This window comes from Hypanus sabinus, chromosome 2 (assembly GCF_030144855.1).
Source record: "Hypanus sabinus isolate sHypSab1 chromosome 2, sHypSab1.hap1, whole genome shotgun sequence".
Taxonomy (NCBI): Eukaryota; Metazoa; Chordata; class Chondrichthyes; order Myliobatiformes; family Dasyatidae; genus Hypanus; species Hypanus sabinus.
Window position 1 is genome coordinate 156,217,269 of NC_082707.1, and position 144,179 is coordinate 156,361,447.

General features: G+C 39.1%; 2 protein-coding genes across 3 annotated transcripts; one reads left to right on the plus strand and one right to left on the minus strand.

Moving 5' to 3' along the window:
* Positions 1–24,708: 24,708 nt before the first annotated feature.
* On the minus strand, positions 24,709–49,168 carry ap5m1 (adaptor related protein complex 5 subunit mu 1). Of its 2 annotated transcripts, XM_059957408.1 has the most exons (9): positions 49,012–49,168; positions 46,660–47,314; positions 45,632–45,859; positions 43,989–44,128; positions 39,320–39,405; positions 37,982–38,109; positions 35,811–35,907; positions 32,024–32,144; positions 24,709–28,914 (listed from the first exon to the last, which is right to left on the minus strand). In XM_059957408.1, the coding sequence occupies exons 1-8, from the start codon at positions 49,077–49,079 to the stop codon at positions 32,062–32,064; spliced, it is 1,485 nt and encodes a 494-aa protein (XP_059813391.1). In that variant the 5' UTR covers positions 49,080–49,168; the 3' UTR covers positions 24,709–28,914; positions 32,024–32,061. The 2 variants fall into 2 exon arrangements, with proteins under 2 accessions (XP_059813391.1, XP_059813397.1); XM_059957414.1 differs by lacking the exon at positions 45,632–45,859.
* An 87-nt stretch (positions 49,169–49,255) lies between these two features.
* On the plus strand, positions 49,256–107,261 carry exoc5 (exocyst complex component 5). The gene is made up of 18 exons (XM_059957402.1): positions 49,256–49,421; positions 56,911–57,005; positions 65,149–65,296; positions 71,888–72,082; positions 73,652–73,716; positions 74,172–74,200; positions 75,005–75,114; positions 78,438–78,482; positions 78,668–78,808; positions 85,080–85,162; positions 89,980–90,189; positions 93,914–94,061; positions 94,239–94,347; positions 95,762–95,882; positions 98,795–98,881; positions 100,600–100,708; positions 102,385–102,600; positions 104,556–107,261. The coding sequence occupies exons 1-18, from the start codon at positions 49,395–49,397 to the stop codon at positions 104,742–104,744; spliced, it is 2,127 nt and encodes a 708-aa protein (XP_059813385.1). The 5' UTR covers positions 49,256–49,394; the 3' UTR covers positions 104,745–107,261.
* The last annotated feature ends 36,918 nt before the right edge of the window (positions 107,262–144,179 follow it).

The window sequence follows — 144,179 nt, forward strand, 5'->3', positions numbered from 1 at the left end:
GGGGGCCTGAGCTATGGGCTAACTCTTCGCTAGCAGCTACGACAGGAGTTGTTGGGCCCTTCCTGCCATTTTCTGTTAGATGTGTGCCTCTGCCAGTCGACTGAGCTTCCAGTTTCCCCAGACTTTGTGCATCACAGAGGTACTCAGTATCAAGGAGGAATCTCCGAGCCCTTGTGAGTGATTCGGGTTACACTGTCATGTTATTTCTGTCTGTGTGGAATGATGGAATACCTTTGGCTGAGTGATACCATGGAAAGGACTTAGCTAAATTGGGTCATACTTTTCTAATCAACATTACATAAACTCTAACTAGATGGAGATAGTAACTCAGAATGTTTATGTGAACATTCTTTAGTTTTTTTTAAGCTCATCTCTTCCATTGAACCATCAGACCTATCAACTTGCTGTTGCAGGACTACTTTTCCAGTCAACATGTTTGGTCGATGCAGCCATCCCTCTTCATATAGCTCTAAATAAGTGCAAGAAAAGATGCATTAGATACAAAAAATAGGGAACTTAATACATGACATCCATCGAATCATTGCAAAATATTTGCTTTAGAGCGATCGCAACAGATGTTCATCCCAGATGTTTCCTGGGATGAAAAAGATTTCAACTTCTACATACTGGTGTGTCAACTTAACATAGTTTCCCTGTTCGTGAGACTAGAATTATGGACATTGGATGATGGGTTGGTCATATAGGTTTGAAATAGGATAGAAATTCCCCATTCAGAGGTTTTAGACTTCCTTAGAGAAGTGTGGTTGCTCAGTGGAGGGCACGGAAAGGATTTGCAAATATGGGGATCAGGAGGGAAAGAGCACTCAATATGGAGGTCAGTTGAGTGGAATAAGTGCAAGGGACCACGTGGGCTTTTCCTTGTTTTTACAGCAGTAATCCTATATTTCAACATTTCAAACAATGAAGCACATTTTCATTATTTTGTTTGTTTTTTTTTGTTTTAAATTTGCTTTTGTTCTGATTTCAGTCTTTTGCCTGTTAACTCATGTTTTAAATGCTCCCATTCACTCATTGCATTTGTTTGCAATTTATTCCCCATCATCGTCCTGTTTTCACCCTGGCAGAAGCAGCCCTTTCTTCACCCTCCCTGCAGCTTTACAAGTTTCTTCTGTCTCCCTTTCAATTCTGACTGTACGACTTGAAACATGAACTCTGTTTCTTCTTCCACAGATACAGCTTGACCTGCTGAGGATTTGCAGCATTTTCTGTTTTTATTTTATATGACCTTGCCACAGTGATTTCCACCAAAAATGACTTCTTTGATTGTAAATGTTTTTTCTTGGGCTCTGCTTGCGATAGGATTTGTTTTAATTCTTAATCCAGTAACTGTTTTGTCCCATTAGTATTGTTTATACAATACCTTAACTTCATAATAATTGAGTTACACCAAAGCTGCTCTAATTTCAACAGATCATAAACACAAGAGATTCTACAGATGCTGGAAATCCAGAGTAACACACAAAAAGTGCTGGAGGAATAAGGAGTCGACATTCTGGGCTGAGACTCTTCATCACAACTGTCCTGATGAATGGTCTTAGTCTAAAATGTCGACTCTTATTCCTTTCCATAGATGCTGGCTGACCTGCTGAGTTCCTCAGGCATTTTGTGTGTCTTACTCTTTTTCAACAGATAAAGGTTATGGTTCTTGCAGTTATCGCAGTGATGCTCCATAATTTCAATTATTTGAGCTTCATTAACCACAGTTATTGGTCACTTTCAGAAGAGTTAATTTATGGTTCTGCAGTATTTTCTCCTGAGCTGCAAGCTCATTGCACCATTTGCACAAAGCTGGCTTCCTGTTGCCCCCTGCTGGCACACACTGGAAAAACCACTGCAGCTGCAGCAAATGCTAATTGAATCCCCATCTCTCTGCAGCCATTTCTCAATTACTCAAAATACACTGACGCTTACTTCTAAAATAATTATTATGATCGAATGTAAGGGATATCTTTATTAACAAAATGTATGTTTTATACGTGCGACAGTTATAATGCAACAAAATGATTTTTGCTTCCCTAAGCAAGATTTGCAAATTACGTTGTGTCTGAGTTGGAGAGGCAAGGTCAGCCAGAGTCCTGGCATCAAACTGTCAAACTGTGCAGCTTCGGATGTTCACACAGAATAGAATCGGGTGCTTGTGTTGGCCATAATGCCCACAGGCGCTGCTGTTAGCCCAACAGTATACCAGCGGATAATCGCTCCTACAGCTTTCTACCTGAGTAGTAATCAGTACCTTCTATAATCATGAATTCCTGGAATTGAGGTTAGGTCTCTCTGTACCCATATTCCAATTGATTGCATAATATTTAATGAAATACTGCAAATAAATGAACAGTAAGTGCTTTTCTTTCAAATAGTTTGTGGCTACAGGATGAATATTACATTGATGGTTACTTCGCAGTATGCACATGCATATCATAAATTGTCTACAATTAATGGAGGCCTAAAGAGTCCCAAGGGAGAGACTTCAGGCTTCCATTAATTGAAGACAATTAATGACTTATACGTGCACCCTGGGAAGTAACCATTAATTTATCCATACTTCCCAGGATGCACCTATAAATCATTAATTTTGCTGCTTTTCTTAGAGTTGCTATGGAGTTTGGAACTTATAGCATCACTTAGGCATCTGAGCAGCTACAAACAAGGCAGCGAGTGCACACTTGACTTGATCAGAGGGAAGTGGAGGGTTATTTCAAGTTTGTCAGTTTCCCTTTGGAAATAATTCCATAATAACAAAAAATCAAGGAAATTAAGTAAATGGAGATGTGACAAGGAGGATTATAAAGTTTAATACCAGTGTAGGAAAGGACTGTTTCCCTCTAATATGCACCTGTGACCCTGGACTACCTACAGCAAACATCTTAATGCACTTATATCCAGAAATTTATCAGTCTTTGTTTTGATTGAACTGAACTCAGTGACAGAGCCTCCACAGCCTGTGCTGGAGAGAATTTCAAAGATTCACCATCCCCTGAATGAAGAATAATTTCCTTATCACAGTCCAAAAGGCCAATGCATGAGTTCTGGACTGCTCAGTCAGGGGAAGCATCTACTCTACAAAAAACCTCTCCTATAATTTTCAATGAGATCTCCTCCAGTTCTCCTGAACTCTAGCTACACAGGCCTTGGCTACTGAACATAGCAAGTTACCTACCCAGAAACCAACCTGTCATATATTTACTGCAATCCCTCTTTGGCAATATGTCCTTTATTTCAGTTAAAAGGCAAAAATAATATTCAATTCTGTAAATACAAGGGATTCTGTAGATGCTGGAAACCCAGAGTAACACACACCAGATCTGAAGGAACTCAGCAGGTCAGGCAGCATCTATGAAAAGGAAACGAGACTCAATGTTTTGGGCCAAGACCTTTCATCACGACTGGTAGGAAGGGGAAAAAGCCCGAGTAAGAAAGTTGGGAAGGGGAAAGATACAACCTAGAAAGTGACAGGTGAAGCCAGGTGAGGTTGAAGGTTAGAGGGTGGACAATGAAGCTGGGAGTTGATAAGTGGAAGATGCAATGTCTAATTACAATTGCAAAATCCTCTGCAATTCAATTGAAATGATCTATCAACACCTTCCTAATAAGTAATCAAGTCAATTTTAGATTTATCACCACCCTTTCTTCTTTATTTAGTGATGTATCTATCAAAATCACAGGGTTGTGGAGGCTCAGATGTTGAGTTTATTCAAAACAGATATGGGTACATTTCTGGATATTAACTCATCTCTGTCTGACATCTGTTCCTCTATGGCATGTATGCCAGGATAGTAACCTTCGGAGTTACTGCAGTATTGATCGCCAGACTGGTGTCATATTCAGCAGCACCATTTTCCCAGACTTACTTTGATCTTCCTTGCTGCAATGTTGCTTCTCAAGTAACTGGAATTCTCTGGAAATGGAAGTGATAGAAAATTGTTTAGTCTGTACTTAGTGTCCACTTTATTAGGTACACCTGTACACCTGCTCATTAATGAACATGTCTAATCAGCCAGTCACCTGGCAGCAACTCAATGCGTAAAGCATGCAGGCATGGTCAGGAGGTTCAGTTGTTGTTCAGATCAAACATCAGAATTGGGAAGAAATGAGATCTAAATGACTTTGACTGTGGAATAATTGTCAGTGCCTGATGAGTTGGTTTCAGTCTAAGAAACTGCTGATCTCCTGGAGTTTTCACACATAACGGTCTCTAGAGTTTACAGATAATGGTGCAAAACTTTAAAAAAAAATAATATATATATATATATATATAAACCATCCAGTGAGTGTCATTTCTGTGGGCAAAATTCTTTTTAATACCTCGTTAATGAGAGAGGTCAAAGGAGAATGGCCAGACTGGTTCAAGCTGGCATGAGTACTTCAGCTAACCACACATTCCAGCAGTGGAGTGCAGAAGAGCATCTCTGAATGCACATCACATCAAACCTTGAAGTGGATGGGCTACAACAGCAGAAGACCGTGAACATACAGAAAGGCACTGAGTGTATAATGATTGCATTCCGGAAACAGGGTCGAGCTGCAATATGCAAATGACGTTTGAGGTTTTGCACACTCAGAAATGATTGAAATCTTCACTGAAGGCTGTGAGATGATGGGCTTTGGACTCAAGTTCAGCAAGACCAAAGTCCTTTCCCAACTTGTCCTCATTGCACTCTGACAATAAAATGTCATGACGATACTTTGAAAACTCTGGACCTATTCCCACACCTTGCAGCCACCTCTTGCTGTATGTAGATACTATTGATGAAATTCAATACTGCCATAATTGAAGGAACAGACAAAATGCTGGAGGAACTCAGCAGGCCAGGCAGCATCTATGGAAAAAAAGTACAGCTGACGTTTCAGGCCGAGACCCCTTGGCAGGACTGGAGAAAAAAAGATGAGGAGTAGATTTAAAAGGTGGGGAAGGGAGAGAGAAACACAAGGAGATGGGTGAAACTGGGAGGAGGAGAGATGAAGTAAAGAGTTGGGAAGTTGATTGGTGAAAGAAGTACAGGGCTAGAGAAGGGGGGAGTCTGACAGGAGAGAACAGAAGGCCATGGTAGGAAAAAGGGGGGAGGAGCAAGAGAGGGAGGCAAAGGGCAAACAAGGTGAAAGAGGGAAAAGGGAATGGGGAAAAGTGAAGTGGGGGCAGTACTGGAAGTTCAAGAAATCAATGTTCATGTCATCAGGTTGGAGGTGACCCAAACGGAATACAAGGTGTTGTTCCTCCAGTCTGAGTGTGGCTTCATCATGACAGTAGAGGAGGCCATGGATTGACATATCATAATGGGAATGGGAAGTGGATGGGCACTGGAAGATTTTACCACTCTCGAGCTCTCTAGTCCCTGTGAGATGGATATTATTTGTATGCTGCTTAAAGGTGATGCAAAATGTTTGGTGGTAATTTTCAGAGAAGTCCAAATTCTCACCTGGGTTTGTTCCTCCCAGCCTAGTGAACTGTCAAAATTGGAATATATTTCTGAATCTACCTCTTGCTCAATTCATCCTGTTTTATCAGCTTTCAGTACACTATAGAGCTCAGTTTCTTCCTCTCCGTTGGTTTTCAATGATTATATCCTCAAGATTCAAAATTTAAGGATGTTTAATGACATTTCCAGTACACAAGTGTAAACAAAAACAAAATAATTGTTGCTCTGGATCAGATGCAGCACAAAAAACATCCAACAAGATAAACAACACAAAAATTTAAAAAACACCTTTTTAAGACGTGAGAGAACAGGACCAATCAAGTGTGACAGTGGAACAGTGTATATGGAATTGGAGGAGATAGCAGAGGTAGTTAATGAATACCTTGCTTCAGTATTCACTATGGAAAAGGATCTTGGCGGTTGTAGGGATGACTTACAGCAGACTGAAAACATTGAGCATATAGACATTAAGAAAGAGGATGTGCTGGAGCTTTTGGAAAGCATCAAGTTGGATAAATCACCAGGACCAGATGAGATGTACCCCAGGCTACTGTGGGAGATGAGGGAGGAGATTGCTGATCTTTGGGCAATGCACTATCAGGGGGGACGGGAGAGGTTCCAGAGTATTAGAGGGTTGCAGATGTTGTTCTCTTATTCAAGACAGGGAGTAGAGATAGCCCAGGAAATGATAGACCAGTGAGTCTTACTTCAGTCGTTGGTAAGTTGATGCAGAAGATCCGAAGAGGCAGGTTTTATGAATATTTGGAGAAGCAGGATTTATGAATATTTGGAGAGGCATAATATGATTAGGAATAGTCAGCGTGGCTTTGTCAAAGGCAGGTTGTGCCTTACAAACCCAATTGAATTTTTTGAGGATGTGACTGAAGGAAGATTGATGAAGGAAGAGCAGTAGATGCAGTGGACATGGATTTCAGCAAGGCATTTGATAATGTAACCCATGCAAAGCTTATTGAGAAAGTAAGGAGGCATGGGATCCAAGGAGACATTGCTTTGTGGATCCAGAATTGACTTGCCCACAGAAGGCAAAGAGTGGTTGTAGATGGGTCATATTCTGCATGGAGGTTAGTGACCAGTGTTGTGCCTCAGGGATCTGTTCTGGGACCCATTCTCTTCATAGTTTTTATAAATGACCTGGATGAGGAAGTGGAGGGATGGGTTAGTAAACTTACTGATGACACAAAGGTAGGGGATGTTGTAGATAGTGTGGAGGACTGTCAGAGGTTACAGTGGAACATCAATAGGATGCAAAACTGGGCTGAGAAGTGGCAGATGGAGTTCAACCCAGATAAATGTTAGGTGGTTCATTTTGGTAGGTCAAATATAATGGCAGAATATAGTATTAATGGTAAGACTCTTGGCAGTGTGGAGGATCAGAGGGAACTTGGGGTCTAAGTCCTTAGGACACTGAAAGCTGCTGCACAGGTTGACTGTGTGGTTAAGGAGGGATATGGTGCATTTGCCTTTGTTGACTGTGAGACTGAGTTTAGGAGCAGAGGGGTAATGTTAATAGGACCCTGGTCAGACCCCACTTGGAGTACTTGCTCAGTTCTGGTCACCTCACTCCAGGAAGGATGTGGAAACTATAGAAAGGGTGTAGAGGAGATTTACAAGGATGTTGCCTGGATTGGGGAGCATTCCTTATGAGAATAGGTTGAGTGAACTTGGCCTTTTCTCCTTGGAGCGACGGAGGATGAGAGGTGACCTGATAGAGGTGTATAAGATGATGAGAGGCATTGACCATGTGGATAGTCAGAGGCTTTTTCCCAGGGCTGAAGTGGCTCATATGAGAGGGCACAGTTTTAAGGTGTTTGAAAGTAGGTACAGAGGAGATGTCAGGGGTAAGTTTTTTACTCAGAGAGTGGTGAGTGTGTGGAATGGGCTGCCGGCAACTGTGGTGGAGGTGGATATGATAGGGTCTTTTAAGAAACTGCTGGATAGGCACATGTAGTTTAGAAAAATAGAGGGCTATGACTAATCTTAGGTAATTTCAAAAGTAAGTACATGTTCGGCACAGCATTGTGGGCTGAAGGGCCTGTATTGTGCTGTAGGTTTTCTATGTTTCTATGTTTCTACACTCAATGATTCTGGAACAGCTTCTTCTTTCCCCTCTGCCACCTGATTTATGAATGGACATTAAACCCATGTTTTCTATGTTTCTATATAAATATATAAGATAGCATATACACATAGATGATAGTATAAGGTGACACTAGGTACAGGAATGTCTATAAACTTATTGCTTCTGACAGGAAGTATAAAGCGGAGGTGGTGGGGGGGAATGTGGAGAGGTGGGCTAGTGGGTGGAGGTGTTGATCAGCCTTATTGCTTGAGGAAACTAACTGTTTTTGAGTCTGGTGGTCCTGGTGTAGATTCTAAATGGCCTCCTCCTGATGGGAGTGGGATAAACAGTCCATGAACAGGGTACGTGGGAATCTTCATGATGTTTCTGGCATTTTTTTCAGCCTTTCTGTATATATGTCCTTGATGGCAGGTAGCCTGTGCTGCTGATGCCTCAGGCAGTTTTGACTACCCCACTGTAGAGCCTTCCTGACCACCACGCTCAGTCTCCGTACCGTGCAGTGATGCAGCGTGGTGGGACGCTCCCTACTGCACACCTGTGCAAGGACGTGAGGATAGACATGCAACATTCAGCTATCTCCGGGATCCTCAGAAAGTAGGGGTGTCGGTGAACTGTCCTGATTGAGGAGGATGTGTTCTGGGACCGCAAGAGGTTTTGTGTGATGTGCACTCCCAGGAGTTTGAAACTGCTCACAGTCTCCACTGCCATGCTGCTGAAGTAAAGGGGGTGAGAGTTGTGCGATGTCTTGTAAAGCCGATAACCATCTCCTTTATCTCATTGACATTGAAGAGGAGGTTATTTATTAGGCCTTGAGCTCATCCAGCTCCTCTTTGTAGGCCGTCTCATTGTGGTTGGTGATGAGCCCCACCGCTACCGTGTCATCAGTGAACGACAATGTGAGTTCTCATCTTATGAGACCATACTCCATTTGGTACAACGTTTTAGTATCACCGTGGGATTTGTGTCAACTTCATTAGTCATTAACAAGTGCCTGAGCAGCTTCAATTGGCCCTTCCCTTTCAAGTATTGCATCCTATTTTACATGAAGTTTTCTTGAGAAGACCAGCAAGGTTTAGAACACAATAAAAGGCTATTCATTATTTTCCTACTTCACTGAAGAACTTTAAATCTTTACTGACTTCCAGTACTCCCTCCATTGCTCTGCCATGTAAAATAATTTATGTTAACATATAAAAGCTTTTCAATAACCCTATGCAGAAGTCGGTTTCGCCTAACCCCTTTTCTATTGTTCAGCAATTATTTTAAATTGATGAACCCTGTCACTCACTTCATTATCAGAACATAGAAAACCTACAGCACAATACAGGTCCTTCGGCCCACAAAGTTGTGCCAAACTTGTCCCTACCTTTGAAATTACTAGGCTTACCCATAGCCCTCTATTTTTGTAAGCTCCATGTACCTATCCAAAAGTCTCTTAAAAGACCCTATCGTATCCGCCTTCACCACCATTACCGGCAGCCCATTCCATGCACTCACCACTCTCTGAGTAAAAAACTTACCCCTGACATCTCCTCTGCACCTACTCTCCAGCACCTTAAACCTGTGTCATTTTATGGCAACCATTTCAGCCCTGGGAAAAAGCCTCTGACTATCCACATGATCAATGCCTCTCATCATCTTATACACCTCTATCAGGTCACCTCTCATCCTCCGTCGCTCCAAGGAGAAAAGGCCAAGTTCACTCAACCTATTCTCATAAGGAATGCTCCCCAATCCAGGCAACATCCTTGTAAATCTCCTCTGCACCCTTTCTATGGCTTCCACATCCTTCCTGTAGTAAGGCGACCAGAACTGAGCACAGTACTCCAAGTGGGGTCTGACCAGGGTCCTATATAGCTGCAACATTACCTCTCAGCTCTTAAATTCAATTCCATGATTGAAAAAGGCCAATACACCATACACCTTCTTAATCACAGAGTCAACCTGTGCAGCTGCTTTGAGTGTCCTATGGACTCTGACCCCAAGATCTCTCTGATCCTCTACACTGCCAAGAGTCTTACCATTAATACTATATTCTGCCATCATATTTGACCTACCAAAATGAACTACTTCACACTTATCTGGGTTGAACTCCATCTGCCACTTCTCAGCCCAGTTTCATATCCTATCAATGTCCTGTTGTAACCTTTGACTGCCCTCCACACTATCCCCAACCTTTGTGTCATCAGCAAATTTACTAACCATACCTCTACTTCCTCATCCAGGTCATTTATAAAAATCATGAGGAGTAAGGGTCCCAGAACAGATTCCTGAGGCACTCCACTGGTGACCGACTTCCATGCAAAATATGACCCATCTACAACCACTCTTTGCCTTCTGTGGGCAAGCCAGTTCTGGATCCACAAAGCAATGTCCCCTTGGATCCCATGCCAACTTATTTTCTCAATAAGCCTTTCATGGGGTACTTTGTCAAATGCCTTGCTGAAATCTATATACACTACATCTACTGCTCTTCCTTCATCAATGTGTTTAGTCACATCCTCAGAAAATTCAATCAGGCTCACAAGGCACAACCTGCCCTTAACAAAGCTATACTGACTATTCCTAATCATATTATACCTCTCCAAATGTTCATAAATCCGGCCTCTCAGGATCTTTTCCATCAACTTACCACCACTGAGGTAAGACTCACTGGTCAATAATTCTGTGGGCTATCTCTACTCCCTTTCTTGAATAAAGGAACAACATACACAGCCCTCCAATCCTCCAGAATCTCTCTCGTCCCATTGATGATGCAAAGATCATCGCCAGAGACTCAGCAATCTCCTCCCTCACCTCCTACAGTAGCCTGGGGTACATCTCATCCGTTCCCACAGACTTATCCAACTTGATGCTTTCCAAAAACTCCAGCACATCCTCTTTCTTAATAACTACATGCTCAAGCTTTTCAGTCTGCTGCAAGTCATCACTACAATCACCAAGATCCTTTTCCATAGTGAATACTGAAGAAAAGTATTCATTAAGTACCTCTGCTATTTCCTCCAGTTCCATACACACTTCCCCGCTGTTACACTTGATAGGTCCTATTCTTTCACGTCTTATCCTCTTGCTCTTCAAATACTTGTAGAATGCCTCAGGGTTTTCCTTAATCCTACCCACCAAGGCATTCTCATGGCCCCTTCTGGCTCTCCTAATTTCCTTTTAAAGCTCCTTACTGTTAGCTTTATAATCTTCTTGATCTCTAACATTAGCTAGCTCTCTGAACCTTTTGTAAGCTTTCCTTTCTTCTTGGCAAGACTTATTACAGCCTTTGTACACCACAGTTCCTGTACCCTACCATAACTTCCCTGTCTCATTGGAATGTACCTATGCAGAACTCCACACAAATATCCCCTGAACATTTGCCACATTTCTTTTGTACTTTTCTCTGAGAACATCTCTTTCCAATTTCCTGCCTGATAGCCTCATAATTCCTCTTACTCCAATAAAACGCCTTTCCAACTTTTCTGTTCCTATCTCTCTCGAATGCTATTGTAAAGGAGGTAGAATTGTGATCACTATCTCCAAAATGGTCTCTCACTGAGAGACCTGACATCTGACCAGGTTCATTTCCCAAAACCAGATCAAGTACAGTCTCTACTCTTGTAGGCTTTTCTACATATTGTGTCAAGAAATCTTCCTGAACACACCTAACAAATTCCACCCCATCTAAACCCAGGGAAATGCCTAGCTCCAAGGAGATGCCAATTGATATTTGGGAAATAAAATCTCCCATCACAACAACTCTGTTATTATTACACCTTTCCAGGATCTGTTTCCCTATCTTCTCCTTGATATCCCTGTTACTATTGGACAGCCTATAAAAAACACCCAGTAAAGTTACTGACCCCTTCCTGTTCCTAACCTCCACCCACAGAGACTCTGTAGACAATTCCTCCATGGTGTCCACCTTTTCTGCAGCTGTGACACTATCTCTGATCAACAGTGCCACGTCCCACCTCTTTTACCTCCCTCCCTGTCCATTCTGACACATCTAAAACCTGGCACTTGAAATAATCATTCCTGTCCTTGAGCCATCCAAGTCCCTGTAATGGCCACCACATCATATCTCCAAGTACTGATCCATGCTCTAAGCTCATCTGCTTTGTTCACAATACTCCTTGCTTTAAAATAGACACATCTCAAACCTTCAGTCTGAGCACGTCCCTTCTCCATCACCTGCCTGTCCTCCCTCACACACGGTCTACAAGCTTTCTCTATTTGTGAGCCAACCGCCTCTTCCCCAGTTTCTTCAATTCGGTTCCTGCCCCCCAACAATCCTAGTTTAACCTCTCCCCAGCAGCCTGAGCAAACCTCCCCACCAGGATATTGGCCCCCTGGGATTCAAGTGCAACCCGTCCTTTTTGTACGGGTCACACCTGCCCCAAAAGAGGTCCCAATGATCCAGAAATCTGAATCCCTGTCCCCCGCTCCAATCCCTCAGCCACGCATTTATCCTCCACCTCATTCTATTCCTATTCTCACTGTCACGTGGCACAGGCAGTAATCCCGAGATTACTACCATTGCAGTCCTACTTCCCAACTTCCTTCCTAACTCCCTGTACTCTTTTTTCAGGACCTCTTCCCTTTTCCTACCTATGTCATTGATACCAATATGTACCACGACCTCTGGCTGTTCTCCATCCCACTGCAGGATATCTTGGACGTGATCTGAAACATCCCAACCCTGGCACCTGGGAGGCAAACTACCATCCGAGTTTCTTTCCTGCGTCCACAGAATCGCCTGTCTGACTATAGAGTTCCCTATTGCTACTGCCTTCCTCTTCTTTTCCCTACCCTTCTGAGCCACAGGGCTGGACTCTGTACCAGAGGCATGGTCACTGTCGCTCCCCCCTAGGCTGTTCCCCCCCTCAACAGTACTCAAACAGGAGTATTTATTGTCAAGGGGTACAGCCACAGGGGTAGTCTCTAGTACCTGACTCTTCCCCTTCCCCCTCCTGACTGTGACCCACTTGTCTGTCTCCCGTGGCCCTGGTGTGACCACCTGCCTATAACTCATTTCTGTCACCTCCTCGCTCTCCCTGACCAGGCGAAGGTCATCGAGCTGCATCTCCAGTTCCCTAACTCTGTCCCTTAGGAGCTGCAGCTCGACACCCCGGGTGTAAATATGGCCGTCCAGGAGGCTGGGAGACTCCAGGACCTCCCACATCTGACACCGAGCACAGAAAGCCAGCCTCACACACATACTACTTGCTTTCCGCAATTAACACAGGTAAACCTACCTCACCTCGTCCCATTCCCGCCTAAGCCAGTTGAGCCAAAGTTCTATCTCTCTGCTACCTCTCACTCCGCTGCTCGCTGGATATGGCGGTCTTCTTTTTAAACCTTTCCTGCTCTACTGGCTGACGTCATGCGCCTGCGCAGTCTTGCCTCTCTTTTACCCCGAGTAGTAAAACTGCCTTCGCTGCGGAAATCCTTAGCTGCTTACTCGCCGCCTTCTTGCTCCGAATCTATTTTTTTCTCAGTTCACTCTTTAAACATCTTGCACATGGAAAACAAACACTTTTAGGATTCTGCTTCAGTGAATAATCCTAAATAATCCTATATCTCAAGTCATTCCTCTTAATTTTACTTCCCTTTCTTGAGAGATGTACTTTCCATTTTGTTAAACCTTAGTTGTTTATGCTTAATTATTTTAAATTACATTTTATAATGCTGTGGTAGTGCGGTAGAGGGGCAAGTGGATTGGAGGGAAAGTGGTGGTGGTGGCGGGGGGTGCGATGATTACAAATGGTGGGCAAAAAATCAGAGTATTTCCTAAAAGTAAAGTACAAGATTTCCTGTGGATTTAGAAAAAAACTTTCCATGCACACATGCAAGTTCAAGCTGCTTTGAAGAAGTTGTAAAGAGATGGCGGCAGATGATACTAGATGGAAATGATGTAAGAATCTGGCTAACTTGGAACAGTACCTAATGAAGTTTTGTGTTCAGTTGGTATCTCTTGTAGAACCGATGCTAATTAGATTAAATGATGTAACTTAGGGTAAAATCTGCATGACATATAGAGGCAATAGCTGAATATGATAAAGGACTCTTAATAATTTCACGGTTCCTTACTTTCTTAATGTTCACTTTAATTACACCCAGCAAAGGTTAATGTGTGCACAGTGTTTCTTGATGGGGCCAAATATAAAAGTAACTTTCAAACATCATTTGTGGCTCTCTGTAGTACAGAACGACATGTCAACTAGCTTCGGAAAGAATATTAGCAAAGCAGGGACGACAAAGCTTTTGCCTCCCAATGCTTCAAATGTAATGGTACTAATTAACTCAGCACATCCGGTGTGCTGAAAGTTTTTGTCGTCACCAGTCTGACTTTGTTACAGGTTTCCTGAAGGGCAGCTCAGTAAGACAGTCTGCAGGTTTCTTTTTTTGGAAATTAATTTTGCCTCGTGGATTTCATTTCTCGTCACCTTCAATTCCATTCAGCTTCTGCCAGTGGCCTTGTGAAGAGGTAACTGGAGTGAGTCAGAAGTGGCACCTGCACCCTGCACTTAGATCTTCAGTTACAAAGCAAACAAACCTCCCCTATCCTGCGCAGAAATGGATATGGTGCACCTGCTGCAGAACCTCCATATACTATGAAGCTATATTTGAAATGTATATACGGCAGAGGGATTTAAGGAGACTACACTTGGTAACTCAGAACACTTATTGTTCTCAATCAGAGTTCAGATCTCTGATATAAAGGGTTAGTTTGGTTAAAATTTCACTTTAAGGCTTCTTTCAGTGAAGTTTCTTTATGAGCTTCCAGTTCAGGAAGCAGGTGAGGCTGAGAGTCAGAAGGGTCTCACCTGGTGATGAATGATTGGTTTAGGTCTTAGTTCCACTAGATTTTATTGGATCAGAATGAGTGCCAGCATGAGTGCTTACTCATGGAAAATGTATTTCCAAAAGAACTTCAAGAAAAGAATGCACAAAGGTTGTAAGTAATTTGCCTCACAGGTTATTAACACTGTTTCAGTACTGAAAGTCTTCTTATTATTCCCTGTGTTGGTGCAACTGAAAAGTACCAAAGAACAATGTAAAATGCTGGCAATATTAAACAGAATTTTAACATTGTTATAATAACTGAACAGCAGAGCCTCTATTTTTCAATTCAACAGAAATGTAAGATCATAAATCACAAAATTCATCATCTGATGATGTGGCAATGTAAAATCCAAATCATACCTATACTTTGGAAGCTGATTGTATACAAAACATTATCTCATAATTTGAATTAGGGATGATCAGGTCACCATCTATAATCATTAGTCTTGCCTGCCTTTGCCTGGCAATTTGTTGAAAGTCCAAATTGATAAAGGTTAATCAACCAGAATGAAGAATGACAAAATTAAAATTAAATGTTAAATGAGGTACAAGAAGAGAAATTGAGAGACAAGGAGATAAAACATTAACAAGGTTTTAACCCTTTATTTACATCAGCATTGACTAAAACACAAAGAAGTGGAACTCCACAGCTGCAGCAGCTAATTTTAAGTATTAGAAAGAAATATAAAATGTACTAATAATAAAGTAGCCAAGTGTAGTTCATGCTTCACAGGTTTAGCAACTTCGCAATATTCACAATTTCAGCAATGAATGCTGTATCCCTGAAGTTCACAGTAGAATATTACCTCCTGTAAGAAAATTTATGGATTTCCATGCTTAACAAAGCATCTTCTCTTTGCCTAAGCAGCTGAGGCATGTCTGTATATATAAGAGCAAATGGTATTAGTCTCATTAATACAAGTAATAACTTTAAAGTAATTAATATTTTAGCATGTTTTCCAGATACTGGTGAATATTGGCCTGTTGAATTTTACTTTAAGGTTGGTCAAATATCACTGGCTTCTCAATGTACTATTACTTGTATCTGCAAAGACAATTAGATGGGATAGTCCTTTAGTGCCGCCATACCAGAACTATACACATTCCCAAAAATGAATATTATGGAAACACAAAAAAGCTATAATGTCAAAAAGCATTTGATATCAATTGTCTAAACTACTGGCTATTGGAACTTCACCAATACTATAGTATTACTGGAATAATGCGATTCATTGAAATCAAAAGTAATCATTATAAAGACGATAGCTGAGATTTTTCAGACAGCTTCAAAAAAACGGCACTTTCCATTCATTGTGAAAGATGCCCACAGATTTATGCAACAACTTACTCCAGCAAAAGTGTTCATTTTCAGGGTGGCATCTGGCTCTCCATTCAGACTGAGGTATCACTCAGCCAAGATGTAAAAATTAGAATATTAAATTCAAAGTAAAATCACTCACAGGAAGTGATGGAAAGAAAGACAGGGTTAATAAAAAGAGTAAAGGGGACAAAAAGAAAGGATAAATGCAATATTGTTAAATTCTGAATGAGTGCACCTATGCTGTTCTGTGCACTATTTTAGCACTGTTTATAATGTACTATATTGCTTTACATTGCCTTGACGGGTTTCTGAGGAAGAATTTTTCACCCTGAGGGGGAGCACTCTGCCTGAGTGGCAAAGGTAGATACCCATGCAGCATTTAATATTTACACTAGCACTGGAATTGCTTCAGTATAGATGTTTATAGATCAAATGCTGTATGACTCCTGTAGATGATATGGCAATCTTGATCACACTTAATGATTCGTGTGCAGATATTACAATTGGCTGTCCAGCTCTGTCTAATAATGGTGAGCAATAGCAACGTTACTTAGTTCTTAATGTAGGGTCCAACGTAGTAGCTCCTGATGTATTTTATAAAAGGCAACTGAATCCTTAGGAGTAACAGTGATATATTTGAAGAGTTTTTTTTTGGAACTCCAGAGAGATATTTACAATCTCATATCTCTATTGTTTAAATACTACTATTAAAAAATTTTATTATATGAGGAAATGGAATAAGAGAGCATAGTTCATGGTTTGAATCAAGAGTACTTGGGGATAATCAATTTTGAATGGATATAAGCATTTTTTTACCGTAGACTGTCATATATTTGGTGAATGTAGACATTTTGGTAAAAAAATATATTCCCTTGAAGGCCAAAACAAGGTAAATTGTTCAGCCTTGTTTACAAAATATCAGACAAATTGGATACGAAAAATTGTGCATAATTTTTTAGATGGTAAACATTGAACATAGAATATAAAACAGCATAGTACAGGAATGGGCTCTCTGGCCCTTAGAGTCTATGCTGGGCTTAACGCCAATCTAATTAATCCCATCTACCTGCACGTGGTCAAATCCCTCAATTCCTTGTCCTTGTCAGTCTAAATGCCTCTTAAGATCTTCTTTCAGGTATTTCAATTTTGTGGTGATGCAGACATTGGTATTGAAATGTGCTTCTGTCAGTTTTTTTTATCTTATCTATTTTATATTAATTGTTTAGATTTTCTCAGGTTTTAACTTTTTGATTCCAAGATCTGGAGATTCAAGTAACTGTGAAGTTGTAGTCCATTATCCAAACAATGCTGAACTTGAGACCAGCAGTGGTACGATACAATCTTGTGACTGGTTCACTTGGATGGGATAAAGGCACCAGAAAATAAATATCCAGCCTAAATGAATTAATGACTTTGCAGAGCACAACTAAATCTTCAGTTCCACCTAGTCAAAGAACATGGAACTGGCCTTTGGTTCCTTCAATATGAATGAATCATTTATATACTAGCAAGACTAGAAAAAACACAAACTCAAATCTATTGCTTTTCTAAGGAGGAAGAAGCCTAACCTAGTGGGCCTTTGAAAATCGCCATATGAATAAAAATAGAGACACAAGGCACTATAGATTCTGGAATCTAGAGCAAGAAACAATCTGCTGGAAAAGCTCAGCGGCTCGAACAGCTTCTATGGGAGGAGAGGAACTGTTGATGTTTCAAGTTGAAATCCTGTATCAAGACAGAGGGTGGAGAGGGAAGGTATCCAGTATAAAGAAAAATGTCAGCAATACTTTGCTGTTCAGATTGTTTGTAAAAGAATATTTGATCCTGTAATTCTATAGAAAGTAAAGCATCGATGAAGAGTGCATTTTGATAGCAGTATTCACTAGAGAGTTAGTCTACAGCCCAACAGTCAGTCATGAATTCCAGAGCCATTAGATCATTCTGTGGAGGTGAATGATGGGAGCCTGAGAGGCCAAAAAGCCACATCTATAAAATCTTACAACAACTGACATATATGTGTACCACAATGGATAATGGATCCACTAAGTCCCTGCTATTTCTCCTAATTATGCTACACTCTGTTAGCTGTGAATTATCAGATCCTTTGTAAATATATGATTTTTAAAGTTTAAAGTCTATGCAATTTCTAGATAGTAATTGGTGTTGGTAGCAGCTTATTTTAGTTCACATATTTTTGTTAAAGGACACTGTACAACACAATATTTTTGCTCTTGAAGCTAGAAATTCTCAAATGGGGTAGAGCGGTGTCAAACTGGCACCATTGCAAAAAAAAATTCGATTTTAACCCGTGAATGCAAGCTTTTAAAATAAACTGCAATGAACTAAGCGGTCCACTGGAGGGCAGAGTAGACTAATGCAGAGCTCTGTCGGAAGCAGGCAGGTTGCCAAACTGAGTGCTCAAGAGTACTTGTCACACCCGGCCTGCCATTTGTAGGTTTGTATTTTAAGTAGAAAGCAATTCTCAGTTTGGCTCTATAAGGAATTAACTAGGTTTTGCCGCTGTATTTAGAGAGATATCATTGTAAACAAGAAGTTGGACAGGTATATGGATGAGAGGGGTTTGGAGGGATATCGGCCAGGTGCAGGTCAGTGGGACTAGGCAGAAAAATGGTTCGGCACAGCCAAGAAGGGCCAAAAGGCCTGTTTCTGTGCCGTAATGTTCTATGGTTCTAAGTTACACACATCTGTGAATGAGCTTGTTCTTGAACAGTTTTATGATGTTTTGCAGAATAAGGCTTTGAAAGTTCTCCAATTTAATTCATGAGAAAGTCATTGTCACCTTTGCTATAGATTGTTTTTGGCCTTATGTTAAAATCACCCATTGACATGTTATTATATTCCCCAGCATGCATGAAATCAAATGTAAAATTAGCACCATAGAACTGCAAAGGTGCCTCCTAACTTTTGATTTATTGTGATTTTAATGTAAGACTGTAACCATAACTTAATTTAGGAATCATGTGAAAAACTATTACAAATATCAGTTAAAAAGTAATTAAATCTGGTGAGGTATATAGAGTCCTTGTTTCCTTGTTTTAGTGATAGATGGTGTTCTTTATGGCATTTTTAAGACTGATCCAAATAATTATATCAATGAGGAGATCTGTAAATCCTAGCTACAGGAGTAAAATATTATTAAAATAAAGCATTCCTTTCCAATCAAATGGAACGTTAAAGTAACTCACAAAATAAATGCATATTGGTTATTGTAATGATGAACAAAAATGATTTCTAATGCCTTATATTGCAAAAAGTGGATTTTGCATTATGGTTGTGAATTGAGTTAGGAAAATATACAATGAGGATTGAAGAACATGTTTTAATTCCATCATATACATCATATTCTGCATAATTGATTTATTATTTACTAAATACATTTTAATGTGTGTCCTTCCAGAGGAGTAAGTACAAATTTATTAATTCCTCAACAGAACCTTTTCCTATAACTTAATGATTAATTTCCCCAGGTCTCACTTTATTTACTAAGGGAGTTGTCATGCTATGCCCAATGGTTAAAATGAGGTATATATTGTAGGTTTGTGTGTTAACTTCTTTCTAAATTACAAAAGTCAAAATTCCGTATGTTAATTGAGAGTAAATAATGAAAAATGTTACCTAGGAAGTCTTTTCAAAATAAAGCTTCTTGGCAAGTTCTAATCAGTAATAGGATCATACCATCTGACAGAAGGTTATTCTGCCCAACACAATTCTGCCATCCCATGGGCACCATCCTTTATTATTCTTTCTTCAATCTAATGTATTAAATTGATTCAAATAAATGGTTAAATGAACTTCAATGACTTTGAAGATTGGTGTATTTTAAACATAGAACATCAGAGCACAGAAACAGGTCCTTTGGCCCATGATCCCTATGCCAACCATAACACTAATCCAAACAAATCCTATCTGCTTGCAAGTGGTCTATTCCCCTCCATTGTCTGCATGTTCACTTGCTTGTCTAAATGCCTCTTCAACATCGCTACTCCATCTCCTTTAACCATTTCCCCTGGCAATATGTCCTTGGCACCTGCCACTCTGGATAGGGAAACTTATTACATAAATCTCCTTTGGATTTTCTCCCCTCTTATCTTAAGTATTTCACATTTCCATCCTGGGAGGAAGTCTTTGCCCGCCCTGATATTCTTTCATCAGGTCACTTCTCAGCCTCCAGAGAAAACAGTCCAAGTTTGTCCAAGCTATTTTGATAGTTAATACTCTCTGATCCAGGCAGCCCATTCTCCCCAAAGCTTCCACATTGTTCCTGTAATGGGCTAACCAGAAATGCACACATGACTCCAAATGTTTGAACTAACCAAAGTTTTGTATAACTGAAACATGACTTGCTAACTTTTATACTCAACAACCCAACCATTGAAGGCAAGTATGCTGTAATCTTCTTCACCGTCCCAACCCAACCATTGAAGACAAGAATGCTATAATCTTCTTCACCATCCCATCTACTTGTTGCTACTTTCATGGAGCTATGTACTTGCACCCCAAGATCCCTAAAATATTTTAGATGATCTTAGAGGGCTTTAGAGAAGATGCCCTAAACAAGTTGCAGGGATGTTATTATACAAGGGCTTAAAGCCATCAAAAATGTAGGGTCTAAATGAGCTCACCTTTGGTCGGCAGTTCTCTAGAGAAATTTTAGCAACACGCTTCCTTCATTTAAGCTCAGCTATGACCCTGCAAACATGCATTGCAACCTGGGAGTCAAAAGTGAGTTGAAGATCACATGCCTGTAAAATTTGTCCCTCAAGCTCATCATGGAGTCCAGCGATGGAGCACACATGCCCTGGCCCAAGAGCCCAAATGCACTTCACATCTAGCCCCTCAGCTTCAACTGCAGGATATAATATAAATCAATCCTTTGAGATGGGTCACTGACCTTGACTGAGAATATTAAATCTACCATTTATTTTTATTAATTTTACTCCATTCATGTGCATTTAATTTCTATTCATTTCAGGTGTTTTAGGTGACTTTATCATTGTCTTTTTAATTATTTAACTCCATTTGGGCTGTTTCTAAATGTCACAACACAAAATGTTGAAGAAAATCAGCAGGTAAGGCAGCATCTATGGAAGGAAATGGATAATCAATGTTTCATGCTGAGACCATTCATCTGGTCCAGCTTTTTGTAGGTTTTTCCAGATTCCAGCATTAGTGGTCTCTTGTGTCTCTGTTTATCAGGTGCAATTAAGAATATTCATAAATATTTGACAGGAGAGAGCAGCCTGATCCACCCACGTAGAGTAACCGTGGTAACCAGCTCTCTGGGTGTACCACTATTGTTAGGGTAGGGGTCATCCTCTGGCATTGCTAAATTTAAAAAAGAGAATAAATGTTAATGTCATAATACATTGCAAATAACCTATACATCACTTTTATACTATCACAGTCAGTATATATAAAAGCTGTTGTAATACAAATAAATCCCCTATCACCCACCCTAGCTTAGAAACTAATGATTAGTCCATAGGACCATAAGGTACAGGAGCAGAATTAGGCAATTTGGTCCATCGAGTCTGTTCTGCCATCTCATCATGGCTGATCAATTTTTCCTCTCACTCCCCGTCTTCTACATTCACCCCATGTCCCTTCATGCTCTGACCAATCAAGAATCTATCAACCTCTGCCTTAGATATACATAAAGACTTGGTCTCCACAGCTGTCGGTGGCAACAAATTCCACGGATTCAGTATTACTATTAGGCTGTGTCCATGGTTGAGCCATTCAAATTCCTGGCGACTACGATTACCAATACACAGAAGCCGGATAAGCACGTTCTGTTTAACACTAGAAAAACCCGGCAGAGATGGGTTATTCCTACACCCGTTTAGGAAACTTAACACCACAGGATGTATCCTGATGAACTTTTACTCAGCCATTGTTGAGAGTGTTGTGACCAGTTCTATCTCCACTTGGTTTCCTGCCACCATCTCCCTCTCCAAGTCCAGGTTACAGAGAGTGGTTCACTCTCTGATTATTGGTTGTCAGCTGTCGACATTAGAAGATCTGTTCATCAGAAGAGTGAAGGAAAGAGTGGGAAAAATTACTGCTAACTCCATCCACCCTAGCAGCCACCTGTTCACCATGTCCAGGGAGATGCTGTGCCCGCCATCACCAGGACTACACATCATCCCCGAGCTTCTTTCCTGTAGTTATCCAGCTTGTCCAGTCACGTGTCATGCTCAAACTGTCCCTGCATAACGTCCATTAAATATCCTTTCCTGCTCTTTTTCTTCTGTTGATAATTACTTAGCCTGTTCATATGTTCACATTTATTTAAGGTTGATTATTTACATCTGTGTTAATTGTTGATTGCTCATGGCTGTTAGCACTATTGTCTTGTAAATTGGTGGTTGCTATTGTGTTGTCTTCGATATTGTCCTGTGTTTTGTGTTTGGCACTGAAGCACAATCAATTCTGGTATGTTTCACATACTGGCAATGAAGGGACTCTGATAAAACACTGCACTATTAAAAATTCCATGGATTATTTTAAATGATGATTAGTCCAGTGCTGGTTCTATAATGAACCATTCTAATTATGGAAAATGATTCTGAAGACAATCACCCATCTCCAGTATGTTGTGGATCTATTTATTTGTGGTATCCTGTACTAATGTGTCTCTGTAATCCTGTGCCAGCCAGATCTGATATAGGAACAAAACCCCTGTTCATTTCATTGAGTTTTGCTGACTGGGAGACTGGATAGAAAAATTGTTATATTTTAACTCATTTAATTTTTGATGTTTTATTTATTATTGAGCATATATGTTCTAAATGGATATCATTGATTAAAACGATTTTAATAATTTTCAAGTGGCTCTGAAAACCAAAGTGATTCAGGGCAGCAGCAGTTCCTGCCACTCGACAGACCTGACTACACCTTGCTGGCCACTGCCTGGGATCAGGGTGCAGGGTGGAGGGTTGTTCCTTCCTCCACACCTACCCTAAATAAACCTGGTTTTCCGTGTACAAGCTGATACCAGCTTGATTCAGCTTGTCATCTTTATGTTTAAATGTATGACATTTTAATCAGAATTATTTTGTTATACTTATCTAATAGTCAATAAAAGATTATAAAATTATTTACGATTGACATTTTTACTATTTCTATTATTTAGAATTCTACAATCATAACAATTTACTGACATTTTGAGTAACTGATTATAACCAAATGAAAAACTGCACTGCGCTGACTTCCGTCCAGTTTAGGAAAAAAAATAGTTAAGAATGCTGGTTAAAATGCAAAGTTTTTTCCTGGGGGAAAATCTGTAAGTTTGTTCTGAATGATTTTTATGGGACTGTATAAAGTGCAGGCTCCATTCTGCACCTCCTATGATTAGGATCACTCTTTAAGGAAATCATGAGAACTTCCCACTCTGCTCTCAACAAACAAATGGATAAGCATATGGGTTATTTGAGAGGAGCTGGAAAATTATTTTGGTCAATTGAAAACAATTTAGAATTAATGCAGGGTGAGCTTTTCCCAACAGTAATTTAGTTTGTTTTTAGTGGAAGTGTCATTGAGTAACGCTGAACTTCAGATTTGAGAGCACAAAGGAAGCAGATAGTCAGAGTTGTAATTAGAGAGTGCTATGATATTGGTGTTTTTTTAAGTACAAGAGATTGAGCAAGTTAGATAACATTTATCACACTTGCTTGACATTCATGTAAAAAGTAATTCTCAAGCTGTGCATTCAAATTGACTTATGGGAGAAGAGAGGGATTGAAATCTGACTGAATGATACCACCACAACAAACTTTAGCAAGACCGAGGAGCTGATTATTGACTTCAGGAGGAGGAAACCAGAGGTCCATGAGCCAGTCCTCATCAGGGGATCAGAGGTAGAGAGGGTCAGCCACTTTAAATTCCTCGATGGTATCATTTCAGTGGACCTGTCCTGGGCCCGGCATGTAAGTGAAATCACAAAGAAAGCACAGTGGTGCATCGACTTCCTTAGGAGTTTGCAATGATTCTGCATGACATCTATAATTTGACTAACTTTTACAGATGTGTAGTGGAGAGTATATTGACTGGCTGCATCTCAGCCTGGTATGGAAACACCAATGCCCTTGAATGAAAAATGTAGTGGATATGGCCCAGTCCATACTCACCATTGAGCACATTTACATGGAGCATTGTTGCAGGAAAGCTGCACCTACTGTTAGGGGTCTCCACCTCCCAGGACATGCTCTCTCCTTGCTGGTGCCATCAGGAAGAAGATACAAGAACCTCGGGACTCACACCACCAGGTTCAGGAACAGTTAAACCATTTAGCTCCTGAACCAGAGGGGATAATGTCACTCCATCACTGAGATGTTCCCACAATCTATAGACTCATTTAAGAACTCTTTATCTCAGCTTCTCGATATTTATTGCTTATTTATTTATTATTAATATTTTTTTTTCCTTTTGTATTTGCAGTTTGTCTTTTCCACACGTTACCTTGGTTGTGTGTACTCCACCTCAAAAGACTGTGGGTTGTCATTTACTAAGTATACTGAAAGCTAAGTGATAGTTTTTTAAAAATGTTATTGGATTGTATGGCACTTCAAGGATCTGACCAGCCTATTCTGCTCCTAGTTGTGTTCTTAAAAGGAGATGTGGTCAACCTGTCCAATTAATGCAAAGGACCATTTGAGGATAAACAGAGCAGTTTTTTTTAAAGAGTTGAATAATCAAAGTCCTGTTTAAGCAAATGTTATTGTACAACACAGGCAATGTTGAATTGTCTACAAGATGGCCTTCAGTAGTTTTTTTCTTTTTCTGGTCAGTCCTCTTCTTAAGTTTTCCCATTAATGTCTTCCAAGTTCTTCTACAGGAACATGGAAGCGACCTCTCCAAATGACTCTCTACAGCCAAGAAAATTATCATGAATTCATGTACACAATAAGGTCCTTTGTTAGAATGCAGCTTAAAAAAATTCCATTTAAAACATCACTTCGAAAAAGGAGTGAACTTACAACTATTTTATTTAGAATTAAGTATCGTTTATTGAACTGTCAATTTCATCACTCAATAAACTATAAACATTATTTATTTTTCTGTGTTCAGAACTTCCTTTTCAAGTAAGACTAATTCACACAAAATATAAATAAAATTCTTACTTGAAATTAAGTTTGTTCGATGCACCATTTAACAGAAATATTTTGTGAAACTTTCTTCACACAGTATATATAAAGTTCAAATATTTTCCTGATGCTGTAATGTTGATAAGTTAGACAAAATATCAAGTCATACATTTGCATAACCAATTTCAACAAAGATTTTGTGGCTTTCAGGAACACTAAGTTGGTGAGTCAGTTTTTACAGAAGATGTCTGAAGAAAATTACAAGAATGGAATTGTTCTGTCATTATCAGGCAAACAGAAAGTGACACCAACTGGAATGTGTTGTACAACAACATTTGGTCAAACAGGACTTTGATTATTCAACTCTTTAAAATCTTTATCTTCACAATGCTACTTTGCCATTAACATGACAGCTATTTGAAGGGAAAATCTGCTTAAATCTTGACTAGGGTTAAGGGACATTTATACAGTTTCATGTTTTGTAATGAATACAGAACATTATTCCCTTGAACTAGTTGATTTAAGCGTTGATGTAACTGGATGATCAACAGGGATATGTAAGGTTAACAAAAATCTCCTTATTTGCTGAAAAAAAGTTGCAGTGTTAAGATAAATACAATCAGTTTCCTGACACCATTGCCAGTGTTGCATGGCATCAAATCCTGCAAATAGATTGCTTTCCTTGCCCTTGCTCTAAGAGGTTATGGAAAATAAACCTACACCCTGATAGCATTCCAATGATCTCCCTAATCTCAGTTGCACTCTGTCAGAAGAGGTAACTGGTAGTTTAGCAAAATACCCTAGATCAAAGGGGGATTAATCACCAATTGAATCCACACAAAGTAAACCTGTCATTCAAAAAATTATTTCCACTGAACTAAACAGGGGGATTTTAAGGCATTTGCATAACAGGGAGCAACAGGCTTGAGCCAGGTTAAAAGGTTCAGAATTCAGCCAACATTTAGCTTTCTTTGGGTAGCAGTTCCTTTCTGTAGGAACAGATAACAATCCCTACAATGTATTCTAATCTGATAATACAACCAAATGACTGGGCGCTGGTTGGAATTAGATAGTTTTGCAAAGTTTGGTGAAGGAAGTATCAGTTTCACTTTCAGTTACTGCAAATCTGATTTGTGGGCATTTAACATGTAATCCCAAGAAGTCCCTGAAATCTGAACAATGTTAATTGTTTTTCAACATCTTTGTTAACTGTCTTCCTCTTTCAAATACATCTTATTTTGCAATATTGAGCTATTCTGATTTACTCTGATAATCTGCACTCATCAGATGTATTTTAGCTTTGTAAAGTCTATTTAAAATGACATCAAGCGTACGTTATGCTTAACATTATGCGGTATCAGTTGACTTCAGACCTGCATTTCTGCTGTTGTAATTTGGTCATCATTATAGAATTTGTTTATATGCATCGTAAAATTGAACAAAGTAAGAAAAGTTATAGCAATGACAGCAATAAATGAGGCTTGTAAAAATAGCTTCTATAAATAGAACATGAGCATGATTGGAGGCTTAAAATAACCTTTTAATCTTTCACACTGAACTTGGATATATATTTAAAATGTCAATAAGACGTAATTAAATGTTCAGATTGGTCAACTGATACTGCAAAATGTTAAGCATAACATACGCTTGATGTCATTTTAAATAGACTTTACAAAGTTAAAATATATCTGATGAGAATGCAGATTATCAGAGTAAATCACAACAGCTCAATATTGCAAGATGTATTTGAAAAATTAGTGCTTGATGGTTGTTTATCAATTATTTCCACTCAGTGTATTGGAAATGAAAAGAAACATCTAAATAGAAAGGCATAGTTGATTAGGGTTTGAGCATCAGAATAATTTATTTTAAGTTAAACCAATAGAAGGAAGAATCTTCAAACTGGAAAGATGGTTGAAAGACAAGCTATTTACAAACTGTGCTCACAATATTTAATTGAAAAGTTGACTTGGAACAAGTCATCTACTTCTCTACAGCGAGAAGCTATTATTGGGTACCAGACATGTATTCAGTGGCCACTTTATTAGGTACACTTGCTTGTTAATTGAAATAACTGATTAGTCTATCATGAGGCAGCCACTCAGTGCATAAAAGCATGCAGACGTCATTAAGAGGTGCTGTTCTTGTTCATGCCAAACAAGAACAGCACCTCATGTGGGAAGAAATGGGATCTAAGTGAGGTTATCCGTGGAATGATTGTTGGTGCCCAGCAGGATGGTTTGACTATCTCAGAAACTGCTGATCTCTTGGGATTTTCTTGAACAATAGTCTCTAGAGTTTAGCAAAAACAAAAAAACATCCAGTGAGCAGCAGTTCTGTGGGCAAAAATGCCTTGTTAATGAGAGAGGTCAAAGGAAAATGGACAAGCTGGTTCAAGTCATTAGGAAGGTGAGAGTAACTGAAATAACTATGCTTTACAACAGTGGTGGGCAGAAGGCCAGCTCCAAACACACAACACGTCGAACCTTGAAGTGATGGGCTACAACAGAAGAGGTTCCACTCCTGTACCTAATAAAGCGGCCACTGTGTGTATATCACAGACACTTTCTTAGATGTAAATTTGAGGAACTAGTGGCGGGCTAAGAAACCATTCCTTTACAAAATAGACTTTTCAGTTGTAATTTAAATAAGGCTGTTCAATATTAACATCACTTTTGAAAGTACATTCTTCAAGCAGTCCATAGGTTTTTTGATAATACATTCTACCCAACCTTTATTCACGTGTTATCATTTCAAGCTCAGAACTACATTAATGGCGAATAGAAAATTAATATTGAGTTTTAATACAATGGCCAGAGACAAAGTGTGTTCCATTATACAAAAGGAAATTAGTCATCTTGTAATTAAATCATTCACCTCCAAGTATTGGTCATTATAATCATACATATATCAAGTATTGATTTGACAATCTTGTTTGTGCAGATCTTTCATGTGTCTCTTACATCATGAACTGAAATCAATCTCTGCTGAAGTTTACAGGCATCATTAACTATCTTTATCTCTTGTAAAATTATTCCAAAATTAATTTAGCTGGAATTTGCCTGTATGTTAAGTGTCCTTATCTGCTGTTTTCTTAGCTCACAAGATAAATATAGTTCATCATATACCACCAGAGCACAAATTTCATTGGAATGGAGAGAGGTATCCTACAATTGACCCTAGATGCTGCGGCTGGAAAAAGGATGAAAACTGCTGAGATTTCTGCAGCAGAGACTGCCTAGCAATCCCTACTAACATCTATGCCTGATTTGATTTAACTATGATGGCCTCTGCAATTGGTTAGATTTTCACTGTCTGTACCTGTAGGATTATCTTAGTTACAGATGTCTGGCTACTTCAGACAGATTCAGCCTTATTTTTAGTTGTAAGAGGAACTGCAAATAAAGACTAAAGGTATAAACAGGGTAGTTTAAATTTACTTTGATCTTATTTAGTTGTTATAACCTGGCACCAACATAATGTAACAACTGTAGAACTGTGCAGGCAAAAGCTAGTACCGCTAACAATAATTACTGAAAAGGTACAGTTGAGAAAAACAAGGCTATATGCTAGAATTCATTTGCTAATCTACTTACAAGTCCTCCACATAACAAAGTGCTGTCCCCTTTACAAAAAGCTGTGAAAATACTTAAAAACAGTAGCTTTAATGTGTACACTTCCTGGACATTTTACCTTATAGAATAGCATGCTGCAAGCTGCTTTTATGTACACTGATAAAAGTGTTGTGACAGAAGACCGTGAGCAGGATTTGCACAATGTTTTATAACTGTGTTGTGAAGCTAAATGGATTTTGGCTTCTTCCCCGTCAACAATATAGGTCTGGCACCAATCTTGGGATGAATGCATTTCATATACACTGCAAATACTAAGCATCTTTCAACTTTGTAAAATTGTATAGCAGAATAGTTATAAAAGGAGTAGAATGAAATCCAAATGAGATAATTTTTTTAAATGATTGAAGTTTCAGCAGAAGAAAGGACTCCCAGAGTTTTCTTATTGCCCAGAATAAGAAGGGCTTGTCAATCACGATTAAGCTTCTAGAATCGGAATCCCTTTGAAATGCAGCTGTTTCTTCTTTAATTGTAGCAACGGATACTGAAAAAGAGAGAAGACCAGCCTTAAAGATGAGTAAGGAATACAAAACAGCTCAGGATTAGCTTCAGAGTTCAAAGGTCACTAATTACACTAAGGAGTTCCCAGACACACTGAAAACACAAAACAGGTCACCTAACAAACTGGAAACAGACCCTCTCTTTAAAAAATCTTTCTGAAGTAGTAGATTTCCAGACATGACCAAAAACAACTCAGTGGGATCAGCTGACTACAAAAGGTAAAAAAGCACGGGCTTCTCTCCTGCTTTCTTTGTCCTCAGAGGCCTGGTGAAGGGTAAACTGAACCTGCAGATGGCATCAGCCTTCCCATTTGTTCACAATTTTCCCCAAAATGGAGCCGTAACAAATATGGAGGAAATCTTTGAACATCATTTAGTCGAGAACATATTTGCTGTTCTAATCTTTTTGGTGTTATTAATGCAAAGATGTCAATGGTACACAATTATAGACTCCGCCAGAATTCTTAAAGACTGATGTTTTAAAGGAATATTTTAATTTACACTAAATATGCTACTGTACATAATTATGTTGAAATAAAGATGCAGAAAACTGAACATTTCTGTATAGCTACTGAGAGCCTTTGAATTATACTCCACATACACAATAAAAATTGAAATGTTGTTAGAACTCTGATGCCCTCAGCTTAATCGTTTGGTAGGAAAATGAATGTCTCTATTGCTAAATTTGTAAATTAGCAGATAGTAGAAACTATTATTGTTAAAAGTTGTCAACATAAGGCTCTTGGGAATATATTTTTATAACTCTGTACATATTTAATGTACTTCTGTAAAAGAAAATTTTGATAGCACATCCTGACATAATGTGAATGTTTGAAGAAATTGATCAAGTAGTTGGGGAAAAGTATTTACATTTAGGATTAATTTTGGGACAGTGTAGTAAAGTCACTGACAATGTTGTAAGGAATTATGGCACAGGATAACCAAAATGACCTAATTCATGAATGCTGACTCATGTTTCTAATCAGCCTAATCAGTACTGTATCTATTCTTATACCAACATTTGTATCATTTTACAAAGCCAGAGAAAAGTTGATAACTTTATAAATGCTTTAGTAAAAGCAGTGAAGTACAGATTAACTCTAAGACTTATTTTTAAGTAAGCCTTCTTCTATCAATTAGCTTGGGAGAAGGCAGTATAATAAAACCATCATTGTTCATATTTGGCTCTCATTAATGGTCCAAGAAGTTTGTTCAATATTACTACATTTCTGGTATTGGGAAAACTAAACTATTTTGTCAGTTGATTATAATGTGTTTGAAGTACAACGAGCAATGAGAGTACAATTTATCTCTGGAGGCATGTACAGTATTTGTCTGGACCCAAGATCAACAGAAACAGTTTCCTTTTGCTGCATCAATAAAATGACAAATTCATGAATATAACTCTGAGGAAGTTATACAAATGAGAAGTGAATGTTGCTGACCTGTTCTTATATATCTAAATGAACTTTTGAACAAAATGTATAGCTTTTTTTTGACTTCATTTGGATGATAAATGATGAATCTCGTATAAAGATCACTGTCATGGTTGTTTTTTTTCTGCTGACAGTACAACTTATTTTTAAATCTATTATTCTTTTTAGTTAAAATATTTTGTGCATTCTACTTTTTACATGAAACAGCTGAGCATTGTTTAATTATAAATGTAAGCTACTTTTTCTTAAAAATGTTGATCTTGAATCAATTGTATAAATTATTTAACTAAAATTTATAAATTGTAACATTCTACTTTCCTAAATTGTCAGTGTGCAATATTTTAAATTGTTCTTGAAAATGATTATTTGTTACTATTTGTGTAAATCGTTTCTGGATCTTTTATGCAATTATATAGAGTGGCACGGATCTACTTGAAATAAAGATTGTGATTAAAATTAAACATTAGGATGTCTAATTTATGTAATGGCCCAGTGAGCTTATTCAAACGTTTAGCTGCACCACACATCACAAGAAAGCTCGTCTGCTGATTAGTTGTACTATGCAGACCAGAGACAGAAAAAAAAGGCAGTTTAATCAGTGAGTAGCTGTATCATACAGCCTAAGGAACCTAGAAATCCATGGATAGCATCACTATCATCATGGACTGGACTAAAAATACAGAGGCTCAGTACAAGAAGGGACAGACTTCCTGAGGCGGCTCTGCTCATTCAACATCTGCAAGACAATGCTGCAGATGTTCTACGACTCAGTGGTGGCCAGAATTCTATTCTACACTGCAGTCTGCTGGGGCAGCAGGGCAAGAGCAGCTGATGCCAAGAAGATTGATGCTTATCAGGAAGGCTGATTCTGTTCTGGGGGTGGAACTGGATTTCCTGGTGGTTGTGTCTGAGAGGAGACGATGCAGAAGCTATGGAGCATTATGGACAATCCCACTCACCACCCCCCCACCAAATGAAATTCTGGAGAAACAGAGAAACACCTTTAGTAACAGACTACCAAGGATATCCTTTCTTTCTCCCTGAGGCAAAGACTCTATAACTCCTCAAGTAGACAAGAATATGGTTTCATTGCACATCTGTATTTGGCACTATTACTTTTTATTGCACATTTTGCATATTTTTCATACCTTAATGTTTACATTTTGTATTTTTTTTATATATATTTCTGACTGAGCAACTTTTCAACAATAATTTTCTTTGGGATAAATAGTTATGTCTAATCCTATCTTATCATTTACAATTGGAGTGATTGTCAGGAATAAATATAATCCAACATCGTTTCAATTCCTTGCTTTCTCATGACAAGCTTATTGGGGATACAAATTGAACACAGAATAAATTACCTCCTAATATTCATTGTCAAGGTTCATCTGTTAATCATGGCCACTTGTTTAAGGTGCTGGAGAATCAGTAGATCAGTAAGGTTATTAATGTACTTGAGAGATGCATACCCGAGAGATCTCAAAATTAGAGCTGATCATGTTTGCAAAAGGCTGCTTTGCATTTTCAGAATCAGTTTCATCATATTTTAATCATTATATTTACAATAGCATGTATACAATTTAAAACAGATTTGGTCTGGACCACAACTAAAACTCTACCAATGTTTTAAAAATGTATAATAAAGTGAACTTACATTTTAAAACTTTTGTCCATATGTGTGTCCAAACTGCATCAAGATAGTAAGGACCTGCTTGCTATGGGTGCATCACCTTTGGAGTTCCAGATGTAGTACTCAGAAGAAAGGAGCTCCTTGGCTAAAAGTGAAGTGATAAGAAAGTTACTGAGGGTAGAGCTCACTAGAAACAGTAAAGATCCAGCAAAAGTAAATGAATTATAAAAAACAAAAAATATACAATTTTTGAATTTCAATGTCAATTACAATGATTAGGTTACAAATATCAGCTTAAATTGCTCAGTAATCACTAAAACCAGGTTTGATAGATTGCTATAAACATCAGATAAGCATAAGAACCAATGTCCCAGGGGGAGCGTTTGCTACTGCTGTTCAGGAGACTTGAAGCTAATGTGGCAGGGGGATGGGAACAAGTGCAGAGACAGAGGGGTGTGAAATGAGGGTAGAAGCAAAAAGTAGTAAGGTGAAAAGTAAAAGTGGCAGGCAGGCAAATCCAGGGCAAAAAGCAAAAAGAGCCACTTTTCCACATAATTGTATAAGGGCTAAGAGTGTTGTAAAAACAAGCCTGAAGGCTTTGTGTGTCAACGCGAGGAGCATTCGTAACAAGGTGGATGAATTGAATGTGCAGATAGTTATTAATGAATAGGATATCATTGGGATCACAGAGACATGGCTCCAGGGTGACCAAGGATGGGAGCTCAACATCCAGGGATATTCAATATTCAGGAGGGATAGACAGGAAAGAAAAGGAGGCGGGGTAGCATTGCTGGTTAGAGAGGAGATTAACGCAATAGAAATGAAGGACATTAGCCTGGAGGATGTGGAATCGATATGGGTAGAGCTGCATAACACTAAGGGGCAGAAAGCATTGGTGGGAGTTGTGTACAGGCCACCTAACAGTAGTAGTGAGGTTGGGGATGGCATTAAACAGGAAATTAGAAACGCGTGCAATAAAGGAACAGTAGTTATAATGGGTGACTTCAATCTACATATAGATTGGGTGAACCAAATTGGTAAGGGTGCTGAGAAAGAGGATTTCTTGGAATGTATGCGGAATGGTTTTCTGAACCAACATGTCAAGGAACCAACTAGAGAGTACGCCATTCTAGATTGGGTATTGAGCAATGAGGAAGGGTTAGTTAGCAATCTTGTCGTGCGAGGCCCCTTGGGTAAGAGTGACCATAATATGGTGGAATTCTTCATTAAGATGGAGAGTGACATAGTTAATTCAGAAACAAAGGTTCTGAACTTAAAGAAGGGTAACTTTGAAGGTATGAGACGTGAATTAGCTAAGATAGACTGGCAAATGATACTTAAAGGGTTGACGGTGGATATGCAATGGCAAGCATTTAAAGATCGCATGGATGAACTACAACAATTGTTCATCCCAGTTTGGCAAAAGAATAAACCAGGGAAGGTAGTGCACCCGTGGCTGACAAGGGAAATTAGGGATAGTATCAAGTCCAAAGAAGAAACATATAAATTAACAAAAAAAAGTGGCACACCTGAGGACTGGGAGAAATTCAGAGACCAGCAGAGGAGGACAAAGGGCTTAATAAGGAAAGGGAAAAAAGGTTATGAGAGAAAGCTGGCAGGGAACATAAAAGCTGACTGTAAAAGCTTTTATAGATACGTGAAAAGAAAAAGATTGGTCAAGACAAATGTAGGTCCTTTACAGTCAGAAACAGGTGAATTGATCATAGGGAACAAAGACATGGCAGACCAATTGAATAACTACTTTGGTTCTGTCTTCACTAAGGAGGACATAAATAATCTTCCGGAAATAGTAAGGGACCGAGGGTCTACTGAGATGGAGGAACTGAGGGAAATACATGTTAGTAGGGAAGTGGTGTTAGGTAAATTGAAGTGATTAAAGGCAGATAAATCCCCAGGGCCAGATGGTCTGCATCCCAGAGTGCTTAAGGAAGTAGCCCAAGAGATAGTGATTAGTGATAATTTTTCAAAACTCCTTAGATTCTGGATTAGTTCCTGAGGATTGGAGGGTGGCTAATGTAACCCTACTTTTTAAAAAAGGAGGGAGAGAGAAACCGGGGAATGATAGACCAGTTAGTCTGACATCGGTGGTGGGGAAAATGCTAGTTGGTTATCAAAGATGTGATAACAGCATATTTGGAAAGAGGTGAAATCATCGGACAAAGTCAGCATGGATTTGTGAAAGGAAAATCATGTCTGATGAATCTTATAGAATATTTTGAAGATGTATCTAGTAGAGTGGATAGAGGAGAGCCAGTGGATGTGGTATATTTAGATTTTCAAAAGGCTTTTGACAAGGTCCCACACAGGAGATTAGTGTGCAAACTTAAAGCACACGGTATTGGGGGTATGGTTTTGATGTGGATTAGAGAATTGATTGGCAGACAGGAAGCAAAGAGTGGGAGTAAATGGGACCTTTTCAGAATGGCAGGCAGTGACTAGTGGGGTACCGCAAGGCTCAGTGCTGGGACCCCAGTTGTTTACAATATATATTAATGATTTAGACGAGGGAATTAAATGCAGCATCTCCAAGTTTGCAGATGACACGAAGCTGGGCGGCGGTGTTGGCTGTGAGGAGGATGCTAAGAGGATGCAGGGTTAGGTTAGGTGAGTGGGCAAATTCATGGCAGATGCAATTTAATGTGGATAAATGTGAGGTTATCCACTTTGATTGCAAGAACAGGAAAACAGATTATTATCTGAACAGTGGCCAATTAGGAAAAGGGGAGATGCAACGAGACCTGGGTGTCATTGTACACCAGTCATTGAAGGTGGGCATGCAGGTACAGCAGGCAGTGAAAAAGGCAAATGGTATATTGGCATTCATAGCAAAAGGATTTGAGTACAGGAGCAGGGAGGTTCTACTGCAGTTGTACAATGCCTTGGTGAGACCGCACCTAGAATATTTTGTGCAGTTATGGTCCCCTAATCTGAGGAAAGACATTCTTGCCATAGAGGGAGTACAGAGAAGGTTCACCAGATTGATTCCTGGGATGGGAGGACTTTCATATGAAGAAAGACTGGATCGACTAGGCTTATACTCATTGGAATTTAGAAGATTGAGGGGGGATCTTACTGAAACGTATAAAATTCTAAAGGGTTTGGACAGGCTAGGTGCAGGAAGATTGTTTCCGATGTTGGGGAAGTCCAGAACAAGGGGTCACAGTTTAAGGATAAAGGGGAAGCCTTTTAGGACCGAGATGAGGAAAAACTTCTTCACACAGTGGTGAATCTGTGGAATTCTCTGCCACAGGAAACAGTTGAGGCCGGTTCATTGGCTATATTTAAGAGGAAGTTAGATAATGGCCCTTGTTGCTAAAGGGATCAGGGGGTATGGAGAGAAAGCAGGTACAGGGTTCTGAGTTGGATGATCAGCCATGATCATACTGAATGGCAGTGCAGGCTCGAAGGGCCGAATGACCTACTCCTGCACCTATTTTCTAGGTTTCTATCAGCTATGCTTTCCCCTTGGTTAATCATTGGTTTGTGATACAAGGACATTGAAGATCTGGAGAGACTTCTGAAAAACTTGAAATTAGGATGAGAGAGAAGAGTAAAGGTCAATAACTTTAACCATTAAAATCTTAAGGATTCAAATTTTTTGATGACTAACATCACCTATTGAAAGGCAGAAGTATAATATGACCAAGTAAATGAACCTGTCAATGTTTTTGTCTTTTCGGCAATAATTGCAGACAAGATTGACTCATGCAGGGTTACCTATTCTTGTTGAAGGAAAATCCAAAATATTCATCATTCAAATCGATATATCAAGAACATTATTGAAGCTTACACGTGACAATTTTAGGCTTTGCTGAAGAGTAGACTTGCACTGAATGTTGGTCCGCATAGCAACCAGTCAATGTATAATCTGGGATTCGGAAGTAAAGCTGGATTGAATGAAATATGAAATATTAATTAGGTGTTTTGGAACAAGAAATTAACCACATTTTGTCATAACATTGCCAACCATTATTTAGTTTGTTTTCCGTGTATGTTATGTTGGTTACAATAAATATCCTTGTGGAAATGAATTTGTATCTATTTATGTTAATAGTTCCATTGTTAATAGATCAAATGGCCCATTTTTTAGAAAGGGAAAAAAAGGTCTGCTTCTCATGTTGATTAGCAAGTTAGATATGAAACATCTTTTATAGAAGCCATAATGCTTTTGGAATCTTTGCCTAAGAAAGTTTTAGACCATCAGCAGATTCTTCTAGTAAAATTACATTGTTCTCGATTTCAAGCCAACTTAATCATGTTTCCAAGATGTTAAATATATAATTATTCATAGAACATAGAATAGTACAGCGCATTACAGGCCCTTCGGCCCACAATGTTGTGCTGACCCTCAAACCCCGCCTCACATATACTTGTCTAGTAGTCTCTTAAACTTCACAAGTGTGCCTGCCTCCACCACTGACTCAGACAGTGCATTCCACGCACCAACCACTCTGAGTGAAAAATCTTCCTCTAATATCCCTCTTGAACTTCCCTCCCATTAACTTAAAGCCATGTCCTCTTGTACTGAGCAGTGGTGCCCTGGGGAAGAGGCGCTGGCTGTCCACTCTGTCTATTAATATCTTGTACACCTCTATCATGTCTCCTCTCATCCTCCTTCTCTCCAAAGAGAGAAGCCCTAGCTCCCTTAATCTCCGATCATAATCCATACTCTCTAAACCAGGCAGCATCTTGGTAAATCTCTTCTGTACCCTTTCCAATGCTTCCACATCCTTCCTATATTGAGGCAACCAGAACTGGACACAGTACTCCAAGAGTGGCCTAGAGTTTTATAGAGCTGCATCATTACATCGCGCCTCTTAAACTCTATCCCTCAACTTATGAAAGCCAACACCCCATAAGCTTTCTTAACTACCCTATCTACCTGTGAGGCAACTTTCAGGGATCCGTGGACATATACCACTAAATCCCTCTGCTCCTCCACACTACCAGGTATCCTGCCATTTACTTTGTACTCTGCCTTGGAGTTTGTCCTTCCAAAGTGTACCATCTCACAATTCTCTGGGTTGAATTCCATCTGCCACTGCTCAGCCCACTTCTGTATCCTATCAATGTCTCTCTGCAATCTTCGACAATTGTCTACACTATCTACAACACCACCAACCTTTGTGTCATCTGCAAACTTGCCAACCCACCCTTCTACCCCCACATCCAGGTCGTTAATAAAAATCATGAACAGATCCTTTTGGGACACCACTAATCACAACCCTCCAATCTGAGTGTACTCCTTCAAGATTTCATTTTTTATAAAGCTAAATCACCTTCTCTACTGAAGAATTTATAATTTCTCTTCAAAAGCCATTTGAATTTTGTAATATGGAATGCCCATTTCAACTCATCAGCCCAAAGTCCTAGCAATTTTTCACCAAAGTTTATACAGCTATAAATAAATTTAAAAAGCAGATGTTCCAAATTCAGGGCTTCTTTCCTCATTAAACATAAGATTCTGCCTGGCCTATTGGGAATTTCCAGCTGGTTTTTTAAAAAAAAAATCAAAGATCTAGTGTGAACTTAGGACTTCAAAACTACTTGTAACATTGTTGATTTAATCCAAATAGTTTGCATGTTTGATTTTGAAAAGTAGAACAAAATACACCAAATGTAACATTTTAAGGAATTTATTTAAAGTTGTATGTCATTACATATCTTTCATTACCATTCCTTAGATTGAGGAAAGGCAGAGAAAAAAATTGTAATATAAAGTTTGATCACCAAAGATAATTGAATAATTATGTTAAGTATTCAATATGAGTAAAATGTGAATAAGTAAACATCACTTGTTTCAATGAAAAGCTATTCTTGGTCAAAACTTATGGCAGGTAAAAGTGATGCAGCAATTAAAGTAATTTCTGTTCATTTGGCTTCGTTATTAATTTACATATTTCCTTTTCCTCCTTTGGCAGGTATAAATAACCAAGTAGAAAATGGAAAGCACCAGTCTACCTTAACATATGCTGTAAGTCCAATACAGAATGGATCAGTTGGCTGCATTGGTTGGTTTGTAGCACCAACCCCATGGAATATTACTGTACCAGTTAAAGATACTTCCAATGACTTTGGGAATTTCTGACCTAAGAAGCGAATAGAATAAAGTGCTTTTACAATAAATAGCACATCCCCCATTCAGTATATTCTTATTTGTGAAGATAAAATGAAATATTCAGAGCTGATTTCTCTTAAACATATCCATTATCTAATTGGTTTGAAAAACATAATATAAAATGTCAAGTCTATGCAACAACTCTAGCAAATAACTTAGCTTCAATTTTCCACAAGATTTTGTTTTCTGCAAGATAGAAATGTATAAAAATAGCTGATTAAAAACAAAAAAAATGGTAAAGCAGGATAGTCAACACCTGGGGAAATTCTGACAAAACAAACCTTTGACCTGATAAATTAATTCTGCTTCTTTGCAGTTGTAATTTGTGGTAGGAATTGTTACAAGTAATCTTAGATTATTCTAAACTAGCCCACTGGGAATCTTGCAGTGCTCTCTAAAGTGAAGACACATGTCATATAGTGATTTAACTTACCTGCCACTTCCTTTTTTCCCTATTAGTAATAATCCTCAGTATCACCCTCTGAGGGTTCCACTCCTTGATACCCTCCTTTTTATATATCTATAAAAACTCTTATTATAAATCTGACAGAATTGGGCCCATGAACCACAGTTGAAAAAAATAAGGTAAATAAAGCCCAATAATCAAAACTTACTTTATGATCTGATATTAATTTTCTAACATTATAGGTACTGTGACACAGTTGCATGGCATTTCAACACATCGTAATTTATATCTGCAATATATTGTAAAGAGATCAAAAATGACAAAGCATGCAGTAATTAGTTGAAACATAAAACATAAAATTTGGAAGAATTCAGTGAAATTATCATATCTGGTCAGGGTTTTAAACAACCCAATACAAAACAAAGTAATTTGGCTTTATTAAATTGATAAGAGTTTGCAATTACTTCTCACTAGAATATTTGCCATCAATTATGTAATATAATTTGCTTGCTGAAATAAGCTAGCAGACATGGAACTGAAGCAAATTTTGGATGTTTTATGAATAAGTATGATCCTTGTGTACAAGGCAGATTAAAGATGTTTAATAGATTCAATTTACTTACAATTGTCATTCTTTAAAAAAACATACGATAAACGTAAAATTTCATTTACTGACCATGTAGATTAATTCATATTTTAAAAATAACTATAGTATAAGTTTGTAAAAATATTGTTTCTTGAATCAAATTTAAGTGAAATAGAATAGTATGCTAACCAATGATCCAAACCAGTAAGCTTTTCTCTCGTGCCACCTCTAGCTGCCCATGGTTCACTTTACAATCAGTGTGGATAATTGGACCCCTATCAAGAAATGAAGAGAGCAGGATAATCAGATATATTAGGAAATCAAATTTTACCTTACTGCAAAACATTTGAATTTTTTTTGATTTTTGTTAACAATGAATAATAACAGAAGTAAGTAGAAGGGAGGTGGCCATTTGGCCCCTCAAATCTGCCTTGCCAATAAATTTAAATCAAGGTCCCAAACCTTAGTTCATCTTCTGTGCTGGATCTCCATAGCCCACAATTCCCTGATCTTTCAAAAAAAAAGTATCTTCTTCTTTAAATACTTCCCCACAACCTGTTGATTCAACACCCTTTATGAAATAAAATTCTCATGTAATTTAGTTTTAAGTAATTGCTCCCTTATCTTGCAATCATACTCCTAATTCAAGGTTCACTTACTAGTGGAAACATCTGTTATTGGTACCTTACATATTTCAATAAGATCACCACTCAATCTTCTAAACACTAAAGAATATATATCTAAATCAAGATTGTTTAACATCATTTGCTGTACAGAGTGTAAAGAAAATGAAATAATTATCACTCCAAGTCCAATGCAGCACAAAAAAGGGCAAATACAATAATAATAATAAAACATAATAAATATGAATATATAAGATAGCTTATATACATAGATTGACTGTATGTTGATAAAGTGACACTAGGAGTTTTGTAAAGTAATGGTGGAGATAATAAAGTAGTGGTGCAGTTAGTGGGTGGAGATGTTGATCAGCCTTACTGTGTGGGGCAAGTAACTGGTCCTGGCATGGATGCAATCCAGCCTCCTCCTTGATGGGAATGGGTCAAACAGTCCATGAGCAGGATGTGTGAGATCCTTCATGATGTTACTGGTTCTTTTCCGGCACCTTTCTGTATACACGTCCTTGCTGACGTTCATGTAGGCTGGTGCCAGTGGTGCATTCAGCAGTTTTGATTAGCCATTGTAGAAACTTCCTCTAATTTCTTTAAGGGTTTGAGATAGGGCAACTCTCTTATTGAAAAATAACCCTAGTGAAACTCTTTTAAACATCTCCATTACAGGTATAGCCTCTTATAAATAAGGCTGCAAAGGCTATCCATAGGCCTCACAGGCATCATGTACAAATTTATCTATACTTCCCTACTTATAAACCCCAACTCTCTTACAAGAAAGGTCAATATGCTATTAGCTTTCCTAACTAACTGCTGCACCTACCAGCCAGCTTCTTGCAGTTCATGCATGAGAATGCCAAGACCCCATTTGGGATCATCAAACGTAGGATTTCTTTCAGGAATTAGGTGTACAACAGGTATTAGTACAGGGGAGAAGCAGACTTCAAATAAACCTGGTCAAATGTAAGCTATAAACAGTAATCAGCTTTGAAATTAAAAGGACAGCTGTGTAAACAAATAACCCTCAGCTACAGGCCATTTAGTTGTGGCAAATTGTTTGCCTTTTGTCTCATTAGTTTCTCCCTCCAATAAATAGTTCCTCATGGCAGGAACTGTTAAACATTCTTTAATATTATTTGAAACCAGACCATCAAATATCTTCGGGATATTTGCAGTTCTAACTGATGTAATAAAATAATTTAACTTACCTGCCATCTCCTTGTTTCTCATTAGTAATTCCTCAGTGTCACCATTTAAAGTTTACACTCTTACCTATGATATCTTTTTCCTTTATACATAAAAGTAAGCCTTTGCTATTATGACACTAAACACAGCTGAGAGAACTGGGCCCATGAACTACAAATGAAGTAAGTTATGTAAAGCCCAACAACCACCACTGCTAACATTTATGATTTGGTATTAGCTTTCTAATGAAATGCAGTAGGTGCAGAGAAACATTATTGTACAACTTATTAAGACTGTAATTTAAATCTCTGATATGTTGTAGAGATCAGAAAATAAAAGCAAGCAGAAATTCTCTGAAATATAAAAACTGTTGATATAACTTCTAAAATAAGTGTATTTTATACATGCCTGAATTTAATTCAATGTAAATGAAACCAATCAACTTAAAATACTTAGCAAGCTTTTGCAGAATTCTTACGTTCTCAAAAGAAACAGAGCCACTTTCATATTAACAAATGGTTCTTGGCTCATCACATTTCTAATGAGGGCAGAGCAAAGTTAAGATGGCGCTAAACAGTAACTCCTTTGTTTGCATCTTTGAAAACAGCTCTATTTCTATTTTTGATATCTTTTTTCCCCTTTTCAAGGTTCTTTTGAAGATCCTGACCTGGAGTTACACTCTGGCTTTGGTTCTTTGTAGGAATGGGACCCATCTCAGGGCCTCATGACCGCCCACTTTTTGATATGGCAAGGATACGGCCTGGAAGAGTAGCATGCCTTCAGGATGCCGGATTTTTCGTGGCTCTGGAGATGGGCTGATTCAAGGCCGGTGCCCCTGACTGAGGTGTGGCAGGAGAACACTAAACATCTGGAGAAGTGGGCTAGCCTTTCCCAGCCCGATTCTCCGGGTGCAGGGGTCAGAAAAAGTAGCGCAAGACTTTTAACATGTTAAGTCAGTTTGTTAAGACTCCACTCTCGGTGTGAAACGGGGACACCTCTTTTTCCTTATTAGGAAGGGACAGCCTGTGGTATGTCGAATTACTGGGTGAACGAGTGGTCTTTGGGTCACTGCAAGTCTGTGTCTTTATTGATGCTTTCCTGCACACTTGAGTGCTCGGTGGAGGGTGCTGATGCTTTTATGCTGGTGGGGGAGGGGTAGTTGCCTTGCTGCTTCTGCCTGGGGAGGGAACTGGGGGGCTTTGGGGTACTTACTTCAAACTTCCATTCATCCTCTGGGGCATTCCTCTGATTTGTGGATGTTTGCGAAGAAAAATGTTGCATAATTTCTCTTGAATGTACCTTTTGAACTGTAATGAATTGTAATGTGCAACTTACATAAACATTATTGAATGTTTTACATATCTGCAGGGACAACTTACTCAAAGCACAGGGTCATTTCAAATAGAGTAACTAACCGAAAACATTAAGATAAACTATTGTCACAAGCATGGGAAAATCTGCGGATGCTGGAAACCCAAGCAACACACGCAAAATGCTGAGGAACTCAGCAGGCCAGGCAGCATCCATGGAAGAGAGCAAACAGTTGATGTTTCGGACCAGGACTGGAAAAAATGTCAGAGCAAGGTGGTGGGGGAAGGGGAGGAAGAAGTATAAAGTGGTAGGTGATAGGTGAAACTGGGAGGGCGGGAGGGGGATGAAATTAAGAGCTACGAAGTTGATTGGTGAAAGAGATAAAGGGCTAGAGAAGGGTGAATATGATAGGAGAGGGGAGAAGACCATGGAACAAAGGGTAGTGGAAGTACCAGAGGGAGGTGATTGGCAAGTAAGGAGATAAGGTGAGAGAGGGAAATGGGAATGGGGAATGGTGAAGGTAAGGGTGGCAAGGAGGGCAATTACCACAAGTTCGAGAAACTGATGCTCATGCCTTCAAGTTGGAGGCTATCAAACTATTGTAATAGGCGTGCACCAAAATTTAACAACTGTTAAAAGTCTTATATCGGTTAAAAGGAAAGAAATATTGTTGTGGTTATATTTGTAGTACTGACTCTATAACGCCTTTGGAATTTAGCTACTTAGATTTATAATTATCATAGTTGTCATTAGAATTAAAGAATTTCTGGCAGTAGTTTTTTTTCTTTAAACTACACTGCACAATATGAAATTATTCCATTCTGCATAAAGGATAGAAGTTGATAGGTTGAGAAGTCAGAAGTGGTCATGGTTGAAAAATCCTACAAATAATTTGATTCTAATAGAATCAATATTGAAATGTAAAGATAATTATTAAACTTGTTTTAATGGTTTGGATGTGAATCAATATTGCAAATGTAACTGGTATCTCTAAATGTCAGGTTTGTTTGCAGAAGCTGTAACTTCCTATTTAAATTACCAAAGAAAATCCCTTCAACAAACAGTCCACAGAAATAGTCTGCACGGTGCACCCAGAGAGAAAAATCCTCAATGTTCAAAGACAACTTGCTAAGGAAACAGATTCCGGGACCTTATGTTATGCAACAGATGAAAAATATTAAATTAGATTATCTATTAATCACATGTAGATCCAGACATACAGTGAAATGAGTCAATCAAATGAACAAGCAGGATACGCTGGGGCAGCCCACACCTCACCACACATTCCACCACTATGTTTGAAATTTCGGAATGTTATTACTAAATAATTAATATCTATTTAGTTGTAATTATATTCCATTTGTATAGTACATATTTAGTGTAAATAGATCACTGGACTTTTTCCTACTTCTCCCATTTGAAAAAAAAGCTCATTTTGTAAAATGAGCCTTCCAAATTCCACCCAAAGAATTTTATTCACTTAGTGCAACCTATCCCATCTAATTGCCACACACCCATCACCAACTTACCAACCTTAGACATGTTAAAATTGCTGAAAGCCAACCAATAAAATAATAAACTACTCATTTGAATATCAAGTGTATTATAAAATTTTACCATATACCACATCCCACAAATTCACTGGGTATCCTGCACATACATCCCACACAAAACTTTCACTGGCATAACAAGCTTTTTTTTTTTTAAGTACAAGACACCACCTTCAATACCTGTTAAAAAAGGGAATATGAGCTTCACAATATTCAAATCCATTTTTGACACTCTCATGAAGTTTCAGATTGACTGCAATCTTTAATTGTTGCTTTTCTTCTGTCATTTGATAGAAACCAAGAATTGGAGGGATTGGTACCTGCAAACAAAGCAATGAGGCATAATTTAATTAAGGCCTCTAACACTATCAGACTATTTCACTTTCATGAATGCTTAATTTGACAAGACCCAACAGTCTGATTTCTTCTGTTCAAAGCAAGCTGCTTTTTTAAAATCTTATGAAATTACCATAATCCAAATAATTCCACAAAGCAGTAAAGCTGAGCAAAAAAGCTGTTACTGGAACCTAACTTATTAAAACTGTTCAGTATATGACTGGCTTGGTTTGTATTCACTGGAGTCAAAGGAGAAGCAACTTGAGTGAAAAGCAAAACCCTGAGGGGCATCAGCGGGTTAAACAGCATAGGTGGAGAGAAACAGATGGTCAAGGTCCTTCTTCTGTCCATTTCCTGTCACACTTAAGCCGCTGAGTTCCTCTAGCACCTTGTTAGTTCTAGCACTCTCTTGTACCTCAAGATCTTGAAAGGTCTTGGCAGGCTGTTTCTTGAGAGAAAGTCACCCACTTAAGGCGGGGCCACGAGTCTTTGCAACTCTGTCCCTCATCGTACGGTGAAGGCAGTTAGTCAGATTCTTCATGATGTGGGGGTTGTTAGAAAGGTGGGGTATTGTGAGGCTGGGTTGTGGAGTTCAGATTACAGTCATATCAGCCACCGTTAAACTGAAGAGTGGAGCAAACTATGAGGAGCTGATTGATATATCACAAAATCTGGGACAACACCAAAACTTAAAAATACTTTTGCAAATCATCTTTTTAAAGCATTATGTGAATGAAGTGAAAATTCTGTAAATTCAATCAGGCATATGTAGACCCAAATCATCCTTGCACTCCAATTTTCAAATTTAGTATTCGGGTGATAAGAAAGAAGAAAAATAGTCGACAGACAAAGCCCAGATTTAACAACCAATCTTTGAGTTTTCCCATGCATTCCATCTAGAGCACAACATTTTTCAGTTCAAATCAGTAAACCTACATACCAGTGATTATCCATTGTTCTGCAACCAAGTTATTTATTCAGGGATAATAATCAACATAATCAAAATACTCAAATTATTAACTGATACTAAAATACAGAAAGCACAGGGGACTAAGATTCATAAATGGAAGCACGAGTGCTGTTGGTTGAGAGAATTATTAAGAACAAGAATATCTCTACATTTCTCTGAAGTGCATGAGCAATTTTACATTGACATGAATAAGTTGACTGGCCTCTAACAATTCATCTAAACGATGACAGCTCTGACTATATGCCACTCTTTGTATACTGTTACGGAACTACCAACCACGATTTATTTGTGGTGAATTATAACCTCAACCCATGACACTGATTTAAAAGCAAGAATGCTACTTACTGAGTAAAGTCTGACACCAAGACTATAATTCAAAGTTAGAAACCAGTTCAAGTAAAATAAACTTTTTTTATAAAAATGGTCTTTTACTTGCACAAAACTTTCAAAAAGATACTGCACAAATTGAATCAAAATTCATATACTTCCTAATTTCAAGTTTAACATGAATACTAACTTGGGAAGTGTAGTAGCAGAGTTTAAATACATCTAATGGTGGTGTGAAGGGAAACTTGTATGGCCCATTGAACAGTGAATCATCCATATCATCCACACTATTAAAAGTAAGGATAGTGGAGTCAACTGCACTGACACAAGGATGCACAAGAATATCCTGGAGAGGAGATCCATTGATGGGTAAATTCAGGCTTACGGTAACAGTTGGCATTATTCCTTCCAAGTCACACTAAATTGGAACAAATACAGAAAATAACAAATTAAACTTTAAGGAAATCAGAAACATTTTTGTTCAAAAATAACAGCAAAGACAGCAGGCAACCTGGAGTAAATTCCATTAAGCTACACACCTGTTGGAAAGAAATGCATTTATATAGTGCTTGCAACTAATAAATTACTTTACATCATGACTGTTGCTGTTACAAGGAACTAATTTGCATAGAGTTTGTGTGTATGCTCAATGCATCCATTGATTTTGGCCAAGAAATAAATTTTGCTGTTGTAAACAACAGCATCACTGATTATTTTCAAAATGAACCACAGGATCTTTTACACCCACTTGACAAGGTAACTAGGCCTTCATTCTGCATCTCTATAGAAAGACAGTATCGCTAGAAATACAACACTTCATTTGTACCATCTTAGTTATGAGCTCATGTCCTATAGTGAGACTCAAAATTCTTACTTTGAAGTAAAAAATGTCACTGAGTCAAATTCCCTCATACTTTGGGTGACGGAAATGATCCCCAACAATTTGTTGATGTTTGTGATAGCCCTATGTTCCTTATAACAATGCACAAAGCTAAAGCTCAATTATTTACCTTATTATTTATTTAGGATTCAGCAAAGAATAAGAATCAAATTTACGAACATCTGATTTCTCTGAATAAATAAAAAACACAAAAAGTGATAAACTATAGATATACAACTTCAATACTAAAAAAGTAAACTTTTTTTTAAATCAACACCTTCCACATTTTTGTCAGAAGGTAATTTCTGAACAATGAAATGTACATACACAGTACTAACCTTACATGTTACAGTTCCATACGCCTGCCACACATCAATTACATCTTTCTTGCCATACTGCATTGACCGAATTTGTTCAGTGACAGTGACGTTAACCTGTGGTTTTCCTTTGTACGTACCAGGCTTCCAAGCTGGCTGCTTTGGGGCCTGTACTGAATTATGAGAACCATGGCTTCCGGAGAGGGTTTGCATCAATCCAAAATCAGTATCTGTTGGAGTGCCAAGCGGACATGCATGCATCAACATTGCAGGGAGCTGAACAACCTTGGTGGCAATGTCTGATTCAGTTCTCTGTGACACATTTAGAAAGGCCATTAACCCCATTAGTAATGCAAATGCAGCAGAAATCCCATGTAGGTTTATTAATGGTGGGTGAGGATTCAAAGGTTGTTCGACTAAAGGAAGGCAAGCAAAGAGGATGCCATTTTGTGTCATTACAAGAACAGGCCAAAGAGTTCCATCTCCAACAGCAATTTCATAGATTGATGTCCTATTTATTCTGCAACAGCTGTCTCTGAGTTCCACAAAGTTCTTGTCCAGATCAGTCATACCAAGTTCACATAACAGTGCACCAAGAAAGATATCATCTTCTGGCACTTCTGTATAGCTATCCCCATTGAAAACTTTGGCTCTTTTTTCAACTGTTGGATATTGTCTATAAAAAGAAAGCATGGATAAATGTTTTGATAACTGCCATAAATACCATTGAATACTTAATAAAATGCAAATAAAATGGAGCATCACTGCAGGGTGCTATATTGTATGTGCAATATATCCTACTTACCAAATACGATTAACGTTAGCATTTTCTTACCAACTTTGAACCTAAAAGCAGCAATGTTATTGGGTTTAACATCAATATAACATTGTACAGGCCTTTAAAAAACAGCAGTACTGGTACTGGGAGACATATGAAAATGCTCAGTTCTCAAAGGTTACAGAAGGAGACCATTCAGTTCAAGTCAGTTCTCTGTGGGCCAATTCAGTCTCATTTCCCCTTTCTATTCCCACAGCCATACATATTTCCCTCAAATATAAATCCATTTCAAAATTATTTGTCTTCACTGCTTCTACCGCCCTTGTAGGCAGTAAGCATTTACTACTAGTGTGTGAAGCATTCTTCCACACGTCAACTGTATCTCTGATCAAAAATCTTAAACTTATTTATCTAAAGATACAACGCAGAACAGGCCCTTCCAGCCCAATGAGCTACACTGCCCAGGAACCCACCTATTTGACCCTTGCCTAATCACAGGACAATTTATAATGACCAATTAACCTATTAAGTAGTAGGCATTAGGATTGTGAGAGGAACCCTCTTATTCATGGGGAATAAGTACAGATTCCTTACAATGCTGGAATCGAACTCAAAGAGCTGGAATAGTGTTGTGTTAACTGCTATGCTACTGTGGTGGTCTTTGCCCCGTCAGCTAAGCTGAGCTGTGATATTTGAACATCTTACTATATTTTGTGCCCCTAATAACCTCCCAGTTGCCTTTACTCCGGTGAGAACAACGCCAGCTTCTCCAACCAAATCTTGCACACTTCCCCGGAAGCAGAGATCTATCTCCACTGCCCCCTTTCAGAGACTAAAATTTGCTAAAATGCGGCGAGCAGAATCGCACGAGACCCAGCATAGGGGAAAACGGGACAGATGAAACTGAAGGAAGTTGTAAGGCCCACGAATAGGTGGGAGAGCAGGAAGTAAGGTAGGGAGGGAGTTGTGTACTTAAGCCTGAGCAATAGTGCATATTCTCCAATTCTTGGCACCTCTTTGCTTTTGTAACAAGACTTGCTCTGTTCAGACTGGGTTAGCTGTGTGCAACAACCATCCCAATTTAAAAGAATTCATGCCTAATTTTGGTTTCTCTATTACATTAATTGTCATTCTATTCTCACATTGCTAGTTTTATTTTCCCTTGGCAACTTACTGCATCACAAGAAGAATTCTTCTACATTATCATGCATTCTTTCTTTGTTGCATCATATTCTCTAAATTCCTCATCCTTTAAAAAAAGTTCAGCATTCTTCTATATCAAAGCAAGTCGTTTGCTTTTTAGTTAACTGAAGAAAATTTTTGCACTGCTTTAATTCCTACCATTTAACAAACCCCATTCGCCTAGTAAGTAGAGGCTATGCCGTTAAACTTTAAACTTATCCATTTTCCAGTCGCATCCAATGCTTCCCGAACAGAATCAACTTTCCAATACTCTGTCATATAACGAACGTGGTCAATACAAAATGCCCGTGTTTATTTGTACAACGTATTTTGCTGAAAGCTGGTTTCTGGAAGTCTCCTCTGACAGAAAACGTTAAGAGGGAAATGCAAATTCGCATCCTGCACATCATTACCTGGAGAACTTCACTGACGCCGCTTCTCCCCTCTCCAGGCCCACCAGCCAAAGTGCCCGAACACTCATTTCTGTCAAGTTGACGGAAGGAACAGGCGAACCGCCCTCCCGGGCCCCGGCTGGACTGAGGAGAGCGCCTGCGCATTCGCAGCCTACGGTCAGAGGTCGCCCGGTCTGCGCAGTCGTCCTATCGCGCAACGCGGTGACTTCCGGTGAGGCGGAAAGATGGAGGAGTGGCGGATGGGTGGGTGAAGGAGTGTCAGTGGTGAATCCAAACACCGGGCTGCCCGCTGGGAGTCGCAACATCCTCTGGGCGGTTCTGGGACTCTTCATTATGTAGGTGCCTTGGCGGGTAGACAACGAACAATCCTCGCGTCTGGCGTCATGGCTACCACGGCGGAGCTGTTCGAGGTGGGTCCGGCTGTTGTTTCGGTGTTACCGAATCTGATTCAACTCCGATGTTGGTGTTGTCGGTAAACTGAGAAATTTGCTTATTATCCAGATAATAGGCCTAGAAATAGGGTTCAGTGAGTTATATGTTGTTACAAAGGATGTGATGATTACCCACCCAACAACAAAATATTGGGATTCCAGGAAATCTATAATAAAAGCTAAAATGTATTGTGAAAACGCTGCAAGTGAGACGGCATCGAGAAAGAAACAGTTTTAGCTGACTGTCCTTTCAAGGGAGTGGTAACTAATCACGACTCGATGAACTAAGATTAATTCAGCAAAGTCATTTGCTGCAATGAAATTTCAAAGCTAAGGGGTGATGCATGAAATTTTTCAAATATCACTCTTTGAAGAGCTGTATGGAAGTTTATTTTCCAAAATGAATGGAACGTAATATACGATGATTTATTGTTACCCAAGTATACAAAGAAATGCACAGGGTGCCAATTGTTCTATCATGCCAGATGAGAACGTAGATACTATTAACATTTGGTGCCCATGGTGTTATCCAGTTAATTTTAGAAATATTTTGTTTCTAAGCTATTATTGGGAAACTACATCTATTAGTGATTTACAATATAATGAAAATATTACGCTAATAATCAAGATTGTTTAATTTTTGATAACCTCCATGTAGTCACTTTCATTTCAAACCTTATTTCTCTTACTTCTGCACCACCTTAACGTGACAACCTAATTAATCAATAATGCAGCTTTATAAGATGCATGAGTGACTTTTAAGTTGACCTTAAAAATCGGTTCCTTGGATCAAGCAAAAGATTGTGTATCAAACGGTCGGTGAAAGGTGGGTATTAAAAAGGAGGATTTTTTACAATTGTGACTAATGTGATTGGAAAGTAAAATGGTCAGTTGACAGGGGTGGGGTATAAAAAGGGAATGCATGGAGACTTACCAGATGAACAGAATTTATTGTAGGATGGATTGCAGTTATGAAGAAGGGCAGGATGAGCACATTGTTAGATTTTCATGTAGTGATAGAATCCAGATGAGTGAAAACTTCGGAGCTGAGATTCACTTTAGATTAGTGATTGTGGGAGTGATCAAAAAACCAGAACTTCTTGGGACATAGGAGGGGCAGCAGATTTTGAAAAGGTATAGTTTTATGTTTAGAAGATGGGAGGCTGTTAAAACATTTGATATGCCTGAATCTGTAGATTCATAGGTGTGGATGTTGTTTTGGAATATAATAGTTGAGAGGTACAGAGTGGATGAAGTTATATAAATAGAAACTTCTTTATTCTGATGCAATGGGATTGGAAACTACATTTTGTATAGAACTCCAGTAGTGTTGTTTGGTCTCACAAGCAGAATGCTGAATGACAATGGTATTTGAAATTAAGTCAATTAATTTCACTTAAAATAACTTAAAAATTAAGTTATTTGAAAACAAATGGTCTTCTAGGTGAGAGGGGTAGGTTATGTACTGTGGATTATTAGTTCCCAAACATTCCGCAATCAGATGCTTGGCTTACAAAAGTAAAGTCCCGTAAGTGTGAAACCTGAAACAGCAACAGTAATTGATTGATGTACTAAGGTCAGACAGAATTTGGGGTGTCAGATGGAAGGGTTAACACTTAGGTCAGTGGCTTATCATCAGAATATAAACGATGAAATTCTGTATCCTTCCCCTTATGGAGAAACAAAGAATCGCTGAAGGGACTTTGTGTTTAGTTATACTGTTTATGCAAAGTACCCTGGAGTTTGCTGCCAAATTTCCCAAATTATAATGTTGAATATTCAAAGGTAGTCCTAATTTCTAAATGTAAATTGTGGACCAGTGACCTGATTCTGAACTATAATTCAAATTGAATATAGGACTACCCCCTTCCCCCCCCCCCACCCCACCCCACACCACAGTTTCATTTGTTTGTAGCACAGATACAGAGAGTATAAATGCCATGGAACTTGTATACAACAGTACAGCACAGGAACAGGCCCTTTGGCCCACAGTGTTGTGTCAAATCAAATAAGTTAGTAATCAAATGGCCAGTTAAACTAAACCAGTCCCTTGTGCCCACTCAGTGTCCATATTCCTCCATGTTCTCACATTCATGTGCCTGTCCAAATGTCTCAAACGTCTCTCTTGTAGCTGCCTCTACCACCACCCCAGGCAGTGCACTCCAGACACTCCACCACTCTCTGTTTTTTAAAAAAAAATAAAGCCTCACATATTTCCTTTAAAATTGCCCTCCTCACCTTAAATGCATGTCCTTTGGTATTGAACATTACAACCTTGGGAAAAGGAAACTAACCGTCTACTCTCTCTCTCTGCGTCTCATAATCTTATAGACCTCTATCCGATCTCCCATCACCCTCTGTCACTCCAGAGAAAAGAACCAGCTTTCATTATAGCACATGCACCTAATCCATGTAGCATCCTGGTAAACTACTTCTGTACCCTCTCCAAAGCCTCAATATCTTTCCTATAATGTGGAGACCAGGACTTTATGCAGTAATTATGCATAATAACCTTGTTTCAGCAGCAAACTTAAATTAACATTTTTAAATTGCATGTGCAAAAAATCAACAACAAAATAAACATAATGACACTAGTGCAAGATTGAGAGAGGAAATATAGTCTTATGTAGCATTAGAACTTCTCAGGTCAGTTCAAAATTTGAATGCAGTTGGTAGTGTGATGTTTAACTACAATATTTTTGTCTTTAACTAATCTTTTTGGTTTTGGGCTGAAGCAGTCTACTAACATTACATCTTTGCTGCTAAATCAGTTGCAGTAGACCCAGGTCATGGTTTAGATCATAATTAAATCCTATTTTTTAAATACCTGGACATGTTGTAACTGCCATTTTGTTTCTGGATTTGAAAATTTTGTTCTGCGTAATGGTTTTCCATGGCAAAACTGCATACATTTGACCACAATTGCATTTTGACTTAATATTTGACAAAGAAGTGAAGCACCATTATTTAAAATGTATTTAACTACATAAGGGGATGAACAATTTAACTAGTGAACCAGAGCCCAAGGTTAATAATCTAGGAGAGGCAAGTTTCAATCTTGCCATGGAAAATGAAGAGTTTGTCAGATTTATTTAATTAGCTCACTTTAAAAAAACTTGTAGTGGTTTATTGTTGATCATTGAAACCCTCCTGGTGTTATCCATATAATTATCTCCAGTCCTGCAAATGTGTCGTTTTTTGAAATGACCTAGGACAGGGGTCGGCAATGTTTACCACTGAAAGAGCCAATATGGACCCATTTCCCACAGAAAAGAAAACACTGGGAGCCACAAAACCCGTTTAACATTTAAAATGAAATAACTCTGCATACAACGTTTTTTTTTGCCTTTATGTTATGTATAAACAAACTATAATGTGTTGCATTTATGAAATTGATGAACTCCTGCAGAGAAAATGAAATTACATTTCTGCATGCAACAAAAACATTTTGAACTCCGAAAAAAAGAAGTTGGGTTGAAGGTTACTCCATAGTTAGCCTACCTTGGATCGAAGAATTAAAAGAAAGCGCACACTGGCGGGTGTCAGGCATTGGCAGTGGTGATGTATATTAATAGCGATAAAAAACACGTTGTAGCGGTGTAGCACTACACGCAGCGCTAAAATAAAGACACTGCAGTCAAAGGTAACTTTATTCGAACTAAACAGCCTTGATTTAAAGCCTCCCTCAACCCGTCCCCGTGGGCGCGGATGCTCCAAAAGACACGTACTCACAAACCCCCGTAGGCTATCTCCCTTAGCCGGAACGGTGGCTAATTGTGAGCCAGTTCGGATGTGCCAGGAGATGAGGTCTCCACAACGTTTTTAGATTGTACAAGATCACCATAATCTTCAAATTTCGAATTACATTTCAAAAACTAACAAACCACGGGGAGCCGCAGCACAGAGATCAAAGAGCTGCATGTGGCTCCGGAGCCGCGGGTTGCCAACCCCTGACCTAGGAAGTCGCTTCCTTTTATCTAAGAAATACTTATCATTGTGGGAATATAACTTAGGCTGTACATTCAAGAAAGTGTTTCATCAGCAGCTCATGTAGGGTCATTAATAATGGCATTGCCAGATTTCAGTATCAGAATTGGGTTTGTTATCGCTGAGATAATAGAAAATTGTTGTTTTGCAGCAGGTGTGCAGTGCAGTACATAACATAAATTATTAATTGTAATATATATATATTTAGTGCAAATAGAGAGTAAAAATACTGAGGTAGTGTTCATGGATTGATTGGCTGTTCAGAAATCTGATGGCAGAGGTGAAGAAACTGTTCCTAAAGCATTGACTGTGTGTATTCAGGCTCCTGTACCTCTTCTCTGATGGTAACAATGAATAAGGGGCATGTTCTGGGTCGTGGTGGGGGTCCTCAATGATGTTTACCGCCTTTTTTGAGGCATCCGCTTTTGAAAATACCCTCAGTTGTAGGGAGGCAATGACTGTGATGGTTGACAACTTTCTGCTGAGCTGACAACCTTCTGTAGATTTTTCTAACCTTGTGCAGTGGCCTCCTCTATACCAGATGGTGATGCAGGCAGTTAAAATGCTCTCCACAATGCGTCTATAGAAATTTGCGAGTGTCCTTGGTGACATACTAATTCTCCTCAAACTCCTAAGGAAATCAAGTCCCTGGCGTGCCTTCTTTATTATTGCAACAATATGTTGGGCCCAGGATAGAGCCTCAGAGGTTGACACCCTGGAACTTAAAACTGCTCGCCCTTTTAATAAGGACTTGTGTGTGTTCCACGATTTTCTCTTCTCAAAGTCGACAATCATTTCCTTCGTCTTGCTGACATGAATACAAGGTTGTTGTTAAGATGACACAAGTAGCTGATCAATTTCACTTCTGTATGCCACCTCATCACCCATCTGAGATTGTGTTAACAACAGTTGTGTCATTGGCAAATTTATAGATGGTGTTTAAGTTGTGCATAGCTGTATATTCAAGGGGGTAGAGGGAAAAGAGCAAGGGACTAAGCTTATCCTCGAAGTGTGTTGGTGTTGATTGTTAGCAAAAAGGGGATGTTATTTCTGATCAGCAGTGACTGTGGTCTCCTGATGAAGTTGAACTAGTTGCAGAGTGAAGTGCAGAGGCCTATGTTTTGAAGCTTACTGATTAATATTGAAGGAAAGATTTTGTTCAAAGCTGAGATGTAATCAGCAGCTTAAGGTACATTTGCGACCAAAAGTTTGTGAACCCTTTTCAATTACCTGGTTTTGTGTATTAATTGCTATTAAAATGTAGTCTCATCTTCATCTAAGTCACTTGAGTATCCAGGCCTGCATTTGGTCCTTGAGTGGTGGGTCAGTTCGGAGGTATGGAATCACAGAAGACAGACTCCCTGCTGTAATTTGAATCCAGTGCGTTTTTAATACAAGCTGTTAGTGTAACGCTCATCTTTATTTGTGGTCTTTCATTGCAGATTTAATTAATTATTAATTTCCCCAGTTGTCCAAGTGAGATGGCTTTAGTACTGTAACAATTTTCCACTGCTACTTGTTAACATTGTGATTGGAAAATTAGACCTCTGTTGGCCTTGCCCAGAAAATGTTACATTAACTGTACAATTCTATTTAACTACTATATTATTACTCCAAACTATTCAAATTAAATCAGATGAAATTAATTTTGTAAGCCAATATGATTGTCAAAGTGAGGCAGGTTAATTTTCAGCTATAAAATCCTTATAGAGTATTTTTACATACAAATTACATTTATTGAAGGAATTATTACTGCAATTAACAGTGGTGCTAGAAAGTTTGTGAACCCTGTAGAATTTGTTCTGTTTCTGCATAGGTATGACCTAAAATGTGATCAGATCTTCATGTAAGTCCTAAAACTAGATAAGAGAACCCAATCAAATAAATATAAAAACATTATGCTTGTTCATTTATTTATTCATTCAGAAAAATTATCTAATATTACTTTCAGAGGACCTTGGAAGAAGAATTGCAGAGATACATGTTGTAGTTGAAAAAGGCTACAAAAGCAGTTCTAAAGGCCTGAGTGTTCATCAGTCCATAGTAAGAGAAATTGTCTACAAGTAGACCTCTACCATGCACCTCTTACAGGTCTTTTTTTTAAGGCCCTCTCTGAAAGTTGCTTACATCGAGGCATGATCCACATAAAGATGATCTTTCTTGAGAAGAGCAGGCTCTGTCAGTAACCTGACTTTGTGTTTCTTTTTTATAGGGCAGGGCACCTCTACAACTCACATGTCCAATCTTATCTTATTAATTGGAACACCTGATTCCAAATAGCTTTTGTAGAAGGCATTACCCCAGAGGTTCACATTTTTTTAACCTAGACGGGGATTGTTTAAATGGTGTACTCAGTGTAATTGCAAGCAGTAAATTGAAGGTAAAAACATGCCTTTGCGCTTTGGTGGAGCACAGATTTCCCACAGACTAAGAGATATGGTTTGTAAAATGCTGACTAAGACGTTTGCATGTGCATAGGCCAAACATTAAGACAATGGGGTTGTGTTAATTGGCCTGCATCAATCCAGGGAACATGGCTAAGTTAATTGCACCGTTGTCACTTGAGTTCAAGCTGGCAGACCAGGCTAATGATGTTACTTAGCATATCAAACACGGTCACAGGTATAGGCAATCAATAGTTTTTTTGTGTGTACTCAGAGATAGCCCTGATAACATTAATTTTGGGTGCCTGGCATTTCTATCCCCAGAAGCTTTTTAAGACGATTTGTGTGAATTACTTTGTGACAAAAGTGTTTGTACATTCAGAGGTGTCTTCCCCTATAGATATGTAATTCAATGAAAGCATTTACAACCCAAAACAATGAAGTAAACAATGTCATTGTAACTATTGAAATTGTATTGAATCACCTGCTGTTACCTTTGATCTTATGGGTATAAAAATGGGATGTACTTTTGGGTTTCTGAGACTAGAGTGTTGCTGGAAGAAAGCCCGTTTGTTATGATGAATTCTATATCACCAGCTTCAGTATCCCTCTGGTGACTTTGATTATAGTGACAAGAAGATTTTATGGATAACATAGTCTCAGTATTTCAATAGGTACATTTAATGCCAGAGAAATGTATACAATATATACCCTGAAATTCTTTTTCTTAGCAAACATCCATGAAAACAGAGGAGTGTCCCAAAGAAAGAGTAACAGTTAAAAGTTAGAACCTCAACCCCTCCATCTTCCCCCCCCCCCACACATAAGCAGCAGCAAAGCAACGACCCCCCCCCCCCCCCCCCCAGCAAAGAAGCATCGACACCCCCCACCAGGCACACAAGCTTGCAGCAAAGTTTTCTCATTCTGGGACATCCCCAAATTAGAAAGTTCCTTAATTCTTTAACTTTGGCATCCTGGACATACTGCCAATTTATCTTAATTGTGCCAAAATTTCTATTACTTTACATTTAATATTTCACAGTTCAGACATGCATTTCTGCTGGTTGCTGTAATGTAGGTTTTTATTTTGTTTTCAGGAACCTTTTGATGTTGATGAGTACATTGAACGCCTGGCATGGAGAACACCGGGTGGAGGTTCCAAAGGTGGGGCAGAAGCTTTTGATCCAAAAAGGTAATGGATTTTAGCAGAAGTTTTTAATCTGACTTTGATGTGTGAAAGAACTTTTAGTTATAAAGGTATTCTGGCCTCTGACATGGATGAAATTTTACAAAATATGCAAACATTTTGTGAAATGTTTACATTGTTATTTGAGCCTAGAAGTATTCCCCTAGCCAACTAATACAATAAAGTCTGTGGGTGAATAGTTCAGAAGTATGATAAAATTCCCTTCATTGTAGAGCTATTGAGCTGATATAACTTTTTAAAATATTCAGTTAAATTGTTTGCTTCAGTATTGTTTGAACAGAGAGGATAATTTTAGAATTTGAACACCAAAGTTGATATTTATTTATGAAATTATCCTCATTGGAAAATGTGAACACTTTGAAGCTGATGTATATCTGTTAATGGATTTAAAGTAATTGACTATAACAGCTTTTTGTTTTAATCAGAAGGAAAATAAATGCTTTTAAAATGTATTGGTTTTCATTTCTTTGGTTTTTTTTCTATATATGAGTAATTTTCAAAGCCATGTAATTTCTCCCCTCAAGTTTGTCAACTGAAAGGAAGTACAAGAATTAGGGTTTATCTTGTGTTGAAGCATGTTATAAATTTAGGAAGTCTACTTATTCCACTTGTGTTCTGTGAATTAATAATTCTGCATTTTTACTGATAAGTATTTTGTCATGTGTTTCAAACTGTTTTCATACTTGAAGGCTGGTCTCTGTATTTGAAAACAGTACTTATCTTGTTATTGTAATAAATTTCTTGATTCGTTGAGGTGATGAGCAGTACTACCATGCACTTTTCTGATTAACTCAGCTGCTCATTCGGTACCCTGCCCTCATGCTGATTGTTTATTGTTTCTGTTAACTAGTAAATTTAAAATGGCATTTACAATTTGAAGTATTGGTAGAATTGGTGAATATTGTTAGCTACCTCACTTTATTGACAGCTCCTGAATATAGTAAAGTGTAATACACAAAGTATGTCACAATTTTTATATAAACCTCTTAATGTAGTGATTCATTTACTTAAAGAAAATGCAAGTTATTCAGCTGAACTAATTCTGTGCTTTGGATAGATTGAATGTGAAGGCTACCTGTAGTTTTACTGACTTGTAATCAAACATTTGAACTAAAATACAATTCAACTTATTTAACTTTGCCTCCAACTTGCACCCTGCCCTCAAATTTACCTTGTTCATTTCTGACATGTCTCTCCCCTTTCTCAATCTCCCTGTCTGTCTCTGGAGACAGTGTACTAACTGACATATTTTATAAACCCGTTGACTCTTTCAGCTGTCGAGACTGTACCTCTTCTCATCCTGTCACTTGTAAAAATGTCATCCCCTTCTTTCAATTCCTCTGTTTCTGCTGCATCAGCTCTCAGGATGAGGCTTTCCATTCCAGAACTAATGAGATGTCCTCCTACTAACAGAGGGGCTTTCCTTCCTCCAGCATCAATGCTGCCTCACCCCTATCTCTTTCATTTCATGCACGTCTGCTCTCACCTCATCCACCCACCACCCTACCAGGGATAGGGTTCCTCGTATCTTCAGCTACCACCCTATTAGCCTTCCTATCCAGCATATTCCATAAATTCAGGCATCTCCAATGGGATCCCATCACCAAGCACATCTTTCCCTTCTTCCACTTTCTGCTTTCCACGGGGATTGCTCTCTACCTGACTCCCTTGTCCATCTGTACCTCCCCACAGATCTCTCTCCTAGTACTCATCCTTGCTGCTGGAACACCTGCCCCTACACCTTCATCCTCACTACCTTTCAGTGCCCCAAACCAGCCTTCCAGGTGAGGTGACACTTTATCCAGTGCTCCTGGTGTGCCCTATATATCGGTGAGACGACGTAGATTGGGAGTCCATTTCGCCGGGCACCTACAGTCCATTCTCCAAGAAAAGCAGGATCTCCCTGTGGCCACCCATTTCAGTTCTACTTCCCATTCCCATTCCAACATATCAGTCCATGATGTCATCTACTGCTGCGATGAGGCCACACTCAATTGCAGGAGCAACACCTTATATTCCATCTCATTTTATCTCCTTACTTGCTGGTGCTCCTCTTCATTCCCTTTCTTCCAATGTCTTCTGTCCTCTCCTATCAGATTTCAGCCTTCTCCAGCCCTGTATCTCTTTCACCAATAGGCTTCCTAGCTCATTACTTCATCCTTCACCTGCCCCCCCCCCAGTTGCACTATCACCTACTGCCTTGTATTTCTCCTTCCTCTCCCCCCACCTTATTCTACTTCTCATTTTTCTCTTCCAGTCCTGATGAAGGATCTTGACCTGAAATATCGACTGTTTATTCTTTTCCAAAGATGCTCTCTGATCTACCGAGTTCCTCCAGTATTTTATGTTTATACTCTGATTTCCAGCATCTGCTGATTTTCTCTTGTTTGTGTTTGAACTAATCTACTTATTGTGTATTTACAACCATTTTTTTTCTCTTCTAAGATCATGGAATGGTTAGGCTGGTATTTCAACAGGTTGGCATTTAAAAATGGATAGAAATTTTGAAGTGCTTTTTTACCCTGTATGTCTTCCTGAGTAAGTCAAGCATCACACTGGTAGGAGAATGGTTGAGAGGTGTTCTTTTTGTGCACAAATTGGCAAGTTTTAGTGTGACTTGCAATTGGGAATTAGAAACCAGTTCCTGATTACTCAAGGAAGTAGAATTTCCTTATTTCTGCAAAACATACTATTTGAAGGCATATTTCCCCTTTAACTGTGGGTAAATACCACCTAGATTGCATACATTTTGATGTTCTGACAGTTAATAAAACCTCGCCTTCATTCTCTCCTTCCTATTCTGTTGCCTGGGGCCATGTTAAGTTTCTGTGGGCAAAGGAAATGGGAATCACAAAGTAGAGTATTAACTTGACTGATAACTCATTGAAAATGTTGTCTTTGAAAGAAGTTCAGATTCCAATTCATTTATTTATCATATGTACTGTACATTGAAACATGAGTAAAACTGTATCATTTGTGTTAACAACCAAGATAACCTATAGATCTATTGTTCTTCTATAGATGCACAGTGGAGATATCCTAACTGGTTGTATAGAAACACCAATGCCCATGAATGGAACAGTCTACAGGAGGTGTTTACAGCCCAGTGCATCACACGCAAAGCCCTCCCCACCATTGAGTACATTTACATGGAGTGCTGCCACAAGAAAACAGCATTAATCATCAAAGGCCCCCACCATCCTGGCCATGCTCTTTCCTTGCTACTATCATTGGCAATGTTCCCTCTAATTTTTTTTTGCAGCTGCCTGGACCACCCTCTGAGCATGAAATGTTTGCACAGCCTCAAAAACGGCAGCACTTTAATTTTTTTTGTAATATACATACTCAGAATATTTGGAATGAAAATTGAAAATTCATATACTTCTAATTTTATTTAGTAATTGAAGCCTTCTCTGTTAATTAATTCTCTGCTTAAGATGCCATTTTACGTCATCTAACTTTGATTCTTCCCATTTATTTTCCATTACTGAACTCTTCACTCAACTTTTGCTTCAGCACATATGGTGCATGCAACATCACCAGTATTTTGATACGTGAAAATATTGCAAAAGCTGTTCAGTATCTCAGAGTTGCCATAGCCATTCTACCTTAAATTTTGTCCAAGCTTTGTTCTTCAAAGCATTTAAGTTGTCTTCTGCTTTTCTTTTTGACATCCTTAGGATACCAAAAATAATAATTATTGTTTGAGAATACAAAAAAAAATTATTTGAAAAATATAATCTTAATAAAGTAACCACAGTCATGCAAACAATTTTATAGAAATGAATGTTTACTTCTAACAATTCTTTATAGAAAAATTATTCTTGATTTTTTTTTGAAAGATTACTTATCAATAAAGTAAGAATATAGAAATTTTCACTCAAACACAAGTAAACAATGTCATGCAGTCAAGACAACAGACAGGCACAATTGCAAAAGTAAAATGTTTTGACTGGATGGTATCGGCGTAGAACAGGCTGGTGGTTTACTAACAATGAGCTGCCGATTTCCATTCTGTGTTTGTTGTTACAATTTGAAACTTGAAGTACTGACAGTGTAAATACATTGAAGCTCCAAGATGGTTCAGAGTAAAGCTTGTGGTACATTTATTACTTAGAAAGTTTATGAATTACTTTTATTAACACAATTACAGGGTATTGCATAATTATATTAACAGATTTCAAAATTATTGATTATAATTTCAAAGTTATATTAACATTATATAGAAGAAAATCCCAGCTTCACAGCTACAAAAGCAATGTGCACAGGAGCATTTCACTTACTGTAGGGCTATGCACCTGCACAGCTTAGTGGGAACAGTGATCATTGGGTAGGACAGGCTGGTATATGTCTACGGGAAAAGGAGATTCAGCCACACACCAACCCCATCTCCTGTACTCGCAGGTGCTGTGGGAATCAAATTTATGCTGCGCGTGCACACACAGTATCAAACACACACCAGATATCGTAATGAAATACACTTTAAAGATTTTACTAAAACTAAAAGAGTACTATGCAATACAGTATATATGAAAGAAAAGAAGTAAAAGGTGCCAACTTATCAAAGTTCAGTCAGTTTAGTGCACATCGTTGGAACTCAACCATCGAACCATTCGACCCCTCGTCACTTTTCTTCGACCTCCCATCCTCGCACCTGGGAACACCCCCGGTGGTCGACCGAGCAGTGCAGCGCACGTCCACCTTCCTCGGTGTCTCCTTCCCGACTCTCCTGAAAAAACCGCGAAAACCCCCAAGCTCCCAGCCTCACAAGCCCCAGTGGTTAACAAATGAATACAATCCCCATATCAGGAAGTCTAAAGCTAAACAACTGCGAGAGAAACACTTATCAGACGAAGACGCATTCCTACTCTTAACAAACCAAAGAAGCCATTTTGAGTAACATGCATAGGACATTGTACAGGAGCCTTAGGTCTCACAACACCAGTTTCAGGAACACATTACCTGACAACCACCAGGCTCCTGAACTTCACTTGCCACAGCTCTGAATTGATTTAACAGCCTGCAGACTCACTTTCAAGGGTTCTACAACTCATGTTCTCATTATTTATATTTTCTATCAGCACAATTTGTCTTTTGCACATTGGTTGTTTGTAAATCACACAAAATGCTGGAGGAACTCAGCGGCAACATTTATTGTTCATAAATCTTTGTGTTATTTTTCATACGTTCTATTGTATTTAGTTATTTTCCCGTAAATGCCTGTAAGGAAGTGAATCTCTAGGTAATATATGGTAACATATATGTTCTTTGATAATAAATTTTCCTTTGACTTTGAATTCTGGCATGCCCACCATGTTTAACAGAACAACACAAGCAACAGCAAAACTAGCCCCTTACCCTCCCACCCACTAACTCACAATATACTGTTGAGATTGACCTAGAGGGAATGCTAGAGGGCACCTCAACTCTATACACAAAAAGTGGAATTTCCCAGTGGCCAACTATTTCAATTCCTATCCCCCTTCCTGTTCCAACATGCCAGTCCATGGCCTCATCTTCTGCCACAATGAGGCCACGCTTAGGTTGGAGGAGCAACCTCTTGGTAACCTCCAATTTGATGGCATGAACATTGATCCTTCAACTTCTGGTAATTTTTCCCATCCCCTTTCCCTGCTCTAACCTCTTAGTACTTCTCCTCACCTGCCTATTACCTGCCCCCAGTACTCTCCTCATTCCCCTTCTCCCATGATCCACTCTGCTGTCCTATCAGATTCCTTCTCTAGCCCTTCACCTTTTCCACTTTTCACTCCCCATCTTACTTTATTGCCCTTCCCTCAACGACCTGCCTTCACCAGTCACCTTTTAGCTTCTCCTCTGCTCCTTCTCCCTCAACCCCCTTTTTATTCGGGCATCTTCCCTTTTCCAGTGCTGATGAACGGTCTTGGCCTAAAATGTTGACTGTTCATTCATTTCCATAGGTACTGCCTGACCTGCTGAGTTCCTCCAGCATTTTGTGTGTGTTGCTTTGTACTTCCAGCATCTGAGGAATCTCTTATGTTTATCATTCGTAAATCTACAGATAGTATAAAGATTGGTAGTGTTGTGGATACTGTAGAGGGCGGTCTTTGGCTTTAAACTGGTAAATTGGCTGAAAAATGACAGATAAAATTCAATTCAGCTAAATTGGTGGTGCATTTTTGAAGTACTCATAAAACTGACATCTGCTATGAATGGTAGGGCCCCAGGGAGCATTGATGAACAGGGGGATCTTGTAGTGCAATATAACAGAGGAAGTACTGTAGATAATATGGTTAGGAAGGGCTTTGAATACAAAAACAGAGAGATTATGCTTGAACTTGTTTGAAAATTTGGCTGGGTCTCAATTGGAGTACGGTGTACAGTTCTGGGTGCCACACCATAGGAAACGTCTGAAAAGAGATTCACCAAGATGTTGCCTGTGGTGGAGTGTTTCAGTTATGAGTAGAACTAGAGGAGGCAGGTCTGTTTTCCCTGGAGTGGAATCAGTTGAGAGGGGCCATGATTGAGATATAAAATATTGGGTGATGGACGTTTGATAGGGTAAAACAGATTTGGAATAAAGGAGAAGAGATTCAGAGGAGATGGAAGGGGATCTTTATCTCATTACTTGAGAAGAGTATTTGAGGTAGTGTTGAAGTCTGCAGATGAGCACTTGAATTGTGTGAATTGCTGGGAGAGACCATTAGTGTGGATGTGTGGTCAGCGTGGATGTAGTGGTTGAATAGCCTGTTTTCTTGCTGTATGTCTCAATAACTGACTCTAAAGTTCCTCTAAATGCCACAGAGTACTTGTGGGGGGAATCATTAGAGAGCAAACGGATTCAGAAATTTGGGGTGTACTTGGTGAGGGCAGGAGACAGAGTGGTTATTGTGGGTTGCAGAATTAGAGGAAAGGTGTAGTTGAACTGCTTATTATAGCCAGTTAAAATTCAGCAAATCAACTTTCAATCGAGGGTACAGAATTGAAGTGCATTTCTACAAAAATACTATTGAATTGTAGAGTAGGCTATGATGTATGCAATTTGTGAGGTGAACAGCATTGGAAGCAAGTTAGCAGAATATGACCCTGTCCTCCTTGCTCCTTAACTCCATATTCTATGTACTGACCAAGAGCAGGGAATGAACTAAGTAGTTTCCTTCATTGGAAGGGAAAAATGTCATAATGGGTATATAAGGATCTCAGTCAAGATTAGAGGTGAAATAGGAAGACAAAGATCTAAATGTGTGCTAACCAGCCACAAGAGATGGAGCTATAACAAATGTTTGAGGATGGATACATTGTAGAGGTAGATTTGTGGCAGCTGTTTAATTTATTGGGATCTGTGGACACAGCTCAGAACATCACAGAAACTAACACTCTCTCTGTGGGCTCTGTCTATCCTCTTGCTGTCTCAGTAAAGCAACCAGCATAATCGAAGACCTCACCTACCCCAGACATTTTCTCTGATTCCCTCTCCCAAGAAGAAGATGATGCAAAAGCTTAAATATGTAATTCTAGGCTCAAGGACAGCGTCTATCCCACTGTTATCAGACTTGTGAATTGACCTTTTATTTGACAGGATGGACTCTTGTCCTCACAATCTACCTCATAATGATCGTGCACTTTGTTTACCTGCACTGTACCTTCTCTATAGATGTTACTGTATTCTGCATTGTTATTGTTATACCTTGTTCTTCCTCAACGTACTACGTAATGATCTGATCTGTGTGAACAGCATGCATGACAGGCTTTTCACTGTATCTTGGTACATCTGACAATAATAAACATACCATTTGTTGAAGTGTTTAATTATTTATATTTTGAATATTTAAAAAAGTAGGAAAAAAAGAGAGAATTGGTGTTTGTAAGTTTGAACCTAATTTCAGTTTAGTGTATTGTTATTTCTGATGAAATACATTTAATGCTGTCTATGAAAACTCTTTGTAATGTGGCCCTGTGCTCATGATTAGTGGAATGAATGATATCATTATCTGCATTATCCCACTAATAACAGTCAAATTGGAAACCAAGTTATATAATGGTATCTATGTATTAGAAGCCATAAGTAGATTGTTTTTTAAATAAAAAGTAACCTCGTTTTATCTAAATCTCATGGAAAATGTTGGATGACTGTAATCTTGCACCACAGGCTTTTGGAAGAATTTGTGGATCACATCGAGGAGCTGAAGATGCTGGATGAACGCATCCAAAGGAAGGTAGAGAAGCTGGAACAACAGTGCCAGAAAGAAGCTAAAGAGTTTGCTAAAAAGGTTCAAGAATTACAGAAAAGCAATCAGGTCAGTAGTAACTGTGCTCTCAGACATGAGAATGTAGATGCTGGAATCGGGAGCAAAAATGCAAACTGTTGGTGGGATTCAGTGGGCTGAGCAGTATCTGTGGGGGAGAAGAATTGTCTACATTTTTCATTGAAAATCTGCATTAGGACTAAAAGTGAAGAGGGAAGAATCTGCATTAGGGCTCAAAGTGGAGAGGGAAAATAGCCTATATTAAGAAGAAAGGGGGGAAAGTGAGAACGATGAGTAGATGATAAATTAACTGAGTAGGGGTAGATGCAGGCAGGTAGTGATAAGTAGAAGTAGACAAGAGGAAAGAGCAGATGGACTTGTGTGAGGGGGAGGGAATATGAAGATGAAGATGGCCAGGAGGATGATAGCAGTAGCACAAAGGCCAAAGGCTACCAATGCAGGAATCTGATGAGGATGGGGGGTGATAATGGGAATCATTAGGGACAAGATGAATGGCAGATGGAACCAGATGGGGGAAGAAACTGGTGTTGAAATGTGTGGTTAGTTTAGTTTGAGACTTGTTGACCAAATCTTTTTTTTTGTTTATGCACTTAATCTTTTTGTACTTAAGATATGCAAATATTCAGTAATGAATTGCAAGAGTAAACTTGTAATGACAGTAACTTGTCAAACCTTTGACAAATTATGAATCAAACTAAAATATATATTGTCCCTAAATTTCAAAATTACATTATTTTGTGTAGAACTAAGTTGCTATTTTTAAAATAGAAGTTAATAGTTTGTATTCTGGAATTTTTAGTGGCAGATCAGCATTGCGATATTATGCTAGTGGTATTCCTCAACTGTTTAGGAAGAATAGATTGTGTAGTGTTGCCAGATGGTGATGGAAGTAAATTGATTTCTTTGTTTTGCTATTTGATTAACAGTGTCTAATTTCTGTGCTTTTCACCTTAAGGTGATGATTCTTGGTTCAGCTATTAATCAGTGGGCACTATCAGATTTTCAGTAATAACCAAATGCATTTAATGTAGCAAAGCAGCCCAAGGTACTTCATAATTGAACAATAAAAAAGTGAATAATTTTTTCAGTTATTAAGTTAGATGTAAAAATTTGGGCACAGATTTTGTAAATGGACTGCAGATGGAGAACAGATGGAAAACAAGGAAATAGAGTTTGTAGCACAAATGAGAATATCTGCAGATGCTGGAAATCTAAGAAACATAAAAATGCTGGAGGAACTTAGCAGGTCAGGCAGCATTTATGGAAAAGAGTATAAACAGTTGACGTTTCAGGCTGAGACCCTTCATCAGGCCTCAGTTCATGCTACTACTACACTGTGAAGTCTTTTCCAGGCAAGCCTACCCTGAAGAAGTTCAAATCTTCCTTTCCTGATGAAGGGCCTCAGCCAGAAACATCAACTGTTTACTCTTTTCCATAGACTTGCCTGACCTGCTGAGTTCCTCTAGCATTTTAAGTGTGTGGAATAGAATTTGTGGTGGGTACCAAAACCAGTGGTTTCAATCATTGTAATATGTCTCTTGCATTGGGTGATGTTTATAGCCCAGGTTTCGACATGATACAAGATACTGGACAAGCAGCTTGACAAATCGGATATGCTGCAGGGAAGGAGAGTTGATTTTGAGGTAGAGCTTTTAACATTGTACATGTGGAGCTTGACATGTTTTCACAATGCTGGGGGATATTCCAAAATTGAGTAAAAGAGGTAAGCCATAGCTTGAAATTTGAGAGATTTTGAGATTCCAGGAGTAAGAATGGAAGTAGCATTATGTAAGAACACAAAGCAAAAGAAATAGGAGCAGGAATCGGCCATCCAGCCTGTTGAGCCTTCTCTGCTCTTCTGTAAGTTATGGATGATCTGGCTGTGGGCTCAGCTCCACCTAGCTGCCTTTTCCCCATAGTCCTTAATTCTCCTGTTGTACAAAATTCTATCTAACTGTGTTTTAAATGCAGGTGAATCACTGGCCATGAATTGCTGAATTGGAATGGGACTAGTTAATTGGTCACTTGGGTGTAATTGGGCAGCACGGGCTCATTGTACCAAACAGGACAGTTACCATGCTGTATCTCTAAATAAAAAGTAATCTACCTGAGTTCAGTACTTTTGTTATTTCTAAGTTTAAGTGGATTCTGCCAGTTGCAGAAAAGCAGTAAAGAATTTAGCCTTGTCTTGATAACACAAGGTGAAAGTTTTGGTAATGCGTTTCCTTTCACTGCAGGTTGTGAAGTCCTTTTTAAAATTTAACCAATTACTAACAAAATACTTTTCTTCAATAAAGTGGCGGATTTCCAGATATGCACAAGTTGTATGGATTTATGTATTAAACAATTTAAAATTGCAAAGTTTTTGACTGGTTATTCAAAAAAAATCACACCATTCTGTGTTCAATGTAAGGTATTTTTTGTGGATTGATTCTCACATGCTTTGATGTTACGAATGGAAGTGAAATCTTGAAGATTTATAGTATACTATTTCTTATGGGTAATGATTAATACTATACAATAGTTACGAATGTTGTGTTTATTGTGGAATATTTTTGAGAAGCTGTGATTTAAGTGGTGTTTAACATGGAGAAATGCAGGCTTATTCACTGAGGGAGATGGTAATCAATAAGTTTTCCTGTTTGTTCAATCTAATATCACGAGATAACATGTGGCCTGGAGTTAATACAGGTTTCCCCCACTATCTGAAAGTAGAGCGTTCCTATGAAACCTTTTGTAAGCTGAAATGGTGTAAAGTGAAGAAGCAATTACCATTAACTTATATGGGAAAATTTTTTGAGCATTCCCAGACCCAAAAAAAACCTACCAAATCATACCAAATGACATATAAAACCTAATATAACACTAACATCCAGCAAAAGCAGGAATGATATGATAAATACACAGCCTATATAAAGTAGAAATAATGTATGTACAGTGTAGTTTCACTTACAGAGGCAAGTTCAATGCATGTACAATATCTTTATTTCGTTCACCACGATCGAAACGCTGAATTACGTCTCGCTGCTCAGGGTGCTTTGCTCTGCTTGTGCTGCTCGGGGCGCACGCTGCCTCTATAATGGCTCACTACAAAACAAATGCTGAACACTATTTTCATTTTTCACCTTTTTTCGTAAAAGTGAAGTGGTGTAAAGCGAACTTTCGTAAAGCGGGGATACCGCTACTGTGAAATTCTCAAATTATAGCATTAACAGTGTCATACCGTCTTTGGTCAGTTGTTTCTATCAGTGAGCCAGGACAATTGTGGTGGAAGAGTTTGAAATATTTGCTGAAAGGTATAAGCAGGTTAATGCTTGCATTTTTGGACGTCAAATTTAAGATGAAAGTATAGAGACTATATGAAAATATCTGGACCTTTGGGATCACTGATGTACAGAGGGATCTTGGAAAGTCCATAGCTTCCTGAAAGTGGAAACACAAGTACCTAGGGTGGTAAAGAAGTCATTGAGTATGAATGTTGGGAAGTCATGTTGAAGCTCTTTGTTTAGGTCACATCTGGAATATTGTATGCATGTTACAGGAAGGATATGGAAGGTTTGGAGAAGGTGTAGAGAAGATTCCTGTCAATAGAGTTTATTAGCTAGAAGGAAAAGTTGGACAAATTTGGATAGTTTTCTCTGGACAGTTGGAGTCTGTGGGGTGACCTGAGATAAGTGAACAAACTTTTGTTAAGGAATAGAAGGAGTAGATAGGCAACACACACAAAATGCTGGAGGAACTCAGCAGGTCAGGTAGCATCTATGGAAAAGAGTACAGCTGACGTTTCGGGCCGAGATCCTTCATCAGGTTCTCCAGTCCTGCCCAAGTGTCTCGGCCTGAAACGTTGACTGTACTCTTTTCCACAGATGCTGCCTGGCCTGCTGAGTTCCGGAGGAACTGCAGTATTTCTCCAACATTATGTGTGTGTTGCTGGGATTTCCAGCATCTTCAGATTTTCTTTTGTTTGTGAGTAGTCAGATACTTATTTTCATAGGGCATAGTTTTAATGTGAGAAGGGGAAAGCTTAAAACAAAAAGATTTGTGAGGCAAATTTTTTTTACAGGTATGATGTGGTTTTATTCTCTGCACATTGGGTGTTAGATAGTCTTTTGTGTTTACTTTTATATAAGTCTATCATTGTGACTTAGATGAAGATCAGCCTACATTTTTGAGTAATGCAGAAAACCAACTAATTGTAAAGGATTCTCAAACTTTTTCTTGCAACTGTACATGTGGATTTGTTTTTGTGTTTCTTTGTTTCGTGGCTGCCAGTTAAATGAATCTCAAGGTTGTATAATATATACATACTTTCATAATAAATAGACTTTGAACATAGAAAGATGATTTTCATCCACTTACTTTGATTCTTCGCCTTCAGTTTGGTGTTGATACATGTGAAGGTAAGAGGCACAAGTCAACATGACGGATGCAGACTCTCAACTAGAATCATGCAAGAAATCCACATTTTGGGCGTGGACCATGTAAAATCTAGAATTTGTAAATATAAATAGCAACAGATATGATGAGTCTACCCAATGTTTTACTAATTTTGAACCTGTACAAAATGTAATGTGCTTAAAGAAGGGAATTGAGAAGGCTATGTTTGTTACAGTACTGAACATTTACATTTGTTATCTATTAATAATAGTTGGAAATTAGACTGCAGTTGACTCTTCAAAACAAAATAACTCGTTAAATGACCAAGTTCTTTTGAGCAACACACATAAAATGCTGGTGGAACGCAGCAGACCAGGCAGCATCTATAGGAAGAAGCACTATCGACGTTTCGGGCCAAGAAGGATCTCGGTCCGAAACGTCGGCAGTGCTTCTTCCTATAGATGCTGCCTGGCCTGCTGCGTTCCACAGCATTTTGTGTGTGTTGCTTCAAGTTCTTTTGAGTTGTGAATAAGCCAGTTGAATGTTTAATGATTTGAAAGCTGCCTCTCCAAGTGAATTTAAATTCAAGTTACCTATATATAAGTTATTAATGGTACAGAAAAAGCTTAATTGTACTTCAGAGGATTACTTTAGTCACAATTTTTAGTTTATTTACAAAAGATTAACAAAATATAAAATTAATATTTTTAACCTGCAAATCTTATAAATTTTCACACCTGAACTCTGGTGTAATATCTCGGTTGTAAAAAAAAAGCAACTTGGAATCCTTCCATGCAATTGTTATTTCAAATCTAATAGTAGTGGAGCTTTGCTGCATTCTCTCCAATGCAAACACATGCTTCCTGAGGGAGACCAAACTTGTATACCATTTCCAAATGTGTGATACCATGGCCCTATTTAATTAGAGCATGAGATCTCTATTTTACACTCAAATATTCTTACAAAGGTACTGTACTGCACATTAACTTTTAATAAATTATGCATGAACAGACTTAGGTCCCTCTGAACACTAGCACTCATTTGAAAAATATTCTTTGTCTTTTTCTACCATTGTGGATGACATCAGATTTTTCCACATTGTATTCCATTTGACTGTGACATCCACATCTACCAGCAGTCTCTCTGTATCACCCTCTAAAACAGTCCCTCAAACAAATCATTGATGTAGATTGTGAGCTGCTGTGGATCAAGCCACAAAGCCTGTGGTGGTAATGGTTAGGCAGTAGAGTTTAAGATATAGTGTGGTAATCCAGTGACCTGGACCATCAATACAGAGGGATCTACTGAATTTAAATATGGCTAAAAATCTCAAACTTAATAAAACTAACATCAAGTCTCTGCTTCAATGAATAAAAGTTGTTATGAAAATTCCTCTGTCTCACTGACCTTTTTCAGGGCAGGAAATCTGTCTTTCTTACCTAATCTGGCTATCCAGATTTGTGTGATTGACATTGAATAAACCTCTGGAGTGGTTTAACAATCCGGTCCATTGCCTTATTAGCATTATATTCAAACGGAGGATAAAAATGGTTCACCTGGAATTGACATAAGCTTTACTTTCGGAAAGAGCCAAATCTCACCTCAGAAGACTTCGTGTAGTATTCCCAGCCAATAATTGGTGACAAATCTCTAATTTAGCAAAGATGTTCCATTAGGCTAGTCACTTAACAGTCTCTCAGGATTAGACTTTATAGATAATGTGCCAGACTCCTTTATCAAAATATATGGGTACCACTGATGGGACAAATTTACCTTAAACGGGAGTAGCCCTTACAGTCATCAGTATGAGCTCCAGACTCTGTAAAGTCTCGTGGTCAAATGTGGTTTAATTAAAAAAATTGATTATTATCTGCCCTCAGCTGGTGAGTTAATGGTTTTCATGTTGAATAACATTTAGAATAAACACTGAAAGTAGCAACAGAATATGTGTTTTATTAGACTTGTATAAGATCAGGGTGAAGACTTTTTTCAAAGCTTTGAAACATTAAGCTATTTGCCAACATAGACTGCAATGATATTTAATGAAAATAGCCCAGGAAAAGTTGGTAGAATGTAATTTTTGTTGTTTCTAAATGGATAAATTTGATAATTTAAGGTATTTCTTTCTTGCTGACCACTGGATCTAAATACACAGAAATTAGTATCTTTGTTATTAAAAGTAAATTAGTTAGTGCATGCACTTTGCAATAACAACATAAGACTACCTCTTTTTTCCCCCTACAGATTGCTTTTCAGCATTTCCAGGAGCTAGATGAACATATCAGTTATGTTGCAACAAAAGTTTGTCACCTTGGAGACCAACTGGAGGGAGTAAATACACCAAGGCAACGGGCTGTAGAAGCACAAAAACTGATGAAGTATTTTAATGAGTTTCTGGATGGAGAGTTGAAGTCTGATATTTTTACAAACCCAGAAAAGGTAGGTCCTACCAATAGAATAAAAGTGGATATTGGCTGTTGGCTTCATATTTGAAAGAATAAAGATCGGAAAACACAACAAAATTGGAGCAGGAGTAGGCCACTCTCTCTCAAACCTGCCCTGCCATTCAGTATGAACATGCCCGATCACAATTCTCTTTATTGTCACAGTTCTCCAGAGCCACAGTTCCACAGTCTTTCAAATATTTATATATCTTGACTTTAAATATTTCTAAAGAAATTGATGTTTTGAAGGATACCTAAATGGAATATTAAAGTATTGCGCCTCCAACCTGAGATTGTCCTCATCATGACAGTAGAGAAGGTCCTGGACAGACAAGCCTCCAACCTAACTGCATTAATACCAGTTTCTCTAACTATTGGTAATTTCTCTTCCCCATTCTCTCTTTCTATTTCTCATTCTGGTTATCCTCTCATCCCTTCTTCTTACCATCCCTATAGTTCCCTTCATCCTTCTCTTTCTTCCATGGTCGACTATCTTATTAGATTCCTTCATCTTTCGCCCTATACCTCTTCCACCTATCCCCTCCCAGCTTCCTACTTTGTGCCTCCTCCCCACCCATCCACCCCTGAATTTCCCTCACATGATCTTACCTATCACTTACTAGCCTGTAATATTCACCCTCACTCCACTTTCTTATCTGGCTGCTGCCCCTTTCTTTCCATTCCTGATGAAGGATCTTAGCCCAAATTGTCGACTGTTTATTCCGCTCTGTATATGTTACCTGACTTGCTGAGTTCCTGCAGAATTTTATGTGTGTTGCATCTGCAGAATCTCTTGTGTTTAACATTGATATCAACAAGTGTTTTGTAGTAATTCTGTCATCCTTACATAGTTATTATGTAACAAAACACTTTTCACTCATCCTTGCACTTGAAGCCCTAATGAGATCAGATCAATTATTGCAGATTTAAGTAGTTTCAGCTGTTCACGTATATCTTGTCCCAAATACATGATCCCATTAGGAGTTTCGTTGCACTTTGTTGGATTATGTTTTTATTAATCCTTCTTGGGAATATTCATTGCTTATATTTGCTCAAAAGCTTAAGGCTTCTAGTGGGCTGAGGACCGGCAGGAAGTAGTAGAGTGTGTAGATGGAAGCAGACTACTAAAAAGATGTTAATGTAACAACCACTGAGGTTTCTTTTAAAACTGTATGTTAGTTATAGATTGCTCTTTCCAAATCTTGAAGACAGCATTTTGAAGTTGCATGGTAAATTGAAGCAATATAGTACTATTTTACTATCTTTTGGTTTTGTTTTTAAACTCTGTTTTACAATAGGTAAAATTGTATTATTGTTTTCTTCGCTGTTCCAAATTGAATTTCTGATGGAATGAAATGGTTCCTTAAATTTAATAAGGCGATTTCACAGTTTAATAATAGGTTGTGGGTCTCATTGACAAGACTTAAGTTAATTGTTCTTTCACGCCATGAGGAAGTGTTGGTGAACTACTTTGAATGATTGTATATGTCATTCTTAAATGGAGCTGACTTTCTTCCACATTAAAAAGAAACAAGCTAACATTGTTTTTTCCCCCCCACCCCAGATTAAGGAGGCAGCTGATATAATTCAGAAGTTGCATCTCATTGCTCAAGAGCTGCCATTTGATAGGTGAGCCAAACATTTAAATTAGATAGTCCTTAATTTTCGACTGTCAGGTGTATCTGAAATAAATAAGTTGTGACTTATTTGAATCTGATAAAGCAAGCAGCTTTTTTAAAAAAATCATGTTCACCAAGTAACCCTGCAGGTTAATTGCTTGCTTTTTTGTCTTCCATTTTTCATAAGCTGTTCTCAGGGCAATGCAATAAATGCAGTGCATTGAGCATGTGACTGTTGAACTAGTGAGACCTTGAAAGTTTCAAAAAGCACTGATTATGGATGTGGAATTCTATTATCAATCTATTTTTCACTGCACAATTCTTAATAATTCAATTTTATGTATTAATAAATGTTTTTGTCAGGCATTTGTTGATAAATATTTAGTGTGTTTAATATTTACTTAACCCTAAAATGTGACATTAGCTGATTTGTAAGGAAGTATTTCTTTTTCTCTATATCCTTAGGTTTGCTGAGGTGAAATCAAAAATTGCAAGTGAGTTCTCGTAATTAATTCTGTTAGAATGCAATAGCAGGAAAGCTCCCTTCAGAAGCAGTTTAGATGCTGAAATTCAGACAGGGTTCTGATAGGTACTGATGGAATGTTAACTTTAGATGGATAAGTGCTTCACTGGCATGTTGGTGAAAAGTTGGAGAATATCTAAGAGTTGCAAAATGGATTAAATTTTCAAATGTTCTTTTTACAACATTAGTTGATCAAAATTTTATTTTCTGAGAATGACAGGAAAATTGCCATCTTAAAATAAAGTTGCATTTGAATCTTGTAGTTGCTGTCATACAATAAACTAAATAAAGAATTATGCTAGCAATAGCACAGTGCCATCAACAACTGACCTTCCATCCTAGCCTCCCCACCCAGTTCATTACTACCACGTGATATGCTGTGAACTAATGTACTTTCAACAGCATTGTGGTACATCTAATAGAGCTGTTACCTTAGTTCTGGAAACGTGGCTTTGGTTCTGACTTCTGTTGATGCTGTGTAGAATTTGCATGCTCTCCCTGTGATAATATGGGTTTCATCCATATGCACCAGTTTCGATTCTATATAGTAGAATCGAAACTGTAGTGTTCTATGGTTCCTCATATATTCTACAGATGTGTAGGTTGGGAGATTAAATGGCCACTGTAAATTGTGTCTAGTGTGTATAGGTGAGTGTAAAATCTAGACAAGAGTTGATTAGAATATATAGAGAATAAAAAAAGCATTAAAGTAGGGTCAATCTCGGTGGGTCCTTTCTTTTTCCATGTTGTATGACACTGACTATGTTATCACTAGGTAAATATCATGACCTGGAATTACAGTTGATTCAGGAATTTACAAATGCACAGAGGAAAAATGAAATTTCCAGGATGCATGAGGTTGCAGCAGTTTTACTCCATTTTAAGGTATTCATTTTATGTTTTGCTTGTAATAAACATAGTTTAAATTATTTCAGCTTCGGATTTCTCAATATTAAAATTGAAATTACTAAATTACACAAATCTTGGATATTGCTTTTCTTGGCTCAATGTAAATCTGCTTCATTGTTAGATAAGCTTAGTTAAAATCATACTTGATTATGTAATTAATATGTTCAGATCTTCAAAATATGTGTTGTGGTCCCTCAGTCTGCACCGTCATGTATGCTTCTGTATTATGGGTAGTTTGAATAAACAGGCAAAAGCTTATAAGATTTTGTCACTAGTCAAATCCTCTCAACTTCCGGCCTACCATGCTCCCTTCAAGTAATGTATGCATCACTACTTCTATTGATTCTTTCTTCTGAACTCCAAAGAATAAGGAGCCAGCAGTTTAGCCTTCTATAGTAATACCATCTTATCCTGGCAAATAGCCTCCTGAATCTTGTATGGACTGCTTCCAACTATTTTTTCTTGGGTAAGGATACCAAAACTTTGCCCTTTACTTTAGATATATAAAATAGTAGCAAACTTATCCAATTTCTAGATTGCAGTTGTTTTGCAATAAAGGTCAATTTGCTATTTGTCCTCTGAACCATTTGCTGCTAACCTTGTAATTTGTGCACAAAAATGCCTTGATCTTTTTTCCTACAGCATTGTTACTGAAGTACAGGACCTCACACTTCCCAGCGTTAAACCCCATTTGCTAAGTTTTTGCCGATTTATTGAATCTATTTTTAATTCCATGGTAGAGTCATAATTCCCTCATCACCACTTATTCTTCCACTTACAATTCAATGTAAAATATTATTTGCTCCACAGATGAGGTACCATTATATTTTGAAGATTACTCACTACACAACTTGATATATGTTTGTATGAGATGGCACAAACATATGAGTCATTTTAATTAGGATCAAGGCCTACCAACTGTATCATCTTTCTCTTGCTGGGAATAGTCGAAAATTGATCCAGATTGTTGCAGCCTTATCAGAGATTATTTCAGCCATGGATTTGTTTCGCCACTAATATCGTCTATTTCTGTTTTTACATCCGTAACATTGCACAACTCTATCCTTGCCTCATTTTGTCTCCCAATAGTCATGTCTGTGTTACTTCTAGAATTGACTATGTTAGCACACTCCTGACTGGCCTCCCTTCATTTTACCCTCTAAACATTTGCTGGTTGAATCTTACTTTTATCAGATCCTACTTGCCTAAGATTCACTCTCTGACCTGTATTGGCTCTTAGTTAAAGCAATCATCTGTTTTCTCATCCTTATTTTCAGTTCCCACTCTGGCTCCACCTTGTCCCTATCGCTGATTTCCTCTGGCTTTATATGAGATCTTCTGTGCCTTCAGGTTCTTGAATACTTGTTTATTTGCGGTAACATTGATTATTTTCAGTTGTCATAGGCGTTTTAATCCTTGTTTCCTTTCCTCCAAAATTCCCCTTAAATATCTCACTTTGGCCAAGCATTTGATTAGCTTCCTTAAAGTTTCCAGCTGCAAAAGTTAAAATTTTGTTTGGTAACGTGGTTGTACTACATCTTGCGGCATTTTATTGTCTTATGCAAAATATTGTTTAGAATGACTTCCTTTTTCATTATGTTATCAAATTTGCAATGGTGTTCCTCTTCAGGGAGAGTATATTGCTTTGTCTTCCTCCTTTCATTTCCAAGGTTTTGTACATTTTTAATTCCCTGAATTCTCCCTCACTGGTGGTGCATTAAAGTAAATCCTTGTTATGCTTCTGCAGTTATGTTTTCTGGATTTCTGATCCTCTGATCACACCTTTTATATCTCTTTATACATATCTTGTCAACTGCAAACTCAAGTATTTCATATTTCTCATTTAATTAAATCTGTACATTTGTTTTCCCTTCACTGATTCCGGATTCTCATTGATAAAACATCATATGAAACTTCAACATGCATAAAATATGAGCTTCACTGTCTCATATGCAGAATTCAGAATCAGGTTTAATATCACTAGCATACGTCATGAAATTCGTTAACTTTATAGCAGCAGTACAATGAAATACATGATAAATATAGAGAAAACAACAGATACATGAAGTATATATATGTCTATTAAATAGTCAAAATAAGTAGTGCAATAAAACAGAAATAAAAAATGTAGTGAGGCAGTGTTCATGGGTAAAATGTCCATTCAGAAATTGGATGGCAGAGGGAAAGAAGCTGTTTCTGAATCACTGAGGGTGTGCCTTCAGGCTTCTGTACCTCCTTCCCGATGGTAACAACGTGAAGAGGCTGTGTCCTGGGTGGTGGGGATCGGACACTGCCTTCCTAAGGCACGTTCATTGAAGATATCTTGGCTACTGCTGAGGCTGATATCCATGATAGAGCTGACTAATTTTAAAAATTTCTGCAACTTACTTTGATTTTATGCAGTATCCCCCTCCCCCATACCAGATGGTGATGCAACCAGTCAAAATGCTCTCCACACTACATTTTTTAGAAGTTTTTAAGTATTTAGTTGACAAACCAAATCTCCTCAAACTCCTAATGAAATATAGCCACTGTATTGCCTTTTTTACAGCTGCATTAATGTGTTGTGTCCAGGTTAGATCCTCAGAGATATTTACACCCAGGAACTTCAAATTACTCACTCTGTCCACTTCCGGTCCCTCTGAGGATTGGTATGTGTTCCCTCGTCTACCTTTCCTGAAGTCCACAATCAGCTGTCTGGTCTTGATGACGTTGAGTGCAAGGTTGCTGCTGCAACATCACTCAACTAACTGGTATATCTCCCTTCTGTACACCCTATTGTCACCATCTGAAATTCTGCCAACAATGGTTGTATTATTGGCAAATTTATAGATGGCATTTGAGCTATGACTAGCCAACAGTTGTGGCTGTAGAGAGAGTAGAGCAGTGGGCCGAGCACACGTCCCTGTGACATGCCAGTGTTGATTGTCAGTTTTGGTTTTCTCCAGTTTTGATTTAAGCAAGTGCCTCCATGATTATCCATTGTCTGTATCTACACCTTTTCTGTCGTACTTTTACCTTCAGAAGGATAAAATGTTGTGGGTACTGCAAATATAAAATAAATCAATACTATAAATTCCCGAGTGAGCAGCATTTAGTAAGATAAACATATTATTTGATTTGAGTATTTCAAGTTTATACTTTCAATCTCTGAATGTGGTTTTCATTTAAGAAGCCATTCCAGTTATAGACCCAGAATAGTGCATTTTTAATGGAAGAATGGAGGCCCTTTTTAAACTGATGTTTCGTTTAATCATTCTGATTTTTTTTTAATATAGAACATATTTTCTCTTTTTCAGGGTTATTCTCACTGTGTGGATGTGTATATAAAACAATGCCAAGAGGTAAATGCTGTAATCTGTCTTGCTGTGGTCTACCTTTCATGAAATTTTGTTTCCTTCTACTAATTTATTTAATGCTGAGGATATGATGCCTATAATGTATTCTTTTTCTGCTGTTTTTTCCTCTGCAATATCTTAATCCAATGGATTCCATTATTTGAAATATAATTAAAATGTTTTATATGAAGGGTTCGTATTTCAGGAATGACCTATTTGAAGATACAGCCATGTTATGCCAGCGAGTAAACAAAGAAGTTCGAGAAGTCTTCAGTAGCCCAGAGAATGTGATGGCCAAACTTATTCAAAACATTTTTGAAATAAAACTTCAGGTAATGTTTTACTACAGCAGAACATATTTTAAATAATTGAAAATGGTAAATATCCCTAGCTGTGTAAATAGGTTTCAATACTAATGTGTTTTAACCTGCTAATGAACTAAAAGGTGTTATATGCCAGGAATATATCAGTTATGATATTGGCCTAAGATGTAAATTGCTCTAAAGTAGAACCCAGATTTGGCATAAAAATAGAAAAAAGAACCATAGGGCTGCAGACCTACTCTGCCTTCAAATAAGGTCATGGTTGATCCTGACTTTTAATTCTACCTCCCTGCCTGGTTCACTATAACCTTTGGCTTTCCTAAAGATGTAAAGTAAATCTGTTTTGCCCTTGAGTATACAATGATTTAGCTCCAAGCTCTTCAGGTTTGATAATTTTAAAGATTTGTGACCATGTACTGGGGAGACGTAAATCTTCTGAATCATGAACTGACAACCTGCCCAAAGCTTCCCACTCCCCACATCTGCAATCCCTATTATTTATCCTACGAAGCTCCCTCAAAATCTTGTGTTTCTTCTCTCATATTTCTCCACTCTGGTGAATATAGGGTCAATTTATTTGATGGTTTCTTTTTCCCAGGAATCAAGCTTGTTAAAGTTTTCTGAACTTTGCACAACACAAGTATGTTCCTCAAACAAAGGAACTGTATCTGTACTAAGTATTCTAGGTGTAGTTTTTCACTACAGTTGTAGGCAGATTTCCTGCTTAAGTTCTCAGTTTTTTTTAAACAGTAAATGCCAATGTTCCTTTTGACTTTGTAATTGCTTGCTGTGCCTGTGTGCTACTTTTGTGCTTCAAACATTTGCAGTAGTATTCTGTAGTATCTCTATTTAAACAGTATTCAACTTCTCCATTCTTCTTACCAACATTAATGACCTCACATTTATCCTTGTTGTACTCTGCCTGTATACTTTTTTGCTTACACCTTAAATTCTGAGTGCAACTTGCATTCCACTACAGCAAATTTGGTTACAATGAACTGGTCACTTCTTCAGAATAGCTGAAGTCCCACCTCAGATGCCTGTGACACATGTGACTACTTAGTGGTGAACTTGGAGAGAGTCTGGGGAACACAGCCCAGAGAAGTTTAAATGGGGCATAGGAAACACACTCTTATTGTGTTTATAGGGAGTGTGGAAATATCAGTTACCAAATCTGAAGGATTGAATAGTGGATTGCCAGAGTTGGACAGCTGTTCATTGTGTATGTCCTGGAATTGGTTTATTATTGACACACACAACTGAGGTATAGTAAAATCTTGTCCTGCCTACTGTTCATACAGATTAAACCATTACATGGTACATTAAAATAGTACACGGTAAACAATAACAGCATGCAGTGAAAAGCGTAAGAGACAGAAAATGCAGTACAAGTACACAAGGTGTAAGATCATGATGTGGTAGATTGTGAGGTCAGGAGACCATTTAATCATGCTAGGAAACTATTCAGTACTCCTATAACAGTGGAGTAGAAGCTGTCCTTGAGTCTGGTGATGCATGCTTTCAGGATTTTGTATCTTCCACACAAGGGAGAGGGGGAAGAGAGAATGTGCAGTGTGGTTGAGGTCTTTGATGGTGTTGGCTGCTTTCTAATAAAGCAAAATTACAGACAAGATCAGAATCGGGTTTATTATCATTAACATGTAATGAAATTTGTTCTTTTGTGACAGCAGTGCAATTCATGAAAAATACTCTTAAGTTACAATAAGAAATATAAAATAAGAGCAGAAATAGTGAGGTAGTGTTCATGGACCATTCACAAATCTGGAATCTTGTTTCCATGATGTGCTGAGCTTTGTCCACAACTCTCTCCAGTTTCTTGAGGTCATGTGTGTATTAATGGCCATACCAAGCCATGATGCATCCAGATAGGATGCTTTCTGTGGTGCATTGATAAAAATCGATGGGACTTGCCAAATTTCTTTAAGCTCCCGATGAAGTAGAAGTATTGGTAACCTTCCTTGGTCATGATATCTACGTGGTTAGACCAGGACAGGATATTGGTACTGTTCACTTCTAGAAACATGAAGCTCTCAATCTTCCTACTCTTATTAGTCCACCCAAAGTGCATTACCTCACGTACTTTAGGATTAAATTCCATCTACAATTGCTCTGCCATTTTACCAACTGAGCAGTATCATGTTGTAATTTAAAGCTAGCCTTGCTGATAACTGATCCTCAAGTTGCCTGCAAACTTGCCTCCAAAGTTCAGAACTGAATTGTTAATGTATATACCGAACCTTATGGGTCTCAGCACTGTGGTACAGTACTTGTCACAGGCTTCCACAACTTAAGGACTCATTTTCAAGAACTCCACAACTCATGTTCTCAATATTTATTTATGTATTATTATTATTTTGTTTTTTTCTTTTTGTATCTGTACAGTTTGTAGTTTTTTGCATATTAGTTGTTTGTCCATCTTTTTATACAGTTTTTCATTGATTCTATTGTGTTTCTTTGTATTTACTGTGAATGCCCACAAGAAAACAAATCTCAGGACAGTGTATAGTGACATATACTGTATGTACTTTGATAATAAGTTTATTTTGAACCTAAAATTACTCTCTACCATTGCCCTCTGACTCCTATCAGCAGGCTCATTTTGGATCCTGCTCAGAATTTTATCCAACATATTCCTTATCATTAATGTTAGACCTGCATGCCTATATTTATTTACCTGGGTTATTGCTGCTATCCTTTTTGAATAAAGGTACTATACTTGCTGTTCTCCAGTCATCTGACATCTCAGTGTAAGATTTAAAAACCCCTCGGCCTCACAATTTTCTTCCCTACTTTTCATATAACCCTGGGATGCGTCTTATCTGGCTAAGGAGACTTATCCACATATATGCCCACTAAGGCATCTAATGTGTCCTTTTTAATATAAGTTACATAATTTCACTGTATACCTCCTGGAATTCTCAAACTCTTATGTGCTTGCATATGGGAAATACTAATTTAAGAACTTGTCTTCATCCTCTGTCTCCTCGCACAGATTTCCCCCTTGGTCCCTGATAGGTCTTACTCCAGTAACTCTTTTGCATATAATGTGTTTGTAATGTGTTTTGGGATTTTCCCTAATCTTAACTACCAGTGATGTGTGTGTCATGTTTACCCTCCTATTTCTGTGCACATTATACTTTATATATTCCTGAAGGATCTCCCTCATTTTTACCTTTGTATTTGGCATTTTTTCTTTATCCAACCCATATACAGAATATCGCTTGACATCTAGGATTCTTTGAACTTGCTGATCTTATCTTTCACTTAAGGGGATACATTAGTCCTGCAGAATCATTACTTCACTTTTGAATGACTCCCACATCTCTCTCCAGCCTGGGGCTTTCTCTATGGGAACATAGTTAATGGCCAATGACCACTGTTCACTTGTTACCATAGAGAACTGGGATGTCAGACAAAGAGAGGGACACAAACAGCAACTTAGATCATTTATTGAAAGAGGTGGTCGCATCTGCGTGGTCTTTCAACACTTGGAGCAAGCACTGTCAGCTCCTGCCAATGCTTGAGTTTATCCTGCATGCAATGCAAGCAAGTGCCATTTCACAAAATAGTGGGTACACGCCTGTGAGGTTCCAGGAGTGCTGAAGTAAATTGGTGCTCTGCAGAGTAACACAAAGCAGAATACTAGAATAGCCAATGAATTCATTATGTTTACAATTTATTTCTGAATTGTTGAAGGAGATCTAGGTACAAATTTGCAAACAAAATTTAATAGCGGACCATGGAAAATTTGTTTTGAAAAGATAGAGAAATGGTAGAGACATTGAGAATTAAAAGTAGAGATAGTGAGTTCCCCAAGAGATTATAATTGGAAGAGCTCAGATATTTGTTAAATGTGTTCATGAAAGTTTCCTTAATCAGTATATAGAAGTCCCAACTAGAGGGAGTGCTGCAATACTAGATCTCCTGTTAGGGGATGAAACAGGGCAGGTGATAGAACTTTGAGTAGGGAACACTTTGCACCTAGTGATCATAATGCCATTAATTTCAAGGTAACTATGGAGAAGGATAGATATGGCCCCTGGGTTGAGTTTCTAAATTGGAGAAAGGCTAATTTTGATGGTATCAGAAAGGATCTGGCAAGTGTGGATTGGAACAGGTTGTCTTCTAACAAAGGAGTTCTCGGTAAGTGGGAGGCCTTCAAAAGGGAAATTTTGAGAGTAAAGAGTTTGTATGTTTCTGTCAGAATAAAACGCAAGGATAACAGGTCTGGAAATATAAGGAAGAAAATTATAGGCCAGTGAGCCTGACATCAGTGGTAGGAAAATTATTGGAAGATTCTCTGGGGACTGAATGTAGAACTATGTAGTCATCATAGTTTTGTACATGGTAGATCATGCCTAACCAATCTCGCAGAGTTTTTTGAGCTAGTTACTAGGAAAGTTGAGAAGGCAAGGCAGTGGCTGTTGTCTACATGGACTTTAGCAGGGCCTCTGACAAGGTCCTGCATGGGAGGTTGGTCAAGAAGGTCAGTCGCTTGGCATTCAAGATGAGGTAGTAAATTGGATTAGACACTGGCTTTGTGGAAGAAGTCTGAGAGTGGTTGTAAATGGCTGCCTCATGACTGGAGGCCTGTGACTGATGGTGTGCTGCACGGATCAGTGCTGGGTCCGTTGTTTTTTTTTGTCATCTACGTATATCAACGATCTGGATGATAGATAATGTGGTAACCTGGATCAGCAGATTGCAGATGACACCAAGATTGGGGGTGTAGTGGACAGCAAGGAAGACTATCAAAGCTTAAACTGGGATATGGACCAGCTGGTGAAATGGGCTGAAAAATGACAAATGGAATTTAATGTAGACAAGTTTAAGGTGTTGCACTTTGGAAGAACCAACCTTGGGTATGTCTTAAACAGTGAGTGGCAATGCACCGAGGACTGTGAACAGAGGGAATTGGGAATACTGATCCAGAATTTCTTGAAAGTGGTGTCACAGATGGATAGGGTTATAAAGGATGCTTTTGGCACGTTGGCCTTCATAAATCAAAGTACTGAGTACAGGAGTCGGGATGTTATATTGAAATTGTGTAAGATATTAGTGAGGCCTAACTTGGATTATTGTGTGCAGTTTTGGTCACCTACCTACAGGAAAATTGTAAATTAGATTGAAAGAGTGCAGAGAAAATTTACAAGTATGTTGCCAGACCTGAGTTATATGGAAAGCTTGAATAGGTTATAACTTTATTCCCAGGAACATTGAAGATTGAAGTTGGGTGACCCTGGAACTAGAGATCATGGGATAAGGATGAAAGGTGAAATGTTTAAGGGGAATGTGAGGGTGGACTTCTTCACTCTCAGGGTGGTGAGAATGTGGAATGAGCTGCCAGCACAAATGGTGAATTTGGGGTCACTTTCAACTTCTAAGAAATCTGGATAGGTACATGGATGGGGGTTGGTGAGGGGGCTCTGAAGTTCTATATTCCGTGTGTAGGTCAATGGGACTAGGTAGTTAATAGTCTGGCATGGACTAGATGGACCTAAGGGCCTGTTTCTCTGCTTTAGTGTTCTATACCTCTATGTTTCAGAGAGTTAAAGAATAGGAGAAGTGTTAGATTTGGAGATGGGCACACCAACCAAGGAATTTGGAATAAGGAAAATTTTCAAAATTTGTGTTCTCGGTGTGATTAGTCAGAGTATCAAACATGAGCAACAGGTGAGTAGGACATGGGATATACATTAGGAAATGGCAACTCGAATTTCCAGAGGGACCAAAGTAGTATGATGGCCTGTAGGTCATTTAAATGTTAAGGGTACAAAGTCATGGTTTTGGCAGGAAATGAAATGAGGGAGTTAGGAGTTGTGTGTTGGTAGACTCGGTGCTGAAGCAAATATGCCTATTGGAAAGCCAAAATTACTGTTAATTTGGTTCAACTTTGCTGTATTTTCCTTTTGTCAGGATTCAAAAAGAGGCTATAAAAAGCCTTTTGTTCTCAAGTATCTTTTCCTTACCAGGAATAAAAAAAATGTGGCGGTTCAGGAATAGTTTGGATTAGGGTTTTTTCTTGTCTGCCAGCTCTGTGAATGTGTATCAGCATCAACAAAAATTTTTAACGTATTCTTCTCACAGGTGAAATAAATCTTCTTCAGATTTTGCCAGGTTTTGCTATTGCTCTTTCATTTTCATATTAGCGATAGAGCTTGTGTGTTGCTGCTGCAGTGTGATTGTTAACTGGCAGAAGCTTTGTCAGCTCTGAAATCCGTCAGTATTGGAAACAATCTTTCTTTTCATATCTATTTAGAGTTTTATCCGCGATAGATTAGAAGAAAGTAAAAGATCTGATGCAGAACAGTATTTAAAGAACCTGTATGATCTGTACACAAGGTAAGGTATCATTGGAGATTCCATTTAAAATTTAATAAAGCCATACTTCAAATACCGCCCTAAGTCAAAATGTATGGACTATTTTCATAATACATTCTTAAGTAGAAATTTATATACTTATAAATACATAAAAATGTTATGAAGGGTAGTAATCCTTATGTGTATGTTAATTACCTTTTGGGTAAGATTCTTGCTGACCTTCTGAAATTTAACCTTGTCCCACTTTGAGTTAAAATGTTATTTTTACTCACGAGGTGATACTTAATATTGATATCTAAGATTATTTCTTTACTGGGAACCAGACTGCCTGAACAGATAGTCGAGTGGTTGTGGAGACATATGTTCAGACCTCAGACAAAGTCAGGAAACAAAAGGTTGAGCATGGTGAGACTAATATTCAGGAGCTGCTTCTATTTCAATACAAGAAACATGATAATGCAGCCATTAGTGAGACTTGGTTGCAGAATTGGCGGGACTCAATATTCCTGAGTTCTATTATATTAGACATGATAGAGCAGGACTCATTAAAGGGGGAGGGGTGGCATTGCTAGTTGGGGAAAAATGTCACGGCAGTGCTTAGTCAGGACAGTCTGGGGAACTCTTCTAATGAAGCTTTATAGGTGGAAGTGAGGAATAAAGAAAGGTATGACCACATTAATGGAGCTTTATCATAGACAGTCCATGGGATTTAGAGGAACAAATTTGTAGAGAGATTACAGACTGTTGCAAGGAACAGAAGATGTGATAGGAGGTGATTTTAATTTGCCACATACTGACTGGGAATCCCTTACTGTCACAGGGCTAGATGGGATAGAGTTTGTCAAATGTGTTCAGGGAAGTTTCCTTGATTAGTACATAGAGAAGTCCAAATCAGAGAGTGTGCACAATTTGATCTTTTAAGAAATGAAAATGAAGTTTGTGTAGGAGAACACTGCATCTAGTGATCATAATGCCATCAGTTTCAATGTGGTTATGAAAAAGGATAGGTCTGGGCCTCAGGTTGAGATTCTAAATTAGAGAAAGCTAGTTTTGATGTTATCAGGAAGGATCAGGCATATATGGATTGGGATAGGCTGTGTACTGGCAAGGTTGTACTTGATAAATGGTGGGGGGGGGGCCTTCAAAAGTAAAATTTAAGAGTATAAAGCTTCTTTTGCCTGTTGTAATAAAAGGCAAGGATAACAGGTTTAGGGAAACTAGATGTTCAGGAGATATTGAGGCCCTGATTAAAAGGAAACAGGAGGTGCATTGCAGGTAAGGGCAGGTAGGTATAAATGAGGGAGTTGAGTATAAGAAATGCAAGAGAATATTAAGAAAAAAATCAGGAGGGCTAAAAGAAGGCATGAGGTTGCTTTAACAGACAAAGCGAAGGAGAATCCTAAGGCCTTCTACAGGTACATTAAGTTCAAATGGACTGCAAGGGACAAAATCATTCCTCTGGAAGGTCAGAATGGTAATCTACACGTAAAGCCAAAAGTGATGCGGGACATCTTAAATTAAGTTTTTGCTTCTGTATTTACTTGGGAGAATAACAGAGTCTCTAGAAGTGAGTCAAAGCAGCAGCAAGGTCATGGACCCAAAACAAATTACAGAGGAGGAGGTGTTTGCTGTCTTGAGGCAACCCAGAGTGGACAGATCCCCAGGCTTGACAAGCTGTTCCTTCAGACCCTATGGGAGGCAGGTGCTGAAATTGCAGGTGCTCTAGTGGAGATATTTAAATCATTCTTAGAGACGGGTGAGGTACCAGAGGATTGGAGGATAGCTAAAGATGTTCCAGAAAGGTTCTAAGACTAAACAAGAAATTATAGGCTGGTGAGCCTGATGTCAATAATGGGAAAGATTTTGGAAGGTATTCTAAGAGACTGGATATATGAGTATTTGGATAGACAGTGATTGGTTATGAATAGTCCACATGGCTTTATGCATGTCTAACCAATCTTAAGATGTTTTTGAGGATGTTGCCAGGAAAGTTGATGAAGGCAAGGCAGTAGCTGTTGACAACATGGACTTCAAGGCATTTGGAAAGATCCTGCATGGGAGGTTGGTCAAGAAGGTTCAGTCACTTTGCATTTAAGATGGGGTAGTAAATTGGAGTAGACATTGGCTTTGCAGGAGAAGCTGGAGAGTGGTAGTAGATGGTTGCCTCTCTGACTGGAGGTCTGTGATTAGTGGAGTGCTGCAGGGATCGATGCTGGGTCCGTTATTGTGTGTCATCTATATCAACGATCTGGATGATAATGTGGTTAACTGGATCAGCAAATTTGTAGGTGACATCAATATTGGGAGTGTAGTGGACAGTGAGGAAGACTATCAAAGCTTGCAATGGGATTTGGAGCAACCAGAAAAATGAGCTTAAAAAGCTGCATATGGAATTTATAGCAGACAAGTGTAAGGTTTTGCACTTTGCGAGGATGAACCAGAGTAGGTCCAACACAGTGAATGGTATAGTACTGAGGAGTGTGGTAGAACAAAGGGATCTGGGAATCCGGGTTTATAGGTTTATAGGTCACTGAAAGTGACGCAACTGGTAGATAAGGTAGTTGAGAGCTTTTGGCACATTGACCTTCTTAGATCAAGTATTGAATCCAGGAGTTTTTTGTCACCTACCTTCAGGAAGGATGTAAATAAGGCTGAAAGTTTACAGAATAAATAAACAAGGATGTTGCTGGGACTGGAGGACCCGAGTTATAAGGAAAGATTGAATAGGTTTGAACTTTATTCCCTAGAATGTAGAAGATTGAAGTGAGATTTGATAGAGGTATACAATTTTATGAAGGGTATAGATAGGGTAAATGTAAGCTGACTTTTTCTACTGAGGTTAGGTGAGATTACAAACGGAGGTCTTGGGGTGGAAAGTGAAATGTTTATATGGAACATGAGGGGAAACTTCCTCACTCAGAGAGCGGAGAGTGTATGGAACAAACAGCCAGCGCAAGTGGCGGATGCGATTTGGATTTCAATGTTCAGGAGAAGTTTGGGTAGGGTACATGAAAAGGAGGGGTATAGAGAGTTTTGGTCTGGGTGCAGGTTGATTAGGCTAGGCAGCTTAAATGGTCAGTATGGACTGGAAGGGCCAAAAGTCATGTTTCTGTGCTATAGTTTTCAATGTCTAATTGAATTTATGCTTTTTACTGCAATTTGCATATACATTCCCAAAAAAATTGGAAATTCAACCCGTCTTTAAAATGTAATTTTTGAAATCATATTGAAATCTGTGATAATTAATATTTAAATGAAATGTTATTGTAATAGTTTAGAAGCATTTGTGATTACATGGAAGCAATCTTTATATGTGATAACAACACTCACAAAATGCTGGTGGAACACAGCAGGCCAGGCAGCATCTATAAGGAAGAAGCACTATTGATGTTTCGGGCCAAGACCCTTCGTCAGGATTAGCTGAAAGAAGAGATACTAAGAGATTTGAAAGTAGTGGGGGGAGGGAGAAATGCGAAAAAATGTGATAGTTAAATTGATCCGTTGTTGTCAATGGGAATTTTTCCTAGTGTTTAATTAGAACAGATACAGATTTTATTTTGGTCACCCTGTAATGTCTTGTCAACCCTGTGTTACAGAAAATTACCTGAGTATCTCTGCTTTCCCCACCTGTACTTTTGAAAATTATTTGTAACTATTGCTCTGTGCTCATTAGCTTTCTGTTGGTGATTTGATGGGAGACATTTTACCTTTGCATGTCCCAAGTTTGTCAGAGAGCCATCTGTAATACCTTTGATACTTATTTGAAAAGAAATAGACTGACTATCCTTTGTTACAGTTACAAAACCTTCAGACGCTTACTGATATCAAAAGTAATTATTGTATCAGATGAGCACAACATGAAAAAGAGGATTAAGCAGATTAACTGAAGGATTTCTGACATTTATTTTAAAGGTTGGAGGAAAATGCTGATGAGTAACTTCCACCATTACAAAACCTCACGAGTGGTTGAAATGTGTTTCTGCTTAATTGAAAATATGTTAAGAGTATCAATGGGAAGTGGAAGTTGGATTAGTCTTCAATCAGTATTGGTAAAATATATTACTGGTCATTATCATATTTAAATTTATGGGGTTTTGCTGTGTTCAAATTGGCTGTTCCATTTTGTACATTAGAGCAGAGGCTGCACTTCAAAAGTAGTCAGGTAGTTGCAAAGTGCTTTATGACATCTGGCATTCCTGAAATACACTACACAAATATAAATTTAATTCTGTTTAGACTGCAAGTTTAGGAAAACAAGCAAGTGGTTAATCCTTTCTTAGCAAAATAATTGATTTCAAAGATTGTTTGCACACAATGATTGTTACATAAAATAGACCTACATAATTTTGCACAGCTATTACAATGTGGTTTAGCGTTTACTAATCCTTTTTCAGTTATTGGAGATGGGTACACTTCAGAATAATAAATCTTTTAGAACAATAAGGCAGTAAGCTACTTCCATATTTGCACTTTTTACCTGAGATTTCTTTGTTATGTAGTTAATATCATTAGAGATCAAAACATAAATATCCAATATCTCCAGGACTTATTAACACATTTATTTAATTGATATCTTATGCCTTGAAAGATAGAGTGTAGATTGAAATCAAAACTATCAAGGCTATATTAATAATCCTACATTTAAATCTCAGTTGGCTTTCTTGTAGAGCTAGTCATATTGAGGTAGGGTATTTCAGAACTGAATGAAAAAGGTCAAAATAGTTTGGTCTGATATTTAAAAAAAAACAAGCTGTCTAGCTGTTAGCTGGATACAATTGGTAAGTGCTTAAGAACAAACAATGAACACAACCATTTTTGTGTTGTCTCTTTTCCTTCAGGACCACAAATCTAGCGAGCAAATTAGCAGAGTTTGACCTTGGCACTGATAAGCAAACATTTCTGGCTAAGATGATCAAAGGCATTTTCATTTCGTATTTGGAAAATTATATAGAAATTGAGACAGGCTACTTGAAGAATAGAAGTAGTATGGTGTTACAGCGTTATTATGATTCCAAAAATCATCAAAAGCGGTCTTATGGCTCTGGAGGGTGAGTAACTTATTTGAAAATGAAGTACATTTTTCATCCAACTGTTGGTATTTTTGACATTTTATTATTTTAGGGTCTTTTACTACTGATTGGTACCTAACTTGTAGATGGGTCACAGATTTACACTGTAAATACACTGAGGTTTAGCTGTAAATATGTTATGAATTTGAGGTAACTTACATATTAAAGAAGTCAGGCAGTATTCATTAAATATGTGATATCTAATTTTGATGGTCCCCAAATTGTACATTTTGGAACATCTTTTATCCCCAAAGTAATACTGTTTTCTGGCTCCCAAAAGGAATTTTGATATCAGGGCTGCCAGGGTAGAAAATTCTGACTATATACCCTAACTATAGAGACCCCTATCACTGCTGCCATCCTCTTTCTGTGCCAGAGGCGCAGCTGCTGTTGCTTCCCCCAGGTAGGCTGACCCTCCCATCAGTACTCAAGCAGGAGTACTTATTGTCAAGGGGTTCAGCCACAGAGGTGCTCTCTAGTCTCTGACTCCTGCCCTTCCCTCTCCTGACTGTTACCCACTTATCCAGGCCCCAGTGTGACTACCTGCCTGCAGCTCCTCTTTATCACCTCCTCACTCTCCCTGACCAGACGATAGACATCGAGCTGTATCTTCAGTTCTCTTAACACAGTTCCTAAGGAGCTGCAGCTCGACACACCTGGCGCAGACGTGGACGTTTGGGAGGCTGTGAGTCTCCTGGATCACCCACATCTGACACAGAGCACAGAAAACCGACCTCACACACATACTTCCTGTCTGTATTCTACTCGGGCAACCTAACTTGCCTTGACCCGTTGAGCCAAAACCTTCCTACTCTCACCTGCACTATAACGCTGTCTCCTTTTAAACTCTTCTCGCTGGCCAATGTCCATGTACTTGCACAGTTATGCCCCAATCAAACCACTGAATAATCATCTCAATTAAACTCCTCGCTGTTCTCACTGGCTGGCGTCCACGCGCTTGCGTGGTCGTGCCCCGATCAAACTAGCATTATTGAAATTGAAGTATATTTTTAAATAAACTATACTAGTATCTGGTTTCCATCAGTTGCCTCAATAATGAATTATTCATTCTTAGTTCATGAAAATCTAGCAAAAATATCCATTTGAAACAGTGTCTCGAAGATGATTAAACTGAGTTACAAATTTTTACTGGAAGCAGTAAACATTGGGTCATCCCAAAAGAGCTTTGTTTTCCTTTGAGGATGGCGCCTTATGGGAATTGTTTTTCTTCAGCTTGTAATGAACATTATGTTTTTAAAATAAAAAATATAGTGAGTTTATAGCTAACATCAACTTGCATCATGGAAGTCACATCTTAAAAGTTGAACAATATTACTTACTAGACTAATGAAGAAAATTAATGTTCCATTCTTTACAATTGTGTTAAATCTTTGAGCTTTTTTTCAATATTGTTGTGAAATGATATCTCATTTTCACTGGGCAGAAATTTGCTGTGCTACTTCAGTGATTATTTTGGTGACTTGAATTTACTTCAGACCTGACATCTAATTTGGATTTCACAGAAGAGTCTAGAAACAAGCTGAGCTTGTCTATACATGAAAAAGATTTTTGAATTTGTCTAATTAAGTACCATGACCTGAATGCACAGCAGGTGCGCTTCAGCATCAGTTTGTGCCTTTTTGTAGTACTTGTTATTTCAGTACAATTACATAATTAAATTTAGGGGACAGTATTTTAAACAAATAATTTCCAAATGTAGTGCTGTGAAGTGTGACGAAACTAATTTGTAATTTCTATGCAGTTGATTTTGTAGGTGTCTAATTTACTCAAGTGTTTTTGTTATTAGATATATGCAACCAAATTTACTTTCCCCTAATTAATTTTTGTCTCTCGGTTGAATGGCACTCATTTCCCTTCAGTGAAAAGTTACTGTTTTTGATTTGGGCGATGCAAGATGCTAAATCTCCCTTCTGCAGTTGTTCATCGTGCTCCAGACATTGAACAGTGGCTGGACATATACCCTGTACCCTTTTTGATACTACAGTTTATTTATTACGGTTGATTTATTCTACAAACAGTAGCACCATGTTTCCTTGTTGGAAAATGTTTCAATAAATTTTTAACTAGACTTCAAAACTATCAGATCGTCATCAGAACTGGCTGTAAATCTGGTCATTTGCCTTTAAAGCATTAGCTTCAGAACCACAATCAAAATGTGCACATGCACCTTTGACAGTATTAAAAGTGGTACATTTTTGAAAACTACAGGGAGTTTCCTCAAGGCATTACCTTGGAGATTATGTATTTAAAACAGTTGTGAGGTGTATTAAAGGCATTTACTATGTCATAAGAATTTTAAAATGTATTTAAATTGTATTTCTGTAATTCAATTAACTGCTAAATTACTTAAATTTATAAACTATTAATTCCTCAGTTTTTGCCAGGCTAGTTTATTTGAAACAATAAATCAGTAAATGAATATTACATAACTGTGGTTGTCAGAGGTCAAAGTAGAGCATGCTGCAGGTGAAATGGGTACATTATTTTCAAATTTTTTCTTGCCTCATTTATTTACTTTGGTCTGAAGTTGGCAAAAAGATGTTTTGGTGATCATTAATAAACTGTGACAGGAGCTAGTTAGAAGAATATAAGATTGATGGTATATGTTGCTTGAAGTCCCTTCCAAATTCTATGAGGTATAGCAACGCCTTTAGTTCCTCAAAACGCTACGAAATTTTCCTCCCTTTTCCCGGGCATATATAAAGATCAAAAACAGTTTGCAATGTTAGCATGTTACTAAGAACCAACAGCATTTATTATTTACATCAAGTTGAACATCCCTCTTGATGCTTAAGCAGCTACACCTTAACCAGTCATGAAATGCCAACTTTAGTTCATGAATAATTTGCCAGATCCAGTATCCATTGGCAACAGTTTAAAAGTGCGTTTCTCTGGAAGACTTCCAGACCTGAAATTGAATAGTTATTCATAACACTCTCTAAACTGTAGCATCTGTGGGCAGAGAAGCAGTTGACGCTTTGGGCCAACGGCGTCTAAGAGTCCTTATTTCCTGCTTATACATTCAGTGTTACAAAAGATGCAGAGAACCAGTTGAAGCTTCCAGGAAACCTCAGTTTCATCAATGTTGAATGCATGAAAAGGCGGGTTATTTTGAAGTAATATAGCAGAGTTGATGAAAACATTTTGTCACTTCTGGAGTCATTTTATTAGCTTCTGAGTTCTTTCATCTTGTTATCTATTAGAGGTTAATTATTTGTTAATGTCTAACTGAGTAACAGCAATTTAGTTTCAACAGATGCTGAGTGATAACTAATACCACACTGTGAATCCTCTTAGAAATAATATTCTGGGAAAAATCCCTGCCATTTTCTTAAAATAAAGAATAATTATGGTGAAATGATTCATAGACGAGTCACATTGTGCAGTTGGATAACCACTGAGAGTTGTAGAGATTTATAACCTGAGTGGGAGGACTAAACCCTAATGTAGGATAACAGTTGGACTTTGGTAAAGGGTTATGCAAGTTGTTTTTACTCACTAAGTAAACTTCTTAAATCTTTACAAAACATCAGTCAGCATTGATGCTAGTAAAACGTGTCTTTTAATAGGTAATTATGCATTGTGTGTGAATACTTTTGCATGTGGCTTCAATTAGATAAGCAGCATCTTAAACCTTTTCATAAATTGTGGGCTTTATTTGAAATGATTTTTCATTTTGTAGTATTCAGGATCTAAAAGAGCGAATTCGCCAACGCACCAACTTACCGCTTGGACCAAGTATTGACACACATGGTGAGACTTTCCTGTCACAGGAGGTGGTTGTCAATCTTTTGCAGGAGACCAGACAGGCCTTTGAGAGGTGTCATAGGGTGAGAAAGTTTTTGAGATTTGAATTGTGAATTGATTTTCTTCAAGTAGGTCACTGTACCTTCCACTTTAAGAGACTCTTTCCAGAAATTGTTTTGAGCAAACTTTTATTTATTCCAGCTCAATATACTTAATGTATTGAGCTGTACACACTCACATTTTAATCTTCTTATTTATAGTTGTCTGACCCTTCTGATTTACCAAAGAATGCTTTTCGAATATTTACTATTCTTGTGGAGTATTTGTGCGTTGAACATATTGACTATGCGCTAGAGATTGGACTCGCAGGTAATTGTATTATTAAGTTGTTCATTATATGATTCTCTGTGCATTAATTCAATTTCATGTTTCCGTTAAATTTATGAACACCTGATTTCTTCACTTTCCTTGGGTTTGTCCAATCTCCTTTCAAAGTTCATATCAATGCCATCACTTCAATACTGATGACTCTTAATTTCCTTCTTTTCACCAACAGCCATTGCATTCTTAACTTTCTCTACCATGCATTTTTGAACATTTGATCTCCTATTTCTCTTATACATTCTAGGTTGTTTTCCTTGGATAGCACTAAAATAGATCTAGACTTGGGTTTCTTAAGGTTGTTATGGCTGGGAGTGGTAGTGAGGATAAGCTCCCACTACCTATTAAATGCTCCCAATGGCGTATGTCTCAAATATCCCCTGACGAAGAAATTTCGCTCCTGTCCTTCTGGTGTAGCTTAGCTACTAAGCCAGTTTCTACTGACAGGAGAAGAGGTAAAGGCAGATTACTGGTGTCTTAAAACCAGTCACTTTGGCCAAATGGGGCTTGTCAGCCATGGTTGGCAGCTCATCTGGGAGAAGGAAAACTGTCTCAAACCTCCACTACCTTGTGGCTATACCCATTCACGGGAAGGCTTTGGGAGTAAATCCCACAGGAAAAATCCAGGCTTGGAGTCTCTAAGGCAGTCCTACATTGAGTTCAACATTAACTGGCAGCTTCAGCTGTGCCGCTGGTGCCAAACTGTATCGCACTCTGCTATTCCTTTGGATTCATCAGCCTGCTACATGGGCAACAGCTTGCTCTCAATATTATACTGCCCTGGCTTGCATATCATGTAAACAGCTGGGACACAACATACATGGTCAACCCCGAACAATGGAGGGCCTCAGACCTAAACCCCCATCTTCCTCACTAAGGTTCTTCCTCCTTTCCACCACACTTTTCTGATTGCTAACACTTTTATGTTATCTATCTGTTCCTTAACTCTAAACTCCAGTCTTCCATCACCTGAATGCTCATTCACTTCTCAGTATTCTGTTGAATTCTCTCCCAGTGATTCCACAATGTAGAAAAAAGAATTTTATTATCTATTAGAATATGTCTTTGCAAAACAGTGCATCATATAGATAATTTATACCTTTATGAAGTTGTGCTTCAAATTGTTCCACTTGAGTGCTTTGACAGATTGAGAGAGGTGAGGTAGAAACTTCTCCTGGTGTGATGATGATTGTTGTTTGTTGACTTTCAATATAATTGAGTTGAATTGAACTTAATATGTTTGGTTGTCCATGTCATTTATTACTTAATAGTATATGATTATCATGTTAATTTACATTTGTGAGCTAGTTGCTTAATGACACAACCAAAATTTAATTCACAATGTTCTGATTATTGTTGGTCCTCTCATTTAAATATGACAAGATGTTGTCTCTTTCCTCAGCAATCCCGTCTTCAGATTCCAAGACTGGAAGCCTTTACTTTTTAGATGTCGTACAACAGGCAAATACTATTTTTCACTTATTTGACAAACAATTTAATGACCACCTCATGCCACTAATAAGGTGAGTAGTTTCTTTTTTTCTATCAATGCCTTTATAAGGTCATTCTCCTGTCTTCTCCCAGTGAACTTTGATGTCCTAATCAGAACCTATTTAAATCAATTTATCCATTTTAAATCAACTCAATGACTTGGCCTCCACAGCTATTTGTGGGAATAATTTCCACATATTCACCACCTACTGGCTAACGAAATTTCTCCTTATCTCTGTCTAAAGCAGGGGTCAGCAACCTTTACCACTGAAAGAGCCACTTGGACCCATTTCCCACAGAAAAGAAAACACTGGGAGCCGCAAAACCCGTTTGACATTTAAAATGAAATAACACTGCATACAACATTTTGTTTTGCCTTTATGCTATGTATAAACAAACTATAATGTGTTGCATTTATGAAATTGATGAACTCCTGCAGAGAAAACGAAATTACATTTCTGCATGCAACAAAAACATTTTGAACTCCGAAAAAAAGACATTGGGTTGAAGGTTTCTTTTAAGTAAAATACTCAACGTCTATTTGAGTCCTTCTTGTATTTATGAAAAACGCCAAACTTAAATTTGCTGCCAGCAGCAAACCAAAAATAACGTCAGCCAGCTGTCAACCTGAAAAATAAAAGGACTATTTCACTGAACAATGAAAACATATGAATATACGTAAAATAATAGGCAATTAAAATATTTATCATACTTGTTCAGGTTGACTCACACCTGACAATGCAGTCGTATTCAGTAGGGATGGATCGATGCTTAGGGGAGTGACCGGGAAGGATAATGTGTTTTTTTCCTCTCTGAACTCACAGAAGCGTTTCCCAAACGATGTTTGCATTGCGATGAATGCAGAATGTAAATACTCCGAATTTATCATGTCGTGACCTTGTTTGAACTCTCTCAAATTGGGGAAGTGAGACAATGTGCCTTTCTGTAAATCTCTGGCAAGCAACGTCAACTTGCGCTCGAATGCCAAAACATCCTCCAACATGTGCAGGGCTGTACGTCCTTACCCCGTTGAAGAGCTGTGTTCAGCGTGTTCAGGTGCGCTGTCATGTCTACCATGAAGTGTAGCTTTTCCAGCCACTCTGGCTGTTCCAGCTCAGGAAAGTTGAGCCCTTTGCTGCCCAGGAAAGTTTTCACTTCTTCCAGACACGCGACAAAGCGTTTCAGCACCTCCCCTCTGGACAGCCAGCGATAAAAACACGTTGTAGCGGCGTGCTACACGCAGTCAGTAAACTGCAGTCAAAGATAGCTTTATTCGAACTAAACAGCCTTGCTTTTAAGCCTCCCTCAACCCGCCCCCCCATGGGCGTGGATGCTGCAAAAGACACGTACTCACAAACCCCCGTAGGCTATCTCCCTTAGCCTGAACGCTGGCTAATTGTGAGCCGGTTCGGATGTGTCAGTAAATGGGTCGCCACAACGTCTTATTTAGATTGTACAAGATCCACCATAATCTTCAAATTTAGATTTACATTTCAAAAACTAACAAACTAACATAAAATACATTTTAATTAAATACTGACCATGTAGCGGTGTGCTACACGCAGCGCTAAAATTACGACACGGAGTCGGTAACTGCAGTCGAAGGAAAAAACTTTATTCGAAATCTTCAGCCTCACTTTTAAGCCTCCCTCAACCTGCCCCCCCCCCCCTCATGGCGCAGAGGCTCCAAAGCTCTGTGCTCGCAAACCCCCGTAGGCTATCTAATTGTGAGCCGGTTCGGATGTGCCAGGAAAAGGGTCGCCACAACCAAATATTTCCCAAAGCAACAGGGAGCCGCAGCACAGACGTAAAAGAGCCACATGTGGCTCCGGAGCCGCGGGTTGCCGACCCCCGGTCTAAAGGGATGTCCTTTTATTATGCGAATGTGCCCTCCAACCCAAGACTCACTTATAATGAAATATCTTCTCCATGTCCACTCTTTCAAGGGATTTCAATGTTCTGTAGATTTCAATGAGACCACCCCCAGTGGGTACAGGCCCAGAGCCATCAAACACTCCTAATATGTTTAACTCTTTCATTCCCAAGATCATTCAAGTAAACCTCTGGGCCCTCTTCAATGCCAGCACGTCCTTCTGAAGATATAAGGCGTAAAACTCACAGTATTCCAAGTGTGGTCTGACCAATGCCTTATAAACCTCAGACTCAGCCTGACATCCTTGCTTTTATATTCTAGTCCTCTCAAAATGAATGCTAATATTGCATTTGCCTTTCTTACTACCTATTCAACCTGCAAGTTAACCTTTAGGGAATCTGCACATTTTTAAAAGCTTCCCAATTGTCTAATGTCTTGCTAATTTTTGCTATATTGTATGTTCTCTCTTTTGCTGTTTGATTTCCTTTGTCATCTGTGGTTGCCCCTTCCTCCTTTCAGAATGTTTCTTCCTTGGGATGAACTGATCTTGCATCTTCCAAGTTACTGCCAGAAACTCCAGCATTTCCTGATTTACTGTGATCCCTGCTCTTATCCCTTTCCAGTCAATTATTTGCATGGCTAATGTGGCATTTTTGCATTAAGAACAAAGTTGCTGCACTCTGTTTACATGCAAACAGGATGACTTATAATGGAAATGCTTTTTAAGCTATTTGGGACACAATTATAGGTAAATTATAGGACGCAAAATATAGGTAAAGGAAAGATTTTTCCGGTGTGAAATAAACAGCAAAATGATGATTGCCTGAGCAAATTGAGCCAGTTAAGAAGCAGAATTGTGTCTCTAAATGCAATTGAGAACCATTGTAATCCCAGCTAATTCAATGTGTCTGACTTAAATCTTAAAATTATAAAAAATCTAGTTTGAATGTTAATTTAATCTTTGTGCTAAATACTTAAACAGCAATTGAAATACCTCACTACAGTTTCTTAAATTTACTTTCATTTGCCAACAAAATGAATTCACTTTTTATTCAATATTTGTACTTGCAGCTCTTCTCCGAAGCTTACTGAGTGCCTACAGAAAAAGAAGGAAGTGATTGAACAGATGGAAGTAAAACTAGATACAGGCATCGATAGGTAAATATAAATTCATTGCAACATATCCATCTAAAGCATGCCATTAATCTGTTTTTCATGTACAATACAGCATCTCATTATCATTCACTTAATCATCCATTGGACTTCCATTAAATGCAGACTTTTGACTAAAGGGTGTTATAAGCTGCTTAATTCTAAAGCAAAATAACTTTTTTTATTATACTCTTTATGGCCAGTTATTCTCGTCAATGTGAAATTACAAAGTTTCCTTGACTGGAAATGGAGGACATTTTCTTTTTATGATGTAAATGGAAACCTTGGCATTAATTATTAAATTGGAATTGTCTAAATTGCTTTACATTTTACACTTGAGGACCAATACAATACTCAACATTTTAAATGATTTGATTCTATGATTGAGATATGTAATGCGAAAGATTAATTTCTTCCATTTTCCAATAATTTTCTCAATAGTTTTTTGTGAGTTTTTGATTTGTCATTTTTGATACTGCATTGATATCTCTCGAGATCTCTGCTTTAGATTTGTACAGTCACAAAATTACTTCCTCAGTGTTTTTTGGTGTATCTGTTTCAACTCTTGGAAATACGGTACTAATTAATTATACAGGATAATGATACTTTCTCTGTTCACCTTAACCCTGAAAGTATTCTTAGTCAAAAATGAAAAATTAATATTGAATCTGCTTATGTCACATTTTTGGGACAATGCACTTCAGTTCAGTTTCCTGAATTTATATGTTTAAACAAAAACTATCTTTTCTCTGTACTATTCCAGTTGTCTTAAGTCCATTGATTCTGATTACTAAACTATCTGCATGGAAAGTGGTTGCTCCATTTTCTATAAATATTCGTTGTAATTTAAAACATGTCTATTAAAGCTCACCTGTGCTGAAATGAGAATACCAATTTCTGTGGACTCTACCATAACTGTAACCTTGTATTTAAAAAATGACTACCAGGGTTAACATTGGTTTTCAACATGAGCAATTCTGCAGATGCTGGAAATCCAGAGCAATACCTCCAAATGCTGGAGGAATTCAGCTGGACAGGAAATTATAAACAATCGACGTTTTGGGCTGAGACCCTTCTTCAGCACTCAGACTGACTGGTCCATCCAACCTGAACCACACAAGTGCCTGCCTGTTATGTCCTAACCAAACATATCATGTTATGGAATAAGTGAATAACGAGGTGAAAACCCAAATTAATTTAGGGAAAACAACAAATGAATGGAATTATTTCTGATCTGCTTAGTTAATTAAACTGATTAAGGAGATTTCTCTAGCCCTGATTTAGTGCAGCTGATGTTCACCCTGGAATGCAGCATTCATCCCTGTATGGACTTTCAACGTCCAGTATTATAATATGCCCAGTCTCTGAATGTCCACCTGAAACTTTTGAACATTATCGAAACTCTTGACATGCTCTAAACTTTTGGATTATATGCAAGCTTTCAGACAGTGCCTCTGATAACTGATCTGGGCCTTTATTGAAAGTAGGAAAACAGAATATCTTCATACATTCCATCTGGGGCAACTTTGGTTAGATTATATGTGTTAATATAGGTTCATGGAAATAGATTTTATTTCAAAGTACTTTAATATAGCTAATTTTAAAGTTTAACACTTGGTAAAATTGTCACGAAGCATCTTTGCATTATTTAATATAATATACTTCTGTACCAACCAAATAGCAGCTTTATCTCATAATTTAAGTATCCACTTTATTCTATGAAGGACATTGAATTGCATGATTGGACATATGAAGCACATTCTGACTGTTGAACAGAAAAAGACAGACTTCAAACCAGAGGATGAAAACAACGTATTAATTCAGTATACAAATGTATGTATTTACAAACCATTGTACCGATTTTAGGAACACATTTCTCATTTGTGTTGCTGATATAACATGTATATTATGTTTAATTCTTCCAAGCTGCTATACAATATGGTTGAGCTAAACGATTCAAAGTGGAGTTGATGATCTGTTATTTGTTATCTCCTTGGTTACTGACTTCAGTCTGAATTTTTATGGCAAATGTGTTGAACTTTTTTTTGTACAATCACATTTTATAGGGTGAGAAAAAATGTGAATTTATATATTATAACATTTCATCTTCAAAATTCATAAACATTTTGAATCCTTGAAATGAATCACATTCAAAAAAATGGTGACCGTTTTACAAACAACAGGAGTCAAATCAATGTAAGTTGTTACCTATGTGTTTAAGACTATTAGATGTTTGGACTATAAAAAATCTGTAGAGATTACAATGCGATGTAAATTATCAACAGGGAGTGAGGCCTTTATCTAAATTCCACTATGCTGCCCAGTGATGGATGACACAGCCCTTTTTTCTCCTTATACAGTCCACTGTTACAGAATAATTGGAGAATTATTAGGAAATTGTAGGCAGGTTGTAAATTTAGGACAAAACTTGCAATTCTTCTATTGGAACCCAAATCCAAGGTGGCATGGAAGCCTACTGAAGAGTTTATAGAAGTTCAGTTTCTGGGAAAAATCTCCCCAACTGGCAGGTGTAATTCTATTACTTATCCACAAACATGTCATGATTTTGATTGTCAGGTCCCACTACACTTATTTGGATCTAACATTTTCTTCACATTCAGTTACCTTATTGCTACAGGATCTTACCATCCATCATCTTAATCTCCAGAGAGGAAATTTAATTTAATTTTTTATCATAGTTTAAACTTTGTTCTGAAAATTGTGAGTCATCTGAATTGTAAATTTCATGCTGGTCTTGTTGAACATATCACATAAATGCACTTGATCCAGTTGGGATTCTTTAGATCAAATACATTAAATTACAATTTTTTTTTGGCAAATGTGTTCAGCTAGGATAATAGATTAACATGTCAGGATTTAGACCCAAACAGAGTATGCTAACAGAACAATCTCATCAGAATTTGCATGTTTGTTGCTGATCTTTAGATAGAAATGATGTTTTTCTATAATGTCCATTAATTTTGTTGCTTAGGGGAGCAACTTTTTTTTTGGAGCACTATGTTATAATCACAGCAAGAGTCTGACTGAAAAGCAGCTCGGTGTCTTTGTTAATTTGGGATGAATATTTTCTTAACAACTGCTGTGTGCTTATTCCCTTAATTTAAATATTTGAAAATTAAACTTGTATTCCTTTTGTTTTAGAAATCAAATCTTGTTATTAGTAATCATTTCTCTTGGACTGAAAGTTAAAAATGTGCTGTTCACCAGCATCGAAATAGTTACAAAACAAATGCTTTATGGTAAACTGTAATGAAGCAACTGAATAAAATCTTGCTTTCACTACTTAATAGAGCACAAACTATTAATGTCACGTGAAAGCAAAATGTTGGAAATGCTCAGTAGATCAGACAGCACCACAATGGGAAATATTAATTCTGCACAAATGCTGCCTAATCTCTCACCATTTCTGTTATTTTCTGTTTTTAATCTCAGATTTGAGCAATGTTTTACTTTAGTGATATCTCACTTTCTGCAACCTTTTTGAATAGGCCTGTGTCAAAGTCTGTGATTATGTTAGGAAGCAAGTAGAAAAAAATCGAAATTCAATGGATGGGAAGAACGTGGATACTGTTCTAACAGAATTTGGAGTTCGTTTCCACCGCTTAATTCACGAGCATCTTCAGCAGTATACATACAGTTCAATGGGTGGCATGCTGGCTATCTGTGATGTAGCTGAGTATCGGAAGTGTGCCAAAGAGTTTAAGGTGTTGTATACCTTCTATTAACCATCGGCTGATTTAATGACTTAAATATTGTTGGTAGTTTTGTTGCTGCTTTCTTGATTACTAATTTTTTCCTTTGAGTTTAAATTAAATGAAGTTGCACGCAACAGCAGATTTTTTAATTAAGCATTTCTTAAATATATTCAGTTATTTTCAGTTTACTTTTGGGATAGTCATTATCTACTAATCACCACCACTATCCTGATTTTGAAATTCAGAAATAAGAGACCTGAATGTTTTGATTTGGAAAGTCTGAACATTTATAAATTAAGAGGGGAATGTTTATTTAATTAAATACTGTATTTAAAATATTTTGTATAATGTTTTACCTTAAAATCTTTAATTCAAAAATTGTTTGCATATTTAAAATCATGATAGAAATATGCTTAAATCAATTAATTAAATAGTATTCAACAATTCATGTTCAGAACTGAGAGTAACGAGATCTCTTACATCTTCAGTGAATTAATGTATCTCTGTTTGTATCACCAGATGTTGTTAAATTTCAGTCTAATGCTGAAGACGTTCTAAAAGCAAGGAAGAATTATATGACACTTTAATTACTGGATCAAAAGATTTTTTATTTTGCATTTTATCCTTGTTATAAAATGTTTTATATCCATTATAATGAAGGAGAATGAAACATGTGAATTATGGAAATAGTTGCTGAAAAACTAATGTTTTAATCTTGCACACTAAAGTGGCAGGAAATTCGGTTTAGTCAGTAACTGTGAGTGAAGTTAAAGTGCAACTTTTTAATGGAGCTGTCCAATTTATGAGGACTCTTGAGCTGAAATACTAACTTCTCAACTGCTGGCGAAAGAACTAGCACATACACCAAGACTTGTGTTTGTTTCAGATTTCTAGCATTTGCAGTTTTAGCTTAACAACTGAAATATTTGCTCACAATGTAAACGCACTTTGTTAATTTTATTTCATTAAACCCTGACTTTATATCTTATAAATCCACTCAGGTTTGATGTTCTTGTTTGGATTGCCTCAGATCATCCTTCCCTTTACCTAATTTTCAGTCATTCTATAAATGTGCATATATTTTATTTCATTTCAGTTTATTCTTAAACTTGCATTTTTCATATATACCTGAGCAAGTTGACTACTGAAGTACTTTAAATTTTAAACACTTTTTACTTAGTGCCAGATTTTCAAAATGATATATTACTCCATTTCATAGATGATAAGCTGACAAAGGTTTTGGTATCTAGCTTCAAAATCAAATAATTACAGTAGTCATGTTCCTCATAAGCTGTGACTTCAGTTTGATGTATAATCTGTTCAAGCATTCGTTTCAAGAATGTAGTGAATTTACTTTTTATATAGTAAAACTGGTAAACTGATACCCTTTTGTGATTTGTTTCTGCCAGGCAAACAGAATTTCTGGACATTGAATGTTAGTCTAGGCACATCCGCCTCCACCACTTCAGGCCCCCTTGTTTTCCCAAGCTCAGCCCTGGTCTTTATACCTAGCCCACATAAACAGCAATATATGTCATGTCTGAAGCCTGCAAATAATGTGAACTCTGAAAGCCCTGTATTTGGTAACTCAGAAATTACCCACTTTGGTACACATTGTTTTATTGTATTACCATGTATTTTCCAACTTACTGTGACAATTCGTTAGAAGTTAAATTTCACCATTCAACACAATTTTCACAACACAATTTGTCTTCTGTTGCCCTTTCCTGCCATATTTTTCCCTTGACAGGCAGTAGTAAAAGAAAATTAGAAAATCACTTTCTAGAATCTTGTCAGAAATTAAAAAAATTCTCTTCTTCCAATTTAGCCTATACTTTGTGTTCATTACAGAAGATTCATTCCCCAAACCCCCTACTCTTCCCAAAGGTGTACTTTTATATCTATACAATTGCTGCTGCTATTTTTTTTTCATAATTGGACTTTTTTTCCATTTTTCCTTACAGATCCCCTTGGTGTTACAACTTTTTGACACGCTACATGCACTCTGTAATCTTCTGGTAGTAGCACCTGACAACCTTAAGCAGGTCTGTTCTGGAGAGCAACTAACTAATCTTGACAAGAACATCCTTCATGCCTTTGTGCAGTTAAGGTCCGACTACAGATCAGCGCGTCTTGGTCGTCACTTCAGCTGAAATCCTTGACATCTGAAATCGGAATATAGTGTCAGAGCTTGATCAAGAGTTTTGTGCTTAGGCTGTTTGGATCTTCAGAAGCTTTAAAAGCAGGGTATGCCAACCCCTGTTGTTTAGTCATTTACAAATGTAATTGATGGGAAATACATGACTTCACTAAAGAGCAGACATTATTGAACTGTTTCAGTTGAAAAAGAGGCTACATTAATTCAAGCTAAATACAAGTAATATTTTTGCACAATTTATGCTCTAACGGTAAATTATCCAGAGCTGAACCTCTCAGAAGCCACTAATGTAATTCAAGTTTTGCATATGTTGATACATTCATGTTTATAAATTCTATCAGGGAGGTTGTTGAAGCACTGACTATTAAGTTTAACTTTCAGTTCAGTAAACAATTGTTTAAGAAATGTATAATGTTTTATCCAGGTATAATGGATTTTCTTCCCCTTGCTATACACAGAGGTAACACTATGTTAATGGTATACTTGTTTATACAGGATCAGCTACGCGGGTGCCTCTGCTTATAAAACGTAGTTACTGGGATATTCTCTTGGACTGAAAGTGGGATGAGTAGTTGAGGACAATGCAGTGTAGCACGGTAATGCCATTCATATGTAAGTTAATGCGGCAAATTTTAGTTATTAACGAGCTCTGCAGGTGGCGCTCCAGTAAATATATATTCCCTTTGCCATCTCTAAGGTTAATGTTATCCACTGGCAATAATGCATGATTACTGAAGGTAAAAGGAGAATTTCAAAAGTCTTTAAACTGTAAGTTGCAGGAGGAAATGAATTGGGTTTTCAGAGTTGGTTCGTTTTAATTGCATTTGCCATGAAAATAAAACAAAGTAATTTCAACAAAACTGAAGTTGATTCTGTAGATTATTTATTTGTCTTTTGAATAAAATTTGATCTTCCATATGCTGGCATTATGATCACAAACAGAATTGGCTTGTAACTTTCACATTTTATAATACTACTTTTTGACATTGTACATTATGGATGTGTTTTGTACCTGAGTGTTTATATTGTAATTATTTTATGTGCATGCGTGCTTTGAAGCATTTTTCTTGAATTAAGAGTAAAAAAAAAGTCAAATCATTAAGTAGAAAAACTGCAAAATTATTTTACAGATGGTAAAAGTGTAAATACTGCTTCATTAAACTGCCAATGACCTTGTATATAATGTAGAGAAGCATTTCTCTTTATTTACTATTGTCAGTATTCCAAAATACTGTGCAATGTGGGGAAAGAGAATCAGAACCACAGATACACATCAGCTACATTTCTTTCGTTAGACTGTCATTAAATAGAATCATTAAATAGAATTTGCTGGTAACAAATCCATATTGGCTTTCTCAATCCATGCTTCTAATTCTATTCCTGACTATTGATTTATAACTTTTTCCATCATGTGGGTTAAAGTGGCTAGTCTGTGGTTACTGTGGTAAAATACCTCATTTTGGTGCTATCTCATAGGCACCACCCCGACTCTTATAGATGCTTAGAAGGTTATTGCCAGTTACTTTCCCCAGCAACATAGAATGCATTTTATCTGCAGCAAGTGAATGTTTATTGTATTTACAGCCCCTCCAGAAGCCCAACCACATCTTTCTTTGAGACTCCAAGTGCACCATTTTCTAGTTTTTTAGATTCTTGGTTGTATCTCAGCTGTAGCTTCTGTCTCCATGATTGGATATCTTTTTTGTTTCCTCATCAGCTCCACTACTATTCTTAAAAGCCTTGCCTGTTACCATGCTTATAGATTACGTTTGGGTTTCCTTTTGTGTTTTCTGCCTGTCCTTGCTCTCTGCCTCTTTTATTCACTTCCCCTCAAATTCCTGTAATCAGCCTGGTTGTCATTTTAAAAGCCAATCTCTTGTTGACTGCTCATTCTATTAGCTCCATTACATCCATTTGTTCATCCATAGAGTTTGGGTTTTAACTTCCTTTCTCTTTCTGTCTTAAGAATGCATTTGCTTTGTTTAATTACTGTCTAGTTTACCTGAGTCAGGTCTGTTACAATATCATTGAAGGTAGCTCCACACCAGTTGACCTTGAAATGGTTTGTTAGCCTTCCTATAGCTGTTCCATAGATACCTGCTACAGTTGGCCCAGCTTACCACCCAGAAACAAGTCCATCTACACCACCTTAAGTTTCAAATGTAATGATGAAAAAGGTATTCATTTGTTATTTTCCAGTATATTTGCTCTTTGGCATGGAAGCCACTGGAATAGTCCCAGTGGTGTAATTACATACATATTGTTCTTTTAACTCTAAAATAAATAGCTTGATCATTCCAGGACATTTTCTCCGGCATTGTATTATCACCCTTAATTGACATTGCTACTCCTTCACCGTTTTACAAAGGTTCAATTTAATGTCAGAGAAATGTATACAATAAACATCCTGAAATGCTTTGTCTTCACAAAACATCCACAAAAGCAGAGAAGTGCCCCAAAGAAAGAAGGACAGTTAACCATGAGAACCCCAAAGTCCCCCCTTCCCCAGCTTCCTCCTCCCACCTGTAAGTAGCGGTAAGCAACAATCCCCCCCCCCCGTCCCCCAACCGCCAAAACAAAAAGCGCACTCGTTACCAAGCACAAGTGTGAGCCAAGCGACAGCAAAGACAAAGACCTTGCAGTTACCCCAAAGACTATCGCAATTCATCTGGAATTTGGCAACACACAGGTTTTCTGTCTTCCTAATAAAGGAGAAGGAGGTGTCCCTATTTTCACAGGGAGTGGGAGACGTAACAACAACCCACTGGTTTACGATGTTAAAAAGTCATTTTCGTCGCTTTTTTCTGAGCTCTGTGCCCAAAGGTTGCAAAGATCTTGGATCTTTGGACCCATAGCAAAAGATTTTCCAGCCTCCCTGATGACACACAAGTCTTCTGCCGTGACACTGACCCTTGAACCACCCGTCTCCACCCGTCCCATTCCTGCAAAGAACCGAAATCCATCCTGAACACTTGGTCCTAAAACTACTTGTAACCCATTGTAAACAGGATTATTTGTAACCCAGTGCCCTTCTTTTTCCCTCATGGTCTTTGTTATCACCATGACAACGTAGTACCAAGTGGTTGATTAAATCTGCACCTGAACTACATTTTTCAATATATTAAGGTTTGCAAAATTTGTAAGTATATCTTTGAGATTTTATTGTACTCTCCCTTAAACTAGTCATAGCTTAAAGACTTCGTTTATTCTTGTGCTAGTTCTCTCTCCCAGTTTTTTTGTAACTTTTTTCTTTTTCTTCGGTACCATTTCCCTGTCAAATAAATTTGAGTGTTCATTGTAGTCATTGGTGTCAAATTTGTTGAGATGCTTCCAAATTGCCCAGGATTAGTCCCATTGCTTCAGAGGAAACGTTTTACTTTGTCTGTTGCCAGAGTTGAATACAATAATTTCCTTTTTAATTAGGACACATTGAGACCTGTACATTTTGGCCCAATGAAGCAGCTTGCCAGTTAGCCTTTTTCACAGAAGTAGTTTAAAAGATATACTCCCATTTAACTGAGTAACAAATTGTGTATTTAAATGAAAAATAAAACAAATTAGACCATTCCATTAACTATAAAATTGTATTGATTCCTAATTGTTGATGGTGGAATTAATCCAATTTACCTGTACGATGCTGCATTCTTTTGATTGACTATAAGTGAACAAAATCAGCATAGACACCTAGTGTAAGCAATGGACTGTCTTCATATAATACTTAAAGTGACTGCATCCTCCAAATCTTATTTTCATTGTAACGTTCATGATGATTGTTGATACCTTCAAATTCTTTGTAGTGCCTAACTTTTTGTTTCATTTTCACTGACTGCTGTTTCTGGCATTCCAAGCCTGAATGCTTGAAGACTCAAGGAACAAAACAGCTTTGAATTGTCTTGGTGTTTATTTCTCACTAACTATCACTGCCAAAAATCACCACTTTTTAAACAAACACATGCAACTGATGCTATTTAAACAATTGCTTGCTCTAAGTACAGTGTAGTGTCGAGCAGCTACACGTTCATGCAACTGACTCTAGATTAGAAACTGTTCAGCAACCGTCTCCTGTCCCAATTAATTTGGCATCGTGTCCTAAATAAACAAAGGGAATCCTGGCTATTTTCTCGATTCGTTTTTGTTCTTTAAGAGTTGGTCCAAATAAGCAGCTGCCCCAATTTAAGCAATGGCCTAATTAACCGGATTCTGCTGTATTAGTTAAAGAACATGTTGCCATCAGGAACCACCTGCACCATTTACCTGCTCTTGATTTCTCTTCAATCATCCATTCCTTCCCTAAGCTGTAACGTGATCACCTAAAATGTGCCTTTCATGAAATACACAGCCTCACAAGTGGACTGCAGTGACATCACCTATTCCTTAACCTGCAAGACTTAGAACTTGGACTTCTCCAGTTGATGCCTCTTTCTGCACCTTTGGTTTCTAGGGCACATTAAATGTTCTACAGTTACTATGTGGTTTAGATGTGCATACCGAGTGGTCTAGGTATATTGTGTTGCCTCTATTTGGGTTAGTTTAATTAATGATAAAATTATTTAAATGCTGTTGCTATTAAATTATTTTCTATAGTTACTAATTGTATTTGCAGTTTTTAGCTGGAGCCAGAATAAGAATACAGGTATGTCTAAAGGTAGCTAACTGCATTTGTTGTAATACCATAATTAGCTGAAAGAAGTTGTTTGTAGTTATAGAATTCTAATATTATTCATTGTTCATTTAGGGAAAAAAAAATCCAGAGCAACTTTGCTGAAGTGATTTGGTGAATATGGCCAAGACAGTTTTTTTAAAAGGAAAAGCCAAATATACTGAGGTTCATTTGTATTTTTGAAGCTAGTCTATTGAATACAAGATGTAATATTTCACTGATACTAAAAAGTCTGCAAAGTAGGTTTAATAATCAACGTCTTGATGGAAGGGTAATGAAATGCATATTGGAAATTTGTCAGTATTGCCTTTGTTGACATCATTAAACATGTAATAATTTCAAATCATACTTCTTAAATCTGTTTTGAGTTGTCCATGTCACTAAAATTTAATTTGCAGAACTATTCATTCTTGTTAGCTACTTGTCTAAAATGATACCTAAAATGGTTAACAACATGAAATATAGAATGGTTGTTTTAGACTCAAGATTGAATGATTAAGCTGATCTTTCAAAATCACTATCTTTTGGTGCAAGGACACTGTTCAAGCTAGTCTTTGGACTGTGTGTCCAAAAGCTACTGGCATCACTAACACAGTAAATACAAAAATGAATTATGGACAATGCAAGCTATCTACCCCTATGCCTTGTCTTCATGTGCCTCTCATTCAACTTAAGCTCTAAGTACAGACTTCCCTTTTACTCACAGGAGCCAAATTTTGTCTTTCACAATACAACCTCATGTTTGTTACCAAAGTAAGCCTAAGGAAGTCTTTCTGTTGATGGTCAATCCATTCTAAGGTTTTTGGATCGGGGTTGAATAACAAAAACTTTGAAGAACATCATGTTCCACTGGGATTATCTTTCAGATTACTTTTATTTAGTTTTTATTAATGTACCTCTAATCTGTTCCCTTAATCTCTAACAATCTGTCATCTGTATCTCCATACTTGGCGACGATGCTTCTCTAGCCCTCTTGGGTAAAAAAAAACTCCAAAGACTGGCAACCCTCTGGAAAAATAAATTAATTCTCATCTCTACTGAAGTGGCAGCCCATTATTTTGAGACTGTGACTGGATTCTAATCATTCCTCTTTGGAGAAGCAATTCTCTGCACCTAACCTGTAAAGCCCCAAAAATCCTTTGAATGTTTTAATGAGATAATGTCTCTGTGTTCTATATTCAAGACTGTAATCCTAATTTGTTTTTAATCTCTCATCCTGCCCATATTCCTGAGAATCAATCAGGTGAGCCTTTGCTACACCACCTTTTTGTATAATATTCTTGATGCAGTTGGAATGTCACAGTTACATGCTTGTAGACTGTGTGGTATTGGTGATGATTTGTTTTAGTTTTTGAAACAAGTAGTTCTAGCCTACAAGCTAAACCATTTTGACTAACACTATTATGAGCTGTTGTATTGGCAGTGTTGAAACTACTTCTTTCTGACCTTTTTCCATGAATTGTTTCTGCTGATGAATGCCATTAGAGCAGATGCTTTGTTGTTAACAAAAAAAACATGATCTTTATCTCTCCATTGGTGCATATTCTAAAGGTATGCCCGATATCTTTAGAATCACACTGACATCCAAGATGTTCTGTTTTTTTAGAAAATGCTGATATTCCCCCCTCCACTGCTATCAATGTAGCGTACGCCTGCATCAACTCTATTTCCCACACATCTACACTCCATCTCCCCTGCTCCCCACCGGTCTCTCTCCGGGCTCTTACCCCTGCAACTGTGCTAAGTGTTACACCTACCCCTATTCCACCTCCTTTACTGCCATTCAGGGCCCTAAACAGTCCTTCCAAATGAGGCAGTATTTCACATATGAATTCATTAGTTCATTTATTGTATCCAGTGCTTCCAGTGCAGCCTTCTGAACATCAGTGAAACCTGATGCAGACTGAGAGGTTGCTTTGCTGAACGCCTTTGCTCCATCTGTGGCAACAGCCAGGTCTGATAGTCATCTTAATTAGACTTTCCATTCCCACATGGACATGTCTGTCCACAGAATGGTCTACTTGCACGTTAGGACTGATGCTGGTTGGAGGAGCAACACCTTGTATTCAGTTTTGGTAGTTTCCAATCTAATGGAATCAGCATTTGCGGTATTTACAGCCCTCTGTTCACCCTCCCAAAACATATTCCCTTAACCCTATAGCCTCTAACCCTTCTGTTTCCCCTTTACTTGCACAAATTGCCCATCACGTTCCACTTTCCTTTTTTGGTTTCCCATCTTTTTATTTCATGGTCTACAATCTTCTCATCAGATTCCTCCTTCAGCCAATTACCTCTTCCACCTAGCACCTCTCAGCTTCTCACATCATTCCATTTTTCTCTTACCCCTCCCCCACCTGGATTCACCTTTCACCTTTCACCTTTTCATGCTTCTCCCCCCAACCCACCCCACCCACCCTTTAATTCAGGCTTCTGCCCCATTCCTATCCAGTCTCGCTGAAGAGTTTTGGCCCGAAATGTTGATTCTTCATTTTTAACCGTAGATGCTGCCTGACCTGTTGAGTTCCACCAGCATTTTGTGCGAGTTGCTCCAGATTAAAGGCGCCTGTAGAATCTTAAGTATATGAAGTGTTAGATGTATATTTTGCTTGCTTGACCATTTCAAGATGTCTCACAGATGTCTCTCATCTGTGTACCACCTTTTGTACCATCTTTCTAGATGGATCAACTTCCCTACTGATAATACATCATCTTCCTCTCTGCTATTAAATTCCTTACTATCTGTCTGATGTTACTTTTCATTAAATGCTGGGACGATCAAAGACTCTGTCTTTGAACCCGTAACATGGGATCTGTATGTTTTCTGCCAAAGAACACACACAAAACACTGGAGGAACTCAGCAGGACAGAATGATTCTCTGTCATTCGACAGTGTTTCCAGCTGAATAAAAGGGCATTGGTAATAAAACTGAAAATGCTAGGAATGCTCTTAAGGTTGGGAAGCTTCTGTGGGGAGAGAAACAGAGTTGATATCTCAAAGTTACTGAACTTTTATCAGAACCAAGTTTATCCAGAACAATATGTGCAAAATGCTGGAAGAACCCAGCAGGTCAGGCAGCATCTATGAAAAAGAATAAACAGTTGATGTTTCAGGCTGAGAACCTTCCTCAGGACTAAGTTTATCCTTGAGTCACCTGCTTATGATCAAACTTAATTTTCTTTTAACTCCATCCCCTAATCTCTTCCCTCATCTATTGTCCTATTATTTGTGCCTATGTTGTAAGCTGGTTTTAGAGTTCGGGTGAGAATTTTGATTCAAATTTTGAGAATACAAACTGTAACTAAATTTATGTTCTAGGAATTGTGGACTTTTGTTCTGAGGGGGCCTACATTTTCCATGTTCTCCATCCATTTCATAATGCATGGAATGCCATGCTAGAAGTAGTAAAGAAAGCAAAATCCTATGCATTTGATCGGAGAGTGAATGATTATTAACAGGTGAAACCAGCCATTGAGGAGTAATGGGACCAAAAGATTTTTTTTTACACACAATCACATGTAATTGTTTTAAATACCCCGTTTTAAATATACATTCAAAATACAGTAATATCTATTCACTGTACTGTGATTTTGCAATATTTGTCAGAAACCAGAAGAGAATTGTACCTCAGTACTCCTTCATTAATTAACCCAGCTATACTTTACAGAACTGTATTATAGAACAGTTGCCTAGCTTGCACATTGGATCTTTCTAATCTGGAGAATTCACAATAGATTCTGTCACTGAAAGGCTCTTGAAATGGATTGGAAGAGATTTGCTAAAATGCCTCTGTTAGCAATTTGTGATTTAGCCCTTATTTTATGATACAAGGCGAGGTAAATGGGAGAAGGAAGTTGGATTCCACTGCAATGTAGTGGCTATTCATGCCACTACTCCTCCAGATAAAGAATAAGTAGGCCAGTTAGATCTATTTTTTATAACAAAACCAGTAGGATCTTTGATGTGTTGACGGGCTTGAACTGACACTCCATAAGCTCTTGTATCCTTTTTGAGTCTATGTTTGCTTTTCATCTAAAACTGGCACCTTGGAAGATTTACTCTGAGTTCCCTTTACCTTAGCCAAATAAATCTGTGTTCCATGATTTTGTGGTTGAATAACTCTCCCTTTAAGGCAAGGAGATAACAATGACTTGTGTTCTCATCCAGATTCCTGCCCACGTTGTGTTGGAATTTCATTTGATTTGAGGATTACCGTCACTTTAAATGCAGCACCTTGCCCAAATGAGAAGATTCTGTCTCTTTGGTCTTTCCTAAAGCTTTAGACACCCTAACTTCAAACAGAACCTGGCAGTTTTGCTGGTCAATTATATCATGACACTTGTTTTTCAGGAAGTATTGCTTCTTCCACTTACAATTACTTATCAGCATATAAAGCTTTATTTGCGTTAGTCAAAAATTAAGAATGTAAGAAGTCTTGTTACTCTGCAAGCATTTATCAAGTAGTTGTATTTTTATTTAAATGTTTATATTGCCTCGAAAATATTGACATATAATTTTGGGTCTGTATTTAAACATTTTTTCACTTTTGTCCTGAAAAGAATGAAGTATGCAGATGGTGCTTGATATTCTGCAGCCATATACAGTATATTTGCCACATTTCTGAAGAAAGTGTTCTTAGTTGTTCATCCTGAGCTTTAGTAAGCAGGGATGTAGTTTTGTATTTAAGCAAAATCTGTTTGTTTATTTATTTGGAGATAAAGGGCAGATTAGGTCTTCTGGCCTTACAGGCTATACTTACTGCCCAGCAACTACCAACAAACCCAGTTTAACCCTAACTTAATCAGAGGACAATTTACAGTGACCAGTTAATCTACTCAGTACATCTTTAGGCTCTGGGAAGAAACGGGAGCACCCAGAGAAAACCTACACATTCTACAGGGAGGTTGTACAAAGACTCCTTTGTCAGAAAACACTCAGATTGAACTCTGATGCCACAAGCTGTAATTGATTTGTGCTAACTGCTAATGTGTAATATGCAGAATAATTACCATACTTATTACTGCATTTCTCTTGAAGTAGGGTTATCACTTCATTCAAGCTTTGGGTTGAGGGATACTGGGTGCCAGCTGGACTCCAGCACAGCTCAGTCCGACAAACTCTGCACTGAAAGCAGGAACACAGCAGGTCAGGCAGCATCTATGGAAAGGAGTAAACAGTTGACATATTGGGCCTTCCTCCCGATGAAGCCTGGCCTGCTGAGTTCCTATGGCATTGTGTTGCTTGGATTTCCAACATCTCGTTTGAAAATGTGGAATAATTTAACTCTATCTTGTTCCCTTTTTGATAAAATTGGAGGTGTGGAATGGTCATCAATCAGCATACTTACTGATTTTAAAAGTACTGTAGTATTTTTTGTATGTACAAATGATTCTATCTTGTTTAGAATATCATCCATTTTGTAATGTGCACAAAACAATTTGTGAGTATTCTATATATGCTGAATACTTATGCAGCATGGCTATATTAATGCTTCTAAATGTTGAAAGTGTGAGTAATCATTACTTGAGATTAACCAAGTTTGGTAGGCATTCCATGTATTAGTACACAGTGCTCCAAATTCAGTAATTCAGAGCACCAACTTGTGTTTGTTTAACAAAATATTTTTCATTGTCAAAACTGTAATTTCACATTTTAGCCATAGATGGCATACTTTGATAACTGCTGTAAGTTCTAGTACATTTTTCCAATAAAATTTAAAATTTCTGTGGAATCTCTAATAATAATGTAGATAGCAGTTATTGTGAGTGAATTTTAACTTCTCTAGTAGTTTAAAGCTATTCCAGTTTTAGTAACCTACTAATCACTATCTATGGTACCTCCTGCAGCTATGAAATAAGTAATATAATTTCATAACCTGGAAACATAAATCAAAAAAAGTATTGATAGAATCCTTCAGAAAGATGGAATAGTCACTCAGTTCTTAACATTGTAACTTACTCTCAAAACTTTAAATACTTAACAACCCACACAAAATACTGGAGGAACTCAGCAGGTCAGGCAGCTTCCATGAAAATTAATAAACAAGTAGACTTTATGGGCCAAGAACTTTATTCAGGACTTGCCAGAAACATCTACTGTTTATTCATTACCACAGATGCAGCCTGACATGCTGAGGTACTCTAGTATTTTGTGGGTGTTGCTTTGGATTTCCAGCATCTGCAGTATTTCTTGTGTTTATACTTTAAATACTTACAGTATATGCCTGAAGCATTGTCATAATGGCTGTTGCCTTACTGTCAATGAAGCAATTGATGGCTCTAGGCCTGAAACTGATGGGAGTTCAGAATGATATGGGGGATCTTGTAGAAACCTACCACATACTGAAAGGTCTGGATAGAGGATTGATGCTTCCATTAGTATGAGAGTCTAGTATCTGAGGGCCAATGTCCCTTTAAAATTAAGATGATGAGGAATGTTTTCAGCCAGAGGGTAGTGAATATGTGGAATTGTTGCCACAGAGGGCTGTGGAGGACCAGTTACTGTGTGTATTTAAGATTTAAGGCTGAGATTGATAGCTGTTGATTGGTAAGGGGATTATGAGTTATGGGGAGGATGAGGTTGAAAAAAAATCAGCCATGATTGAATCGCAGGTCAGACTTCATAGTCCAAATGCCTCTATATCTTACGGCCTTAACTGTGGTAAGAATTGGAGTATAAAGTGTAAAATTTAGAGGGTGTGATAAATATCAAAGGATGACCCACATTTTTTAAAATTCATGTCTGAATTATATAAAGCAACACATGTAAAATTCTTTAAAATCTGTTAAATTTCAGAGAATACTGGAGGTGCAATTCAAAATGTTTCATGTTTAAATGCACCAAGGTACCTCAGCCAGTATTTAGTATCAGTCTAATTTGACTATTATTATCCATATTTCTATAAAACACAAAGAATAGGGGCAATAATATGCCATTCAATAAAATCATCAAGATCTTCTACCTCAGTGTCATTTCACTGACCCATCTTTTTATCTCTTGATTCCCTTAATATCTAAAGATCCATTGGTTTCACTCTGAATGAAGTGAATAACTGTTTCCTTAGCCTTTTGGGTAGAGAATTTTCAAGATTCACCGCACTTGGAAGAATTTTTTCCCTCTCAGTCTGACATGCACCCACCCCTGAGTTTGTGACTTGGACTTCTGGTAATAGGTTCCTGAGCCAGAGGAAATATCCTGCCTGCATTCACCCCACTTGTATGTTCCAGTGAGGTCACTTTTCATTCATCTAAACTCCAAAGAATTTAGGCTTCACTAACAATCCTATGACAGACTTGAATCTTTACTGCACCCCTCCCTGGGAAATGTATCCAATTTTTAATGAATTGATTTCTTAACTAGGATATGTTGCTTTTGAATTTTTTTTATTATACAGTATATAATTAACAACTTTTCAGTTTAACCAGTGCAGATATTATATAAGTAGCCCTTCACCTGGAGTTATTTCCCTGGCGCATAGGTTAAGGAATAATCAAGGTTTTCAAGATATGGAGAGTAACTGATCACAAAGAGAAATTATTCTTTTTTTTTAAACATCTCTTTATTGCTTTTACGGAATGAAAAGAAAACACATTAGATCATCCATAGGTTTGAAAATGGAAAAAATACATAAGAAAAAAAACACACAGACCAAAAAAAGCAAGCACTCGGCCATTAAAAAAGCAGTCAGTTTGTTACTTCCATCATCCTGAATATTGTTCTCCAGAAACTTGCAGAAAATGTCCCAAAACTCCTGAAATTTGCCAAGTTTGTTTTTTTGTGATGTAGCTTATTTTTTCCAGAGCAAGACAAGAAGTTATTCCTTTCAGCCATTGTGACAGTCCACTGGTTGTTGGTTTCTTCTATCAATAGCTATGCAACATTTGGCTTCCAAAAAAAAACAAATATTAAGCAGAGACCTTATTTTTGGAGGTTACAAAGTCCTTTGGATGAATGTTCAGAATACATAATTTAGGATCAAGGGGTACCTTTCTTTTCAATAATCTGACTAATCAAATCCAGCACGTTCTTTCAGAAGCAGATTGTCTGGTGGCACTCCCACGTACAATGGAACAGAGACCCCTTTTGGTGTTTACATTTAATGCATGTTGGGGTTAAAGTGATGCAACCTGACTGGAGTAAAGTACTGTATGGTTATCCATTTGTATTAATTTAGAATAAGTGTTCACTGATTGGGTTTGAACTAAGGAACAAGCTTCTATCCACTCTTTTCCTGACAGATTCTCACGCAAATCACTTCTCCATGCTTGTAGTATGTTATTTGCAAACAAATTGTATAATACAGACACATGTCCCCTAGCTTCAGATAATTTCAGAGTGATGTCTTCTAGGGTAGATAAAGGAGGCAGTTTCAAACTGTAACCTTGCCTGGACATAATAAAACTTCACAACTGAAGGTATTTAAAAAAGTGTTATGTGGCCTTGAGTTCTTCAAATGACATAAATGTATCGCCATTATAAAGATCAGACACCTTAGCTATGCCTCAGGTTGACCAAGTTTTAAAGCCATGGGCTGTTCTGCTGGGCCGGAAGCTATCATTACTAAAGACAAAGTAAACTGGGATAACTCTGATGTCTCTCCCAAATACGCAAAAGCTTCATGCCAAACCATTATTGTATTCTTTAAGAAGGGGTTTTTAGTTCATTTGACCAGTTTTTTCTCATTTGCTGAATACTTCTATAGTTCTAGAGGGATATTGATTGACTGGGATTCCTTTGAGTCCCAAGTAGGGGAGTGATCCTTAACTAAGTAAAACATTCCTGCTCTAATTTGGGCTGCCCAGAAATACCATATTGTAGCGGTGTACTACACGCAGCGCTAAAATAACAACACGGAGTCGGTAAACTGCAATTAAAGAAGATTTTATTCGAACTTCACAGCCTTGCTTTAAAGCCTCCCTCATCCTGCCCTCCCCGGGCGCAGTTGCTGTAAGGGGCACTTACTCACAAACCCCCGCAGGCTTTCCCTTTGTTGGTGAAGCAGACCTGGCCTTTGTGTCAGCGCGCTGGCTACTTGTGAGCCGGTTCGAGTGCGCTAGGAAGTGGGTCGCCACATTACCCCCCCCCTTCCCCAGAACCGGCGATACACCCCCCAATGTCCACAGTCTGGGCCGGACCCTGTTTGGGAGGTCGGCCTCTGTGCCGCGGTGCCGGAAACTCGACCGGTTGCGCCAAGTCCACATGGGCCGGTTTGAGTCGGTCCACCGTGAAAACCTCCTCCTTCCCCCCAATGTCCAGCACGAACGTGGACCCGTTGTTCCTGAGCACCGTAAATGGCCCCTCGTAGGGCTGTTGCAGCGGTGGCCGATGCCCGCCCCTTCGTACAAACACAAACTTACAGTTCTGCAGGTCTTTTGGTATGCAGGTCGGGTTCTGCCCATGCTGCGAAGTGGGTATGGGGGCCAGGTTGCCGAGCCTCTCGCGTAGTCTGCCCAGGACTGCTGCGGATTCTTCGTCGTGCCCCCTTGGGGCTGGTATGAACTCCCCAGGGATGACCGGGGTGCACCGTACACCAACTCGGCCGATGAGGTGTGCAGATCGTCTTTGGGCGCTGTGCGGATGCCGAGTAGGACCCAGAGAAGCTCGTCTGCCCAGTTGGCTCCTCGCAGGCGGGCCATGAGAGCTGACTTCAGGTGACGGTGGAACCGCTCCACCAGGCTGTTCGATTGTGAGTGGTAGGCAGTGGTGTGGTGCAGCTGTGTCCCCAAAAGGCTGGCCATAGCTGACCATATTGGAGTATAAAAGTTGAGATTGTTTGCTGTGTAACCAAAACTATGTAGTCAGCTTTGAAACTTGCTATTTGCTATGCATGTACCCAATTTAGTAGGAGAATGAAATCTTAAGAATGTAGAAGACAATGGTGTGTTAATGAGAGGTAGCTAAGAGATGTAGATTAGAACATAATTAAGTCAATGGGTAGAAACAATAGTGGCAGATGTACGTGTGGTATGCAACTATAGACCGATTGCATATGCTAATGCAACTAAACCAGGAGATTGCTATAAAAAATGCTATGTACAAGGATAGGTGGGCAATCAGCGACTAGCTCAATGACTGTCTCAGCTTTGATTTGCAAATTGAAGTTTAACCCTTCTTGAAGAATCTTCTGTGTCTCCTGGTCGTTTGTGGGGCACGAGAAACCACGACAACCACAGGCTGGAGGTGAACTGGGTGCCTCTGTCGGAGGTAATGTGGGCCGGTACACCAAAGCGGGACACCCAGGTGGCGATCAGTGCCCAGGCGCAAGATTCAGAGGTGGTGTCGGTGAGTGGAACCGCCTCTGGCCATCTTGTGAAGCGGTCCACGATAGTCAGGAGGTGCCGTGCTCCACGCGACACTGGCAGGAGGCCCACGATATCCACATGAATGTGGTCGAAACGCCGGTGGGTGGGGTGGAACTGCTGCGGCAGAGCTTTGGTGTGCCGCTGCACCTTGGCCGTCTGGCAGTGCATGCACGTTCTGGCCCATTCACTGACTTGCTTGCGGAGTCCGTGCCAAATGAACCTGCTGGAGACCATCCGGACGGTTGTCCTGATGGAGGGGTGCGCCAAGTTATGAATGGAGTCGAAAACGCGTCGCCACCAAGGTGCCGGGACGACGGGATGGGGTTGGCCGGTGGCGACGTCACAGAGTAGGGTCCTCTCACCTGGGCCTACGGGGAGGTCCTGGAGCTGCAAACCGGAGACTGCGGTTCTGTAACTCGGGATCTCCTCGTCTGCCTGCTGTGCCTCTGCCAGCGCCTCAAAGTCTACCCCTTGGGAAAGGGCATGAATGTTAGGGCAAGAGAGCGCATCCGCCACGACATTGTCCTTACCCGAGACGTGCCGGACATCCGTCATGTATTCAGAGATGTAGGACAGATGGCGCTGCTGGCGGGACGACCAGGGATCGGACACCTTCGTGAACGTAAAGGTAAGCGGTTTGTGGTCCGTGAACGCGGTGAAGAGCCTACCGTCTAAGAAGTACCTGAAATGCCGGATTGCCAGGTAGAGCGCCAACAGTTCCCGGTCGAAAGCACTGTATTTGAGCTTGGGTGGCTGCAGGTGTTTGCTGAAAAACGCCAGGGGTTGCCAGCGACCCGCGATGAGTTGCTCCAGTACCCCACCGACTGCTGTGTTAGATGCGTCCACTGTGAGGGCTGTAGGGACGTCCATTCTGGGATGTATTAGCATTGTGGCGTTCGCCAAAGCTTCCTTCGTTTGAACGAAAGCGGCGGCAGACTCCTCGTCCCAGGTAATGTCCTTGCCCGGACCTGACAGCAGGGCGAACAGGGGGTGCATGATTCGGGCAGCTGAAGGGAGGGGGCGGTGGTAGAAATTGACCATACCTACGATTTCCTGAAGGCCTTTGATTGTGGTGTGTTGGGGGAAATGGCGGACCGCGTCTACCTTAGCGGGCAGAGTGGTTGTCCCGTCTTTAGTAACCCTGTGGCCCAGGAAGTCAATGGTGTCGAGCCCGAACTGGCATTTGGCCAGGTTGATTGTTAGACCGTATTCACTCAGTCAGGCACAGAGTTGACGGAGGTGGGACAGATGCTCCTGACGACTGCTGCTGGCTATGAGGATGTCGTCCAAATAGATGAATGCGAAGACCAGGTCGCATCCCACCACGTCCATTAACTGCTGGAACATCTGTGCGGCATTCTTCAGGCCGAACGGCATGCGGAGGAACTTGAAAAGGCCAAACGGGGTGATGAGAGCCGTTTTGGGGACGTTGTCCGGATGCATCGGGATTTTATGGTATCCTCGGATGAGGTCTACCTTGGAGAAGATCCGTGCGCCGTGCAGGTTTGCTGCAAAGTCCTGAATGTGCGGCACTGGGTAGCGGTCCGGTGTGGCAGCCTCGTTCAGCCTGCGGTAGTCGCCGCACGGTCTCCAGCCCCCTGTCACTTTGGGCACCATGTGCAGGGGGGAGGCCCATGGGCTGTCGGACCGCTGGATGATCCCCAATTCCTCCATCCTCTTGAACTCCTCCTTCGCCAGTCGGAGCTTGTCCAAGGGAAGCCGCCGAGCATGGGCGTGGAGGGGTGGTCCCTGGGTCGGGAAGTGGTGCTGTACGCCATGTCTGGGCATGGCTGCCATGAACTGCGGTGCCAGAACCGATGGGAAATCTGCCAGGACTCCGGTGAAGTTGTTGTCAGACAGCGTGATGGAGTCGAGGTGAGGGGCTGGCAACTGGGCTTCTCCCAGGGAGAACATCTGAAAGGTCTCAGCATGGACCAGCCTCTGCCTCGGCAGGTGGACCAGCAGGCTGTGAGCCCGCAAAAAATCTGCACCCAGAAGCGGTTGGGCTATGGCGGCCAGTGTGAAGTCCCACGTGAACTGGCTGGGCCGCTGTGTCCTGGTGGAGGGAGCTCACCACGTAGTAGTAACATGTGTCCTCTGAGGCTATCTGCCGAAAGTGGAATTGGGTTTCTGCTTGCTGGAACCATAGGTGAGGTCGCAGCGTCCAGAAGCTTGGCAGTTTCAACAAAACTGCATGAACAGATGCGGCGTCAGTCATCTCCTGACCAGTAGTCAGTCGGGGTCACCAATTGTAGCGGTGTACTACACGCAGTGCTAAAATAACGACAGGGAGTCGGTAAACTGCAGTTAAAGAAGATTTTATTCGAACTTCACAGCCTTGCTTTCAAGCCTCCCTCATTCTGCCCTCCCTGGGCGCGGATGCTGTAAGGGGCACGTACTCACAAACCCCCGCAGGCTTTCCCTTTGTTGGTGAAGCAGACCTGGCCTTCGTGTCGGCGCGCTGGCTATTTGTGAGCCGGTTCGAGTGCGCTAGGAAGTGGGTCGCCACAATACAAGATTTGGTAGCTGTAAGCCACCTCCATCGTATGGCAGATATAACAGGGAAAGCCTGAGTCTTGGACGTGTATTATTCCAGATGAAATTAGAAAAAATGTTCTTTAATAAATAAAAGAAAGATGATGGAGGAGAAAGTGGAATAGATTGGAAAAGGTATGGGAAATGAGGTAAAATTGAAAGGCTAGTAAACTCTTGGCCTGGCACATCAAAAAGATACAAACAGAAAGGGCAATAAACTCCATACAATCAGATGAGGGGGTGACAACTGCTGATCCAGAAGAAATAAACAATATCTTTTTGAGATTTTACCAAAATCTGTATAACTCAGAATATTTAGATTCAGCTCCAAAAATACAAAAGGAATTTCTCGACTTCTTAGAATTTACACCCCTGGAGGAAATGTCCTTGACCTCACTGGAGTCTAACTTAGAGGCCAAATAATTGTCTGAAGCTATAACTAACGTGAAGGGAGAGAAAACTCCTGGCCCGATGGAATTCCGGTTGAAATATATAAAATCTTGATAATGTATCAGGAGTCATTTGACACTGGAACCCTTCCCCCCTCTCTTAACATGGCAGCAATTACACTGCTGTTAAAACCTAGAAAACCACCGTCCCTATGTGGATCTTATAGGCCAATCTCACTTCTGAACAATGATCTCAAAATTCTCTGTAAGCTATTAGCTAGGTGGCTGGAGCCACTCTTGCAAAAATGGTCCATCCTGACCAAAATGGATTTGTTAAGGGAAGGCAGGGCTTCCCTTAACATTACTTAAAATACTTCATGAAAAATCTGGAAGCTCTGATAGCACTATTCTGTCATTGAATGCCGAAAAAGCCTTTGACAGAGTGGAGTGGCAGTATCTATTTAAAGTTTTAGAAAGATTTGGTATAGGGGGAAAATTTATAAAGTGGATACAGCTTCTTTGTTCTAACCCACAGGCTGAAATTTTAACTAATGGACTTTTTTCGGCACCTTTTAAACTTCAATGGGGAACAAGACAGGGCTGTCTCCTATCTCCCCTCCTGTTTATCTATGACAATTCGAAAACAGGCCAACATAGCAGGAATAACAATAGGAGATATAGAACATCGCATAGTCCTGTATGCGGATGATGTAATTTTGTTTTGCTTTGACTTGAAATAAACATTACCTGCCTTAATTGACCTGATAAGTACTTTTAGTACTTTTTGCAGGCTATAAAATAAACAACAACAAATCTCCAATATTATTCATGGATAAAGACTCAATCCCCCACTTCAAACTCAGCTTATGGTGTCAGAACAGGGTTTTACTTGTTTGGGTGTTAAAATTACTCCTACTATTGATAAAATTATCCAAACTAATTATAGATTAAAGGTTTGTTTACTAAGTGGTCACCATTATCTTTATCCCTAATAGGTAGGATTCATACTTTATGCTAATTATAACCCTCTCACAGACTCAGTCATTCACCTTACAAATTGATGGACGGAATTCCCCATATCTTTGATTGGACGCATAAACATTCTAAAAATTATTCATTTTTTCTTCTATTTTAGAAGCGTGCAAATGGGTGATGTGTTTGCAAAGGAGTTAAGAAATGCTTGTGTACAAGAATAGTAGGAATTGAGAATACTCTAATACTGGAAGTGCTAAGTTGGTCAGCAGCACCTATGGAAAGAGAAACAGGTGAAAGACTCTTCATCAGAACAGGGAAGGAGAAAAACAAGTGGATTTTCAGGTTGCAGAGAAGGTGGGCAAAGAGATACATAGATGTACAAAAGGTGTGATAGCATGAAACCAACTCAGTGGGGGTAGCTGAGCCACATCTCTAGACTCTGTGACTTGGGGTAGGGAGTGCACCAGGCACCTGTACTTATGGAAATATCTTTAATGCTAGTTTTTCATCCACACCCTTGTTAACCTTGTGCTTTATTTGTTGATTGGGTATAAATATAGTTTTGACTTCTAAGGTGCCTAATACTTTTTAATACACATATGTATACTGGATGGTTTAAAAAGGTGGGACATTTAGGGATGAGGAATTGTACAAAATAGGAAGAAATGATTTGGAAGCCAGCTGAGGAAGGAAGCAGTACAGGATCTAATAAGTGAAATGGAAAATGGAGAGAGTTTCAATGAAAGATCATCGGATAATAGTGAGTTACCTTCTATGCGGTGATGTGCTGGGGCAATGGCATCAACATGGGTGATGCCAACAGACTCAATAAACTGATTAGAAAGGTGGCTCTATTACAGGAGACAAACTGGACACACTGAAGACTGTTGTAAAACGAAGGACACTACGGAAGATCCTGGCAATTCTGGAAAATGTTTCTCACCCTCTGCATGCCACCTTGGCTGAACGGAGGAGCACTTTTAGTATGTAATAGACTAAGACAACTGTGCTGCTCCAAAGAATGCTGTATGAGGTCATGCTTACCCTTGGCCATTAGGCTCTATAATGAGCCAACCTATAGCTGGGGAAGTGATGACCCCTTCTTGTCAGATGGTTTGAGGTAACTTATTTCTTATTCTTTCTTGTTTCTCTTCTAATATTTGTGTATTTGTGCACTTGTAATGTTACAGTGACATAATTTTCCTTTGGGGTCAATGAAGTATCTATCTATCTATCTCCCTATCTATATAGAGATAATAAATAAGTATGAAATTGGTCAGCAGGAAATTAAAAGTGAAAATGCCCACGTGGAAAATAACTAATTTCAGTGCACTATCAAGTGATTCAGCATACTGAAAAGAACAAAAACTGACTTTGAGAGAAAGAGCAAGGTTGACCCTCGAGGAGATACTTCCGGTCAAAAGTTCAAAGGTTTGTTTTATTATCAAAGTTTGTATGCAGAATATAACTCTGAGATTTGTTCTCAGTGTTGTATTCTGCTTATGTACTTTGATAATAAAATGAATGTTCTGAAAAGGAGAAGAACTAATCACCTGAAGCTGAGGGTCTCTGGATGAACAAAATAAATAGAAGTTAAAGTGCGGTACAACATAAAGTTTATAGCAAATATGGAATGGAATACCATAGATAAAATTGTTATCACAGAGTGCACTATGGAAAGAAGAAAGCAAAAAAGAGCAAAGGGGCTATGAGTGAAATTTCACAGATAATAAAAAGAGCGTTGTTTCCTAAACACTAGGAAGGCTAGAAGAATGGTAGAAAAATTAGAGGAAAAGCAATTTGAATCAGAATGCATGTTAATGAATGCATACTTTGCTTCTGTGCTCACAAAGGGACAGGATGTTGTTACAATAGTGGAAGAATGGTGGATAGTTATTTTAAATTAAAATGGAAGGAATCAAGGTGCTAAATGTTGGCATCTCTCAATCTAAGCATGTCACTTAGTCCTAATGTGATGCATCTATGGTGGCTGACAAATTGATTTATATGTTTAGAGATACAGCATGGTAACAAGCCCTTCCAGACCAATGAAACTCAGCTGCCCATTTACCCATGGAATCAATTAACCTCCTCACCTGTTCATTTTTGGCCGTGGGAAGAAGCACCTGGAGGATACCCACATGGTGATGTCTCCTTACAGACAGCGGTGGGAATTGAACCTGGGAAGCTGGCACTGTAAGAGTTTTACACTAACTGCTACACCTCTGTGGCTCACCAGCACAAAGTAGGTCCTTTACAAACGCTAGGACAGGGATACTAAACCATGTGAATCCACTTTCTTGATCTTTTTATCAGTGCTGCTAGAGGACTGTAGGATTGCAAATGTTATATGAAGGCAGGAGAACACAGGTGCCGGAATCGAGAATGAGAAGCAGAATGCTGGGTGAACACAGAGGCTCAAGCAGCATCTGTGGAGCTGAAAAATGTATCATGTCAGAGCTTTACACAAAGTACGGGGGCTGCAATGTTGAACATGTAATCAGCTTTCATCACAGCTCTCATCAGTGGGAATGTCTATTATAACAGTTGACTACAAATCCATGGCAAACTGTTCGGTTATGAAGGTGGAAAAGTCTTGGAACATGATGAACAAATTATGATAACTGGCTGTTTATTTGGTGGACGCCAATAATATGTACTTTATCTGGCAGCAAACAAGCCATGTATTTTAGGAATTAATCACCTTTGGTATTGAGAAAGATGTCAGGCGTTTGATGAGCATGAGCAGTGTGGGTTGATGGCTCCTTGAATGCTGATGAGGCTCTTAAATATGAGTTTCCTTCCTTGCATTGTGCCATCAATTAAAAATGTGATATATAGAAAAACTAAATAAACTGCATGAATTTTATCTGTTGTATCTGAGGGTCATCTCAAGATATAAGAGTTGTGGGGCTAGTGATCTTGTTTGCTGGAGTAAATGATAGGTTTCGGTGCTACCTCTAAAATTTAAACTCTTCATCCATTGTTTTCCATGAGTGACCCCTGAAGACTCAGGGTCTCCAGCACAGGTCCTCCTTTCCCCCTTCTTCCTCTTGATCCTGCCCCTTTTTTTTTTGAGTCCTCCTTCATTGTCCCACTAACATTTGGACTACAATTAGTGAGATAAGTTGATTCCAAAGTAGATCAAAAAAGTACAGCAAAAGTAACTACCCCTGATACCCAGGATTTACAGTGCATGCTTTGGAGCAGATGAGCAATGAAAGGTTCTAAAGCTAAAGGTATTGAAAGCAAACAAACCAGAAGTAGCTTGGGTTAGCTTAGCAAACTGTACTATTGTACACCCAGAAAGTTTAGGAATAACCTGAACCAATACAATCCCAGTTAGATTGTATCACGGATCACGGATGCTGCCCGACCTGCTGAGTTCATCCAGCTTGTTTGTACGTCTTGACTCGCCATATTAAACACTTGCAGGATTAATGGCTTGGCAAATGATCGCAGTGCAGTCCAAATTTTGAGGACTTTTTCTTCCTTTCTACTCTGTGGTTTCTGTGCTCTGAAAATACCAATACTTCAGCTGATTGCTTGGGAATTCAGAATCAGGTTTATTATCATTGTCTTGATGGTGTGAAATTTGTTGTTTTGCACCAGCAGTGCAGTGCAAAGATGCAACTGTGCTATAAATTTCAAAATAAATAAAATGTGCAAGGAAAGGAGTGAGTTTATTGACTCTGATAATGGAGGGGAAGAATTGTTGAATGTTAGTTCTCAGGCTCCTACACCTCCTACCTGAAGATAGAAAACCCAAAAAGGGGCATGTCCCTGATGTTGAGGTTCCTTGGATGCCATCTTCTTGAGGCAGCACCTCTTGAAGATGTTCTCGATGGTGGGAAGGGTTGTGCCCATGATGGAGCTAACAAAGTCTACAACCCCTGGAGCTCAAAGGTGTCTTTGATAACATAAAACTGATTGTTGTATCAAGCATTGAAAAGCCGGTCTGTTTATACAGAATGTGAAATGAAAAATAGCATTGCTGTCAATGTCACAAGAAGTTTCTGCCTCTTTTCACACACTAATTAATGTTGTCGAGTTTGATTTGTATTTATCACAGATGATAAATTTCTTTAGAGAATCATATAGTCCAAGGAGGAAAATTAGTACAGAGTGTAATGAATGTCATTGTATGTCTGTAATTCGCATAGAAAATCCTAATGTGGGTGTAGGGGATTAAAATCATATTTTGCAGAGGAAACAATTTACATAACCTCCGAAACATGTCAAAACAGCGTCCAGATCCATTCGGCTGAAATAAGTTTAAAGTTACATAGATCGGGGCCGAAAATGAAGGATGGCCTATTATCTAGAAGGCATGGATCAAAAACATCAATAGGTGTTGATTAACGATAAAGTGGAGCTTGGTGAGAGTGATTAAAGGAAATCAGATGCGGAAATGCTTTACGTGGGTACTGTTGAACTGAAAGAATAGGACACTTTATCGTGTAAGTGCTGGTGTACTTAAGAAGGGTGGCTTAGAGTACCAGAGTGTGGAGAGGGTGTATTACCCAATGGAAAGATGAAGAAGTGCGAACCTAGAATGACTAAGGTGAACAAACAATGTTAGGAGCAATTATGTGAACTGAATTTATGTTATTTAAATGGTTTCCTTTCAACATTCTTTTGGGGAACAGTTGGCAATTCCATCTGTAAGCCCAAACAAACTGTGAATGATCGCATGCACGTAGGAAAGTGTAGGTCTTTAATTTTGATTGTGGCTGTTCGCCGGAGATTCTGCACTCTTCAGAGCAGCGGTGGACTGTGAGTTCCGTCAACTCTCCTACCCAAAGACGGAAGTCCGCTCAAAAATTTCTCCTGCAGTTTAGCCGTAATGCAGCGAGTTTTCCCATATTTTCATTAGAAAACAAATGTGAATAATTTAAACAAGCATTATTATTTGCTTATCATTATTTAAATATTTTAGTACCTCACTTTGGTTTGACTTTTCCCTTAAGTGCACTTTGTAATTGTTTGCGGTGTTTCTGAATGTCAGAAATCTGCTTGGTACTTTTGCCACCAGCTAGACTAGTGGTTGCCAACCCGTCGATCTTTGAGACTTTCCCAGTAGATCCCAAAAAAAATGAAAATTGATACACAAATACTGTTGAGAGATTGTTTCTGGGTTGTGGGGTTTTAGTTCAGTTCTTTCTGCCCAGTGTGCATGCGTGTAGCTCCCCCACACTACACGGTGTACTTAAGTGGTCCCCAACCACCGGGCCGCGAGGAAATGATTTGAGTGAGCTGCACCTTTCCCCATTCCCTGTCAGCCCACTGTTGACCTTGAACCCACACGAGGTCATCAGTCGCCTAAATGTAGTGACACCCTCGCACCAGGGATCACTGGTTGGCCTCGTGCGGCCGGCGGGAAGTGCCATTGCTACTGGCCTGGAGCGCAGACAGGTGAGCGCCACCTCTAAGCCTGTTCAGCACACCGAAAGACGTGAGGAACCCGGTGCTAAAATATTCGCAGACGACCTAATTCGGGCTCAGGGTTTCGTAAGTAGCAGAGCGGCTACCGTGCTGCGACCCACTGCGACAAACTTTTGTCGGCTGATAGATCCTGCAAGGGTGCAGGCCTGTTGCACTCCTCGCTCGCTCTCTCCAGACTGCGACCACTGCGGCCCCGTCCCGGGGACCTCTGGCCCTCTCCTTGTCCTCTCACCCCACCCACGACCAGCCGCACCTGGCCAAGGCGGCGGACAGGCAGGAGGCTGCAGTTTGGGCCCGGAGGCTGTCTAATGAGGCAATGAAGCCCTCAAAACTGCTTCGGTACCCTGGGTCCAAGCACCCTGCACTTAAAGCCAAACCCGTTGAGTTTTTTCAGCGGAAAAAACATGAGCAAGTGGGACAGAAGCTAAGTGCTGAGAGCCATGTAAACTAAATTGTGGAATAGACTGGACATAAGGAACCTGCTTCGAGTATCGCTGTATTCCGGTCGTGTTTAACATCCCCCCTCTCCCCGTCCGGTCGGTCCACGGTGCAAAAAAGGGTGGGTATCCCCTGGTGTTTATATATTATTTCTGCTTCCGGGTTGCAGGGTTTTACTTCCGGTCTTTTCTGCCCTGGTGCGCATGTGTGTAACTAATCGATCTGGGGTCGATCCTGCCTTTCACTAAGGCCGAGGAAGGGGATCTTGGGCTTAAAAAGGTTGGTGACTGCTAAGCTAGACGGTGGCCTATGCTTGGCCTCTTTCGGAAACCGGTGTGATTTGATTTATGAGCAGAAAGGTCCTCGGCGTTCTGAGGTGTTTTCATTAAAATGGGAGTTTGTGTACAAGAGAAGTGCAATACCCTTTACATCACTGGGTTGTGCTGAGTGGGAGGAGATACAGTTCTTACAGCTGTTCTAGATGCCAATGATCTAGTATGTTTCAGGTTGATTGTGGTATCCAGATTAACAAGGAAAGCCGTTATGGTGGAATTAAAGATTTCTCTTACATATAAGTGTTTGTATTACATGAACTAGACTCAAGGGAGCTATTAAATTAATAAAAACATCTTTGCATTCTTGGCCTTCCATTCAGACATAATATTTGCATATAAAGTGCAGCTAAAGACATGCATATTTTGTTGTACGAAGACAAAGGAGACCACAGATGTGGTAGAAATATGCTGGGAGAACTCAGCAGGTCGAGTCACATTGGTGGAGGGAAAAGTTGTAAGTTAGCATATTGAGCTGAGATCCTGCTGCAGGTCTGAGAGGAAAGAAGCAAAGTTGCTAGTTTGTAATGGTGTGAGAAGTGAATAAACCTAGGGAGAACAGTGATTATGGGAGTAAGGCTGGGCTGTGGGTTCCTGAAAGTGAGAAGTTCAATGTTTATACTGTTGTGTTATATCTACCCAACCAGAATATGAGTTACTATTTTTCCAACTTACGTTTAGCCCTTTTGTAGCAATAAAAAAAGCTGAGTAGAGTCAAGGAAGACAAGAAAGCTGAGGCAGTGGGAAGGAGTGTTGAAATGACTTGCAACAGGGAGCTTGAGAAGTTCATTGTAGACAGAGTGCAGGTACTCTGTCCTTTTAACTCATCAGAGTTTACATATCACCAACAGCCGACTAAAATCAAGTGCCCGAGATACTGCAGGATACAATCTCCAAACAAGAAGCGGTCCATCCCGACCCAATTGCTGTCAGCGTATAATCTACAGCACCAGAAGTCCCAATGCACTAGACTACTGTCATACTAAGATAAGGAATGCCTACTGTTCCATGCCCCAGAAAACATTTCAAGAAATCTGATCAGGAGGTCTGTCCTTCTACCTGCACACAGGTAGAGGCTAAAGAGCAATGATCCGGACATTATGACACCCATGACGTGGTTGCCAGAGGCAGAGGACCAGTTTACGGGATTACTTCGAGTCAGTGGACTGGGCCACGATCAAGGCCTCATCTGTAGATCTGAATAAATGCAGCATGGTTGTCACAGGCATTATAAAAACAGTTCTAGATGAGTGTGTCCCCACAAAATCATTCAGAGTCTTCTCCAACCAGAAGCTCTGGATGAACCATCAGATCCACAATCTGCTGAGGGCCCAATCTGAGGCATTCAAGTCTGGTGATTAAGAAAGTTACAAGAGGTCCAGGTATGATCTCCAGTGAGCCACCTCATGGGCAAAGTTACAACTCCAGACTAAACCTGAATCAATAAAGGGTGCCTGATGTTTGTGGCAGAGCTTAAATGCTGCCACATATATAACCATATAACAACTACGGCACAGAAATAGGCCATCTTGGCCCTTCTAGTCTGTGCCGAACACTTACTTTCACCTAGTCCCACCGACCTGCACTCAGCCCATAACCCTCCATTCCTCTCCTGTCCATATACCTATCCAATTTTACTTTAAATGAAAATATCGAACCTGCCTCTACCACTTCTACTGGAAGCTCATTCCACACATCTACCAGTCTCTGAGTAAAGAAATTACCCCTCGTGTTACCCCTAAACTTCTGCCCCCTAACTCTCAACTCATGTCCCCTTGTTTGAATCTCCCCTACTCTCAATGGAAAAAGCCTATCCACGTCAACACTAAGTAAAAATAAAGTAAAAGTGGCAGGCAGGCAAATCCAGGGCAAAAAGCAAAAAGAGCCACTTTTCAACATAATTGTATAAGGGCTAAGAGTGTTGTAAAAACAAGCCTGAAGGCTTTGTGTGTCAATGTGAGGAGCATTCGTAACAAGGTTGATGAATTGAATGTGCAGATAGTTTTTAATGAATATGATATCGTTGGGATCACAGAGACATGGCTCCAGGGTGACCAAGGATGGGAGCTCAACATCCAGGGATATTCAATATTCAGGAGGGATAGACAGGAAAGAAAAGCAGGTGGGGTAGCAATGCTGGTTAGAGAGGAAATTAACGCAATAGAAAGGTAGGACATTAGCCTGGAGGATGTGGAATCAATATGGGTAGAGCTGCATAACACTAAGGGGCAGAAAACGCCAGTGGGAGTTGTGTACAGTCCACCTAACAGTAGTAGTGAGGTTGGGGATGGCATTAAACAGGAAATTAGAAATACGTGCAATAAAGGAACAGTAGTTATAATGGGTGACTTCAATCTACAATTTGGGTGAACCAAATTGGTAAGGGTGCTGAGGAAGAGGATTTCTTGGAATGTATTAACAGGTCCCTTTCGGAATGGCAGGCTGTGACCAGTGGGGTACTGCAAGGTTCAGTGCTGGGACCACAGCTGTTTACAATATACATTAATGATTTAGATGAAGGGATTAAAAGTAACATTAGCAAATTTGCTGATGACACAAAGCTGGGTGGCTGTGTGAAATGTCAGGAGGATATTATGAGAATGCAGGGTTACTTGGACAGGTTGGGTGAGTGGGCAAATGTATGGCAGATGCAGTTTAATGTGGATAAATGTGAGGTTATCCACTTTGGTGGCAAGAACAGGAAGGCAGATTACTATCTAAATGGAGTCAAGTTAGGAAAAGGGGAAGTACAACGAGATCTATGTGTTCTTGTACATCAGTCAATGAAAGCAAGCATGCAGGTACAGCAGGCAGTGAAGAAAGCTAATAGCATGCTGGCTTTTATAACAAGAGGAATTGAGTATAGGAGTAAAGAGGTCCTTCTGCAGCTGTACAGGGCCCTGGTGAGACCCCACCTGGAGTATTGTGTGCAGTTTTGGTCTCCAAATTTGAGGAAGGACATTCTTGCTATTGAGGGAATGCAGCGTAGGATCACAAGGTTAATTCACGGAATGGCGGGACTGTCATATGTTGAAAGATTGGAGCGACTGGGCTTGTATGCACTGGAATTTAGAAGGATGATTGAAACATATAAGATTATTAAGGGATTGGACACACTGGAGGCAGGAAGCATGTTCCCACTGATGGGTGAGTCCAGAACTAGAGGCCACAGTTTAAGAATAAGGGATAGGCCATTTAGAACAGAGATGCGGAAAAACATTTTCACCCAGAGAGTGGTGGATATGTGGAATGCTCTGCCCCAGAAGGCAGTGGTGGCCAAGTCTCTGGATGCATTCAAGAGAGAGTTAGATAGAGCTCTTATAGATCGCGGGGTCAAGGGATATGGGGAGAGGGCAGGAATGGGGTACTGATTGTGTATGATCAGCCATGATCACAGTGAATGGTGGTGCTGGCTAGAAGGGCCAAATGGCCTACTCCTGCACCTACTGTCTATTGTATGCAGAATGGTTTTCTGAACCAACATGTTGAGGAACCAACTAGAGAGCAGGCCATTCTAGATTGGGTATTGAGCAATGAGGAAGGGTTAGTTAGCAATCTTGTCGTGCGAGGCCCCTTGGGTAAGAGTGACCATAATATGGTGGAATTCTTCATTAAGATGGAGAGTGACATAGTTAATTCAGAAACAGGTTCTGAACTTAAAGAAGGGTAACTTTGAAGGTATGAGACATGAATTAGCTAAGATAGACTGGCAAATGATACTTAAACGGTTGACGGTGGATATGCAATGGCAAGCAATTAAAGATCGCATGGATGGACTACAACAATTGTTCATCCCAGTTTGGCAAAAGAATAAACCAGGGAAGGTAGTGCACCTGTGGCTGACAAGGGAAATTAGGGATAGTATCAAGTCCAAAGAAGAAACATATAAATTAGCAAAAAAAAAGTGGCACACGTGAGCACTGGGATAAATTCAGAGACCAGCAGAAGAGGACAAAGGGCTTAATTAGGAAAGGGAAAAAGATTATGAGAGAAATCTGGCAGGGAACATCAAAACTGACTGTAAAAGCTTTTATAGATACGTGAAAAGAAAAAGATTGATCAAGACAAATGTAGGTCCTTTACAGTCAGAAACAGGTGAATTGATCATAGGGAACAAAGACATGGCAGACCAATTGAATAACTACTTTGTTTCTGTCTTCACTAAGGAGGACATAAATAATCTTCCGGAAATAGTAAGGGACTGAGGGTCTAGTGAGATGGAGGAACTGAGGGAAATACATGTTAGTAGGGAAGTGGTGTTAGGTAAATTGAAGGGATTAAAGGCAGATAAATCCCCAGGGCCAGTTGGTCTGCATCCCAGAGTGCTTAAGAAAGTAGTCCAAGAAATAGTGGATGTATTAGTGATAATTTTTCAAAACTCCTTAGATTCTGGATTAGTTCCTGAGGATTGGAGGGTGGCTAATGTAACCCCACTTTTTAAAAAAGGAGGGAGAGAGAAACCGGGGAATTATAGACCGGTTAGTTTGACATTGGTGGTGGGGAAAATGCTAGAGACGGTTATCAAAGATGTGATAACAGCACATTTGGAAAGAGGTGAAATCATCGGACCAAGTCAGCATAGATTTGTGAAAGGAAAATCATGTCTGACGAATCTTATAGAATTTTTTGTAGATGTAACTAGTAGAGTGGATAGGGGAGAGCCAGTGGATGTGGTACATTTAGATTTTCAAAAGGCTTTTGACAAGGTCCCACACAGGAGATTAGTGTGCAAACTTAAAGAACACAGTATTGGGGGTATGGTATTGATGTGGACAGAGAATTGGTTGGCAGACAGGAAGCAAAGAGTGGGAGTAAATGGGACCTTTTCAGAATGGCAGGCAGTGACTAGTGGGGTACCGCAAGGCTCAGTGCTGGGACCCCAGTTGTTTACAATATATATTAATGATTTAGATGAGGGAATTAAATGCAGCATCTCAAAGTTTGCAGATGACACGAAGCTGGGCGGCGGTGTTGGCTGTGAGGAGGATGCTAAGAGGATGCAGGGTTAGGTTAGGTGAGTGGGCAAATTCATGGCAGATGCAATTTAATGGGGATAAATGTGAGATTATCCACTTTGGTTGCAAGAACAGGAAAACAGATTATTATCTGAACGGTGGCCGATTAGGAAAAGGGGAGATGCAACGAGACCTGGGTGTCATTGTACACCAATCATTGAAGGTGGGAATGCAGGTACAGCAGGCAGTGAAAAAGGCAAATGGTATGTTGGCATTCATAGCAAAAGGATTTGAATACAGGAGCAGGGAGGTTCTACTGCAGTTGTACAATGCCTTGGTGAGACCACACCTAGAATATTTTGTGCAGTTATGGTCCCCTAATCTGAGGAAAGACATTCTTGCCATAGAGGGAGTACAGAGCAGGTTGACCAGATTGATTCCTGGGATGGCAGGACTTTCATATGAAGAAAGACTGGATCAACAAGGCTTGTACTCACTGGAATTTAGAAGATTGAGGGGGGGGGGGGGATCTTATTGAAACGTATAAAATTCTACAGGGATTGGACAGGCTAGATGCAGGAAGTCCAGAATGAGGGGTCACAGTTTAAGGATAAAGGGGAAGCCTTTTAGGACCGAGATGAGGAAAAACTTCTTCACACAGGGAGTGGTGAATCTGTGGAATTCTCTGCCACAGGGAACAGTTGAGGCCGGTTCATTGGCTATATTTAAGAGGAAGTTAGATATTGCCCTTGTGGCTAAAGGGATTGGGGGTATGGAGAGAAAGCAGGTACAGGGTTCTGAGTTGGATGATCAGCCATGATCATACTGAATGGCGGTGCAGGCTCGAAGGGCCGAATGGCCTACTCCTGCACCTATTTTCTATGTTTCTAACTCTATCTATCCCCCACATAATTTTAAATACCTCTTTCAAGTCCCCCTTCAACCTTCTATGCTCCAAAGAATAAAGACCTAACTTGTTCAACCTTTCTCTGTAACTTAGGTGCTGAAACCCAGGTAACATTCTAGTAAATCTTCTCTGTACTCTCTATTTTGTTGACGTCTTTCCTATAATTCGGTGACCAGAACTGTACACAATGCTCTAAATTTGGCCTCACCAATGCCTTGCACAATTTTAACGTTACATCCCAACTCCTATACTCAATGCTCTGATTTATAAAGGCCAGCATACCAAAAGCTTTCTTCACCACCCTATCCACATGAGACTCCACCTTCAGCGAACTATGCACCATTATTCCTAGATCACTCTGTCCTACTGTGTTCTTCAGTGCCCTATCATTTACCTCTTATAAAGTAAAATCAAGCGACATAGTAGGTTTTTGCTTCCAGATAAGTTCAATGCTTTCTCTGCTCGCAGTGATAACCAAGACATGGAGGAGCCATCACAAACTCCCACAGTCCTTGTTGATCCTGTGACTTCAGTCTCTGAGGCTGATGTGTGTGCAGCCTTCAGGAGGGTGAACCCACGAAAAGCATCTGGCCCAGGCGAGGTACCTGGCCAAGTACTAAAGAGTTATGCTGATCATCTGGTTGGAGTGTTCACTGAGATCTTTAACTGGGTGCTTCAGTAGTGTGAGATACCTACCTGCTTTAAGCAGGCTTCACTTAATCCGGTCCTAAGAAAATCATGGTATCCTCCTGTTACGTATCCCGTAACTGGATAACTTACCAGCAAAGATAGAGAGGTCCGTTGAAGTCTGATGTCACTATTTTCAAACGTTTTTATTTATAAAGGGGTACAAAAGTAAGTGTGCTGTCTTTACGACAGTTATTTAGTTTATAATATTTCCGCTTAGTAATTCATTCGATAGTATTTTCTAGTTAGAATTAGAAGTGTTTAAAGTATATTCATTGCATGTAAAATATATCGGCATGCGATGACGTCACATCCGGTTTTGCCGCGTCTTGTGGGAAAATACCGGTTTGAAATTAGCGCGAGGGTGGGGGCTCACCACGAGGCAGACCTGAGCAGAAGTTGTTTTGCAGGCATGAGAAATCACAGTGAGAGCAACGCTGTAAGTTAATAGATAATCGATATATTGAACTAAGATGTTAATGCCGATCCTGTTAGAAGTAACGACGGTAGATAATGTTTATGCTTTCATTAGTTAAAGAGTCGCGGATAGTTTGCATGGAAGTGTATTTAAAGTAGTCAATGGAGCAGGTAAACTCCCTGTATACTGCACCTTAGTGTAATGTAGTTATAGTCACCTTTGAAGTATTTACACTTGAAATGTGATATTAAGGAAGGAACAAATACTGTATCAATCTTGTATTGTTTTATCAACAGTTTTCACCATATGTTAATGTGAAGAGTGAACAGTAAATGGTTAATCTTACTGCGATCTGGTTCTTATTAACTGTGGTTTATCTCGACGTTAAATTCGGCGTTCGTTACACGCGAAGGAGAACGTTACAGTAAGGTTAATACAAACATTCAGATAATGCACATCGTCAATACTCAATCTAAAGCACGGGTATAGTAATAATCATCATTAAGAAATGAGCTCGACTGTTGTCTAGGGGATAATATATTGTCCGTTGGAAATATAAAAGTCACTCAGAAGTCTGCAGGCTTCAGCCTTTTGGGAATCGCTGGGTTTCACGAGTGGCGACAGAGAGAGAGAGAGATTGGGCAGAAGAGGAAAAACTTGCTGGGTCTTTATGAAGCTTCCATGGAATCGGGGGAGCGTTGGTTCCCCCTCCCCGATGTTAGTTAAAAGCGGTTTTCCGTGATTCCAGCCACAAATTCCATTCCCGGAATCTAACGCACGTGGCTTCCTTCAAAATGGCTTCCCGCTACGGCGGGATCACTCTCGTGTCTTCTTGGTGTGTCTGAAGGGGCTGTCCCCCTTTGATCGTCCTTTATACTTCCTCACGGGGTCACAGGTGTCAATCAGGTTGGGATGATGCAATCTCTCTCTCAACCAGCCCACTTTGCCCGAGGGCTTTTCACGTGGTCTCCATGAGACAATAGTCACTGTCGCCTTATTTTGCATCCCGGGTGGAACGTGCAATTCGGCACATTTCTCTCTCTCCCACTTCCTGAGTCTATTCAGCACATTTCTCTCTCTCCCACTTCCTGTGTCTATTCAGCATGTTTCTCTCTCTCCCACTTCCTGGGTCTACTGACCTCCCCCTCAACGGGTGCTCTTGCGATTCTCACAAAGGAGGGGGCTGGGATCATAACACCTCCTTCAATGACTGCTGTCCAATAACACTTACTGTATAGCCACAATGTTGATGTGTTTTGAGAGTTCGGTGATGAAATATATTAACTCCAGCCTGAGAAGTGACTTGGATCTGTTCTAATTTGCGTACCAGAGCAGCAGGTCCACAGCAGATGCCACCTCATCAGCTCTTCACTTAACCTTAGAACATCTACACGTCATCTGTCAGGCCTCTCCTTCACACGTTCTACCAATCTGTTGTCGCCAGTACAATTATCTATGTTGCGGTGTACTGGAGCAGTGGCATCAACATGGATGATGCCAACAGGCTTAATAAACTGATTAGAAAGGCTGGCTCTGTTATAGGACTCAAACTGGACACACTGGAAGTTGTGGTAGAACAAAGGACCCTACAGAAAATTGTGGCAATCCTGGACGATGTTTCTCACCCTCTGCATGCCACCTTGTCTGAACAGAGGAGCACTTTTAGTAGTAGACTAAGACAACTGTGCTGTTCCAAGGAGCACCATATGAGTTCATTCTAACCCTTGGCCAATAAGTTCTATAATGAGTCAACCTCTAGCTGGGGAAGTGCTAACCCCCTCCTGCTAGACTGTTTGAGGTAACTTATTTTTTATTCTTTCATGCTTCACTTCTAAGTAATTGTATATCTGTGCACATAATGCTACTGTGACACTGTAATTTCCTTTGGGATCAATAATGTATCTAGCTGGACAGCAAGGATGCATACATTAGGTTGCTCTTTATCGACTACAGCTCAGCATTCAATATCATCATCGCCTCAAAGCTAATCAATAAGCTTCAAGACCTTTGCCTGAATACTTCCCTGTGCAATTGGATTCTCAATTTTCTCACTTGGAGACCTTAGTCAGTTTGGATTGGCAACAACATCTCCACAAACTCCATCAGCGCAGGTGCAGCATAAGACTGTGTGCTTAGCCCCCTGCTCTACTTGTTTTACATTTATGACTGTGTGGCTAAGCACAGCTCCAAAGCCATATTTGACTTTGCTGATGACACCGCAGTCATTGACCGAATCAAAGGTGATGACGAATCTGCACATTGGAGGGAGATTGAAAATGTGGCTGAGTAGGGCCATAATGATAACATCTTATTCAATGTCAGCAAGACCAAGGAGCTGATTATTGACTTCAGCAGGATGAAACTGGAGTTCCATGAGCAAGTCCTCATCAGATGATTAGAGGTGGAGATGGTCAGCAACTTTAAATTCCTGGGCCCAGCACGTTAAGTGCAATTACGAAGAAAGCATGGCAGTGCCTCTACTTCCTTAGGAGTTTGTGAAGATTTGGCATGATACCTAAAACTTTGACAAACCTCTGTATATGTGTAGTGGAGAATGTTTTGACTGGCCGCATCACAGCCTGATATTGAAACACCAGTGCTCTTGAACAGAAAATCCTACAAAGGATTGTGGATACAGCCCAGTCCATCACAGTTAAAACCCTCCCCACCATTGATCACATCTTCATGGAGCTTTGTTGCAGGAAAGCAGCATCCATCACCAGGGGCCCCCACCACCCAGGACATGCTCTCTTCTCACAGCTGCCATTAAGAAGAAGTACAGGAGCCTTAGGACTCCTACCAACAGGTTCTGGAACAGGTATTACCCCTCAGCCATCAGGCTCTTGAACCAAGCAGGATAAGTTCACTCAATTTCACTTCCCCTTCACTGTAAATATTCCCACAACCTATGAACTCACATTCAAGGACTCTTTGGCTCATGTTCTCTATATTTATTGCTTATTTATTTATTATTATTTCTTCCTTTTTGTATTTACACAATGTGTTTTCTTTTGCACGCTGGTTGAACACCCAGATTTTCTGCAGTCGTTCATTTATTCTATTATGATTATCATTTTATTATGAATTTATTCAGTATGCCCACAAAAATGAATCTTGGGATCATATATGGTGACATATATGTACTTTGATACTAAATTTACTTTGAGCTTTGAACTCTGTAAAACTTTTGCCTAAACTATGCATGGTTTTTGTCAATATAGAGGAGGCTTCACTGTAAGCATCAAACATAGACAGTTTGGATGAGGTGCAGGTGACACTATGGAATGGATATTTAGGTACCTGGATAATGGTGAGGAAAGAGTTAAAGGGGACAGGTGTTACAGCTAAAGTTGGAGAGGATGGGGACAGATGAATGGACTAGGGAGACATGGCGAGAGAGGTCCCTGAGGAAAGCAGAAAGGGGACTGGAGGAGAAGATGGGCTAAGTAGTGAGATCACCTTGGAGAGGGCAGAGGATGATGTATTGAATGCTGATACTAGTGGGTGAAAGATGAGGACTAGGCAAACTGTATTGCTGTTTTCTCTGCAGAAAAAGGGCTGAGAACAGATTTACAGGGAATAGAAGAAATGTGTGGGAGGTCTCCAACTATGGCAGAGGGGAAGTTATATTTCCAGATGAAAGAGGACAATTAAGAGGCCCTAGGATAGAAGTCCTCATTTGAGGAGATAGAGAAATTAATGAAAACATCCTTACAGTTGCAAGCTGGGAGAGATGTAGCAGAGGTAGCTGTGGGAGTCATGTATGTTATATATTTATTATATAACTGACTATATTCGGGAAAAGAAAACAATATTGAAAGCTGAATTAGCCTCTAAGTGGTGAAGGTTCTCCAGTCTCATAATATTCATTGCTCAATGGCTTTTAAAAGCATCATTTCAAATACATTCAGTGGTCAGTTTGTTAGGTTCATTAATGCAAATAACTATACATGCAATCGTGTGGCAGCAGCTCAATGCATAAAATCATGCAGGTACGGTCAAAAGGTTCAGTTGTTTTTGAGACCAAGCATCAGAAAAAGGAAGCAATAAAAACACAAAATGCTGGCAGAACTCAGCAGGCCAGACAGCATCTATGGGAGAAGGTAGTGACGACGTTTCAGGCCGAAACCCTTCATCAGGAGTGAAGTAACATGGGATGGTCGGGGGGGGGGGGGGGTATAGGAAGTGGGGGGAGGGATAAAGTACCTCCCAATACCTTATACCTTATCTCCCGCCTAGGTAGCCTCCTACCTGCCGGCATGAACATCCAACTCACAGACCTCCGTTGATACCCCTGTCCCCCCCCCCTTACCCCATCCCTATCTATATTTTAGTCTGGTTCTCTTTCTCTCTCTTTTTCCCCCCTCAGTATAATCTCCCCCCAGCCCTACCTTTCTTTCTCTTTTATTTCCCATAATTCTCCACCTTCCTATTTCCCTTCAGCCTATCACTTCCCAGCTCTCTACTTCATCCCTCCCCCCATTTCTTATCCCCCCTCAACCATCCCATGTTACTTCACTCCTGATGAAGGGTTTCGGCCCGAAACGTCGTCACTACCTCCTCCCATAGATGCTGTCTGGCCTGCTGAGTTCTGCCAGCATTTTGTGTTTTTATTTATTTTCAGCATCTGCAGATTCACTCGTGTTGCCTTAGAATAAGGAAGAAACGTGATTTAAGTGACTTTGAACCATGGAATGATTGTTATTGCCAGACAAGATGGTTTGAGTATCTGAGAAACTGGTGATCTCCTGGGATTTTTACACATCGCAGTCTCTGGAGTTTACAGAGTGGTGTGAAAAGCAAAAACTGTCCAGTGAACAGCAGTTTTGTGGGTGAAGCTGCATCGTTAATGAGAGAGGTCAGAGGAGAATAGCCAGACAAGTTCAAGCTGACAGGAAGGCGATGGTAACTCAAATAATAATGCATTACACCAGTGACGTTCAGAAGAGCATCTATGAACACACCTGTCAAACCCATGGATGAGCTACAGCAGTGGAAGACCACGAACATACACTCAGTGACCACTTCATCAGGTACAGAGTGTATTTCTCTTTCCATCATGATGAACGTAGATGATCTTGTCACCGTTTGTTTGTTATTTACAGGCCCTGCTATGTTCAAATTAACTCAAGGCTTGCTTGTGCTGCAACACTGGCCACACAGCTTGTGAATTATCGTAAAGAACCTGAAAACACTCAAAGGTTGTGGTAGATGTGGCCTTTTGTCAATGTGTAATTCTTAGAACATTCTGCAACAAAACTATTCATTTCTTTCCATTCATTGTATGCTTAGTTATATCCTGCTCTTCCAGGAACAAAAAAAGTTTCCATTTTGATTCATACTTTATATTTTAACTATACTTTAGCTTTTTGCTACCTTTACAGCAACGTTATTGACTGGAAGACTGGTCATCAAATAGTTTGCAAATTTCTTCTCCTCTTTCACTCTACACAAATACGTCAATTGAGCAGCAACCAATTATAATAGCTTTAAAGACGGTTAACATTAGTTCAAACATGTCAAGATTAGCACAGTTTACAGTAATTATTTCTCATTATATTTCAAGTAAGATTACTAGTTAAATCTAAGCAGACTGTTCTAAAACTTGCTCATGCACTTTGCCAACATTATGTTGCTTAGCTGTATTGTCGTATTGACATTCTAAGAGCGTGCATCAATTCTGACTTGCCTGATTGATGTCACAATAAGAGAATAATAGTTACACTTAAATACCAGAAGGAATTCAGTAGATTGCCGGAGGGCTCGAATGGTCACATTATCTTTGTCTTGACAGGGTGAAGTCTTGATTCAGTGGCAAAATATCTACTCTGATGCACCATCAACAACTCTAGGAGACTGGAAGTGAATGATAGGCTTTTATTAACAGTGAAAAGGGAGCATGACATGTCGAAGACTGAGGGAGGAGCAGTGCCCTAATCGCCGTTATACAGGGGTCTGTGGGAGGAGCCACAGGAGCAGTCAGCAGCAGTCAGCAGAGGGGCGTGCCCAGACAGGTATACATAGTTTACCATATACTCCCTCCAACTTCTTGAATCAATATCTCTGTTCTCTACCCATTCTAACATCTCCAAACCTTCCCTCAGACTCACAATGCTCACTGTTGCTTGGGACTCCTTCCTAAATCAAAAGCCATCTACCCCACTCAAGATAGAGTCTGCATTAGCCTCATCAGCAATCCAAGAATGCACAGACTTAGAACATAGAACACAGAATAGTACAGCACGGCAACAGGCCCTTTGGTTCACAATGTTGTGCTAAGCCGATTAAATTAGTAATTAAATGGCTAACTAAACTAATCCCTCTACCTCCACAATGTCCATATCTTTCCACTTTCTTCACATTCAGAATCAGAATCAGGTTTATTATCACCAGCATGTGACATGGAATTTGTTAACTTAGCAGCAGCAGCTCAATGCAATACATAATATAGAAGAGAATAAAACTAAATAAAATAATAATAATAATAAATAAGTAAATTAATTACAGTATACATATATTGAATGGATTCAAAATCATGCAAAAAACAGAAATACTATATATTAAAAACGTGAGGTAGTGTCCAAGGGTTCAATGTCCATTTACTTTATGGGTGGCAGAGGGCAAGAAGCTGTTCCTGAATCGCTGAGTGTGTGCCTTCAGGCTTCTGTACCTCCTACCTGATGCTAACAGTAAGAAAAGGGCATGCCCTGGGTACTGGAGGACCTTAATAATGGACACTGCTCCTTGAAGATGTCCTGGGTACTTTGTAGGCTAGTACTCAAGATGCAGCAGACTAAATTTACAACCCTCAGCAACTTCTTTCAGTCCTGTGCAGTAGCCCCTCCATACCAGACAGTGATGCAGCCTGTTGGAATGCTCTCCATGGTACATCTATAGAAGTTTTCGAGTATATTTGTTGACATACTAAATCTCTTCAAACTCCTAATGAAGTATAGCCGCTGTCTTGCTTTCATTATAACTGCATCAATATGTTGGGACCAGGTTAGATCCTCAGAGATCTTGACACCCAAAAACTTGAAACTGCTCACTCTCTCCATTTCTGATCTCTCTATGAGGATTGGTATGTGTTCCTTCATCTTACCCTTCCTGAAGTTCACAATCAGTTCTTTTGTCTTGGTGACGTTAAGTGCCAGGTTGTCACTGTGACACCGCTCCACTAGTTGGCATATCTCACTCCTGTACGCCCTCTCGTCACCACTTGAGATTCTACCAACAATGGTTGTATCGTCAACAAATTTATAGGTGGTATTTGAGCTATGCCTAGCCACACAGCCGTGGGTATATAGTGAGTAGAGCAGTAGAGCAGTGGGCTAAGCACACACCCCTAAGGTGCACCAGTGTTGATCGTCAGTGAAGAGGATATGTTATC

Coding starts and splice junctions, on each gene's coding strand:
- exoc5 (XM_059957402.1), top strand. CDS start 49,395: ATGGCTACCACGGCGGAGCTGTTCGAG. Junction 74,201..75,004: donor GGTGAAATCAAAAATTGCAA/GTGAGTTCTCGT, acceptor TGTTATCACTAG/GTAAATATCATGACCTGGAA. Junction 102,601..104,555: donor AGTGTGCCAAAGAGTTTAAG/GTGTTGTATACC, acceptor TTTTCCTTACAG/ATCCCCTTGGTGTTACAACT.
- ap5m1 (XM_059957408.1), bottom strand. CDS start 49,079: ATGAGTGTTCGGGCACTTTGGCTGGTGGGCCTGGAGAGGGGAGAAGCG. Junction 47,315..49,011: donor GCGTCAGTGAAGTTCTCCAG/GTAATGATGTGC, acceptor TTCTTTTTATAG/ACAATATCCAACAGTTGAAA. Junction 35,908..37,981: donor GACTTACAGCATATGTTAAG/GTAGACTGGTGC, acceptor CATTCAATCCAG/CTTTACTTCCGAATCCCAGA.